The 142,413-nt window shown below is 35.1% G+C and overlaps 6 protein-coding genes across 6 annotated transcripts; 4 read left to right on the forward strand and 2 right to left on the reverse strand.

Moving 5' to 3' along the window:
- Positions 1–32,109: 32,109 nt before the first annotated feature.
- Positions 32,110–40,465, reverse strand: LOC129945329 (mitochondrial outer membrane protein SLC25A46-like). Its single transcript, XM_056054999.1, has 8 exons — positions 40,238–40,465; positions 40,013–40,165; positions 39,691–39,893; positions 39,495–39,618; positions 33,483–33,641; positions 33,183–33,239; positions 32,906–33,121; positions 32,110–32,836 (listed from the first exon to the last, which is right to left on the reverse strand). The coding sequence occupies exons 1-8, from the start codon at positions 40,267–40,269 to the stop codon at positions 32,290–32,292; spliced, it is 1,491 nt and encodes a 496-aa protein (XP_055910974.1). The 5' UTR covers positions 40,270–40,465; the 3' UTR covers positions 32,110–32,289.
- Positions 40,466–44,221: 3,756 nt separating this feature from the next.
- LOC129946905 (probable small nuclear ribonucleoprotein G) lies at positions 44,222–44,797 on the forward strand. Its single transcript, XM_056057280.1, has 3 exons — positions 44,222–44,361; positions 44,419–44,566; positions 44,642–44,797. Exons 1-3 carry the CDS (start codon positions 44,330–44,332, stop codon positions 44,690–44,692), a joined length of 231 nt encoding a protein of 76 aa, XP_055913255.1. The 5' UTR covers positions 44,222–44,329; the 3' UTR covers positions 44,693–44,797.
- A 13,348-nt stretch (positions 44,798–58,145) lies between these two features.
- LOC129944994 (zinc finger protein 91-like) lies at positions 58,146–85,651 on the reverse strand. The gene is made up of 16 exons (XM_056054652.1): positions 85,333–85,651; positions 85,012–85,263; positions 84,674–84,930; positions 84,349–84,608; positions 83,534–84,266; positions 83,139–83,460; positions 82,992–83,070; positions 82,819–82,871; positions 76,650–76,925; positions 76,332–76,589; positions 76,019–76,260; positions 75,733–75,948; positions 75,368–75,663; positions 58,921–59,638; positions 58,529–58,853; positions 58,146–58,460 (listed from the first exon to the last, which is right to left on the reverse strand). Exons 1-16 carry the CDS (start codon positions 85,468–85,470, stop codon positions 58,371–58,373), a joined length of 4,515 nt encoding a protein of 1,504 aa, XP_055910627.1. The 5' UTR covers positions 85,471–85,651; the 3' UTR covers positions 58,146–58,370.
- Positions 85,652–94,317: 8,666 nt separating this feature from the next.
- On the forward strand, positions 94,318–106,462 carry LOC129944995 (uncharacterized). Its single transcript, XM_056054653.1, has 5 exons — positions 94,318–94,337; positions 98,274–99,041; positions 99,946–100,074; positions 100,117–105,749; positions 106,272–106,462. The coding sequence occupies exons 1-5, from the start codon at positions 94,318–94,320 to the stop codon at positions 106,460–106,462; spliced, it is 6,741 nt and encodes a 2,246-aa protein (XP_055910628.1).
- A 26,748-nt stretch (positions 106,463–133,210) lies between these two features.
- On the forward strand, positions 133,211–135,355 carry LOC129944997 (uncharacterized). Its single transcript, XM_056054654.1, has one exon. The coding sequence runs from the start codon at positions 133,211–133,213 to the stop codon at positions 135,353–135,355; it is 2,145 nt and encodes a 714-aa protein (XP_055910629.1).
- A 1,068-nt stretch (positions 135,356–136,423) lies between these two features.
- Positions 136,424–138,064, forward strand: LOC129944998 (uncharacterized). The gene has a single exon (XM_056054655.1). The coding sequence runs from the start codon at positions 136,424–136,426 to the stop codon at positions 138,062–138,064; it is 1,641 nt and encodes a 546-aa protein (XP_055910630.1).
- The last annotated feature ends 4,349 nt before the right edge of the window (positions 138,065–142,413 follow it).

The following is a 142,413-nucleotide window of genomic DNA, read 5'->3' on the forward strand; positions in this document are numbered from 1 at the left end:
GAGGACACGGGGCCCGGGTGCTACGAGTAGTTGTTTTTGGGGTATCTGTATCCGGCCGTATATCGTCTATATTGCGCTGTCGTCCGTGGTGCTATTCCTATATCCCTGTGAATATTAATTTGATCTAAGCCTTTTGGTGGAAGCACCTTTTTCCGGCGAAGCATTAAGATTCATTAGAAATTGCCTTTGCTCGTTCATATAATGAAGGGTTTAGTGTTGTTTTCTTATAAATGATAGTTTATACTAAAAATACATCTCTTCACGTCCCCTTTCATCCTCGCACTGCTCAATTTACTTACGTACATAGGTAGAGTTACGAATCTTATAATATGGTTCCACCATAAAAATTTACAGGCTAAGCCATACGAGTGCGGGAATGTGTGTACAGTATATTTGTACAATAATAACGCACCCCGTTCAAATTGAAGCTGAGTTACTGAAAGGTGGGAGGGAAAATTAACAAAGTCCAAGATTTATATTGTCTCTCTTCTTAGACAGAATCCCAAAGCCTAAGGTTGAGAATTTAGAATCGTTTACTTTATAGATAGTCATTATATAGAGAAAATATTTCACCTACAAAGTAGATATAAAGGTTTATTTCTTAGCAAATAAAAAAGGGGTAATGCCGTGCCCATAAACATTTAAACACAAATGTCAGAAAGCTCAGAAACTAACATTTTACTCTAAAAATTAAGAAGTAACTGAAACAAAGTCTGAAAGAAGCATAAAATCACACAATTAATAAAGCCTCCACTCGAAGATCGATTTCATTGGTCTTCTTAACAACATAATTGCATTTTTCTAAATCTGATTTCAAAATTAATTTTTTGTAGTTTTTAGATTTCGCCTGGGTTACAAAAATCTTAACCGCTTAACCATTATTCTAAAAAGATTTTCAGTACGATAAGGTAAAACGGTTTGAAAGTAAGTTTTGTTCTTGTAACGAATCTATTGTCAAAACAAGTTTGTTTACTAGTTTTTGAACTATATTACAAAATAAAAAAATAATATTGAAAACGAGTATTTTTAGAAGATGAGTAAAAAGTTAATATTAAACTTTGGATTAGAAATCAGCAAGTATTGAAGTATTAAATCAAAGTATTAAATTTAAGCTTTTCTAAAAAGTAAAAACTTTATATAGAGTCAAGTGAAGGCTCATAACTAATGCGATTTTCAAGAAACTAAATAAGATTCTAAAATGATTTAAATTGTATATATGTACGAGTACATAGGAGAGCAAGGTATTTGTACTTTGAAAAATCATCATACAATTTATTGTTAAGAGATATTTTGAGCTTAAACTTAGCCTTGAAAACCCCATTTTCAATAGTTTTAGAAAAACCTGAAGTTAAAACATGAAATTTAAAGAAGAGATTTAATTTAAGGACATCTAAATCATTCAAAAAAGTTTTGTTTTTGGGACGGAAAAGGGTTATTTTTCCACAGTGTTTTTGTTGTATTGACCAAAATACTATTTCCCAATTTGAGTCATTTAATGTTTATATTAACATATTCTTTGGTTTATAAAGTCAAATTTTACATTGACAAAGATGTACGGACTTGAAACCAAACAATTTGATAGCTTTTTGGTTCGACATAATGCCTAAAAATAATTTCGAAATTCGTTTTTTGTTGGCAACAAGGAAGTATTTTTAACTTCCCATAGGTAGTTATTGTAATGGGTCTGATTTGTCAAATTGAAAATTTTGACATTTCTCGACGTTTTAAGGTCCCTAGAGTCGACATAAAAGATTTTTAGAAAGATGTCTGTGCGTGCGTGTGTACTTACGTTCGTACGTCCGTACTATCGCGAGATGTTTTTCGTCGTCCATAGCACAAGAACCAGATACCAAGTTCAAATTAATTTTGTTATACAGATAATAGGACAGAAAGATGCAAAAAGAGCTCTCAAGAAAATTGCGTGGATGGTTTTTTTACCATAGCAGTTTAAAAAAAAGGTGAACATTTCAGTTAACAATAAATATCTTACGAACCAAAAATGCCATAGACTTAATTTAAATTGTATATAAAATATTATAACGTGACACCAAACAAGTATATTTTTTGACAAAAATCCAATTAACGGTTTTTTTATAAATCAAAAAAACTGAAAAAAAAATTGTCATCTCGAAAATTTAACGAATACAAAATTAGTTTATCTCCAAAACAATTTTTGCAACGAAAAATAACGTTTTTAACATCTGGTAAAATTTTTAGAAAAATCAAATTGACAGTATTTTTTATAAAAATTGAAAACCTAAAAAAACATTACTCAAAGTTGGTAAAAATTGAATTTCGACTCAAATATCTTTTCAAACATTTTAGACATACTACTATTCTAGACTATTTCAGATCTATCCCAGATCGCTTAGACTATACCACCCCAAAAATGGTATTTGGTAAAAGATTCCATGTGTCCTTTTACCAAGATCCTCCTGGGAAGAAGAGGGACCCCTGGAAGACGATGCGGTACACTTCTATACTGACGGTTCAAAGACCGATCACGGAGTTGGAAGTGGTATCTTTTCAGAACAACTGAATCTCAGTCTATCCTATAGACTTCCCAATCAATGTAGTGTATTCCAGGCAGAAGTAATGGCAATTAAAGAAGCACTATCCTGGCTCAAAGAAAACGTTATATCTTGGAAGGATATACGAATCCTCTCAGACAGCCAAGCCGCTCTTAAATCTCTCGCGTCTGTCTCCACAAACTCTCGAACAGTCCACGATTGTCAATCATCTCTGAATGAGATGACAGAACAGTTTAACATTCACCTCATTTGGGTGCCGGGCCACAGAGACATTCCGGGAAATTGCAAAGCCGATGAGCTCGCCAAAAACGGAACACTTCTGCCTTATGTTAGACAAAAACATAACATAGGAACACCACTTGCTACATGCAACTATCTTCTCAAGCAATATGCTCTAGAAACAACAAATGCTAGACGGCCCTTCTTCGATAATACCAGTGAACTGGCAACGATTGACACAAAACGTCTCTCTAACTTTATTAAAAGTACAAAATGGTTTGTTTAAATTCATTGCCTTCGCATGAGTAACCTCATTAGTGGTATCACAATGAACCCTTGAGGTCTACGTGTGTCAATGACATCTGGACAGCCACTCCAACCTAACCTAACCTACATTATAGCTTCCAACTAATTTTAACCTATAAGAAATATTGTTTTCAACATTCGGAAAAATTTTGAGAAAAATCGAATTGACAGTTTTTTAACAAAAAATTAAAACCTAAACAAAAAAATTAATAAAAGTTAGCAAAAATTGATTTTCGACCCAAATATCTTTTTAAAACATTGAGATTATGGTTACTAATTAATTTTAACTTATAAGAAATATTGTTTTCAACATTTAGTAAAATTTTGAGAAAAATCTAATTGAAAGCTTTTTTTACAACAAAAAAAAAACCTAACCAAAAAATAATACTAAAACTTGGTAAAAATTTAATTTCGGCTCAAATAGCTTGTCAAACTTTAATAATATTGTCTTCAAACTTTTTTATTTTACCAAAAATATTGTTTTTGATATTCAGTAGTTTTTTTTATAAAAATCCATACCAAAAATTAAATCTACAAGAAATGGTAAGTAAATTTGGTAAACATTTAAGAAATACTTAAGTTGGTAAACATTTGTTTTCGACAAAACTAGATTTTCAAACTTAACTATTTCGTTTTATAAAAAATATTGCTAATAGTTTTAAAAAATTTAAGAGTAATTCATGTTTGTCCTTTGTTCTTGTTCTATTTTTGACGTCAATAATTCTGGTTCTCTTGCGGTCATTTTTATTTCATATTCCTTGACTTGGTTTCTCTCCAATTTGGTCTGACATATCCAAGTGTTTTCCCCGTCAAGCTTATTGTTTATAGTCTATAAGTAAGGAATAGTCAAATTGTACAAGATATTTAAGGATCCAAGATTGTTTCCAACTATTTGTGATGCGTCTGTTGATTTTTTTATTTTCTTGATCCTTAAATTATTTTAGTTGTCCCAAATATTTGTAATCTTCTACGTACTCAATTTGTTCTTCGACAAATTTTTTATCATCTTTAGTGTGATTTGTATATGACTTTAGCTTTCCATTTACTTATTTGAAGCCCATAACTTTCCTACAAAATTGTTTCAAGGTCCCTAGAGTCTAAATAAAAGATTTTTAGAGAGATGTCTGTGTGTGAGAGTGTAGGTACGTTCAAGAAGTTTTTTTCGTCGTCCATAGCTCAAGAAGATATCGACTTTAAATAAATTTTCTTATACAGATAAAAATGAAGAAAGATGCAGAAAGAACTCTCAATAAAATTGAGTGAGATACCAAAGAAGCCAATTTTTGGAAAAAAAATAAAATTAAAAAAAAATTAATCGTCACCTCGAATAATTTACAAGATTTCATTTCGAAAATAATTGTATGCAACGAAAAATAATGTTTTTGACATCTGCTAAAAATTTGAGAAAAATCAAATTAACAGTTTTTTTATAAAAAAAAAAATAAAATCTTTCTAAAAACATTAATGAAAGTTGGTAAAACTGATTTTCGACTGAAATATATTTTCAAAATTTTGAGAATATGACTTAAAACTAATTTTATCTTTTAAGTTGTTTTTAACTTTCGGTAAAATTTTAAAAAAAATCGATTTGATAGTTTTTTTTTACAAAAAATAAAAACCTACAAGTCTTTTCAAACATTAAAGATATTGGCTGCAAGCTAATTTTATGTTACTGAAAATATTTTTTTCGGAATTCAGTAATTTTTTTATAAATATCCATCTGTCAGGTTTTTCATAAAAATTAAAAATCTACGAAACATATTACGAAAAATTGGTAAAAATTGATTTTCGGTTCTCGATATTTTGGGAATAATAGAAGTGATTGACTTTCGATTATTTTTATTCATCTAATTTGTATTTGTTTATATAAAAAATAAATACTTTAAAGAAATGTTACTAAAATTAGTAAAAATTGATTTTCGACTAAAAATCTCGTTAACAAAAATGGATTATAAAATCAAACTATTTCATGATATGCAAAATATTGTTGGTAATTTTTAACCTTTTTAGAATAATTCAACTGACAACTTTAAAAAAAAAAAACACATAAACCTACAAACCTTTAAGGAAAGACGAATCGACAGACAGGATGGGAAGTTATCAGTGTAGGTCGCAGCCAACAACAAATTGAAACTTAAACTTCGAAATTATCTGAAATCTAGGTACTAGTAAAAAGATAACCACTCTAATTTCAAATGGTGTTAGCTAAATAAAACTTACTTCATCTGAGAATACAATCTTTGTGAAAAATCTTTTTTTTTATTATCCACACACAAGGTCGTAAGGTAAAAAGGTATTTCTATGTCCCGTGTGTAAAGTATGATTGCTTCTAAAAAATAAAAAGTGTTTAAATTTTTAATAAATACGAATAGTAAGCAAATTTGTGAACTTAATTTTAATTTTCAGTTTTATTGATGTTGATATGTGTCATACATATTCAAATAGTCCTTTTTTATAACTTAAATTTATAAGTTTCATGCAATCAAAGATAAAACAAAATTATTCATTTATCCACCTTCCGTTCTGCCAAATGCAGCGTGTCTTTCGGTCCTCGCGAGAGATATGATTTTTGGAATCCTTTCTAAAATTGTTTCGAATTTTTAAATTTTGGTATATTTTTTTTTATTTTGCCTCACCTAGAATTGGTAGTAGTTTTTGCTGTCCCTACAACTTTTTTCTAATGTTAATAACTTATTTTCCGTTTATTACTAAACCACTTTTTTAACTTTTTAGTTTTTTGGTCATACCATACCATTTTTTTTTTGTAGACTTTTACCACAATCAATAATATGTTAAAATGAAACGTTTTACTAAGTGTTATTCTTTAATAAGCCAAATAGGCCTTCCTTTTTCCAGAACAGTTTTATTTGTGAGATTACTGATCTTAAAGTTTAAAGGGAGGTCTGAAAACTTGATGTTATTAGAACATCAATGAAAGGTCTGCAGGTTTCTTCGGTCTTGATATTTCAAGGAAAGTCTTGAAATAGAAAGGCAGGTTTTGAATTTTTAAGAAAGGTACAGAAATATCATGGTAAGTCATGAAATTTTAATTGATTTATTGAAATTTTAAGAGAGGGTTTAAGGGAGGATGTCTGGAGGTCTGTAGATGCAAAGTGAGGTCTTGAAATGTCAAGGTAGGTCTTTAGATTCCAATGAAGGTCTTTAAATTTTAATCAAGAATACGTCTAAAAGGAAGGTTTTATCAAAATGTTTGCATAATTATATTGGTTAAAGGCTTAATAGAAGCTCCAAATGTATAAAAGTGAAATAGAATTGAAATCTAGTGGAAGTTTGATAGACTTAACATGTTATACAAATAAAATTCGTTCAAATATATATTTGTTGTATGATAAGATAGATAGATAGCTAGAGAGACAGATAAATCTTTATTCATTAAAAACGATACTTAATAATTTACAAAATACTTACAAGCGTGACATTAGAGCCGTCTGCCGAATATTATCAAGACATTAACATTGAGAAAAAAGAGTATTCAATTATGGAATATAAAGTAAAGAACATTTATAAATAATATTACAAGAATGTGATCAAATTTTTAAATGTTATTTTGTTAAAGTGGAAAAGTAATTTAAAGAAGAAAAGAATAGTTAACAATAAATATATGTAACAATGAAAAAAGAAAACAATTAGGTATTTTTAATGGTTGTTCAAGATATTTAAGTTAATTTTTGTTTTAACTAAAAAACCGAAGATGGCGAAGAAGTGGAAAGGTTTCGGAGAATATGGACTTTAAGTTTAGTTAAAATGGAAAAAGGCGAACTCTAAAAGATTCAAGTTATGGAATATTGCGTCTTTTAGTTTAGCTAAAACAAAACTTTTTTATTTTTTTTATTTAAGTAGATACTTCAAAACAGACTCAAATAAGAATTTTTGTAACTATTTGCATGGGAGACATAGCGTGTCAGCAATTTCCAACCATACTCCACGTTCAAAACACGTCAACATTCTTCCGACGAAAAGAAGTTGTTATCAAAATGAAGTCTATGGATTTCCTGTAAAATAGGACAAGTTACCAAAGAATGGTAAACATCTTCGTTTTGGTTTAAGTTGCAGAGTGAAAAAATTACATCTATGTCAGTTCTATGTGGCCTGTAGTTGAGCTCAAGAGTTTCAGTCCGTATTTTGAATATTAAACTTATTTTAGAAGCAGTAAAGTCCTTACAGAAATAAATATAATCACCCAAAGTCAAATTGAGACGTCTATAGATTGCTCTAGAAAGTGATTTCCTAGCCCTTTCGAGATTAGTTTTGTACATTTCCTCATCAACCATCGAAATGCAGTTGTAGAAGGTATTTCTCCATTCTACTTTATTATTTGTATTTAGATTCATTGCTAAATTATGTGCTGTGGCAAGAGCATGCCAATTTCTAAAAGGGGAATATCCACAATGGAGTGATATAAGCAGGATTTTCTAGTGCAGATTACTGTCAGGTCAATGCATAACTTTAATAAGACAATGTACGTTGGCCTTTAAATTTATAACAAATTTTGCTGACGCTCGGACGTCAGGCGTGCTACGCGGCAAACGAAGATTCTTTTGAAAAAGTATCTTTGAATAACTTCCATATCCTCTAGAAATTGATTCCCATAACAAAAGCAACTGTTCCCAGTCGCCTCAAAATCCTTAAATTTCGATTTAGGGTCCACGAAAAGCTTCTTGAAAAAATATGTGACCACATCGAGTTTATAGCTGATTTTGATGTTCAAATTATGAGTGATAGTAAAACCAATATATTTATACTCGCTGACAATTTCAATAGTGGCATCATCTAATGTCCAGTTTCGTATATTATTATCTTAACGGTTTTGAGGTTTAAAAGTCATAATTTTGATAGTTTGATTTTGAGATCCCACGCAATATTGTTAAAGTTTATTTATCTGAAGCTGCAATGTCACTGGATTATCAGAGAACACCACCAGGTCATCAGAATAGAGCAAAATCTTCAAAGATAAATCGCCAATGTTGACGCCTTTCGGTAATTTATTTTCAATATCATTGATAAAAAGAGCGAACATCAGCGGACTCAATATACAGCATTATGGAACACCTGTTTCGGTATTAAAGGATTTTGACATAGATATACCATTCCAAACCATTGCAGGCGTGTTTAATAAATTTTTTTCATTAATCTAATAAATTTGGTTGAAAGACCAATAACTGCTAGCATATATAAAAGTGATCTTCTCTTGATGGTATCAAAAGTAGCCATAAAATCGACGAAAAAAGTGTATAGGGGCTTCTTTTTGTCGATAAAACGCCTGGCAACGCTCGTAAGATCAAACATTTTATCAATCGTTGAAAGGCCCTCCCCGAAGCCTGATATCGACTTATAAAATTATTTCTTTCAATCCAATTCAGAAACCTAACGTACTAAATTTGTGCAAACAGTTTTCTTAGTGAGATCTGAAGTGAAATGTCTCTATAATTTTCTGGAGAACTCGGATTACCCTTTTTAAATATAGGAAATATTCTGTTGTATGTTTTTCATTAAGTTAATGATTTATTTTCATTTCAAATTAAGATTATTGTTACAGTATTTGAATAACAAAAAAAAGACGTGTGGCACTCGGGGACTGCCACGGTAAAGCTATTGCATAGCATTTTGTATCAACTTACGCAATTATAATTACTTATTTATTTTATTTATGCAGTTTTTCTTTTTCTTTGATATTAATTCAAGTTAAACTTTTTGAGCGTAGTGACTATAAGAAAACAAATTTTTCTTTTATTTAATAAATAAAAAGTTAACATTGTTTAAAATAAGTTTATTGTTTTACAATACATGTGAGTTTTATTATCTTACAGTAGCAGTTGGTTATTCAGGAATATTTCTCATTGACACCATAGGTTTGTGATAAATGAAATAATTTGTTTCTTTTTAGCTCTTAACGTCTTTCTTCTCTATAAAACGAAAATATCTAGGTATAAATAAAAAAAAGGGCAGAACTGTTCTCTGGTTGTCTAGCCAATAATGATTTTGAAAGATTATTGTGTGTTGCAGATATTTCAATATTTATAATTGTTGACAAATTATAACTGGGAAGAAATGTTTAGAAAAATAATTTCAGCTTTTAATTTCCAAACAAAAATAATTAAATACAATTTCGATTCCACAAAAACTATTTTATAAATCTCAAATTTAACTTTTATTTAATAATTTCAATTATTGTACTAAATATCAGTTCAACATAATTAGAATTACATATATTGTTTCATAAATCTTCAGAATACGATTTCTTAACTTTAATCAAGTGTCTGAAAAGTAAGACCTAAGACGTCAAAATTAAGCACTAAACAAACATACAAATTCTTCGTTACCAAAATGTTCATATTTCTATTTTTTTTAGTTAAAAATTTACAATACAATCCTTCTCTCATAGATTTTCGCTTATATTTTTACTCAATCTTTTCCCTCTAAGCTTTTGATGAACCTTATACAAATGACCTTGTATTTAATATGCGAACATCTATTAAACTCTCTCACCACCCACCAGCAGCCATTTGTATTTGTTTGTTTGTTTTTATCTTCCAAGTTTCATTCTGAGAAAACAATTGACAAAAATAAAGGGTGATTTTTTTGAGGTTAGTATTTTCATGCATTAGTATTTGACAGATCACGCCGGATTTCAGACATGGTGTCAAAGAGAAATATGCTCAGTATGCTTTGACATTTCATCATGAATAGACTTACTAACGAGCAACGCTTGCAAATCATTGAATTTTATTACCAAAATCAGTGTTCGGTTCGAAATGTGTTTCGCGCTTTACGTCCGATTTATGGTCTACATAATCGACCAAGTGAGCAAACAATTAATGCGATTGTGACCAAATTTCGCACTCAGTTTACTTTATTGGACATTAAACCAACCACACGAATTCGTACAGAAGAGAATATTGCGTCTGTTTCTGAGAGTGCTGCTGAAGACCGTGAAATGTCGATTCGTCGCCGTTCGCAGCAATTGGGTTTATGTTATTCGACCACATGGAAGATTTTACGCAAAGATCTTGGTGTAAAACCGTATAAAATACAGCTCGTGCAAGAACTGAAGCCGAACGATCTGCCACAACGTCGAATTTTCAGTGAATGGGCCCTAGAAAAGTTGGCAGAAAATCCGCTTTTTTATCGACAAATTTTGTTCAGCGATGAGGCTCATTTCTGGTTGAATGGCTACGTAAATAAGCAAAATTTCCGCATTTGGAGTGAAGAACAACCAGAAGCCGTTCAAGAACTGCCCATGCATCCCGAAAAATGCACTGTTTGGTGTGGTTTGTACGCTGGTGGAATCATTGCACCGTATTTTTTCAAAGATGCTGTTGGACGCAACGTTACGGTGAATGGCGATCGCTATCGTTCAATGCTAACAAACTTTTTGTTGCCAAAAATGGAAGAACTGAACTTGGTTGACATGTGGTTTCAACAAGATGGCGCTACATGCCACACAGCTCGCGATTCTATGGCTATTTTGAGGGAAAACTTCGGAGAACAATTCATCTCAAGGAATGGACCGGTAAGTTGGCCACCAAGATCATGCGATTTGACGCATTTAGACTATTTTTTGTGGGGCTACGTCAAGGCTAAAGTCTACACAAATAAGCCAGCAACTATTCCAGCCCCAAATTGGACTTTCCGAATGGACCACCTAAGACGCAGCCGTGGTCAATATTTAAATGAAGTTATCTTCAAAAAGTAAATGTCATGGACCAATCTAACGTTTCAAATAAAGAATAGATGAGATTTTGCAAATTTTATGCGTTTTTTTTTTTTTAAGTTCTCAAGCTCTTAAAAAATCACCGTTTAGTTCTCATAATCTCCTTTTTCATCATCACCCTTCACACCACCCATTTATTTTAAAAGACGCTTTTTTTTAAGTAACTAAAACTTAGCAACAATAGATACAGTGGACGTCCAATATAACGAATGCCCGATATAGCGAATTTGCGATATAACGAACGCTTTTGAAATTTACATTAACATCTCTAAATAACGAACGATGATAAAAATTTGCTATCCGATATAACGAACGTGTATATATATTGCCTTAAAATGATTTTTTTTTCTTGCCATTGTGATCTGTGCATATATTTTTATGTCAACACATAAGTTTATTCTCGTACATATGTATGTGTGTGCGCCAAAGGTTCAAAACTATAACAAGCTTTCTGTTTTTCGTTTAGTCTTCGCATCGCCTACTAAAACATTTTTGTTAGAATTCTTATTGTTTGGTTTGTCTATCGCTATGCAGTTTTGAATTTTATGTCCGGTCTTACACACACATATTCAATGACACGACGGCAAGATAATGTTAGCAGTTAAATAGTGTTTTTGTTGTTTAAAGTCTCGTCTGGTTGAAACGCTCCGTAATAATTTTGTAGATTTAATTTTGTGTACAAAATATTAAAATGAATACAAAATCTCAACGAAATCGGCTTTCATTAAAGGACAAAGTCAAAATTATTGATGAGTGCAACAAAGGCGTTTCACTTAAGGAAATTTCAATAAAATTCCGTGTGTCAAAATTATTAATAAAATTAATAAATCAACCACTTACTAAATTTTTTTGAATGGAAAAGTGGATCGATATAACGAATGCTCTCGATATAGAGAATGACCTCGAACATTATATCATTCGTTATACTGGACGTCCACTGTATCTTGCATATGATAAAATAAGTTTATTTGCAATTTGGAAATTTATATTACTTATAAAAACATGACAGTTGCGTTTTTCTAAAAACTTACATTGATTTCTAAAATAACATTTTGTTTTTTTTTTTAACTATTGAAAAGATATTCAAGACGAAATTCAATTTTTACCAACTTTTAGTAGTTTGTTTCAGTTTTTTTATTTTTCTGTTAAAAAATTCTCGAAATTTTTCCAGATGTCAAAAACGGAGATAATATAATTTTTTCTTCAAATGTTCGAGGTATCAAATGTTATGTTTTCCTTTTTTATTTATAAGATCAAAAAAGAACACAGACATCTCTCTAAAAATCTTTGATTTAGATTCCAATGACCTTAAAACGTCGAGCAATGTCATAATTTTCAAATGAACAAATCGTGTTGTCATTTATTCAATATATACCGCTAGGCATAATTTATAAAATTGACATTGGACTTTATCTAATATTTTAAGTTATTTACATTTGAGAGAATCTTTTATAAAAGTTAAACAATTCAAAATAAATAAATAAATTAGGTGGCGCAATAGTCCGTAGAGAACCAAGGCCTAGTAACTAACAACTCTCAACCATTCCTGTGTGCGAATAATTGCAGGGATGGAGGGGACCTACAGTTTATATGCCGAATCGGAACGGCTTATTTTGAGAAAACACTTTTTCAGAGAATTTGTCAATTCCTCGCAAGAGCCAGTACCCGTGAATAAAACTTTAGGGGGCACAGGCAGGGATCGAACCCAAGACCTCTCGCATGATAGTCCAACGCACTAACCGTTATGAAACGGATACTACTAGTTAAACAATTAGGAATACAAAATTGTGTTATAGATCTACAAAAGATTAGGGCCTAAATTGTACATATCGTGGGTATACAAGCAGAAGGCACTAAGTCAATTTTTTATGATTTTTAGATTTTAATGCAAAGTGATCAAGAATGATGATATCTTTGTACTCCAATCACCACCTAAGTGATTATTCAACGTTAAACATGAATTATTTGAGGTTTTGTTTTGAAGTAAGTCAGTTTAATCATTTTTTGTACTGCTAAAAGGCACTAAGTTGACTTAGTGCCTTTTGGCTGTCATATAAAAAAATACAATATGCTATAATAACACAGCAAGAAGGCATTAAAGTGACTTAGTGCGTTTTAGCTGTCATCAAAACTAATATTTTTGAATTAAGTAGGCCATGAGTTATCTGTTTCGTAGTCTACCCATGAGAGAAAATCGGACATAGTTTTTTCAATTTGAAAGTTTTTGTCAAGGAGAAAGGTAATTTTTGTAAAGTGTTTCGGTTAGTAATAATAAATAGCTAAGTTATAGTTAATAAAGTGTTTCGGTTAGTAATAGTAAATAATCTGCTTAAATATGAACAAAATTTCTCGTGCTTGGAAAATGCTTCGGCTGGTTAAAACTCAAAGTGCAGGTAAAGTACCTTAAGTGATTTTATATAACTATTTTGATTAGAAAATGGTACATGTTATAATAATTTATAGTCGCAAAACAAAGAGCTTCTGAGGACACATTACAGGAAATGATTTTGGATGAAGCCTTAGAAAGAGATATGAATATTGGTTGGTTATTTAAATTTTAAAATAACAAAATATTAAAGCACACTGAAAATGGTTTTCAATAGTCTTAGGTGAAGAAACAAGTTCGACTGCAATGGTCTTAGATGTATCTATGAGATCTATTCAAAATGGGATGGATCAAGCAGCAGAATCTTCAGATTTTTCTGGAAAAGGCAGCATAAAAGATACTACTTATTATTATGATAATGAAAGTTTGTCTGGCATCATCATCGAAGAAGAACCCGTTGCGAGTGATACAAATAACGATAATGCTACAGAAATTTGTGTAGAAGGCAGGAAATGGAAAAAATCATGCCCTAAAAATTGGAAGCGAAATATCAACAAGGAAAAGAAGTCTAAGTGCCTCCCTTATAAAGATTACAAAGGTAATTTAAAACGCCCAAAAAATCCAAAAAAAAATATTAAATCATAAATGCAAGTTCAATTGTTTGAACATTAACGAAAGCTGCCGACTGAAATTATGTGAAAATTTTTGGTCTTTGAATTACAAGCAACAGAAAAGCTTTATTCTTCAAAATGTTGAAAGCAACCCCCCAAAATATCGAAGGCTAAGAAATGAAAATGGAAATCAAAGACAAACCGTTAAAAAGTATTTTTTTACTCAGGATGACAATAAAACAAGAGTCTGTCAAATTTTTTTTTTAAATACGTTGAATATTTCCAACCGAAGTGTGATTAATGCGTTTTTAGGAAAGGAAGAGATTGGTGGTCATTTTTCAGCGGAAGATAAGAGACGCAAACATACACCGCCAAATAAAACAAAGCCTGAAGCAATTTTAAATGTTAAAAAACACATAGAAAGCTTTCCATGCATGGAAAGTCATTACTGTCGCAAGGACAGCAAAAGAAAGTATTTAGAAAGTAATCTTTCCATAAGAAAAATGTACGAATTGTATAAAATACAGTGTTCTGAAATGAATATCCATCCTGTGTCGGAAATAATGTATAGAAGAATATTTTGTAATGACTATAATCTTTCTTTTTTTGTGCCAAAAAAAGATCAGTGTCTTATTTGTAATAAATATAAAATCGCATCTTCTGAGGCAAAACTTGATCTTCAAGTTGAATACGAAAATCACTTACATCGGAAAAAAGAAGCATTTGAAGAAAAACAAAAGGACAAAGAAAGATCAAATTTGGAAGCAAATTTTAAATCAATTTCCATGGACATGCAAAGTGTTCTTCAAATACTTTCAACTGATGTTTCTTTGACTTCTTTCTTTCCAATTTATTGCGTTAATGATTGGCTTAATATATTCAGGGCTGCAAGAGTTAGGGTCCAAAATAAGTCCCCTTATGAATCTGTTGAAATGAAATTTAATGATTTTTTTAATTTAAAAATATTAGCAGAAAAACTAATTAAAAATAAGACAGTGGATACCGATGGCCAAAAAATGAACTGGCTAAAAATTAAATGGTTCCGGTATGAAAAAAGTAAACCAGGAATCCTTCAGTTCAAATACAATTTCGCGGACAACTTTAGAACAACGAACGTAATAAAAACTTTACAAAGAGGAAGAAACGCTGTTCCAAAGTATCTTTCTCTAACACAATGGCCTAAATTGTATCAAAAACCTCTTAAAATAAGTGCAGCCAAAAAAAAAGACTTAATAGAATTGTGTCAAAAAGGAGTGGTTCCTGAAGTTTTCCATTCTTGGTTTGAATCTTTGCCCTCACAATCAAATTCCAAAAACAACTTGCCAGAACCTTACACATCAAAGAAAGCGATGGTGATGAATAGTCCCAACCTTTTCACTTATTTTTTGTTAAATTATTCTTAATTTTTATAATTTACTTTTATTAATTTTATAACTTACCATATCATTTAACTGTATAATATTCCTACTTGCTCTTAAAATATAAATAAAACTTTTAAATATTACATTGAAAAACTTGTTTTTTAATTTGTATTTTTAGTTACAATTGCATTATCTGTTCTGCTAAAAAGCACTAAGTCAGCATATTTTGTAGTTTTAATGCAATATTTTCGAATTGGTTTGCCAAAAACTAAAATTTTTGATTAGAAACTTAAGTCATAATGTCAATAAAGCTTTTCAGGTAATCAGATGAAAAATTAAAAACGGTATTGAATTTTCACGACCAAACAAACATTAAAAATCAATTTTGTATACCCACGATATACAGTTTGACAAACACTTTACTAATATTGGAGCGGATACGTTGATAGACCTGATTAAAGTTTACTGTAATTGATTTGAATAGCTCAAATTATAACGATATTCAACACGAAGTTGATAATTCTGTCCTTTCAGACGTTTTCGTCTTCTTCAACCTCAATTTTTCAAAGCCAAAAATTAAAATAATATTCCAAGTGCGTATACACCCCAGTGAACAACATTGGTTTCTATACTTTATCTTTAAATTAAGAGTATAAAAAAAATCAAGTCCGAAAAACCGATTCAATCTCATGATTCGAAATCGGTTTTATTAGTGGATATAATTTTCTTTTGTATTTTCACCTAGAGTTTCGTAATTCGTACTATAATGTCAGACCATAATTTGGAAGGTGACCATAATAAAGTATTATTAGCTGTACTAAGGTATCAAAGTGCCAATTTTATAATTTTATTTACCATTCAATTTTTACTTTATGTGAATAAATTAAAAGTCAATTTTAAGCTTTTATTTGAAAATTCTATCAAATTAATGTAATCCACCCAACAATAAAAAACAACATTTTGTACTTCTTACTCGGCCATTGAAGTTTTCTTTAAAGCAAACAATCCACATATACCTACGCATCCCACATATGATGTATGTATGTATATACGTACATATAAATATTATTATAAATGAAAATATTAAGTTTAAAATATAAAAGTCTATAACTACATATTCTCAACCAACAACTTATATCTCAAAATATAAAATTATATATGTAGAGATGTAGATATTTACATGCATCATTCAAATGCCACACTTTACATACATACATATATAAAATATAACAAAAATCCTAGAACATCATCAGCCCCATAAATTGGACTGGAAAATATCGATCCAATCCAATTTTATATGTAGATTTTGAAAATATATTTCTTAAAATACAAGTCGCCAAAGTCCAGCAGGAGTTGAAGTAACTCCCCGGCCCCAGTCCCCCGATCCCCCAATCCACGGCCAAATGTGAATCGCTGACGGGCATGATTCTACCTAACGAAAAGGATGTTCGGTTCGTATAAAATTTGTATGTCACACACGTGTGTATGCATATAAAATATTAAGATAAATTTAAGTACAACACTGCTTTCTGAGCGAGAACACTGTTTAGAATATGTGCATATATAAATATTCGCACGCATATACAAATATACTATATATAGAGCAGCAGCAGCAGATATATTTATATATATAGGCACACCAGAATATTGTGTCCTGTTTTCTGTTGTAATACCTACTGTATGAATAGAAGTGTTCGCATATGGGCTCCGAGGACCAAGGACTGAGGACATCCCCATTGTAGCCATAGCCAAAGCTAAAGCTAAAGCCGAAGCTAGGACCAACAGGACGACTATAGTAATTGCTATAGATTTTGTTCTCGTCTGGTGTAAACAAGAAGGAGCACAAGAACAAGGACAAGGATGAGGACGAGGACAAGAACGAGGACAAAAACGAAGACGACTACGACAAGGAATTGAGTTTTATAAAATATGTAGATGTACGCATCTAAACCGATCCATATAGTCACACTTGCCAACATATTAGATTAAAATGGAGGGGAGGAATGGAAACTTCCGTACGGGCAACAAATCAATACCCTGGAGATTTCTATAGTGAAATTTACTGTCCCTTAGCCCAACTTCCAGGACGCTTTCTGTACGCTCGCTCTGCCAGGCGGACAAACACACAAAGGGTATGGTAATGGTTCGTAGATAGGTAGATAGATGGTGTATTGCGTATAGACTCGAGCCGCCAAGAGTGTATGAGGATTCGGTTCCTTTGACTTTGCATATATATGTACGTAGAGACCATCAGCGTGCGTTGTATCCAAATCCAAAACTACTCGTATATACACATCTCCGCACACTATATATGGAGAGCTGCGAGCGCGGTAAAGTATGTGAAAGTACTTGCTGGATATTGGCGAATGCCTTATTGGAATAAGAATCACCTCCCGCGCGCACAGACATCTTAGTTTAAAGTCGCCAACAAAAATATAACATGCTTTGGCTCTGGATGATGGCCATCTCCCACTCTACCCCATAAACTACACACATATGAGGGAGGAAAATGTGTGAGAACTTTTGCAGCCCTTAAATGCGGGCGCACAAATCTGTGAATCTATTCAAAGCGAAATTGGGCCGAATAACTTTTCTGTTAAATAAAGTCCCAAACTATATATCTACCTACGTCCTACATACATAATATTCAAATGGATGGAGAATGGGGTTGGGGGTTGCGTTTTGAATTTGTTGTAGAATTTCAATTTAAACGTGTGTAATCTAATCATATTTTTGACAAGGGATGAATTGTATTGATGTTCATAATATTTGATATTTCTCCATATATGGGTTGAGTATGTCTTGGCTAAAGTCTATTGATAATATAGTTGATTATTATTCATAGGTACCTACATTGCATTCAAAGATATATCAATTTGTTTGCAAATAAAGTTATCAACTGAAACAAAAGAATCTAATGAATACTTACCAAAACGCGGTATTAAGTTTAGCGAGAATGAATATGTTCTGAATCAAAATTGTAAGTTTAAATTTTAATTAAAAACCTAAGCCTAATGATAGAAATTAAAACTGCTAAACATGTTTTTTTGGAGAAAATGTGTCTTCAGTGGTAAAAGCGTAAAAATTAAATTGTAAGTAGGGATTGTTTGTTTCAAATAAAACTTTACAACTTCTGTGAAACTTACAACATAAAGGATTGAATTTCGGCAAATTAGAATTAGAGATACAAACGGACACACTTAGGCCAGTTTAATGGCCCATTGTGATACCACATGAATCTTGAGGCGTCCTCCTAAGCTCAATGTAACCAGCTTGAGTCCCTTACGAAACGAGAGAGGCTGATTATACCGATATGATTTAAATCGTTTAGATCGTTAAAGAAGAATTCTCCTAGGTAATTCTTGCGTTTTCGAGCTAGAGCAGGACATGTGAAGAGAAGATGAAGAACCGTTTCTTACTCTTCCTCGTCCATACAGCTTCTGCAAAAGTCATTTGAGAATACGCCTAGTCTCGTAGCGTGCTTTCCTATTAGACAGTGTCCGGTTATGACACCTATTATCGAGCTTATATGCGATCTGCTTGGAGAGAGCAAGCACCTTGAACGTTTTAAATCCAGTGTTGGCCAGATGTTTTTTGTGGCTTGACACGTGGTGATGTTGGTCCACCTGGTGCCTGCCCTCCTCGCAGCGTCTTGCATTAGTAGCAATTTACAAGTAGCGATTGGTATGCCAGTTCTTGCCAAATGTGGTAGGATGGGCTGTACTGTACCGTTCCTGGCGAGTTCATCTGCCTTACAGTTACCTGGAATGTCTTTATGGCCCGGCACCCAGCAAAGGTGAATATTAAACTGTTGCGCCATCTCCGTTAGAGATGATCGACATTTATGGACTGTTATAGAGTTTGTAGAGACAGAGTGCAGAGATTTGATAGCGGCCTGGCTGTCAGAGAAAATACGGATATCAGATGTTGATATTACGTCTTCTTTGAGCCAGGACAACCTTTATCGCCAAAAGTTCCGCCTGGAACACGCTACAATGATTGGGAAGGCGGAATGAGAGACTTAATTTCAGTCGTTTAGAGCACTCACCTCCACCAACCCCTTCTTTTGTTTTTGACCCATCTATGTAAAAATGGATTGACTCATCCTCCAAGAATGTCCTATCCTCCCAAAAAGATCTGGAAGGTATAGAAATCTGGAAGTTTCTGTTAGGGATGGTGTAGTCTGTGTGCTTTGGAATTGAATCTAAACACCTTAGAATTACGGAGTGGCCAATGTTGTTGTTAGTCCACTGCGACGAAGCTTTGAGGCGAATAGGAGAGATTGAAGCTATTTGCTGAATATGGCGAGAGGTTTAAGGTAGAGCAAGATGTCCAGTGCCGCAGACGGGGTCGTGCGAAGCGATCCTTATACATAGGCAGGCTGAACGTTGGACTTTATTTAACTTATCCCTGTTTATACCTTTCTCTAAAGCAGTCCACCATACTGCCACACCGTACGTTAAAATCGGTCTGATTACCGATGTGTATAGCCAATGCGTGATTCTGGATTGTAAACCCCATTTATTACCAATAGCTTTTTTGCAAGAAAAGAGAGCTAAAGTAGCCTTTTTGACTCTTTCTTGTACGTTGCGTTTCCAATTTAGTTTTTTGACTAAGGCAAGACCCAGGTTAACACCCAGTCCACACCGATCAGCCCAAAGTATTAGTCTGCCAAGTCATTTTGTAAGAGTTCTTTTAGGATTTTAAGATACTTTCCTGAAACTGCTATAGCAACGTCGTCCGCATAGGCTATCACTCTGAAACCCTCCGCATCCAGACTAGTTAGGATTTCATTCACCACTAGGTTCCAGAGGAGAGGGGATAGAACACCACCTTGCGGAAGAGTTGCCCAGTTTTAGGTTAATTATTCTGCTAGCAAGCATTAAATGAATTAACTCCCGAAGCGAACTCTCTACATTTAGAGATGTCAGTGCAGATGTGATTGCAGATGTGTCCACGTTGTTAAAGGCACCTTCGATGTCAAGGAAAGCAACCATAGTGAACTCTTTATGATGGAGGAAATATTCGATGGTGCGTACTTAAGTGTGTAACGCTGTTTCCACCGATTAACCTTTACAGTAGGCATGTTGAGACGAACACAGAAGTCTTGTATCGATACGTGCCCTTAAATGGATATCAATCAATCTTTCCAGGGTCTTAAGAAGGAATGATGATAGACTTATAGGTCGTAGATCTTTAGGATTGACTTGGGAGCATTTACCTGCTTTTGGTATAAAAACAACTTTAACTTCTCTCCATGCCGAGGGAACATGGACCAGGTGAAGACTTACTTACTTACATAAGGTGGCTCTACAGTGTGAACTAGGGCCTAACCCAAAAAACTTCTCCATCTAGCTCGGTCCCTAGCTAGAAGTATCCAGTTTCGCGCTCCAAGTTGCGCGAAGTCACCTTCCACTTGTGCGCACCACCTGATACGCGGTCTTCGTCTACTGCTCTGTCCTGTGAGTGTGGATTTGAAGACTTTCCGGGCCGGAGCATTGGTTTCCATGCGCTCTACGTGATCCAGCCATCTTAGTCGTTGGACTTTTACCCTTCTGGCTAAGTCTACGTCGCTGTACAGCCCGTACAGCTCGTTGTTCCATCTTCTCCTCCGCTCCCCTTCGGTGCATACGGGACCGTAGATCACACGAAGAACTTTTCTCTCGAAGCGACCCAAGGTGCTTACATCCGCTTTTGTCATACTACATGCTTCTGGACCGTATAGCAGGACGGGGATGATAAGGGTCTTATATAGCAACATTTTGGTCCCTCGATAGAGGACTTTACCACTCAATTGCTTTTTTAGTCCAAAGATACAGCGCTTAACAAGAGTTATTCTTCTTTTGATCTCAGTGCTGGTGTTGTTTTCTGCGATTACAGAGGAGCCTAGGTAGACGAAGGCCTTGACTACCTACGTCTGTCGATGGTGACATTTTGACCAAGACGTCGGTTTTGTATGTAATTTCTTGACGGCAGCATGTACTTTGTTTTGCATTCATTAACCGTTAAACCCTTTTTTTCCACCTCTACCTCAATACTCATAAAAAGAAAGCTGGTAAAAATTGACTCAAGGATTGGCGCAATTATGTCAGAAGTCTTTTGTAACTTGGCTGGGATTATTCCATCTGGTCCTGCAGATTTAAATGGTTTGAAGCTGTTGAAAGCCCATTGTAGCTTATCCCTTGTGATCAGACCTTGTGGATATGTTGTATTTGAACTTGGACGTATATCATTGGTGCAAGTTTGAATTTGTTCAGGAGCCGTCTGCATTTTTCAAGTAGCTTGGCATAGCTGGACTAGTTGAAAGAATTGTCCGTAAGCTAGAGGCTTAAAATGTTTCTGCTATCGTGCAATAGAAGGACCGCCAAAAAGATCGCTTAGAATTCCTTAGTGCCTTCTTGTAGATTCTTTGTAAGAGTACCTACCAGTGAGACGCTAGTCTTGCGGCTTTGGCCCGGTTGAAGTTTCCTGCATTCTTACCTGAGCGAGTCAAGCATTGTGGTTTCCTCTTTCCTCTTATGTGTATAAGTGGATAAGCAATTTCTAGCGATCTGTTCATAGCTGAGGTAAGGTCATTGACTTTGTTGTCAAGTTCATTATCGTTAGAGGAAGGATAATGGATATATCTATGATCAGAGAACGAGTGTTCTTTGGATACTTTCCAGTCCAAGATCATATGGTGTATACTATCTAAGACAAGAGTTATGTCTAAGGCTTCTTGTCGAGTTTTAGTTATGAAGGTTGGTTCATTACCAACAAGGTGGTCATGGCCTAGATACGCCGACACTAGCTAGAAACTGCTTTTGGTTGTTTCCAACCTAGCTACGGTGGTATCTTTGTCACTGAAATGATGGAGTAAAAATAAATTAATGCTACGTTTCACTAGTATGCAAGATCTAGGTTCACCTTTATCTATCACACACAGTGTGTAGTACCCAGGAGTCCTGAGTCCTCTAACAACGGATCCCACAATCCACGGCTCTTGGATCAGGACAATGTCTTCCCTGTTTCTTGGCAGATGGAGAAGAAGTGAGGCCGAGGCCTTTATGGAGTGTTGAAGATTTATCTGTACTAACTGCAGCATTTTGACTACAGTTAGATAGATCAACCTCCACCACAGTTTTGTTCGGATCCTCTGAGTCTGAGGATGAACCCAAGAGTTCGTCCTCGCTCAAAAGATCATGTTAAGGTCGTCGTCAGTCTCCATTAAGGATGGACTGTCACAAGACACAAGACCTCTGGTCACCACAAACCATGAGTTTGACATGGCCTTTGATGCCAACACCCATCGCTTATGGAATTAAATGCTCCTGGAAGCTCCCTCAAAATGCACAAAAAACCACCCCAGAGCTTAACCTTGACCAACTGTCACGATCAGCCGATATTGTGCCATCATCATTGCTCCTGTCAATGACCGCAACCATGACTTTGCCCTTCGTGACGTCACTGAAACTGGATTGTTTCTTGTTTCGAGGTCGTTTTGGTGTCGGTACGGCCCCCTCAAGAGACCTTTCTTTTTTGGACGTAGAGTCCTTACTGGCCCTTGTTGTAGCAAGTATGCTTTTGGCCCATTCGACGCTAGCGGTTTGCTGCGGTCGGTGTCCTTATAGCCCCAGATGATGCACCATAGGCCTTTAAGATTTTCGCCGCTTGCCGGCTTTTTGAGAGTTTTCCATTTCTGGAAGTACTCTCATTAGTAGTGGTAGGGCTATTTTTCACAACCCTGCCACTAATGATATTAAGTATCGGTACCTTTTTTATTGCTACCAACAGCAGAGGAGGGTCCATGGTTAGCCACTACTCCCTTCTCTGTGTTGGCCGCAGGAGATACGGCAGTAGGCTTTGACGCCAAGCTGCCGCCCGGTCCTGAAGAGATACCGGTCTCATTGATTTTTTTTTGTTTTTGGTTTTGGTTTTGTACATCATGGTCCCACGAGATGCGAAGAAAAGAGGTCAATCTGCACAGAGATTCGCATGTACAGATAAGACCAGTTAATCCGGAGGTCACCAGGTATCCGGATACCCCGTTAGAGTTACTGAGTACACTAACAGCTTTAAAATAAGTACCAAACCAAAGCTTATCATTCATAATTGTATTCTATGGCGAGAAGTTACAAAACCACCGGTGCTAAGAGATATAGCCCATTTAATCGTTAGATGTTTATGAATAAAATGTCATTGCCTGTAACTTAAATCTAACTTTTCTGTACTTGAAGCATCTGCACTATTATTCAAGAAATTCAATGTATTTTTATATGGAAATTCATATTACTTCTATATGTATATGGAAATCTTCACGAAAGTAACGGTTATTTTGGTTTTAAATGCTATTTGATTTGTATCTTTTCAAGGCATACTTACATAAGTTTAGAAACCTATAAGATTTTGATGAATTGTAAACATCATTTAGATGCATGATGGAATTGAACGAAGAAATTACCGTTTCTGTGCACATTCGTTTAATATACTTACAGGGAAAATTGAGTTAAGGGAACATAAATTACATTTTATGCAGAAACATCTGATGGTTAAATGGGCTATATCTCTGAGCTATGGTGGTTTTGACACTACTCGTCATAGAAAACAATTATGAATGATAAGCTTTCTTTTGGTACCTATTCTATTTCTGTTAGTTTTACACCCAAAATGCTCATTGTCCTTTGGATTCAGTGTTTTAAATTTAGATTGATTTCAAAACGTTTTTTAAATCATTCAAGTGAAATAATCGAAGCTTTTATTAGGTATGAGCGACGATAAAAATAAATAAATTTCCGCAACAGCCCTTGTAGAACCAGAACCTTGTGGCTTACCAATCTCAACCATTCCTAAGTGCGAGTAATGTCAGGGGTGGGGAGACCTACAGTTTTTCATGCGGAATGGGAATAATTTTTGAAAGTACAATATTTTTTTATAAAGCATTTTTTAATTTCTCACAGAGATAGTAGCCTTGAATAATGCTTTAAAGGTTTTTTTGTAGAGTTTCATAATTGTAAAAAATTATTAATTGTTTTAAAGTTTCAATATTTTTCATATGCTAAAATACTTTTATTTCAATATCTGTTTTTGTTCCTGGCACTTCAATCGAAACCCCATTTTTATTAAGTTTAACATCCTTTTTTTTTAAATTTATATTTCTTATGAAAAAAATACCGATTGCATTTTTTTGCTTAGAATGAAATAATTTTAAAGCCAATACCTTTAGAGTCTCGAAATATTTGAACCAAACATAAGATTTTACCAATTTTTCGTAGTATTTGTTGTAGATTCTTATTTTTTTATAAAAATGAAACTGACTGTTAGATTTTTCATAGAATTTGAATGCATGTTAAAAACAATATTTTGTATAAGATAAGATTAGTTTGAAGGCAACACGTTTATTTACTTTTTGCCAAGATCTTCGAGTAATTGTTTGATGCTTTTTAAATGCCGGTGGCGCACACTGGGGCCGGGTGTATGAAAGGTGTGCTCAAAATGTAAAAACGGTTTCCTGCAAACATTTTGTTTGTTGCAGAGTTAGCATAATTTTCTATCAATCTGTAAAACTTTGAAGGTCGGAGAGGCAGCAGGCTGCTAGAAAACAAGCGGTAAAGTCGTATTTTGTCATATACAAAGATCTATTGTCCTCTTATCAGTAAATTAAGGAAAAAAAATGTCAGTGAGCTTAAAACAAATTAAAAAAATATCGTCGATTAATCAAGGTCAGTAAATAAGAAAAGAGCTTTTTTTATTAACATGAATAATAAAACTCGCGGAAAAAGAATAAATATATCATTATAAAATGTTTAAAACACTTTTTTTCTAATTTGTAATCGAGGCTTTTGAAACTGAGACTTATAATATAGTTATTTTAGTAGAAACAAAAGCTAGAAGTGAAAGCCTCTGTTGCAATTTGAAGTTTTTTTTAATTAATTCTATAAGAAACGAGGCTGTAAACGTTGAAACAAATCTTTTTTTTCAGATTCTTCTTTAGAAAATGTAATTAAAAAAAAAAGTTTTAGTGGATAAATTTAAAAGTAGTAATGACAAAGATTTCGGTAAAAAAATTTATCACATTGTTGACATAATAGTGGAAATAACGGCTTGTCTTGTGTCAAAACCCCAGACCTTCCTTACCCAGATTATGTAGGCCTATTAATCCTGAATACCCAAAAAAAAGAGAACATTGATTGGGGAATCAGGGACTTAGTAAGTTCATTAGTTTATTTCAGTCAATCACAAACCCGTATTTACCATGGTTGATGGAAAAATATGCAATTCTTGAACTGATACAAATTCTACATTCAGATGCTATTTGTCAAAAGACTTTTATAATCTTAAGCTTACTTACTTACTTAAGGTGGCGCTATTCGGTCCTTAGCTAGCTGTCTCCAGTTTCGCACGTCAAGTTGGTTGAGGTCCTCTCCCACCTGGGTGCACCACCTGAGACGCGGTCTTCCTCTACTGCGCCGTCCCTCGGGATTGGATTCAAAGACCTTCCGGAGCGTTGATGTCCATCCGCTCTACATGACCTAGCCATCTAAGCCGTTGGACTTTAATTCTGCTAACTAGGTCAGTGTCGCTGTACAGCCCGTACAGTTCGTCATTATATCTTCTCCTCCATTCTCCCGAAGAATTTTTCTCTCGAAGCATCCTAAGACGCTCTCATCTTTCTTTGACAGGGTCCAGGCCTCAGCCCCATAAATAAGAACCGGGATGATGAGTGTCTTATAGATGGTGATTTAAGATGCTCGAGAGAGGCCTTTACTTCTCAATTGCCTTCTAAGTCCAAAGAAGCAGCGATTTGCAAGAGTTATTCTTGGTTTGATTTCAGCGCTGGTGTCGTTGTCTGTATTAATAGCGGTGCCTAGGTAGACAAAGTCTGTAATAACTACCTCAAAGTTATAGCTGTCCATGGTGACGTCCAAGACGTCGTTGTTCAGTGCCCTTTTTTGATGACAGCATATACTTGGTCTTGCCCTCATTGACCACTAAACCCATCTTCTTCGCTTCCGTCGCGATGCTCAAATCTTAAGCTAGTTGGTCAAAAAGAAACAGAAAGTGAATACCCACTTGTCATTTGGAATTTCTGTACTACGCTCTTGGATTAGAACTTTTGAGTGTATATTGTATCTTGCATACTAATTACCAATAGCTTCTGGAGTGTCAGTAAAGTAAATAAATTTATCGTTGAAGAAAATAAAATTTGAATAAAGACAGAATTCAAGAGCCAAATGTCTCTCATTGTAGACAAACCCAAGCCTGGTTTTGGAAATAGCAATGACGGGAACGGGGCTCGAAAGTTTTTTTTTTCAAAATTGTGAAACGTCGTGATCCTACAAGCCATATCAAGCGGATTTAGTATCAACTCTGAAAAATTCAAAAATGTCTGCCAAGACACTGCTTGTTTATATGTAGAATTATATCCGTGCATGCCAATGACCCCAACTGTACACAAAATCCTCATTCATGGGTCTGAAATTATCAATAACGCTTTTTTATATTGGTTTATTCATGAATTGTATTTCCTATTTATTAACTATAGACCTATTTTAACTATAGACCTATTTTGAAACGAATTCCATAGATACAGAGTTTTGAGCACGCTCTCCATACAACCGGCCCCAGTGTGAATCGTCATGATGTTGTTAATGGCCAGCGTTATCGCAATTACCGGTTATGTTTGGCACGAATAGGAAGACATGGACTTGGCGACATGTACGTTTCACCAAGATGATGCCACACAGTACACTAGTGCACATTACAATCGAGTAATTAGAGCGTAATTTTGATGAGCGTGTTATCTCAAGAAATGGGCATGTCGATTAGCCGACCCTCATTCGTGCAATTTAACGCCTATAGACTATTTTCTTTGGGGCTTTGTACGAACTCCATTATGGATGTCTTTATTATGCAATGCTGAGATGACCTTAAGATGCATCTATTACCCTCTATCAGGGTAATGATCGAAAAGAATTTGTCTCCGATTTGTTCGACATGTTTATACATAAGTACGACATATCTCCGAAATATATTTGTATGTTCGTTGAAAATGCCAAACTCGTGCGATGCATGCCTTCAAAAGTAAGTAAATAAATAAATTATTTTGAGAACTAGGACCTAGTGACTTATAACTCTCAACCATTCCTGTAGGCCGAAACCGAACGGTTAGTTTGAAAAAGCACTTGTCATGACAAGAATTACTCTTGGAGAATTCGTCAATTCCTCGGAATAGGCAGTACCCGTGCAGAAAACTTAAGATGGCACAGGCAGAGATTAAAGCCGAGACCTTTGGCAGGACAGTGCAACGCCGGAGTATACCCAATTTTTTTAAGTTTTTTTTAATCAAATAATATTGTTTGGCTTTAATTGAAATTACATTAAAAAAAAAGGAAATTCAAGACAAGTCAAAGAAATTTTGAAAAGGAAATATTCTGGAAATAGAAAAACGACTCAACTTGATGTTGATGCGCTGAATTTTGTTAACTTATTTATGTTTGTATTGTCTTTCTGTTTTAGTTTATTTTTGTCGTGTCTTATGCAATAAATGAAAGTATGTTTATCAATCAAAAGGTTTTGAAATAAAAAAGTTATGTATTTCATTTCTACTTTGAACTGCATTAGACTGTTACTTTGATCTTGAAGTCATGTAATCGTTGGCAAATATAAAACTGTCAAATTAATGTACCTCAATATTTATTCTCCGATTCGGTCAGCTATATCGAAAAAATGTTCCGAATCTGTTACCACAATAGCTGTGGTATATTTTAAGAAAATGTACGACATAATTTCGATATCAATACCAGATTAACAATGCTTCTAAAATCCTACCTTTTTAACCAAACAAGACTATTCTGTTTATTTTGACCAGTTAAATTGTTGATCTGCAAAAACTTAGAACACTGTAGTAGTATGTTGTACAAATGTGATTTTATTTATCAGATTAATTTATTGTTCATTGTTTTTATTTTAATTTCAGAGTTATAGCATTGGCTTTTGCCGTCAGCCAGAAGAAAGAATATAATCTAAACAAGTGCAATATAAATAGAATTGTTAATATTTTCAAGTTGTATTAAGTTAATTGACTAAACAAATTTTTATCAAGATTCATAAGGTTCGTTATGTAGGGTGGATTTCAGGTGCGTTTAGAAGCTTCGTTCAGGATTTGGTATCGTTCTACTCCTGTCCATTTAGGATTATTTTTGCTTCAAAGTTAGGACGCTCTTTCCCCAGTGTCTTCTTCTGATTGCAGCAAGAATAGGGCACATTGCTAGGAAGTGCAGTACGTCTTTTCTGAGCCTGTGGTTGCATAGGGTACACTCTGTGTTTTCATCTGCACAATATGGTCGGTAACTCAGATGTAGTAACTCTCTTCTCGTTTTAAAGATAGTAGAGATTGTCTAGCTTAGAGCACTGTATGGAAGATATCGTCTGAGTAGCTACTTATAAAATTCGTAATTGAACAGTTTAACAGCATTTCAACCATGAATATAAAATAATTTTTATGACTCAAATGAAGACAAAGCCTCAACAGTAATAAATATTCCTACTATTTTGGTGGAAACATCTGTACTAAAGTTGATTATTATTAAACAAAACAAACAAGTAAAAACTTACAATTTAAATTTGTTTTCTTTGCAGAAAACCCCTTATTGAAATGTACCTAATTCATAAAAATGAATTAATTTTTTTTAAGGGGGTATTCTGGTCTAGAAATAAAAAAAAATCGATTTTTTTTCATATTTTCATAGTTTAACTATTTAAGAATATGTCTACGAGAGTATTTTCCCAAATTCAAATTATTTTCGGAGAAATAAGTATTTTGCTGAGCAGCCATCCAAATCGGTTGGGCTGCAAGTAATAGAACAAAAGACATAATGGGGTACTTTAAACGCGTTTTTCTCAGAACTGTCTTTTTGAATCTGATACCCACGATTTCTCAGGTTCTGACGAAACCATTTACTTGAAATTTTAAGAGAGTCTTCAATAGGGACTTGTCTACGTCCGGAACTACGGCCATCCCCAAATTTTCATTTTTACTATTTTTAACAAATAAAAGAATGTTCAAAAGAGTGGTAAATTTTTTTTTTAGTCAGTCGCCATTTTGTAAAAAAAAATGTTTGTAACTTTTCCGTAGTTCCAGACATTGCGACATTATTATAGATTAATAATCTTTTTTAGTTTTTGATTTCAGATTTTTAGGAGAGTTAAAATCGTGGGTATGGTCACGCACCAAATTTTTGAGACGCACCACTCCATGAGCTGATAACTAACGGAATTTTGATTTTTTCTTTACTTTTTTATTTTTTTGTATGCTTCTAATGTGAATAAATAATGTATAAAAAAATTGATGGTAAAATTGTTGCTTGCTTTTTTCTACAGCACTTCAAAAATTACCTAAAGTTCATGTCTCTAAACCAGAATACCCCCTTAATAAACATTGAAAATTAAAAATATTTTACTTCAAGTGTCGCTTATTAATTATTGGCATTAGGTCAGAACTTTTCTGACCTATGTATATTTTGTTCTTCTATTGACAAAACTTTAACCTGATATTGCTGAAGTTGTGTTTTATGATGTGACCACTAATTATAGTGACCTAATACTAGCGCATTACTTATTTAGGTCCTCGGGCCTGTTAAGTCCGTTGGGAACCCCTTAAGGAGCATAAGACCTCATTTGATATACGGTTTGGATAGAAAATCCTTAGGATTCACGAAGGTTTGCATCTTTCTTGTAATGGCTGAAGTAACCTTTCAAGTGCTGCACCCATAAAGAAGCACAGATTCGACATTTTTGCTAAACAGTCGTAGCTTTGTTCTTAAGCTGAAAGAGTTATTCCTTCAAATTTTCGACAACATACCGAACGCCGCTTTTGCTTGGCCGATGCGGCAGATAATGTCTTGTTCGGTCCCGCCTTCGATGGAGACGATACTTCCAAGGGACTGAAAGCCATCCACTTTTTCCACCGGTTGCGAGGAAATATTTATTTGAGAGGATGGTCGGGTTCCGCTTCCCAGGCTGATCATTTTTGTTTTGCCGGAATTAATTTTCAGCCCCACAACTTCTGCTTCTCTCTCCACACTTGTTATCATTTGATAGAGATCCATGATCCTATGAGAGAGTAAGCAAAGATCGTCCGCGTAATCCAAGTGCTTTAAATAGGATGTCAAAGTGCATTGGATCCCTCCGCTACCTGACTGAGCTGACCGCAGTACATCTCTTACCACCTTCGGTCGTACTGTCAAGTACGGAGATTCGTTCTTTAGCCGTACTATGCGAATGTGGAATGCCTTGCCACACTCTGTCTTTCCCAGCTATTGCAATATTCAGGAATTCAAAACCAATGTGCACCGACATCTCCTTTCAAACCCTCTCTCCCTTTCCTAGTGCTCACACTGTGTCTACATAATAAGGGTAATATATCCCTTTAAGTGTGCGCTTATTATAAAAAAAAATAACAAAACCAATATTGGCGTCAGAATGCAGCCCTGCCTGACTCCGATACGGATTTCAAAATCATCTAACAACCTACCACTGTGCAGAACGTGACACTTAATTCCATCATATTTTGCTCTAATAATAGCAATATGTTTTTCTCGGATGCCTCTCCTCCGTAAAGCTTACCAAATATACTCCCTGTTAACGCTATCAAAGGCCTTCTCGAAGTCGATGGACAGCAGGTGTAGTGGTGATCGATATACAACGCACTGTTCAATAATGATCCGCAGGGTGTTGATATGATCAATACAGGAGGATCCAGTGCATAATCCTGCTTGTTCGACATCGAGTGTAGCCTCAAGGTGTTCTCTGATGCGTTCCAGTATGACTTTTGATACTATTTTGGCTACGGCAGGTAGAATGCAAATTCCTCTCCAGTTTTCGCACTCTGTTACATCTCCTTTTTTGGGAGCTTGACGATAATTCCCTTCTTCCATCGGGGAAGCTATCGGTGGTCCAGGCTTCTTTTTTGAGCGGTTGAAGAAGTTCGCTTGATGACGTTGGGGCTGCTTGTAAAGCTCTGCGGGAATTCCATCAAGTCCTACCGCTTTGTTGTTCTTATGTGCTTTAATTGCGGCGACGATCTCATCTTTACTGGGGGGTGCACGGTGCAGATTCGGGGATTAGTTTGCTCAGGCGCTTCAGAAGGTATCGGTTGCAAGTTGTTTGCAAACACTCGTTTTAACCGAAGAAAAGTGTCCTTTCCACCTTCTGACTTGCTCATCCACCGAACTTATCACAGTACCGTCTACTTCTTTCACCAGGTGCTGCTTTGAGCGGTGTGCACCGGTCAGATCTTTGGTTATTCTGTAAACAGTCCTGCTTTCGCACCTGTTTGCAGCATCTTCTGCTTCTTGCGCCAATGCGTTGATGTAGTTACGCTTGTCACGACGCACACTGCGGTGAACCTTTCTCTTTTTCATGTGGTTCGAGGACTCCAGCTCATTTCTTTCTTCCCTTTGTGCAGCAGGATATACCGCACAACTTTATATAATTCCTTACAAATTTAATATAATAATAAACAAATAATAACTACACAATTATTTAATTCACAAAAAAGTGAAAATTGGTATTGCAAACTCGGTTGTCATTGTGGATTCTCTTACGGATAACTTTTCCAATTATTATTCACGTACATAAATAAAACAAAATATGTAAATAGAAACGGTTTAGTTGTTTCAAGTAACGCTGCATAAAAGAAGGCCAACCTATCTGGCCGCGACATTATTTAGGGAATTACAGCGCAATTGGTCACCATAAAAACTCACATTTGAGCGAAAAATACAGTTTAACCAAAAGTTACAAAATCGCTGATATTCTTATCAAAATAAAATTTATCATCACCGGTTATACCAATTTTGGTGTAAGCCAATAGTATCTATTGAGCTTATCTTGTTCCACTTGACGCGTTATTTTCAACTTTTTAAATTATAAACTAAGCATTTTTAAACAAAAGTACCCGTTATTAAGGGTAATTATTTCGACAATTATTTGAAATTTTCCAAGCTTACACCTTGAAAGTAGAAAAATAATAATAATAAAAAAATTAAAGTCAAACTGAGTGTTGTATTTCTTGTCTGATATTATCACAGTTAAACTAAGAAACGAGATATTTTTTGTATGATATAGAATTATTTTCTTATACACAACGCGAAATATATTTTATTTTATTTGAAATAGTTTAGTTTGTTTATTATTTTATTATTTAAACAATAAAAGCTCGATTCTATTCTACATTTTCGACACTTCCCGCAATATTACTGCTTGAACTAAGGCTTCGCGAAATCGTTGTCGAACTTGAAGCAGCCGCTCTATCTAAATTATAATATTGTACGACTTTGGGTGGAGGTTTACTCGATATAACTTCGGTAATTTGGCCAACAACCCATTTGGTTATTTTAATAACAGCAATGTGCGCGGCAAATTGTAATACAATTGCTCCGAATCCCTTATATAAGCCACATACACCCTCTGTTGCAATTGTTGTCCTATAACAATCTCTAGCACCCTGATAGTTTGTCAGAATTGCCACAACAGAATATCCACTATCTAAATTATCAACAATAGTTCGAGTTCCTTGAAGTTGCAATCGATGTAGAATCGTTTCAAATGGATAGAAAAGTATTTCTGATGTCAAAATTGAAATAAGATTCGAATAGATTTGGACATTTTGGCTTATAAGCGAATCATCTTTGAGTTTTGCTCCTTTTTGTTCTTGGGAATTTTGAATGCTCCTGCGGATAATATGACTCGATATGCCTCGAACAAAAAGGCTAGTTGGGATGATAAGTAGAAACAATTTGAGTTAAAAATAAATTGCAATTACGTTGTTATTGATTTACCTAAAAACATATTTGGTAAGGCCGAGAGATACACTTGGACCGAGTAAGGCCCAAACTGGTAGCATTCTTCCCTTTTGAGGAGAACTCCACGACAAAAGTCGCTGTCCACCCTCACGGAAGACATCGAATATTCCAGGTTTTTCGCTGGCAATATCACTTTGAACAGTTTCAACGAGGGAAGCTGCATAGAATGGCATCACAACAGCAATACTAACACTAAAATTTAAAAGAATATATTAAATTTATTATATTGTTAAGGAATTAACTAGAAACTTGCCATTTTAAAATTAAATGCTGTCCGAAGCGTTTTACAGATGTTCGGCTGTCAACATCCCTTTAGAAAAAAGGAAATTATTTTATTAATTTTAAAACTTATATAATTGTTGAGTCTCTTTCCCTAGTTTTTATGGAGGTTTAATTTGTGAAGTATAAGAAATATGTAACCAATTCTTTAAGTATTACTCAACAAATACAGTTTTAGATTTTAAGACCATATCACATGTAAAATTAAAAGTTAACCGATTTGAAAAACAGATTGCAGTTGACTCAGAGAGAATTTAATGATATTGGTACATACTTTGGCCATGATGTAAGTTTTCCTAATAAATCATCTACTCCCATTGACATGCCACGAATCAGCAGGCAGCTCCCTAATCCTTTCCATAGTGTTGTGACACCTTGTCGCTTATGGAGATTTATAATGCTGGGTATAAGACTTATCGGAGTAAGATGATATCTGAGAAAAAATAAAAATAATTGAGTTATAAAATTCAAATAATTTGTTTTTAAAAGTTGTGAGCTATTTACATTTAAACTGTGAGAGTCACTGATATGTTCAAACTAAAAAGTTTATGTATTAAATTTTTCTCTGAAATTTGAACTATGCATACAAATTTTCGTTTGATACATCTTTCCGTTTTATAGTTCGTTTTCTATAAGTTTAGATTAGTCAACTTACTTGGATTTCATTCGGAGCTTTAAATCTAAAACTTGCTTCATTTATAACGTTTCTTGAGTTTGTTGAAATATTAATAAGAACATGCAAAAGTACATATATTTTGCTAGCACTCAAGGGAAGAAGGATAGGGTTAGAGAGGAGATTCCGAGACACAATAGTTTTGAATGTCTGCACATTGTAATTAGTGGGAAATTGGCCCTGATAAATCGTTCCACATTCGGGTAGTGCGGCTAAAGAAAGAATTACTATGCTCAACTGCACGCCTGAAATTGGGCTCAAGGATAAACTATTCAGCATTTCTAGAAGCACGAGTATTACGGTTGAATTATTTGTGTGAAGGAATGCAACTGGCTGTTCAACTAGTCATATGTCAAGTCTCAAGGCTAAGAATATTTAAAGGAATATGAAAAACACCCTAATGTTACAAGATGCGTTTTCCGCTTCAAGAAAAATTTAAATCATAACAGTAAACATTATGTTTGCAACTGTTTAGTTTTCTATGTTACTTACTTACTTACTTAAGGTGGCGCTACAGTCCGGGGCGGACCTAGACCTCAACCAACAAGCGTCTCCAGCCAGCTCGGTCCCTATCTAGCTGTCTCCAGTTTCGCACGCCAAGTTGCTTGAGGTCCTCTCCCACCTGAGTGCGCCACCTGAGTCGCGGTCCCCTACTGCGCCGTCCCTCGGGATTGGATTCGAAGACCTTCCCGGCTGGAGCGTTGATGTCCATCCGCTCTATATGACCTAGCCATATAAGCCGTTGGACTTTAATTCTGCTAACCAGGTCAGTGTCGCTGTACAGCCCGTGCAGTTCGTCGTTATATCTTCTCCTCCATTCTCCATCTATGCGTACGGGACCAAAAATCACCCGAAGAATTTTTCTCTCGAAGCAACCTAAGACGCTCTCATCTTTCTTTGACAGGGTCCAGGCCTCAGCGCAATAAATGAGAACCGGGATGATGAGTGTCTTATAGATGGTGATTTTACATTCTCGAGAGAGGACTTTACTTTTCAATTGCCTTCTAAGTCCAAAGAAGCAGCGATTTGCAAGAGTTATTCTTCGTTTGATTTCAGCGCTGGTGTCGTTGTCTGCATTAATAGCGGTGCCTAGGTAGACAAAGTCCTTAACTACCTCAAAGTTATAGCTGTCCATGGTGACGTTTTGTCCAAGACGTCGTTATTCAGTGTCCTCTTTTTAATGACAGCATATACTTGGTCTTGCCCTCATTGACCACTAAACCCATCTTCTTCGCTTCCTTCGCAATGCTCAAACACGCTCTACTGACATCACGCTTTGATCTTCCAATTATGTCAATATTATCTGCATATTCGAGTAATTAGATGGACCTTTGGAAGATTGTGCCTCTAGTGTTGACGGTTGAGTTTTGCACAATTCTTTCCAGAACGATGTTGAAGAAGTCGCATGACAGTGCATCGCCTTGTCTAAAACCTTTTTTGACATCAAATGCATCGGTAAGATCTTTTCCGACCTTGATAGAGCAGCGTGCATTTTCATTCGTCATTCTGCACAAACGGATAAGTTTGACAGGGATGCCAAAACTAGACATTGCTCCGTAGAGCTCTTCCCTATAGATGCTGTCATACGCGGCTTTAAAATCGATAAAGAGATGGTGGGTATCGATTTGAAGCTCCTGGGTTTTTTTCAAGGTCTGCCGTAGTGTGAATATTTGGTCGTTAGTGGACTTTCCTGGTCTGAACCCGCACTGATAAGGACCAATCAGGTTGTTGACGAATGGCTTCAGACGTTCACATAATACGGCAGAGAGGATCTTATACGCAATATTAAGGAGACTGATGCCTCTGTAGTTGGCGCAGTTGAGAGGGTCTTCTTTCTTATGTATCCGGCACACTATGCTGAGATTCCACTCATCGGGCATGCTTTCTTCCGATCATATTTTGCAGATGAGTTAGTGCATGCTCCGTACCAAGTCATCGCCTGCTGCTTTGAATAGTTCGGCAGCGATGCCGTCAGCTCCAGCAGCTTTGTTTGACTTAAGTTTAGATATAGCTATCTTCACTTCGTCAAGGGTAGGCGGAATTGTTGATCTGCGTCGCCGAGGTTGAGTGGTTCTATCTCCCTTACAGCGGAATTCGGTTCGTCATCGCCGTTATATAATTTGGGGAAGTGATCTTTCTATATTCTCAGTTTTCTATGTTAAGCCATATTATTGTTTATTTTTATAAATAAGTTTTCTAAGCATACTTTTAAGTCTAACTCAAGTGCCAACTTTTAGAAGAAAATTTAAATGAATTGATGGATTATTTAAACTTATTCAAAAAAATGACTTGCGACTCAGAAAAGTATGCCCAAAATATAACCAAAAGTAATTTCCAAACTTTGTTTCACTTAAAAAAAAAAAACACATATCTTCTCATCTCTCGGTTAAATTTAGCTTAATACACTACTCGACAAGCTTTATCAAATGATATAAAGTTATATGTTTTTTAGCAGAATTTATGATTTAAAAAGAAACATTGTTTAAGGCATTTGAAAACTTTGTTAATACAGCTATTTAAATGTTAAAAATAAGTTTAATCTTTTGCCAGGACCCAAGGCTGGTTAGCATTAGTCTAAGTCTTCATCTTTCTTACGGAAAGTTTAAGGTAAAGCTGACAAATCGGCATACACGGTTTTTAACTTAACGGCCAAAATTGTTTTAAAAAGGTTTGTTTTGCATAAAGTTTTTTTTAAATAATATTAACAAATATAAAAATAATATTGAAAATGTAATTTTTTCGAATAGGGCTTAAATAGAAATGTACGACGATATGTCTGCTGCATTAAAATACCCTATGTTGATTTTTGGTGTATGTCTCAAATATTTGTATTTAAAGTTTAAAATAAATATTATCACATTTCGAGAGAAAGGACATAGGCTACTTTTTACCCCGAGAAAATGACGTATTCCCGTGGGAAAATTCAGGTGGGCCGATCGATTTTTCGCCTTAACTACTGAGCAGATTTAAATGAAATTTGGTAAGGAGATACTTTGAGACTTAAGAAAGTACATGAGTTACTTTTGAACTCGGGAAAACAACGCAATCCCATGGGAAAAATTACTTTCCAGAGAATCTGATCGCTTTCACTCCTAAATTACCAAAGATTTACATGGATACAATGATCCACAAAAAAGCAGTAAAAGAACTAGATCGTACACTGAAAGATATCAAGAACAACCGAGCTATCATGGGAGGGATGGTGGTTCTGTTACCTGGCGACCTTAGACAGACCCTGATGGTAATTACTAGAGGTACACCGGCAGATGAAATAAACGCATGTTTGAAAGCATCTGTGTTATGGGTACATGTACAAAAGTTTTGTCTGACTACGAATATGCGAGTACAGCTACACAATGATTCTCAAGCAGGACAATATGTCGCTGTTCTTTTGAAAAACGGAGAAGATTGTGCGCTAACACACGGTAAGGCTTGATTACGTTGAGTCATGAATTCTGTCAAATTATTTGTAACGCAGATAAATTAAAAAGTAATGCCTATCCAAACCTGCTTATAAATATGAGCAATCGAGAGTGGTTGTGTGAGAGGGCAATTTTAGCTCCAACTTATTCAACTAATTATTAAGTAAGCCAGATAAACGAACAAATTATGTGGGACGTGGAGGAAGATATCGTCGAGTATCTTCCAATAGACAACGTTAAGTAGACTGATTCCTCTATAGTTGGTGCAGTTTAGAGGGTCTCCTTTTTTAAGGGTCGGGCAAACAATACTGAGGTTCCATTCATCTGGTATGCTTTCTTCCAACCATATCTTACTGATAAGTTGGTACATGCCTAACCAACGTATCTCCAGCTACTTTAAAGAGCTCGGCATTCAAGCCATCCGCTCCAGCGCCAGCGGCTTTATTAGACTTCAGCTTAGATACGACAATCTTTACTTCGTCTAAGTCGGGAGGACGGGATTGTTGGATTTCGTCATCTATGTTGAATGGATCATCCTGCCTGACAGCAGAATTCAGTTCGTCGTCGCCGTTATACAGTCTGCAAAAGTGGTCCTTCCATATCCTCAGCATTGACTGTGGTTCCACTATGATGTTTCCACTTTCGTCTTTGCAGCCTTCGGTTCTAGGTTTATGTACCTGTGAATTTCGTTTCACCTGTTCATAAAACTTTCGAACTTCATTCCTGCTTTTAAACCTCTCAACATCTTCGACCGTACGCTTCTCATGCTCTCTTTTTTTTTCATCTGAGAAGTCGGTGTTCCTCTCGCCTCTTCTGCTCATAGAGCTCATGAGCAGCTCTCGTCCTTTTATGCAGCGCCGCTTTGCGTGACTGTTGTTTGGCTGCATTTGCCTGCCGACATTCCTCATCAAATCAGGGGTTACTCACGGGGCGGCTTCTCTGATTGCATCTTGCAATGTTGCCACTGGTTTTCGATACATTGTGTTGGCGGCAGGGAACTTCAAGAAAGTTTACTTGTAACTCGGTCGGAAAAGGATTTGGCGATCTCTGGCGATTGTAGCCCTTTGACGTTATACCTTCTCCTAGCACCTCCAGTTTTGTCTTGGGCCTGGAAATCCGAAGTGCTACCTTGGCTAGAACGAGGTAGTGGTCCGAGTCGATGTAAGCTCCTGGGAAAGTTCGTAAATGCATGATGCTGGAAGCGTGTCTGGCGTCTATAGCAATATGGTCAATCTGGTTGATGGTAGATTGATCTGGAGAAGTCCAAGTTCCTTTGTAGATGTTGAGGCGTGAAAAACGCGTACTGGCCACCATGACGTTTCGCCCCGCAGCAAAATCTATGAGCCTGAATCCGTTGTCGTAACACAATTGCTTCCAGAAATTATTGAAGAATTCTTTAAACTAAAATGAACGTGAAAACATTGGTTTTGAAGACATCACTTGAATTTTTCATCGATGGATAATTGTATATATGCATACAATGAATTATGCAACAAAAACGTCTTGGACTCACATTTTTTTAATCAGGGGAAGTTCTTTCATATTTTGATGTACCATTCTTATAGTTGTCATTTTGACCACAAAATCGTAAAAATAAACATTTTTCTAACGCTCACAGCCGACCACGGCTGAAAAAAACCAGCCAGACGCTTGAATTTGATATAATGATGTATATAAATATTTGTCTACACCTTCAAATAAATTAATTTTCTACTCCAAATTAGATGCCGGCTCATAGACCATAATACAAGAACGTTCTTAGGCAGTATTGAGAGAATATATATTTTGACATTTGCATAAACTTGGCGTATTTGTCTCGTTATTTTAACTTCACATAGAAGAACGAAGATGTTCAACTATTTTAAATTTTTGAAAACTAACTGAGTGTTATAAAGATCTTAACTCTGTCAATAAGAAACAGAATTAACGTCAAAAATACAGAACTGTAGGTACGATTCTAATCACACTACCCTGAGTTCTGTCCAAATGGCTGTTTCTTCAAATTACACCGTTTTCTAAATTGCCTAAACAATTAGTATACCTAATAGTAAATGTTTAAATACTGGTGTATATGAAGGTTCATGCAAATGGAATTTAAACTCAATTTGCAGAAAATTAATACCTATGACTATATAAAACTCACAAATTTGTAAACAATAGAGCTCACAAAAAATGGGGGATCATAAATTACTTTTCTGATGCGTGGAATACTTGACACTGTCGTCGAAGTACAATAAACGGATGACTCAATAGATTCTCGGTTATAAGACTAGCAACACCAACGCTCACTGCCAAATACTTTCGCACCGACAAATCTGTAATGGAATCAATGTTTTTATTTTATTAATTACATAAATGAAATCCTCTAACGTAAAAAAATACTTTACCATCTTCAGGAGTATCGCATAGATTTCTAAAGTCGGTGTGTCTATCCAGCGATAGAGATAAATCTCTTTCTGTGTTTATGTATCTGTATTTCGTATCGTTATCAACCGGCGAACATAAACTATCTTGAAGACCGGAGCCCCGTTCGGCTTTTTTCGAGTGATGCTGCCGATTATTCAAACTATTCTCATCATCTTCCGAATGACTAGAATATTTTTAAAATTACAAAAATAAATGTCAAGGTAATTAAACAACAACAACGCCAACAATAAAAATATGTTACAAGAATCTTATAAATTAAAAAATATAATGTACATATATTACATGAATGAATATTGATCATCGAGTTGATACATATCTGGACGTTCTCCTGCGCCTGGTGCTAGATAGTGAAATCCAGAGGATGTTTCATCACTTATGATCCTCCTCGATGGTAGATGACCAGCTGACAATTGCCGCTCTTCATCTGCAGAATATCTAAAAATGATTTAAAATATTTTAACAAACAATTTATAAATTTTATGTTATTCTATTTCATTTTTTTTGTACTTTAGTGCAGAGTATTTTTGAATTCCGGCCATAAAAACCAAGTAAGTAGATATACTTTAAGATTTTGTTTAATCTTTTGAGTAATCTTGTGTTTTAAAAAATATATAATAACTGTTATTATTTATTAATTATGTTATTATTTTCACAAAATAAAAAATATATTTAAGTTGCGAAACAAAATTTTGCCCAGTTCGTATACAAAATTGGTAGAAGCAATTTGCAAAGCCTCCCAAATATTCGAAATGTCAGAAAATTTACTTAAGTCAAATAGACAGTTCGAGAGCTTCTCAAACTGTTGTGGAATGTAAATTTTTAGACGATGTTCACATTGGAATAAATATTGCTATCGCACTCACAATTTATTAAATTTAAATTTTGCAATCATAAAACGCAAGTATATGCGCAGTGAATTTATTAAATGTTTTGTATGGTAGATGTACATGTATTATCACAGCGAATGCAAAATATTAAAATTACTTTGGTTGGATAGAAAGAGAAAATCAAATATGCCGACGAGTTCAAAAACACAGATTATAGGAAATCAGATGAAGATTATAGTGAAGATGAGATTATTCATCTCTATTATAGCATCTTCGCCTGAATCAGTATTGCCAAAATATTGCAAGTGTAACAAAAGCTTTACATATCTTCTTTATTTTAAAATTTTGTTACTATGTTACTTTTAGGTTTTGTTACACTTTTTCAAGAACTTTAATTGAACTATTCACATGAGCTTAACAAACGACAAACGAATAAACGAATACTCATCGATTTTGACATTTTTTTCACATGAGAGTTTTTAATTCTTCGCGAATGAAGTTTGACTTTGACAATTTTATTTAAAATAATTATTGTGTTTTGTTTGATAAAATACGGTTGAAGCTATATTTGTTAAAAAAAAAGTTATTGGTGTCCTTATTAATAAACAAAACAAGAAACATGTGCATCCATTTAATGCAAATCAGAAAATCGAAGAAGAATATGTTTTCTTAATAAGACTGCTGAAAAATATCCAGGAAAGTTCTTCACGTATTTTAGGATGTCAAGCTAGCTTTTTATATATAATTTACAGGTACTCAAGGGGTTATTAGTACCCTTTATATGTTTATATTTAAACACAGGGCGAGTATTAGGAAAATAGTGCAGGATTTAAAAGAAGAAAATGGAAGGGAAAACAGAGTTGGCTAAAGCATTCCACATTCTTGATGTGCGATTTAAGAAAGAATCTCTATACTTGACAGTACGCCCCAAATTGATCTCAAGGGTAAACTGATGAGCATTCCTAAAAGTGCGAGTATTACGGCTGAACCATTTAAGGGGTGGAATGAAACTGGCTAGTTTAATAGAACATTGTTTGTAAAAATATCGATACAACAACGAAAGGCATGAAACATTGCGGCGGTGTTCTAACGATGTAAATGTTTCGATTAAAGTACTATCGCCTATCATTTTTAAAGCCCTTTTTTGTATTCTATCCAAGAGATTTAAACTTGTTTTGGGGGCACCTGCCCAGATATGCGAATTATATTCAAGCTTTGGACAGATGAAGGCTTTGTAAATTACAGCCAGATCAGAAGGGGTGAACAATTTCTTGCACCATCGGAGAAATCCTAAGCACCTGGCAGTATTTTTGGCATTATCAAATATGTGATCATTCCATAAAAGGTGATCTGTGATACAAATACCAAGTAATGGCAGTTGATTAGTTTCTTGGATGCAAGTTCCACTCATAGATAGTGGCACCGGGGGTGTGTTACGCTTTAACGACAGGAGACAGCATTGAGTTTTTGAAGCAATAAATTCTACAGGGTTTTGATTCCCCATTGTACAATGCTGTCAAGATCAGAATTTAATGAGCTTATAATAAGCTGCCGTTTAAGTTTCACATCCGGAGGAAAAGGATGTGAATCTATAAACCAGTATGCGAAGCTGAGGGTACTGTCGTCGGCGAAACTATTAAATGGATTAGAAGTGACAGACAAAAGAGAAAAAGGAAGAGAGTCGTAGAAAAAACTGAGCCCTAGGGAACACCAGCATTTATTTTATGAATTTCAGACTTGTAACCATCCAATACAACTTGTATTGAACTGTTAGAAAGGTAATTTCTAATCCAACGAAGAAGAGATTCCTCGATACCAAAAGCACGCATTTCGATAAGAGAGCTTGGTGCTTGGTACCCTATCAAATGCTTTTGAAATATCACGTGCATTAATCTTACTTTCTCCAAAACGATGTAAAGATTTGTTCCACTGTTCGGTGAGATGAACCATGAGATCACCAGTGGACCTATTGCTACGAAAACCATACTGTCGGTCATTAAGAAGCTTTCGTTCTTCAAGATATTTCTTGAGCTGATAATTGATCAGCATTTCCATGACCTTGTAAAGGAGGGACGTGAGTGCTATTGGACGATACTTAGAGGAAGAGGAGGATTCGGCTTTTTAGGCACAGGCTGGACAAATGCTATTTTCCATCCGCTCGGAAAGGGACCTGTAGAGTAGGAAACGTTTACGCAGTGGTTTTGCCAGCGATGAAGAACACCTCTTCAGAACTTACTATCCGGGGCAGCGGATTTGTGTATGTCAAAGTCTTTCAGTACTCTTGCAACTGCACGAGTGCGAAAGAAGATTCGTCCCATAGAATCATTTACGCTCTCAAGAACAGGAGAACTCATGACACTTTCCGGTAGCGTCGGATTAACCGCAAACTGTGCTTCAAGCAAATAAGCTTTTTCAATCATAAGGAGTGTCATTGCGGACGAGCGTTGGAACCGAGGATGACGTGGTGTTTGATCATGCAAAAATTGGGTTCGACGAATATGACCATTACATGTCTTTCTAGCTTGTTTGAACTTATTCCGGTTTTCCTCAGTCGGATTGGCTTTGTAACAACGGAAACTTACATCTCTGATCCTAATAACCTCTTTACAGCTCGAATCAAACCATGAGTTCTCTTTGGGTTTAAAAGATTTTACCCTGTTCGGGATAAAATTTCTCATTCAAAAACGCAGATTATAGGAAATCAGATGAGGATCAAAGCCAAGACGAACATGTTCATCTTTATCATAGCATCTTCGTCAGAATCAGTATTGCCAAAATGTTGCAAGTGTAAAAAAAGCTCTACAATTTTCATCTGTGAAGTAGATAAAAATGTAAGTCAAGACCTTAATGCGATTAAAAATTAAAATGATAAACATTGTAAACTTATTTTCGTCCTTAATGTGACATTTCAAACAATATTTAAAACGAATTTAAAATGTTGAATAAATATTGCAGAAGTTCCTGGTCAGTTTTTATTACTGAGCTTTCTGAAATTTTTTCAAAAGTATAAAGACAACTCACTGTTCATCCTTACCTAGCAATTAAATAAGCTTTGCATTATTTTCATATTTTTTTATTGTGCTATAGAGAATTCTTGAGAGATGGAACTAAAAAAAATCTGTTTTAAGATTTTTAAACGTTACAGGTAGATATTTAAATGAGAAATGTTGTAAGTATTATTGAGAATACGGAAATCTCTTGGAAATATAAACTGCTCCATTTATTAGCGAGTTTAAGAATAGTATCGCAAATAACCTCTCATATTAAATTATGTCCATTGTATCTTGAATTTGTTTCCAATTGTTAAATTGACCCAAACCTTACTTTTAAGTTGAAGCTACCAAACAGGAAATACAAAAGTCTTCACATAGTTTTTCCGGAAAAATAAAGTTGGAAGTCATATTTTGACGGATACTATTTACATGCCTTGACTGTAACTACGAGCGAAAAAAATCCATTAATCACTCCAATTTCATAATTTTCGATGAAAAATTGTAGACAAGAAATTTAAATTTTCGTGATATGACTACACATTTTACAATAAGAAACTTCCAGGAAACAGTGAGGTTTGAGGCGGAGTATGAACTGTACCTAATTTGTGGATTGTATTATTTTGTTTGAAATCAAACAGTCCCTCTTGTCAAATTATTTGACTTTTTTCATCGCCATTGCCATTTTGATTTCTTAAATTCAAGCATTTTCAATTTTGCTTGGAAAGGAATTTCTTTTTATCATAATTTATTGAAAGAAAACAAACCTAAAGTCTGATAAAATGTCTAAAGCCCATCCTCCAGAGTTAAAAAAGTATGTTAATTTAGTCCATAAGATTTCAAATTAAATATAATTTTCTATTTTTTAAAGATACATGGATAAACGTATGTTGCTGAAACTAAATGGCGGTCGATCTGTAGCCGGAATTCTGCGCGGTTTTGATCCCTTCATGAATGTTGTTTTGGACGAGACTGTTGAAGAGTGTAAGGATAGTACGAGGAATAACATTGGAATGGTGGTAAGATATTGTCGTCAAAAAGATGAACATAGATTATTAAGGATTTCCTTTTGCAATTTGGAATATTTCTTCTAGGTAATTCGTGGCAACAGTATCGTGATGGTGGAAGCATTGGACAGAGTATAGCGCTAGCCACCGAAATGACGGTGGGTGCTAATTATATTTATTTTAAGCTATTCCATTCAGAATAAAATTAATAAACTTATTAAATATAGGAAAACAAAAAAACTATTTTAGTTCTTAGTTTTATTAGTTAGATCTTCTAACTGTTGTCCCAAATCGGTAACCCAATTTCAAGATCCAATAATAAGGATATACCTAACTATTCAGCCAATTAGAAACTGTTTAAATGATTCCTAAAAGAACAACAAACAATTGGCAACGTATAGTTTAGTTTTCCTCTTCAAAAACAAAACAAACTTATTTCAAAAAAGCCTAAGTAAAGTCAATTTTAGAAATTCTAGACAATATCTTTCAGAACAAATTAGGTATATTTTATTTCCCAATTTCGTAGTTTTTAATTTTAATACCTATCACGATCCCAATAATGCAAAGTTTTTTTGCAGTTTTACTTTTAAACCTTTAAGTCTTGCAAAAATAAATTGCTTCGTTTATTTAACGATGTTAAATAGATCACGTTTGAATTTAAGCAAATTAGTCTGATATTATATCTTTATTTACACTCCCTTTAAAAATGATCGATTACTCTTTATGCAGTTTCGATATGAATACAAATTCTTTCAGTTTTTTTTTTGTTTAAGTTATAAATATTATAAAGACTTCATTCAAAATAATAGTTATATCATTTTACAAACACGACGCAAATAGACAAAGTGATGACAAAAATTAAGTTGAAGCAAATAAAAAATACTTATTGTTTAAGGACACATGATAGGTTAGCATCGAGATTCTTGAAAATTCAACGCTAGAGTCATCTTTCAGAAAATCTATTATATACTGTTCAAAAAAGGAAATACAAATGTGGACTTTCATTTCTTGATACGCTCTATAAGTTTTTTACTACAGTCATTTTGAAAACACTGACAATAAAACTAATGGATTTCAAGCTGTATTTAGAAGCAACTATTCTAAGGTGGACCAGTTTATAATCTTTCTGTCCAACTTGAACTCCACCAAAAAAATAAATTCTACTTTTTTCATCGCTCTTGAAAGCATTAACATAAATACTCTTATTTGTAAGCAGGGTTAGGATTTTGTTGACCTAAAAGATTAAAAAAAAACACTCATTAAAAAGGCAAAGAAAATTCATTTAATAAATAATAATAGGATAATAAATAAAAGAACATTTAATTATAGTAGCATTGGACTACCAGAAGTTTTTTAATGTTCTTAGGTAGCAATTTTATTCGGTTGTCTCTTAGAAAGGCTTTGAAGAAGCTAAATGATCTCTCAACTTTAGCTGAAACGAGCGAAGCTTATCTAAAACTTTCACATTATTCACTTCAATGTTTCCTCGAAGTTTGGAAACCATGTCGCCGTTTATTACAAAATTTATCTGTTCCCATTAAAAACGGCAGTAAACTTTTTCAAGACTTTTTCGGATCGACTAAAAACCCAAAATTTACTTTAATGAATTGATAATGGTCTTGATTCAAACTTGACCAACACCCATTCAATAAAATTCAAGTTAAATAAAATGCACGTGTGGGTCGCACGAACTTGCTCCTGTATGCAAAGAGTCTGTTTGAAAAAGTACCTATATAAGATTTAAAAATATACCTGTAAAATAAGTTTGTCTTCAAAGATATAAATGCCATTTGATTTGTCAAAAAAACCGCGCTATTCATCCCAAGACACAGCTCATCCTAAGACATTTCATTTCTAGGAAATGAAAAATACTTGTAAGCATAATTAACGAAAACAATTGTGAATGTATTCAACTAGTTCGTTCAAAGCTTTTTCCTTTAGATAGCTTTATCCTGGAAGAACCAGGATGAAAAATAAATTATCTGAAGATAAGAAAGAGGCAGAACATGTATGTTTAAATTTAAAAGTGATCGTTTATTGGTTGTGTAGTCAGGTAGGTGTCTAAAACGAAGAAAGAATAGTTCTTTGGCGTTCTCAGCTTTATGCAGATAGATAGATAAAGACATGTTTATGATAATAATTATTTTGCTTTAAACAAATAAGATAGTAAAAACATAAGTTTTCTTAAAATTAGTCAGTAAGGAACTGTTCAAAATAATAGGAGTATTTCATTTCAAGTATAAAAAAAGGAAGCAAATAATCAAACGTAACATTATTTTGTTGAAAAACCTTTTTTTATGATTGCTGCACATCTACGCGGCATTAAGTCGACTAGGGTCCGACAGCGCTCAATTGGTATTTGATGCCATGCTTCCTGAACTGCGTCCCAAAATTGCCGCGAATTCGAAGGTCTCCGCTGGGAAACACCCTTTTTGAAATCTACCCATAAATTTTCTATGGGGTTAAGGTCAGGGGACTGCGCTGGCCACTGCATAACCTCAACCCCATTGACGCTAAACCACTACTTAGCAGACTTACTCGTATGTTTCGGGTCGTTGTCTTGCTGGAATACCTATTTAAACGGCATATTCATTCCGCATGAGGCAGCTACACATTGGACAAGATATCCACATAAACCCGCTGATCCATTGTATGGGGCCAATACCACTATAAGAGAAACTGCCCCATGCCATCACCTTAGCCCCTCCATGCTTTACAGTTTTAACGGTGTACTGGGGCTTATATGCGGAATTTTCTGGACGTCGTACATATTGCCTGAAACCTGTTCCACCAAACAAAACAATTTGCTACATGCTACATGCTTTTTTGTCAGCATGGGCACTTTTCGCGGACTTCTTGAGGTTAATTTATTTTCTAACAATTGCCTTCTTATAGTTAAACTACTAACTGACAGTCCGAGATCTTCCCTGATCATCTGGGAGGAAGCAAAGGGATCTTTTCGACTGAATCGAGCGACGATCCTCCGTTGCAGATGTTTTTCGCTTCCTACCTCGGGTTTCGGATTTTTCTTTGTATTTCATGGCATTAGCGATCATCTGGTCAGAGCATCCTAACAGCAACTTAATTTCTTTATATGTTTTGCCTTCATTTCGAAGTGTTTTAATTAATTGCCGCTTTTCGTTGGTGCAATGCCTTCCTCGGTCCACTAAATAATCAAATGTGTGGAAATAAACGATATTTTAACTTTTAAATATTCCTAGTTCAATTTTCATACTTCAAATCAAATCAAATGGGGTGGCGCAACAGTCCGTTGTGAACCAGGGCCTAGCGACTTACAACTCTCAACCATTCCTGTTGTGAGGAATGGAAGGGACCTACAATTTAAGGCCGAATCCGAACGGCTAGTTTTGAGAAAGCACTTTTTCATGACAAGAATTACTCTTGAAGGATTTGTCAATTCCTCGCAAGAGGCAGTACCCGCGAAAATTAATTTTTTTTTAAATTAAGGTGGCACAGGCAGGGATTGAACCCTAGACCCCTTGCATGACAGTCCAACGCACTAACCATCATGCCACGGGTACTACCAAATTTTCATACTTACTTTTATTTTTTGTTAGATTTTTTTTTTATTTTATTGCTTTTAAAACGTAAAATCTTACCCACACTCCTATTTTAATAAAGAGCCCAATTGGGAGTAAAAAACACTTAAATTATTGTGGTTATGAATGCAAATGTGCATGAATTGCAAACCAATTCATTGTGTTATCATACTCAAGGTGCCGTTATATTTACCGGAAGAGAAATGCGTTGTTCACCACTAAACACATGTTAAAAAAAAACAACTTAGACAAAATTTGTAAGAGCAATCCTATTTTTTGAACACTGCTTAAAATACACAATGCTGTCCCAAAAACTATCATGTTGTATACTGTGCTCAAGTTTGGGGATACCGCGAATACAACAAAGTCAAAAAATTGCATCGGTTCTTATTGAAAAAAATGTTTTTTTTTTTCTGCCCGGGAATTCGACTAATTAGCTCTACAAATTGTAACGGGTTTACCAAAAGCTTTCCTCAAATCCCTCCAACTTTCTTATATAAGACAAAATATAAATCTTCCTATTAGTAAATTACCCAACATTTTATCGAAAGCCATTTATATAGGCCAACAAGAAAATATTATGGACTTAAGAATGGTTTGATCTTTTTTTTTAAAACCTACTTCAATGGCCTATGAACTCAGGCATACCGAACTACTTCGATGACTCCATGTTACTTGATATGATTTCTATAATTTTCAAAGCACGCTGAACTCTCCTTAATATCAATGCAAGAGTCGTCACAAAACATACAATAAATTTAATAAATTAAGGTTTTTAGTTTAATTAAATGGCATTTAAATATTTGAAGAAAAATGTATTTTGCCTGTACATTTTTAAATCTTAAATACAGGAAATATTTTTAAACAGGCTCTGAATACATGAGCAAGTTCGTGCATATATACGTACTTAGCAATCTTCCTTACTTGTAAGATGATTTAAACAATTATACATTATATCGAGCCCTTCCCGCCATTTTATCGTAAGCGACATTTTCAATAAAAAAGAAAACTTAATTATTAAAATTTGCTAATAACACATAGAACCTTGGAGGCTGTTGCTATTTCTTAAATTAAGGATAATTACTAATTTTCAATACTGACTATGGGCACAAGTTGTTTCAAGGACCAGCAGTAAGCTTTTGATTTGTCGTTTACGATAAAATTAATTTTGGCGCTTACAATAAATTTGCGGGAAGGGCTCGATATATACATTTTCCAGACGGTTGTCGTTCTACTTATTATATACCTTCAATATTAAGATTTGCTGTTACTATTGATTCTTTGGATGACGAAGGTTACCAATGTTTAACAGGCAACTATTATGGACTCGGTCTTGCACGAAGCACATTGTCCAAAATAGTTTCGGAAACAACAAATATTTTTGAAGCCTAGTTATGTCCCGTTTGGACACAGTGGATTCTTATCTTCCTTTCCTTGGACAGAATTGCATCTATGGTCATTGGCCAAGGGGATGCTTATCCATAAATTATATACACATTTGCAGCTGATTTTGTGTTACTGACAAACAAAAACAAAAAGAATTATATTTACAGTTGTGTTCATAAAAATGGCAGTGCTGGTCAAATTTTAAAAAATTTAACATGTTACTTGCATCTAACGGTCTTTCGTTTTCATATTAGAGACTTTTAGCTTGAAGTTATACTCTACTTTTCCCGGTGAAAACACATCTACTCTTTGGATATAGAGTGTTCATAAAAATAGCAGTGCTTTTGATTTTATAATTAAAAAGGTTAAAAATTCAATATTGTTTTATTTTTCGGTAAGTAAATATTTTACTATTTAAAGTTTAAAGTATTTGTAAGGTACTAGCGTATAAAAAATAATAAATATTAGCTCAAAAATAAACAATGGGACGGACAAGACACTGCACCGAAGTAAGTCGAAAACTTGGTCGAAAATTACGTTTGGAAGGAAAAACCTTCCAAAATATTCAAATCATCCTAAGCTGCTCAGCAAAAAAGCGAGGCCCAAAAAGGATGACTACTGAAAGAACTGACATAAAAATTGTTCAGTTAGCAAAACAGAACACTTCCATAGACTCTAGGAAAATAAGAAATGGACTTCAACTGTTTGTTAGCGCTGTCAAAATACTTTTATAAGCGAAGTTACCAGCCTGAAGTCCACGCAAGGTACCATTCTTGACGAGGGATGTCACAACAGGAATGAGGTTCGTAAATTTTACCAAAAGGTAAAAAAAAACTCCCAAGGGTACCAGCCACGAACCGAAGCCTGTAAAGACGATCAGGGGAACATCGTAGTAGAACCGCAGTCGATGCTGAGAATATGGAAAGATCACTTCTCCAAATTATATAATGGCGATGACGAACCGAATTCCGCTGTAAGGGAGATAGAACCACTCAACCTCGGCGACGCGACGCAGATGAACAATTCCGCCTACCCGACCTTGACGAAGTGAAGATAGCTATATCTAAACTTAAGTCAAACAAAGCTGCTGGAACTGACGGCATCGCTGCCGAACTATTCAAAGCAGCAGGCGATGACTTGGTACGGAACATGCACCAACTCATCTGCAAAATATGGTCGGAAGAAAGCATGGACGATGAGTGGAATCTCAGCATAGTGTGCCCGATACATAAGAAAGGAGACCCTCTCAACTGCGCCAACTACAGAGGCATCAGTCTCCTTAACATTGCGTATAAGATCCTCTCTGCCGTATTATGTGAACGTCTGAAGCCATTCGTCAACAACCTGATTGGTCCTTATCAGTGTGGCTTCAGACCAGGAAAGTCCACTATCGACCAAATATTCACACTACGGCAGATCTTGGAAAAAGCCCAGGAGCTTCAAATCGATACCCACCATCTCTTTATCGATTTTAAAGCCGCGTATGAAAGCATCTATAGGGAAGAGCTCTACCGAGCAATGTCTAGTTTTGGCATCCCTGTCAAACTTATCTGTTTGTGCAGAATGCACGCTGCTCTATCAAGGTAGATGCACTGTCATGCGACTTCTTCAAGGAAAGAATTGTGCAAAACTCAACTGTCAACACTAGAGGCACAATCTTCCAAAGGTCCATCCAATTACTCGGATATGCAGATGATATTGACATAATTGGAAGATCAAAGCGTGATGTCAGTGGAGCGTTTTTGAGCATTGCGACGGAAGCGAAGAAGATGGGTTTAGTGGTCAATGAGGGCAAGACCAAGTTTATGCGGTCATCAAAAAAGGGCACTGAACAACGACGTCTTGGACAAAACGTCACCATGGACAGACAGTTATAACTTTGAGGTAGTTAAGGACTTTGTCTACCTAGGCACCGCTATTAATACAGACAACGACACCAGCGCTGAAATCAAACGAAGAATAACTCTTGCAAATCGCTGCTTCTTTGGACTTAGAAGGCAATTGAGAAGTAAAGTCCTCTCTCGAGCATCTAAAATCACCATCTATAAGACAATCATCATCCCGGTTCTCATTTATAGCGCTGAGATCTGGACCCTGTCAAAGAAACATGCGACCGTCTTAGGATGCTTCGAGAGAAAAATTCTTCGGGTGATTTTTGGTCCCGTACGCATATATGGAGAATGGAGGAGAAGATATAACGACGAACTGTACGGGCCGTACAACGACACTAACCTAGTTAGCAGAATTAAAGTCCAACGGCTTAGATGGCTAGGTCATGTAGAGCGGATGGACATCAACGCTCCAGAGCGGATGGATATCAACGCTCCAGCCCGGAAGGTCTTCGAACCCAATCCCGAGGGACGGCTCAGTAGAGGAAGACCGCTACTCAGGTGGCGCATCCAGGTGGGAGAGGACCTCAACCAACTTGGCGTGCAAAACTGGGGACAGCTATTTAGGGACCGAGCTGGCTGAAGACGCATGTGTCCTTTGGACAGCCGATTCTATTGTCCTTTGGACAGCCGATTCCGAATAAATAAATGACTCAACAAGAAGTTAATTTTAATCTTAATTTTATTATCAGATTGCGACCGTGCAATCATAACGACTTCTACATTCAGAATGACTCGTTATAAAGATGTAAATGAAAAGTATAGACAAAGAGAAGGACAGATAGATACATAAAAGTGAATACACGGATGTTAGGATAGGAAGTATACAAATGAAGGAATGAATACAGGGATGACAGCTCGGCCCTTTCTGACTTCAACTCGTCCCGAGTTACTCTGTGTTATGGTTCAGATTTTGGTCTACTTCTTTGGTGTCGTAGTCTTCGTCGATCTCTGGATATAGAGCACACCAAGGTTTGAGTTTATCGCTGGTAACTACTGTAGTAAACTTGCGCTTAACTTTCACTCCATCAATGTTCTCCACGACATAACGATCGAATCGCAGAACCTTTGTCACCAAGTATGGACCCTTATATTTGTTTTCTAGCTTCCGAGACTCGCCTGTACTTTGGATCGGACTTTCGATGAGCACAAGATCTCCTTCCTCGTATTTGTGTGGCGTTTTGTATTTAGCGTTGAATCGTTACTTCCACTTTTCTCTTGCTATTTCGATATTTTTGATTGCTTCTTCACGTTTCTCATTAGCTGGTGGGTTGTCAGCGAGATTGATGTCGTCCTCATGGAGTGCTGATAACAATTTATTGCCACTGATGTCACGGAGTGGAAAATCGTATATGAGTTCAATCGGAGAAAATTTTTGTTTTAGTGTTTATTGTCCACTGCAATTCACGGAGCTTGGTATCCCAATCTTTAACATCGTTGGATGAAGTTCTTAAATAGGCCAATATGCTTTGGTTCACTCTCTCAGCAAGCCCGTTTGCTCGTGGAGTCCTCACTGCTACTTTAATATGTTGTATTAAATTATGGTTACAGAAGTCTTCAAACAAAGCCGAGGTGAATGCAGTTCCTCGATCGGTGACAATTGTTTCTGGTACACCGAAACTCAATGTCAAATGGTTCAGCGAATCGATGACAGGCTTACTTTTTGTTGATTTAACAGGAAATATAATAGAATACCTTGTAAGAGCATCGACAATAACTAGTATATGTTCGTTTCTACGACGACTTTTGATAAATGGTCCCAGATGATCCATATGTAAGACCTGAAATGGAGTTTTAGGAATATCTATTCCATGCAGTTGGCATTCTTTCTTTTTCGGATCACGACTATAGCAGCATTCAATACATGACCCTATGAATCCCTTAACAAAATTTCGAGTTCTAGGAAACCAGAAATGTGAAATTCGTTTGACTGTTCCATCGACGCCAGGGTGTCCTATGCATCATGACACAGTTTCACGACTCGCCAACGCACACCACGAGGAATAACTAGCAAAAGCTTGTTTCCATCACCTTTCTTATAGAGTCGATTGGATTTCACTACGTACTCGCTACAATATTTCGTCTGTTGACTTGACTCTGTTTTCCCAGAGAGAATGTTCATTATTTGAAGTAATTTTTCGTCTTGTTTTTGCATTGTCCACACCCAATCGCTTTCAGAGATTCGTACATTCATTATGCAGGCACCTATGTCTTGTGGTTCATGAACGGTTTCTACCGAAGCACGGCTCATCGCATCAACATGCCTCATCGCCTCTCCAGGTCGGTGGATAATGTCAAAATCATATTCCAGTAGTTTTAGGAACCAGCGGGCTATACGTGGTATAAGTGGTTTCGTTGTTCTCAAACTTGATATTGCAGAGCAATCGGTAGCAATCGTGAAATGTTTTCCAAGGACATAAATGCGGAATCGTTCACATGCCTCGACTACAGCCATCACTTCGAGTTCGTAGCTGTGATATTGACTTTCGGATTCGCTACATGCCCAACTGAAGTATGAAACTGGTTCTAGCTGCCCATTTTTGTTCTTTTGAAGGAGAATCGCTGCGAGGCCCACGCTGCTGGCATCAGTGTGAATATGATGCTCCTTATTTACATCATAGATTTTAAGCACTGGTTCTTCTGTCAAAATGTGTACAAGCTTTCGAAACGCATTCTCACAGTCGGTTGACCACTTGAACACGGCTTCCTTTCTTGTCAGGCGAGTCAAAGGTGTTGCAATATGGGCGTAGTTGGCTACGAACTTCCTGAAAAATCCAGTGAGACCCAAAAATCTTCGTATCTCCGTTGGGTTAGTCGGTACTGGATATTCACGAATAGCGTTTGTTTTGTTCTTTCCTGGGGTAATACCGTTTTCGTTAAGTTCATGACCAAGAAATTTTACATTGTTTTTCATAAATGAGCATTTTGATAAACGCAATGTTAGACCCTCATGTCGAATTATAGATAAAAATTCCGCGAGATTATGAAGACCCTCTTCGAAAGTGTCCGATGCAGACCCAATCTCATCCACATACATGGAGACTTTACTTTTCAACTGATTTTTTATTCTTTGCATCATCTCTTGGAACGTTAAGGGGGCATTCTTGAGTCCGAAAGGCATGCGATTGAATTCAAAATGCCCATCCCTCGTAACAAATCCTGTGTATTGTTTGCAATCTTCTTCGATTTCTATTTGGTAATAGCCTGACATCATATCAAGAGTATTGTAAAACCGCTTACCTGCCATAGATGTAAGAACTTCTTCGACGGTCGGCATTGCCCAAGGTCGCTTTTCTGTAATTGCGTTCAACTCACGGTAGTCCACACATAGCCGCTCTTCACCGTTTTGTTTCCGAACAATAACAATTGGTGATGCATACGAAGATGTAGCTGGACGAATTATGTCTAAATCAAGTAATTCCTGAACAATTTTGTTCACAGTTTGTTGTTTTGGGAAAGGAATAGCGTATGGTTTTTTTTCGATCGGTTTGTTTGACATGAGCTTAATTTGCATTTTCAACGACGTGCACTTCCCAAGGTCTTTTAAATTATCACCGAAACAACCCGCAAACGAATTCAAAAGAGCGATTAATTTATGCTTCTCCTCTGCGGAGAGTTGATCACCAAGATCGATTTTTTCATGGTCAAGCGCAATTATTTCACAATGTCCGTTTTCGATTACGACGCGGCCTTTACCCAGAACATCGACTCCAATTATAACATCGTACGACATCACCTCATCATCGATGACCATGAGTTCACTCTTAAATTCAGACCCGTCAATTGTTATCGGCACCATCAATTTTTCGCGACACTCAAATTCGCCTCCTGCAAATCCAAGGAGTTTTTCATTACACGGAACGATATTATTTTTGAAATTCGCGGACAATTTTCTACGTACAAGCGAGAAGCTACTTCCGGAGTCAATTAATGCAACACATTTTAAGTTCTTGATAAAAATTGCTTTCAATGTTTCTTGACGCGCACTATTCGTGATTGTATTAATTGGGGCTCTACTTTGATAGGGACAATTTTTCGTTTCGTGGCTATTTGTCATACATTTTTCACAGCGCGGTTTCCTTTGAGGTTGGTTACAATGCCTTTTAACGTGTCCGCGTTCGCGACAATTGTAGCAAATAGGTCCCGAATTCTCTCGTGGTTGACCACTGAATTGCATTTGTGGAGCTTGAGCATAACGTGGTGCATTCACATAAGGAGCTTCACTCGCGCACACCCGGTTCAGAGTTTTCAGTAAATCGCAACACTTTGGGAACGAGCAAGCCGACAGCATTCTACGCAACCCATCATTGTACAGCCCGTTAATTACATAACTTATAATCGCGTTATCATCGAGACAACCGCGACGACCGACTGACAACACTCTATAATAGAATTCAATTAGTGTTTCACCTCTCATTACGCGCATTTGCATCATTTGTCTATGTACATCGGCTGTATTAATATCGCAAGGAAAGTCTAACATGAAGGCATGCACAAATTCGGGCCATGATTTAAAAACATTTTGTGCGTCAATCCACAATTTTGCAGCCCCTTTCATTTTACATTGCACTGCGAACAGAACGGATGCTTCGTTCCACTGATACGCGATTTTTAATTGTTCCACACGGTCGACGAATTGTGTGGAAGAAAGACTTCCATTACCGGGTTCAAACTCTGGAATTACACAAAGTAAATCGCGAATGTTAAGGTTTTGTGCAGGCGGCAACTCGCTTTGTGTTGATTTTCTATTTTCAAAATACAGTAACTCATTCGCGACTCTACTTACTCCAGCCGACGACGGAGAAACAGAAATGCTTTCGGGCACACACACATTGGATATACATGTCGGTGGCTGTTGTGTTGCCAACAATGGCAGAGACAGAACATTGGTAGAGCAGGACGGCTGCATGATTGGATTTTGATTTCTCGTGTTAGTGTTCGTTTGCATTGTTGGAGACGGCGGCATAACGGTTGATCTAGAAGCGACGAGACCACTCGTTCGCGTCGTTTGGCTGTTTCCGACGACCGTTACATTCTGTGCATTCGAAACCCCTGAGCACGTTTGCGCGTTGTTATTTGCTGCCTCCACTTCGCTCACTAGCCTCGAATTGTCCTTTTGGAGACTCGACGACAGTTGGATGACGGTAGTAAGTTGTTGGGTCAGCAACTCCATTGAACGTTGGAGTGCACTTACATCGTCCCTCAACCTACCTACGTCCGTCTCGTCTTCCCGCTCTTCATTCTGACCCAATTGGCTTTCGGACGCGACCGATTCTTGTGCCTTTTGTACTTCTTCGAACTGGTAGTTACTGAGACGATTGATAAGTTCGTTTTTGCTTCCCGTCGTTTTATCCTTAAGCTGGGCAAGAATTCCCTTTAACTCCCGCACTGTGCACTTGTTAAAGTCCATATTTATTTTCACTACCTTAAACTTTTATTAATTATTTGTTATTGGATATATCCCACTTCTGATATTGTCCTTTGGACAGCCGATTCTATTGTCCTTTGGACAGCCGATTCCGAATAAATAAATGACTCAACAAGAAGTTAATTTTAATCTTAATTTTATTATCAGATTGCGACCGTGCGATCATAACGACTTCTACATTCAGAATGACTCGTTATAAAGATGTAAATGAAAAGTATAGACAAAGAGAAGGACAGATAGATACATAAAAGTGAATACACGGATGTTAGGATAGGAAGTATACAAATGAAGGAATGAATACAGGGATGACACATGTTGGTTGAGGCCCAGGTCCGCCCCGGACTGTATCGCCACCTTAAGTAAGTAAGTAAGTGTATATTTAAAAAATGGTTTTTACTGTGACAAAGCTAACGGTAAAAATCGATAGTACTTATTTTCTGTTATTATGAATAAAATATTTTAGTTTTTTATGAGAACTTTAATGAAATATTTTATAACGGTGGTATTGAGGGCCTTTTTGTGCTAATTGGAAAGCACTGCTATTTTATGAACACAACTGTAAGAAATAAATAACGAACATTTTGAAATTATAGTTACATCGTTGAGAACCTTATGCCGTCTTGTATCGTGAAAGGGAGATATACCTTACACAATCTTATGAGTGGCACTTGCACAATGAAATTGAAAACCTCGATGTTCTTGGTATTTGCATTACCAACCACCTTTTGTGAAACGATATCATATGCCTCCAAAAGGTCCGCAAGATGTTGTCCAAAACTTAAGTGTAACAAGTATCTCTGAGCTAATGCTTCAGTTATTTACCTAAGCCTTTTAGACTGTATCCAAAGAAGAGTTTTTAAAGTGATTGATACGTCACTCGAGCAACGTCGTTTTGTTTCTTGCATCACACTTTGTACCTACCTTTATTTTAACGGACTGTGCTAGAATTAATTATCTTAAACAGTTAAACCGCTTTACTCATACTTCTTAAATGTACATTGTACATCGCCTCTACTTTGGCAATAATGTACATAAAGAACAAAGATTCCTTTTGTTTGTTATTGCTATTTTCAAAACACCAAAATTCAAAAATTCTAACATCAAAGAAATTCAGCTTTTTCAATTTCAATTTTAAAAAAAGAGCAACGAACCTTTTTTGTGTACTCCTTTTTTAAATAAAGTGAGAATGATTAGGAGATTTAATCTACTTATTTTGAACAAACGAACATTTAGATGTGATAAAAAACAACCTGGTTTAAAATCATTGTTGTATACGTGCTAGTGATAAAATTTATTTAAAAAAAGAAATAAAAATGACAATTTCAAAATTAAGTTTATAATTTCCTGTTTCTTTTTTATGGTTGTATTTTATTTGGAATTTTGTAACAAGATTTTTTCCTTGTTAAGTGTAAATATTTCTTTGTATTCATTAATATTAAACCTAACCCTTTTTTGTTTTCATTTTATTGTTTGTAAGAATTTGCTACATTAAGATATTATAGAGAATAAAATAAAACAAAACACGAAACACACCAAATGAACTTTGCTCAGATTTAATGAAGTGCCACACCACGAAATAGTAAATTTGTTGAAAGTCCCATTTGTAATTTTTCATCCGAATTATTTATAACTGAGGTCATCGTCTAGAATTACAAAAACAAACACATACGAATTAATTTAAGGAGTACTCAAGCCATTAATGTATTCTTACCTCTCCAATCGGCTCAGCAATAGGTATCTTAGCCACTCGACCTAGACGAGACTCATTTATAATCCCATGGGCATCTGCCTTGTGTTGGGTCAAATTGTATTTTTGTATGAATCCAGCTCCACATAATTCGCATCTAAATCGCTCTCCAGTGTGCCGTCGAATATGTGCTTTCAAATCATTACACTGTGCGAAGGCCTTTGGACAGTGCATGCACTGATAGGGTTTTTCGCCGGTATGAATTCGCATGTGTACAGAAAGTTTGTACGGTCGCGGGAAGCCTTTACCACAGACGTTACAAAAGTGTGTTTTCTCTCCCGTGTGACATCTACAAAAGATACAATGAAAATTTTAACAAAAACTCACAGCCAACAAAGTCTTTTATAAGTTCATACTTTTCATGTGCTTTTAAGTCAGTAGAACGTGGAAAGCCCTTATCGCAGTATTGGCATTTGTACGGGCGTTCACCATTGTGCCTTCGCATATGAATGATGAGATAATTCTTCCTTGGAAAACATAAACCACATTCTGAACACAGAAACGGTTTATCTTTGCTATGTGTCTTGCTGTGTTCCTTGAGGGCTTCATTAGTTTCAAACACAACGGAGCACAGTTTGCATTTCCAACATTTTTCCGTGTGCTTTAACAAATGCTTTTGTAGATAGGCTTTAGAACTGTATGACTTATTACAATATTCGCAAACTTCCCCTTTTACTGGAGCACTATTTGGATCGTTTGAATGGTGCATTTCTTTGTGACGTTTAAGGTGATCCGCACGACCATAACTCGCACCACAGTTATCACATTGGAATGGCTTAACGGGGTTATGTTTTGTCATGTGGTTTTTCAAATGATCAGCCCTATTAAATCGCATCTCACACATTGTGCAATGGAATGCCTTTTCTTGGGTATGTGATAGGAAGTGCCTTTTGACGTGATATGACGACTTAAAGGTTTTCTCACACAAATTACATCCGTATTTTCCATCTTCTATTCGATGGAAACAATCAAATGTTGATTGGCGTTTTTCTTGTTGCGGAGGTGGAGCAGTGTAAATATTGTCGGCGAAGTTAAATTCAGCTTTTTCTTGTTTTATTGTTACTTTTTTTATTACTGAAATTAAAATAAACCAAAATAATTCTGTTGATAAATTTATATAATAATTTCACAATAAATATATACAAATATATTTAACAAAGCTTTGGGCAAACCTAGGAAGATTATGATAATAAAGTAAATTACTCTATATGATTTCTATTTTTAAAATGTAGATCGTTTAAGAAATGGAAGACTTTCGAATAAGTAGTAAAGAAAGGATTTAATTCGGTATTTTTTTGATTTGTTTCAACAATGAGTTTTTTTATTATCTATACTTAGATGAGTTTTTACTCTCCGCTTAAAAATGTTCCTTAATGTTTTGTAAAGGAGGCTCACAAAATTGAAATAACATAATGTGTACGAGTATATTAACCTAACCTTTACACATTTTAATTGCTAAAATGATAACTTTAGTTATTAAATAATTTTAGAACACTGTTGTCCAGCAAAGTATGGTCTAACTATTTAATGTGTATGACTACCTACATATGAAAACATTCCCAAATTCCAAAAGTTTTTTTAAATATGCCATATTTAAGAACTAAAACACAATAGTTTAGAGTGTTTTTGCTGCATTTCACGCAGAAATGCAAGGAATTGTTTTGAAACGTAGCTTTTTTTCCAAAAATAAAATAAACGTCTCTTGTATATATTTCTATTTATGCTAAGAACGCTAAAAAATTCAAAAATCCAGAAAGTGAGAGAGGATCTGATATGAAGAAATGCCGGGCTTTTTTGACGAAGTTTTTCGAACTCTATTTTCGGGAGTCTATTACTATCGCTATCAGTCTTACTCGTATTTTGATCTTAAAGGAGTCAACAAAACTTAAATATTTTAGAGAGAAAAATTGTTGGTATTTTGAATTTAAGTAAATAGGTGCTTTTGAGTACCTACATAATTTCTCTATACAATTAAATGAAAACAAATTAAGGTAAACAAATAAGCTGGGAAGAAACGGTTGTGTAGCACTCACAAATTACACGTTTTAGAATCTTTTTTCACTTAAATCTCAAGAGTTTCAAAGCTTGTATATCAATAGATATGACCGGATTATTATGTTTTGCAATTAGCCATTAGTTTAACAAAAATGTCACTTTTGCTGTTGTTGGGACATTTATATTATTGAAATTCGTGTTTAAATATTAGTTCTAGAGCATCCAAAGCAAATTCACTTCAAAAGTAGATTATTCGATTTTTTAAGATCTTTTGTATTCAACAGAAAACCAATTTTGAAATAAATAAAATGCACTAGAACTTGCATATTTCTTCCAAAAAGTCTGTTTAAAAATATTTCTTATATTTTAAGATTTAAACATGTATCTGCAAAATAAGTTTTTCTCAAAATTTTAATGCTATTTTATTTTTCAAAAAATCTAGATTAACTTTTTTTTTCGAAAATCATTTTAAATGTTGTCTTACAAATATTTTTGGTAATCACGAAATAAAGAGCTTATAAATACATGTACATTTTACATTTAAATTTCGTCAAACAAAATTAAAAATTTTTTTAAATAAAAAATACATTTTTGTTCATAAAAAATCATGATCAAAAAGAGCTTGCTCAGAAAGTCAAGATTATTGAAATTGGTCCATTAGTTCTTGAGAAAATTTAAAAACAAAATGAAGGTTTTTGAGGGGTACCCTTCTGTAGCAATACCAAAATATGTTTTTCTTGTAGGGAGAAGCCAAATTAACCCATTAGTTCCCAAGGTTGAAAAAAAAACAAATTTTATACTTTCACTGCATTTTATTATATTAATATATACTTATATGTATAGGAAATTCAAATTTTCGTCTAAGTTCATATATATGTAAAAATTACATAATTTTATTATAAAGATTTAAATCAAAATAAAATTAATTATTGTTCTGTTAAGAACAAATTGTAACAGCTAAAAAGTAATTTGGTACAATAACATAGTAATAAAAAATATTTTTTGATATGTTTCGTCTGCGCAACTTTGGGGACAAATGGGTAAAGAACACAAAATTTAGAGAAAGTTTTAGAAAAATCACATGTTTTAACCAAAAAATTTGTATGGGGACTGGTGTTATTTCTCGTATTAATAAAATAAAAAAAAACGCCTTACGCTAATCGGCTGAACATCTTAATTTCAATCAACACAGTTGTTTGGACAGTAGGAGCCAGGAAAGACAGACAGACGGACGGAATCGGGGTACCCACTTTTTCGACTTCTCTACTGTCGTAATATTATATTTGATTAGAAGCTCTAGTTCGAAATTGTTTACTAATGCAAAACATACCATATAGTTCCTATATGTCGCAAGTAAAAATCACTTCAATGTTCACTATTCATGTGTGTCAACAAAATTTTATAATTAAATTGAAAGCTAGTTTAAAGAACTTAAAGGCAACTTAATATAAAATTTATGATCACTTATTCAAGCTTTCTTCTTCAGGACCTGAATATTTGCTCTTTTTCTTAGAAAAATTTTCATGAAAATAATTTAAGGCATTACTTAAGTTTTTTTTAATTCTAAATTGAGTGAAAACGTTGTTTTTGACAGCAAACCACTTTTCGGTAAATGTCGTTAAATTACTAATAAATCTATAGATGAAATCTTTACTTAGACAACTTAACTGTATAAGCTTTATATAGCTCATATGACCCCCCCTGGATCGTCAAATGGTAAAAAGTTGATCAATTTGTGCTGCGTTTTTGGAAAAGGCTGAATTTCCGATTCATATTATGTTCTTGGTCCAGTCCTCAGTTAAAAGTAGTACTTTTAGTAACAAAGTTTAAGGAAGTAAAATACAAATGTTGTTTTGATATACAAAAAATAAATAATTTATAATATAATGGGGGTCATATCCATTAACGCAATACGAATAATTTTAATTTGGAAGGGAATACCTACGACCGACATTGGATCCGCCCCCTCCCTAGATTTCCGACCTCAAAATCGGAAAATGAACATTTTCACATCTGCGTTCTGCAACTAAGCCTTTTTTTATTTTGTCACAGGGTCAATTTTTTTTGTTGAAATATTGCTTTGTTATTTTATATCAAGGATATTTTGTTTAAGATAGTTATTAAATCATAGCATATATGATAGCTAATCTAATTAATACATTGTTCCCAATCAGGCCAGTCACTTTTTTTAGTACATTGTAAGATATTTAAAAATTTCAGAATTTGACTGCCAGGTGACTGACGAGGTAAGGTATTGTAATGAAATTTAATACAAATTAGTAAAAATCTCTAAGGATTTAATAATGATCACTTAAAAAGACGAAATTTGAGATTATAATCAGGGGCCCTATTATGAACTTCGATTCTAATTTTGATTCTATTCAAAACTCATTTCTGATTCTACTTTCAAATCGTACTACGTATGAAAGTAAAATCAGTTGACGGTTATACCAACTTGTTCTCAAAAACTTGTACTTTCGAACGAGTATGGAGTTGTTTGACAGTTTTAAAAACAAAAAAAAAGAGGCTAAGATGCGACCCACACTGATAACTTCCCATCCCGTCTGTCGATTTGTCTTGCTTAAAAGTTTGTCTTTATGTACGCGTATCAATTTTTACAAAATTTGCGTACTATTTTTTGTAGATTTTATTTTTTACTGTCTGTTGGATTTTTACTTAATATCGAAAAAAATATTTTCTGTAAAATAAAATAAGTTTGAAGCCAATATTTTTAAGTAAATTTTTAATAACTTTTGTTAATTTTTTTCAGGTTTTTAATTTTTTGTACAAAAACTGTACATTCATCAAAATTTTACTGAATGTTGACAACAATATTTTTTGAAAGATAAAAGTAAATTAAAGCCAATATCTCAAAGTTTTGAAAAAATTTTTCCGTCGAAAATTAATTTTTACCAACTTTTATTATTTTTTTTAGGTTTTTATTTTTTGTAAAAAAAACTGTGAATTCGATTTTTCTCAACATTCTTCAGAATGTTGAAAACAATATTTCTTATAAGATAAAATAAGTTTGAAGCCTAAATTTCAAGTTTTTGAAAAAATATTTGAATCGATATTCAATTTTTAACAACTTTGAGTAATGTTTTTTTTAAGATTTTTATTTTTTATAAAAAAAACTGTCAATTCGATTTTTCTTAAAATTTTATCAGATGTCAAAAACATTATTCTTCGTTGCACAAAATTGTTTTAGAGATGAAATCATGTTTCAGTCGTAAAATTTTAGAGGTGACAAATTTTTTTTTCAGTTTTATTGATTTATAAAAAAACCGTTATATTGATTGTTTTCAAAAAATATACCTGTTTGGTATGACGTTACAATATATTATATTAAATTTAATTCAAGTCTCTAGCGTTTTTGGTTCGTAAGATATCTAGGGTTAACCAAAATGTTCACCTTTTTTCAAACTGCTATGGTAAAAAACCAGACACGCAATTTTCTTGAGAGCCCTTTCTGCATCTTTCTGCCTTATTATCTGTATAACAAAATTTAATTGAAATCAATATCTCTTCTGGTTCTTGAGCTATGGACGAGGAAAAAAACCGTCACGAACGTACGGACATACGGACACACTCACGCACAGACATCTTTCTAAAAAATCTTTTATTTCGACTCTAGGGACCTTGAAACGTCGAGAAATGTCAAAATTTTCAATTTGACAAATCGGACCCATTACAATAACTTCCTATGGGAAATTAAAAACATCACATTTTTGGACAAGAATAATTCTTACAAAAATGGACACCGTTGGAATTTGGTTCAATTTGCAAGGAAATGAAGAACTAGAACTATTCAATTCTCGTTGGTTCGAAAGTAGTCGAATGGATACATAGTACCAATTTTTCGAATTCGAGCAATTTCTTTGTGGAATCAAGTTACATAGACCCCAGAACTAATGTTTTTTTTTTGTAATTTCTAATGTCAACAAACTACATTTTAACAAATCAAAGTCTAATATGAATAAATAAAAATGCATTTTAGATTCACAAAAAAATAACGACTAACCATAGGGCTCACGTATTGACTGGCTTAGCACGTGCATAGACACCAAATATAACCCAAACTCTGGTACAGCTATGGTGGCCGTCAAATTGTGCGACTCGCAACTAACTTTATTACCAACATTAAAATTCAAAGTGGGATTTAACGTTGAGTCGGCGATATTTCGCTCGAATTTTAAATTTAAATAACACACAACGGACTGACGAATGAAACTGAACACAAAATTTCTTATTTTTTTTTAAATAAAGTGGAGAACACTTCATTATGTAAGTCGCAGTATCTATTAAACTATATATATCACAGATTGTATTAAATTGATAAGTTTTCTCAAATCAATGATAATGTTTAATGGAAAGTCACTTAATTGTTGGTTTTCCAGGTTGTGACATGCCAAAGGACTGACGTTTTTTTAATAACTTGCATTCAAAATGAAGAACTGAAATTGGCTGACTTAATAAACGTCTTTCCATTTTTTTTTAAATACATTTTTATCCCAATAAAATATAATAAGACTTTATATTGGTTGATGACATCGAGTTACCCAACTTTTGTTTAATCTCCAAAATATACAAATATTTAAGAATGTCCAAGTCAAAGATAACTTTAGTCTCGAGAACACCTGGAAACATAACTGATAAAGATTAGATCTGAAAACTTTACAAAGAATGTTTTAGATGCATTTTAAAAATTAAAAACCACTTGCTTAGTTAATTATTTGATTTTTATTTAATATCATTTGGCACGTCAAGTTAATTGAGTCTTATTTACATAACAATTTAAACAATAAATAAGAAAAATAAATTACAAACTAAATCATGTTTTATAAATAATTTATCAACAAAGTTATAAATACTTGTTTGTCAAAATTGACTTTAATTTCAAAGCTTTCCTGTTGAGCTTAAGGAATGGCTTTTGTATTTTTTAGCTCCTAGGAATAAACTCGTCATTGAAAACGTTACCATAATCACATTTCTTTGTTCGGTTTCAAAAAATGCAGATCGAAGTCATTATTGAAAATATGCCTGTATTGTCGTTCATTGGCGGTGATAATTTGAGTTTGATAATTTTCAGAAACCCAATTTTTATAAAGTCTATACATTTTTCGGATGTCAAGGTTTGCATCCAGATATTCTCGATTAGTATCGCTTTCGTAGTGATGGCAAAAAACTTTTGGAAATGCTGATATATGATGTCTGACACTAGAAACTAACTCTGGATCCAATCTACGTTTCTTGTTCTTTCTACGTTTTAAATCATGTTTTAAAATACTGCTTTTTCCTTGCTTCTGCAATGCTGTTCTTACCCATGCGTCATTTATGCCCAGGGTGTTTAGAAACATTGGCTTGCATACCATTATGTTTTTTCCATCGACTCGAAAATTATAAGTTCGACTTTCTTTCCTTCTCGATTCCCACTGTGTGGTTTGGCTTTTGACTGGCTGAGATAACACTTTCATCGCAAGATATTTCCACTTTTCTTTGTGAGAATCTATGTTCCAGAATTCATTGAAGAGTTCATATCTTTGTTGTTCAGTTAACTTTGATTTGCATTTCATTCTACATCTTTCCGAGCATCCCTCTTTGAGTTTCCGGGCTTTAATGAGATCTCCTTTCTTATTCACATACTCTTTGCCAGCTTGTCTTGCTCTTTTAGATAATGTTCTATGCCAAGTGTCGTGATTTTGTTTATTTTCCTCACTACATACAGGTATCGGGTTATTTTCTAAATCTTCCCCCACACTTGAGTCTGGTACTTCTTGTTTAAAATGTGTTGAATAATCTTCTTCATTTGAACACTGGAATTGGTCACGATAAACGAAATCTCCATCAGCAAGAAGATAGGACGGTTTAACCATATCTGAAAAATAGCAATAAAAATAGCAATGACGAACCTTTGACAAGATTAATAAACCTAAACTATAATACAAGAAGAAGACCTAAACATGTTTAATGCAAAACGTTATGCAAAGGACAAATTGACAACATAACTCTATGTTTTGTATTTTTAATAGCAATCGAAATATTAACTAATTAACAATTTAAAAAAATAAAAACCATTTTGGGAATTGAGCTCTATATTTTATACTAGATGTTACCCGCGGCTTTGCCCTTGTGGTAAAAGAAAATAAAAATAGCACATAGCGATAATTCAAAGGGCAAGTATACATGAGTTAATTGGCAAGCTTTCAAAAATCAAAAGAAACAAAAAAGGACCAAAAGTAACGCTGTCTATTGTCATAGTTTAGTATGCCCTTGAGCCTTATAAATTGTCATAGCGAAATAAGCTTTAATGGAGAATTGAAGCCTTTTAAATTGTTCACCCGCTTAAGATATTAGGTACTTATAAAGTCTTGCCCCATTTGTGTATCACGAAGTCTTGTACGGTTAAATAATCGAGGGGTATCTGAATTTCGCATAAGCATTACTGATACTCCTGATTTCAATTGCAACTTATCTCAGGGCATGCTGGACAGCTTAAGTGAGTTATGAAGCTGTATTGGTCATGAAGTGCTCTTTTCTCAGTCCTTTTATTTTCAAAACATCATCGTTTGTTCGTGTTAGAATCAATATTTGACAGAGGAATTGATCGTAATGTATGTTTTTTTTTGTAAATCAGGGTAAACACTTGCAATAAGCTCAGAATTGGCCTTTACTAAAAATAATGAAAATATTAAATATCTAAGTCATAAGTTTTACCCGCGGATATGCTCGAAAACGTTTTGAATCAGATATTAGAACGCGGTAACAAGTAGCTTAAACACTTTCCAGCCATGTAGGTAGTTACCCCGAATCGCTTGAAACCACAGAGCTAAACGTAGCATGTGGAGCAAGTCAATTCCGTTATAACCGGAGAAAATATTTTGTGGGCCATCAATACTTTTTCTCCATATAAATCCCCAGGCATGGATGGCATACTGCCAGTTATGCTTCAAAAGTTGCATGATGTGGCAGCTCCATGGCTGGAACAAATTTTCAAAGGATGTCTCCTTCTCAAACATGTGCCCATGTCGTGGAGACAGGTCAAAGTAGTTTTTATCCCGAAAGTGGGTAGGCGAGGTCACGAATCCGCGAAGGATTTCAGACCAATAAGCTTAACATCTTTTGTGCTTAAAACATTGGAGCGCATTCTTGATTACCATATTAGAGAAATCCTTGTTGGACGACCTCTCGAAAGCTCTGGGCATGCTTATCTTAAGGGCAAATCTACGGAGACTGCCCTCCATGAGATAGTGCGTACTGTAGAACAAACAATCCATTATAAAGAATTTACTCTTGCCACCTTCCTAGACATAGAACGTCCTTACAGAATCCATAGAAGAATCGCTCGTTAAGTTCGGTGTAGAAGACTTCATTCGAGAATGGATTATTTCCATGCTCAGTGGTAGGAAGATTCGAGCCTCTCTAGGCAATACAATCGCAACAAAACACGTAAGTAGGGGAACACCCCAGAGTGGTGTTCTTTCGCCTCTTCTATGGCTTCTGGTCATGGATACAATTCTCGTTAAATTAGAGAGATGTGGAGTGAAGACGGTAGCCTACGCGGATGATTTGGTTCTATTGGTGTCAGGAAAGTATACCTCTGTGATTAGTGAAATCACGGAGTCAGCTTTGAAGAAAGTTAGCAACTGGGCCACGAGTTGTGGACTAGGAGTTAACCAAAGTAAAACTGAACTGTTGCTCTTTACTACCAAAACTAAAGTACTGCCCTTCACGCTACCTCGACTCAACGGTCAAATTCTATCATTGTCTTCCAGTGCAAAATATTTGGGAGTTATACTCGACCCTAAACTAAACTGGAAACTAAATATTGAAGTACGGGTTAAGAAGGCCTGTGTTGCCTTCTACGCCTGCAGCAAAACTTTCGGCAAAAAGAGGGGACTTCAGTCGAAGATTATTTTATGGAAGTACACAGCCGTAGTACGCCCAATCTTAACATATGGTTCGATTGTGTGGTGGCCTGCTCTTAGCAAAGGCTATAATATTAATAAGCTAAAGAAGGTTCAGAGAACAGCTTGCGTGGGCACCACAGGGGCCATGCGTACTTGGCCAACGGACGCCTTAAACGTTATTTTTCTTCTACCAATCGACCTTTTTATTAAATACATAGTTTCCTGCAGCGATATTAGGCTGAAGGAATCAAATAGCTGGTTGTCAAAACCTTATGGTCACAGCAACACTTGATTCCCTTAGATATTATCTCGGTAGACACTGACTACTGCACTCCTTCTTTGAACCTTAGTAAGGGTTTTAAGGTTATTTTCCCATCGAGAGAAAATTGGGAGGATGACATCGTGTCGATAGGTTTCGACACAACCATCTTTACTGACGGCTTAAAGATGGAGTGCGGAGTTGGTTCTCGGATCTTTTCTGAGTCCCTAAATTTAGCCAAATCCTTTAGGCTTCCTGACTTTGCTAGCGTTTTTCAGGCTGAACTGCTGGCAATAAGGGAGGCATGTAAGATACTTAAACAAAACCCAAACCAAAACCGAAATGTGGCTATCTTTACAGACAATCAGGCAGCTGTCAAAGCTATTAACCCGGCCATATCCTCATCTAAATTGGTCCAGCAATGTCGCAATGAGCGTGCGAACCTGAATATTAACCTCGGTGTCACCCTGATCTGGGTTCCGGGCCATAGTGGTATCATGGGAAATGAACGGGCTGACGAGCTAGCCAGGCAAGGATCGGCCCTTCATAGCTCACTTGCGGAAATGGTTAACATTCCTCTTGGTGCTATAAAGGGTAAAATCTTTTCTATCTACCAAACTGAATCAAACCGTAGGTGGAGCAATTTACCCAACTGCATTATATCTAGGAAGATATGGCCCACCTATAACATAACCCGTACAAACGATCTTCTATATATGGCGTTCATACAGAGAAGTTGGGTATCTCTTACAAAACCTTTTGCCGTAGCTGTAGTGACCAAAGAGAAAGTAAAACTATAATCCATTTCCTCTGCAAATGTCCTGCTTTGGCAAACACTAGAATGAAATACTTTGGAAAAGCATTCTTTCAAGAACTTGATGAGCTATCTGAGACAAAGATTAAAGACCTAATTTTTTTTCTCAATGCGACTCTAACATAATCGCTATGAAGCTTCTCTATCAATCTATCCTTTTCAATCAAAGGTCAAACGAGTTTTTGGGTATCAAAACGGCGCACTACAGCACTAATTGGATCTCAGGCTAGGTTGCCTTGAGATCGCCATTTCTACATACCTGCACACGAATGCGACGTGAAGGACTTGCAAACATACAGACAAACAGACTTTTCCATTTATATTAGAGCATTATCTATAAAAATAGTTTTCCCTTCTTAAAAATAAAAAGAAATTTTGGGAAAAAAAACCTTTATTGGCTTCAGTGGATTACAAAAGCGAGTATCAAACGATAACAGACATTTTACTAGAAATTTGAAAGCTACAATGGCATTTGTTCCACCGCCAAGTTGACATATATATTGAACAAACCATGCCCTTGTCACTGGGCAGGTTCAGACAACATAAGAGACTTCATTTTCAGTGAACTTCATTCTTTGACCGTGAATTTTGACCAAGGCAACTAGTTACTTTTTCAGTGTCATGTGTCATGAACTTCAAATTGAGAACTTTACTTCACAAATCTCTACTTTAAGTTCATAGTAGAAAAACTACCAAAAGCAATATTATCTAATAAACACTCCTCAGCCAAGCCTTAAGTCTATCATGACTTTTATTTTATATCAGAAAGAAATATTACTCATTTCTATTCAAATTTGACAAGGAACTATTTTACACAAAACATTAAATGAAGCCGTGACAAAAATAAATAAATCATGGAGTTATAAAGTTTAGCTTTCAGTTAAATAAAAAGACATGATCAATTGTCATTTTGACAGAAGTAGACTTGACGTAATAGTTAGGGATTGATTGGAAGGAAAATTTTTGACAGCTGGCTAATCAGATTTGAGAAACTTGCCTTACTTTCACGTCCCATATGTCGCCTGAACCTGCCTACTTACAATGTAACTAATGTAAGGAAATAAGGACTCACAGTTTTTATGCCAAATCCGAGGGTATAATACCTAAGACGTCTGGTATGACAATCGTACCATCATACCATGGGTACTAAATTCATCAATTAGTTCTTTTTATATGTAATACATAAATGTAGACACTTGAAATTTTTAGGAATTTGCTATGAATTAGTATCTAATCGTTTAACAATGTTTTCCAATTCCTGTGCGAAACAAATCATCTCAAAAAATATTTAGAATAAATTATATTACATAAGATAGTTTTATACATACACACATAGTTTGTCAGATAAATAAGATGTTTAACACCTAAAAGCCACACTAGTGAAAAGACTTCATCCAAGATCACCTGCTTCAGATTTGTTTATTAAAGTTGCTTGTACACCAGATTCTTGTATACTTGGTGAGTTGTTTGGCACTCTAAAACAATTTTATTTTAGAAAAACTATTTTTTATAAATTTGTATGTTATCTTCAAATGATTACGGTGTAACAAAAAAAAATCTTACGATCTTCAAAAAATAAAATCATTAAAGGTGACGGAAAAGTGATCATTAAAATGTTTCAAATCATTTATTTAGGATTTTATCTTTCGTTTTAAAAAATCAATAAATAAAAACGCAATTAAAATGTTTTTTATTTCAAATAAAATAGATTGAATCGTTTTGATGATTACGTTCAACTTTGGTGAGTATTTAATTTTTATTTTCTCTGTTAATATTTAAAACGTTTATTATTAATTTTTTTCCTGGCGGTTTCTTATTTGTTAAAAACGTTTGTATTATTTTTTTAAAGAGATTAAGTACATTTTACTGCGATAGATATTCATACTTTACAATACACAGCTTTTATTTAAAGATAACCAATTCTAAATTTATGAAATGAAAACTTACCTTTAAAATTCAGCATCAGCATTTTTTTAGCATCACTTAAAAAACACACACACACAATTCAAAAATAAAACAAACTGAAACGTAGAACTTTTTTTACGTTTACTAACAACATTTAAATAGTTTAAGAACTAATTTTGAAATAGTTTAAAAAAAAAACAACAGAATGGCTGCCCTCAATCTCAGACAGATAGGGTATCCGGATACCTTTTTGTTAGTGTTTTACGTGTAAAATAACAGCTGAGATGTCAAAAAAGGAATTCAAAGGTATCCAAGAATTTCTGGGATATGTAGGTATCAGACAGAACAGCTGATTCAACACATGGTTGAATTTCAAGAAACTTGAAAATTGTTATCAGCTTTTTGCATTTTTGGTAAACAAAAAGATACAAAATGTTAGTTGAAGTTGTATTTGAGGATGTTCTGTACATAATAGACGATGAAGAAGCTATTTGCTCCCGAATTTTAGAAGGTAATTAAGATCTATTTTTTTAAACTTCGAAATTGACTTATTTTGTTCTCGTTTTGTTTGTTACGCACCTATCATATCATCATCGTCCTACGAATCAGTTGAATTAACCATAAAATGTTTTAGCTTACAACAATTTTGACTTCGAAGCTTAAATGTTTCTCTGCTTTTTGTGAAAAGCTTGAAAGTTGTTTTTATTTTTTGAGAGCTATCTCAATACAGCTATCCAACTCGTTCAAGGTATCTAAGAATCCTACCACCTATTCAAGATACCCTATCCAACATGAGATTGAACGCAGTCAATAAAACCGTAAATTAAATTACAACTGTCAACCATACCCCTCTATGCGAGTAATGTCAGGGTTGGTTGGAGGGGACCTAGAGTTCTTGAATGGGAATAGTTATTTCGAGAAGCAGTTTTTAAGCCATGAATTACTCTTGCAGGATTTGTCGATTCCTAGCAAAAATCAGTGATATTCAAATGGTAGACATGTGCATTCAAGAGGACACAAGCGTCCACAGGTTTTTCTCAAAACCCACCTCTGTCTACCAACTCCTATTCTCACCTCCCCACGGTAAACATCGGGTGCCTAGTACCTCAACTGGAGATTGGGTTCCAACCCCAGTGGAAATTTGTTGGGGGCAGCAAACGAGAGAGGGGGGGAGAGGTGTTTCCACTAAGGCACCTCTCCTTATCCAGGCGGCAGCGGACGAATTCTCGAGATGGAATCAACGGTGGCGTCTACAGTTCCAGTAAGGTTGAACTACTTAGTGAACACCTTATAGGGCTTCTTCGACATATTCGGAGCCCAGGCCTGTAAGGACCAGTTTATCCGGCTCCCCTTCCTTGGAGTTATACTAAGGATCTGGCCCTCCAGGTTGGGGGTTGTGCCGTCGGGGTGACTTCCTGGCCACGTAAAAAATACCTTAAGTTCCGAAGCACCAACAAGCCTCGGATACGGACGGATTCACTGTTGACAACCCACGCAAATGAAATAAGGACAACGAACTTCGGATATGTACGTGGAATGTTAGGTCCCTTAACAGACCACGTGCAGCCCAACAATTAGCGGAAGCCCTAAACTGCTACAAGGCAGATATTACAGCCATCCAAAAAGTGCGATGGGATGGACGTAGCCACTAGCTTTGTGAATGCGACCAATGATGAAAACTAATGATAGCCAAGTGCACACTGGTTTTTTGACGTTTCACAATCAGCTGCTCGGTAAGGACACAATAATTCAAAATGAAATGAATCTTTCGGTATTTAAATACAAATATAAATCAATAATATTATATCTTCTATTTTGTTTTATTGAATTTAAGAAGAAAACAAAAAAAAAAGTTCTGGAAACACATAATAGTATGAACCGAAGGTTGCAAGAACGAAAGTGGAAACATCATAGTGGAACCGCAGTCAATGCTGAGGATATGGAAGGACCACTTCTGCAGACTGTATAACGGCGACGACGAACTGAATGCTGCTGTCAGGCAGGATGATCCATTCAACATAGACGACGAAAGCCAACAATCCCGTCCTCCCGACTTAGACGAAGTAAAGATTGCCATATCTAAGCTGAAGTCTAATTAAGCCGCTGCCGCTGGAGCGGAGGGCTTGAATGCCGAGCTTTTTAAAGCAGCTGGAGATAAGTTGGTTAGGCATGTACCAACTTATCAGTAAGATATGGTCGGAAGAAAGCATGCCCGATGAATGGAACCTCAGTCTAATTAACATCGCATATAAAATCTTCTCTGCCGTAATATGTGAACGTTTAAAGCCCATCGTCAACAACGTGATAGGTCCTTATTAGTGTGGTTTTAGAACAGGAAAGTCCACAGTCGATCAAATATTCACATTACGGCAGATACTGGAAAAAACGCAAGAACACCAAATCAACATCCACCATCGATTTCAAGGCCGCATATGACAGCCTCTACAGGGACGAGCTCGTCCGTTTGTGCAGGACGACCATGGAGAATTCATGCTGTTCCATAAAGGTTGGAAACAACTTAACAGAACCTTTCGATGTCAAAAAAGGTTTTAGACAAGGTGATGCGCTGTCATGTGATTTTTTAAACATCGTGCTTGAAAGAACAGTGCAGAGCTCACAAGTCAACACTAGAGGCACTATCTTTCAAAAGTCTGTCCAATTACTGGCATAATCGGAAGAACTCAGCGTGATGTCAATGGGGCTTCTGTGAGTATTGAGGCAGAGGCGGCAAAAATGGGTTTAACGGTTAATGAGGGCAAAACAAAGTACATGCTGTCGTCAAGAAAGGACATACAACACCGACGTCTTTGTCAAAACTTCACCATCGACTGATGTAACTTTTAGGTAGCCAAGGACTTCGTCTACCTAGGCTCCGCTGTAAACGCAGAAAACAACACCAGCGCTGAGATCAAAGGCAGAATAACTCTTGCCAACCGCTGTTTCTTTGGACTAAGAAAGCAATTGAGTGGTAAAGTCCTCTCTCGAGGGACCAAAGTGTTGCTATATAAGGCATGTCCTGCTATACGGTGCAGAAGCATGGACTATGACAAAAGCGGATGAAAGCACCTTATGTCGTTTGGAGAGAAAAGTTATTCGTGTGATCTACGGTCCCGTATGCATCGAAGGGGAGTGGATGACAAGATTGAACGACGAGCTGTACGGGCTGTACAGCGACGTAGACTTAGCCAGAAGGGTAAAAGTCCAACGACTAAGATGGCTGGGTCACGTAAAGCGCATGGAAACCAATGTTCCGGCCCGGTCTTCGAATCCACACCCACAGGACAGCGAAGTAGAGGAAGACCGCTTGGGTGAGGCCCTAGTTCACACAGGACTGTAGCGCCACTTTATGTAAGTAAGTAAGTAAGTAAGTAAGTATGAAAATTGATCTTTTTTTTAAATGAATTAAAAGAATGGGGATAATTTTGCGTCTAGTGACCACAATTGAGAAAACTTATTTCAAGCACATTTTCTTTGATTTTGGTCACAGAATTGTAAGCTATGGGGTTTAAACAATAAACAAAAGACAAGTCCTATTGTTTAGGACTCTTACATTGATACCTTATCATTTTTACATTTTTTATTTATGGACATTAGGTAGACCAGATCTCATATATATGTATATATATAGTTGGCCATTCTCCAAATTAGTTTTCCTTTTAATTCGAAGCAATTCTTGCGTGTCTAAGGGCTGGAACGAAACTTAAATACCTTAAATATAACTAAATATATATGTTAGGCGAGAGCTTATGTAGAGGAAGAAGTAATACAAATATTTAAGTTTCGTTTCAGCAATGGGAATGGATTTCAATTTGAAAAAGTAAACCTTACTTAAATTTTTCCAAAACTTTCCATTTAGATAGAGTTTTAGAATAAACAAATAAATGGAAAGTAGAAAATTGACTACAGATACAAAAAAAAATTACCTTCATCCTGTGTAGGTTCCGTTAATTCTGTTTCACATTTAATAAAACTATTCGCCGCTACAAATTCAGTATTCTTAATAGCTCCTTCGTCTTCTGTGTCCAAACCGTCATCATTGTCACCGTCATTATCGCCGTCATCATCATCATCGTCATCGTCGTCGTCTTCTTCATCGTCATTATCACCACCACCGCCTTCATTATCAAAATCATTTGATATCTCTCCATCATCCTCATTTGTGTAGTTTCTAAATGCTTCAGGTTCGGCGAGCAACTCCATCTCAGATTCGAATGTATTCCTAGTTTTTTTTTAAAGATAAACACAATTAGCAAATTTAACAAAATTAAAAATAATCTCAAGTGAATACATTTCATTATTTTGTTCCTGCTTCAGGATATGAGCAGGGTCCAGCTGATGAATTGTTTGCATGTGCCGATTAAGACGGTTTTTACTTGAGAAATGTTTGTAGCACACGAGACATTCGATATATGGTTTAAGCTCCCCTTTAACTACACCCTCTTCGTTGCATTCTCCCTCTTCGAATATTTGGCTTGAAGGATCTCCTTCTGTTTCCGCTGCACCTCTGAAATACAAAACAAAGACAAAAACATCAGTAAACTTCTCGAGATTGCAGTGTGCAACAATTCCCATACGCTTCTATCCCATAGCCCATTTCTGAAGTTGCAATCTTGTGGACATTTCTTATGTGACGTGTGACGTGATCCCGGCGTGTAAACATTTTATTGCAAACATAACATTGATTAGAGGAGTTGTGGTAGCCGATTTCTGGATGTGCCGCACTTATGTGACTTTTTAGGCCTGCCAAACGATTGAATGATTTATTACATATTCGACACATATTGGCCGACCCTTTGTGTGCAATGGCTCGATGTTCCTAGAGTAGAATTATAATTATTATTAAAGGATGTTTCCTGCCTTATTCTCGATCTCGATGATAATAATTACCCGCAACCGTTCGTATTTAATAAATTTCTGATCACACTTTTCACACGGGTACAAAGTTGAGTCTATGGTTTGGGTACTTTTTTCCTCAGTGGGTATGGGTTTTATGTCAGCAACTGCTTGGTATTTATTGATTGAATCCAAGTATGTTATAAGTTTGCGATGAGCTTGTTCAAAGTCCTTCTTAAACGAATAAGCACTTTCCACACGTTCCATGCATTCATAGCAAATAAGATGTGGAAACTCATCATGCCGGTGGACCTGAAATAGTTATTTTATTTCCAATTAGTAAAAGAATACTTTTTATAAAACAAAACTTACCTTGTAAATGGTTAATTCTGAAATCATGTCGCAGATACTGACCCCACCGATTTTCTTTGGTTCTTCGAACAACAATACAGAATCCAAATTGGTTTTAAGACAAACCCTGCACATTTTTTCAATATCGAACTCCATGGTTCTGTGGTTTTGATTTATTTTGAGAGAAGGATTTATTATTTTATAGTAAATAAAATGTTCCTGAGAAAGTTTACATTTCTGTATGTACAAACTATAAATTACGAATGCGTTGGAAATATTTTTTTTTTGTGAAGGCAGCTGCTGTCAAACAACACTGAAGTAACGCAGACGTAACGTGACGTTGTGAGACTTCATTTATGATACAGACTTAAGGCTACTATACCATAAGTGAGAGAATAATGGGTGTTTCAGAATGCAAACCATCACATGAGTTAAATTGACAAAGTGAGAATTTGTTGAAGTTATATATTTGTTTTTATATTTGGTGGCGTATAAAAAGAGGACAGGAAAGACTTTGAAACCAGTGGAAATCAATTTTGGGGGCGACTTTCCATTACCGCAGCACGAATTTCCTTCTGATTTTTTTGTACAGTTAGGTAGGGGTGTCAATAGAACATGTTTTAAATATTAGGGCGAGGAAACAACTTTAAGTCATAAAAAAAAATATTTTCTTTTTCGGACTTAACCCTACTTTTTTTGTATTGCATTTTATGAGCCAAAAACAAGTTTTTTTTAATTGATAGCACGGCGTACTAACAGCTAGGTATGTAAGGGAGGGCATGCTGCCCCCCTGCAACCCCCCTGCTTGGGGTCACTATAGGATTTGGGGTGGGTGCGAGTTTGGGTATATCCAAAGTACTTTTCCATTTGAGCACTAAAATAAAAGAAATTACCAAGAAAAAAAAACAAGTATGGCAACACTGAACAAAAAACAGGAAAGAAATGTCAAAATCAACCATTTTTGAGTGTTTTGTATGGAAAAAAGTGAACTTTAAAAATTAATTAAAAATAGAAATAAATGTTTCCTCGCTCTAAAATTGCTATAGTTATTATTTATTTGCACATATCTATCGAATAAAAAAACCGCGAGTCGAAATTCGTGCTGAGGTAATGGAAAGTTGAGCCGAATTTTGACACTTTTAAACGATTTTAAATTTTGAATTTGTATCGATCCATAAACTACCCTTTTAATTACAAAAAAAAACGTACTGTATGCAGAGAATGTTTGCTTTTATTTTTAGATAAATTAATTTAATTTAATTAATTTAAAGGATAATAGTCTTTGTCTTTAGGGATACAAATCAGTGTTATAGTGAATAATCCATACCATGTATATCATAAGCCTCAATGCGTTTTTCAATAATACTATAAACAATTTTTTTTCATACCAGATGTCTTGGGTTCAATCCCTATCGGTGCCACCTAAAAGTTTTTTTTTCACGCGTACTGGCTATTGGGAGGAATTGACAAATCCTTTAAAAGTGAATCTTCGTCATAAAGGTTGCAAGTCCTTTCAATTCTTAAAAAGACTCACAAACAGGAAATGTGGAGAGTTGTAAGTCACTAGACCATAGTTCTCAATGGACTGTTGCACCACCCAATTTATTTATTATAGTAGCCAATTTTCAGCCGATAACCGCGATAGTCAATAGACAATTTTCAGTTGCTAATTTTGGGCAGGTTCAAACAACACTAGGGACTTCATTTGAATTAATTTAGACCAAGGCAATAAGTTAATTTCTCAGATGTCAATAATTTACAATTTTGAACGTTACTTCACAAACATTTACCTTCAGTTGATGTTGCAACGCAACATGAAACACAATCCCAAACAAAAAATCATCATTGTCAAAGATGCAAATCACCGACGGCATTAAATAAATACAAACACCGTCGGCTAATTCAAAATACCTGCAGAAAATTTTATGATCTCATAACTAGAGATGACACTCAAACGATCATCGATCATAGTTGTTTATTTGTGGGAGTTCAATACGCCCACTATGCGATGTTTTATATTGTGTGTAGCATTGCCAACTTCACGATGGTTCCACTTTTAACGGACAAATCACTAGCGCAAAGAGGGCTATGCGGAAAAATTGTGTAACATTTACATTTAATACTCACAGTCAATGCTGTCGTTCTTGCTACTATAGTAGTATTTTACTATTTTTAGATTCAACTGCTACTCTACCCACGGACAAAAACTACTCCCCAAAATAAAACGGAAAAGAAATTTGTATCGTTTGAAGGCGATGACGAAGATGAGAGGTGCGGTGAGAGTTAAAAAAAACTTTAGTAGATGAACCACTATGTGTCAACGAACTATAGCTGGATCGCAAGAACTATCAGCTGGTGGATTAAGATCTACGTACGAGCATAATGGTCTTGATGTTTATAGCTTATTTTGTTTGGATAAGAAGAAAACTAGGTTTTGTTATGCAAGTAAAAATGCATATTATTCATTCCCAAAATCAAAATTGTAAACTAAAGTTCGCAAAAATAAAAAGACAAGTCATATTATGGAATTAATAAATTTTGCATTTTCTCTGTAGTTTGAAAGGAAAGTAACACTGTTACTTCTGCATCTGTGATTTTTTTTCTTAGACGACTTTTGTGATTTACCGCCGGCAACTTAAAGATTTGACTCCGCATCAACTGGACTGCGGAGAATACATTCCACTTTGTCAAAGGTTAAGCTAACTGTCCTTGCAGCAAACCGTTGATCGTGCAAAAATACTAAAAACATGTCAAAACACTAAATGAAATTGTTGAGAAAATATATAAATTACATAGTAATAAAGTTCAGCTTTGAATTTAATTATAAGCTGTCATTTTAACATAGTATTATTGTAGAACTGTTTTTTCACGTTCGCCACAGTCTCCAGATGGCTTTAGAAGTTTTGTATACAAGAATTAAGCAAAAAAAGAACAATAGCTAATGTGGTCGAAATCACTAGGTGCCACCCCATAGAAACCCACTATGAGATTGACTTCATAGCTGGGGAGATTTTTCTTTCGTAACTCTCCAATCAACTTTCTAAAAAAATTGCCTTAAATAAAAGGCAATTTTCTGGCAACTGGCCAATCAAATTCTAGAAACTCTCCTTTCCCTTATGTCGTCTGAATCTGCCCATTGACTTAAATTAGATAGGTAGATTTGCATAATTCGGATTCAAAAACAGCATCTAAAGTGGTCAAATCGAAACAAGCATTAGAAACACTCACAGGTACTAACAATTTTAATTTGTAATTCATATAAACTTAGGTTTTCGTCTGTATAAAACCCCTGTCCACAATTATTGAACATGAACCGACTGAGAATACCGCTCAAGGATATTTGAAAAATTCCTTTTTCAATGGGCAGGTTCAGCCAACATAAGGGACTTAATTTGCAGTCATTCTTTGAACGTAAATTTTGATAAAAGGCAACTAGTTAGTTTTTCAAGCAAACAAAATGATTGTCTTGAAAACAATACTCAGGTAAGTCACGATTTGTATTTTGTATTGTAAAGAAATATTAATTATTGCTTTTCGAAACTGACGAGGATACCTTTTACAGAAAGCATTAAAAAAAAGTTGTGCAGAAAATAATTAAATCATTAATTATAAGGTAATTTTTTGGCAGCTGACCAATCAAATACTAGAAACTTGCCTAACTTTTAAGTCCCTTATGTTGTCTGAACCTGCTCAATACTATATGACAAATAATGAGGAATGTTTCAACCATATCTGATTTTGTGTGAACTAGGGCCTCACCCAACAAACTTCTCCATCTAGCTTACTAGCTAGGTCCCTAGCTAGATGTCTCCAGTTTCCCGCTCCAAGTTGGGTGAGGTCACCTTCCACTTGTGCGCGCCACCTGATCAGCGGTCTTCCTCTACTAGGCTGTCCTGTGGGTATGCATGCACTCTACGTGACCCAGCTATCTTAATCGTTTGATCTAGCTAAGTCTACGTCGCTGCCCGTACAGCCCGTACAGTTCGTCGTTATATCTTCTCCTCCATCCTCCATCTATGCGTACGGGACCGAAAATCACCCGAAGAATTTTTCTCTCGAAGCATCCTAAGACGCTCTCATCTTTTTTTGACAGGGTCCAGGCCTCGGCGCCATAAATGAGTACCGGGATGATGAGTGTCTTATAGATGGTGATTTTAGATGCTCGAGAGAGGACTTTAGCAGCGATTTGCAAGAGTTATTCTTTGTTTGATTTCAGCGCTGGTGTCGTTGTCTGTACTAACAGCGGTGCCTAGCTAGACGAAGTCCTTAACTACCTCAAAGTTATAGCTGTCCATGGTGACGTTTTGTCCAAGACGTCGTCGTTCAGTGTCCCTCATTGACCACTAAACCCATCTTCATCGCTTCCACCGCAATGTTTAAAAACGCTCCACTGACATCACTCTTTGATCTTCCAATTATGTCAATATCATCTGCGTATCCGAGTAATTGGATGGACCTTTGGAAGATTGTGCCTCTAGTTTTGACGGTTGAGTTTTGCACAATTCTTTCGAGAGCCATGTTGAAGAAGTCGCATGACAGTGCATCGCCTTGTCTAAAACCTTTTTTTGACATCAAATGCATCGGTAAGATCTTTTCCGACCTTGATAGAGCAGCGTGCATTCTCCATCGTCATTCTGCACAAACGGATAAGTTTGACAGTGATGCCAAAACTAGACATTGCTCGATAGAGCTCTTCCCTATAGATGCTGTCATACGCGGCTTTAAAATCGATAAAGAGATGGTGGGTATCGATTTGAAGCTCCTGCACGTCGTCTGTTAAGGGACCTAACATTCCACGTATATGTCAGAAGTTCGTTGTCCTTGGGCCCTACTATGTAACTCGATTCTACAATGAAATTCCTCGAAATCGAAAAAATGGTACTATGTATCTGTTTGGCTACTTTCGAACCAACGAGAATCGAATAGTTCTAGTAGTGCCAACTATATTCTTATGAACTTTCGAATAAACGAGGAACTACGTAACTCGAAAGTAGAATTCAAAACAAGGCAAAATCGAAAATAATCACTCTACATCAAATGTGTTTGCGAGCGATGTTTTTTTTATCAAAGTGTAAGTAAAATGTTGAATATGAGTTTCATCTACCACCCAATTACACCCGGAATTCGTAATTTTTACCAAAATAGCGTTTATACTTTCGTTTCTCTTCCTCATTCATTTCAAAATTCATCATCAGCGTGCACGTGACTCTTTCGATTGAAGTCAAAACTTCGGCAAGTATTTTTGACATGGTTTGCTGTGCAATTCCAGCGTTCTTGTCACCACCGATTTATTTTTTAAATATTCTACCGTATATATGTTTGTATGTATGTATGATATATACAAAATTTTTCTCACTCAGCTCCATTATCTTGGAAATATCTCTTATTCTTCTGCGTTTAATTTGCTCGTACCATTCTTCATTTCCTTGCAAATTGAACCAAATTACAACGGTGTAAATTTTTGTTATAGGTATTCTTGTCCAAAAATTTGAAGTTTTATTATTGTTTTTTTATTATTTTGTTTTTAAAACTGTCAAACAACTCGATACTCGTTCGAAAGTAGAACATTTTTTGAAAAAAAGTTGGTATAACTGGCATCCGATTCTACTTTAATACGTAGTACGATTTGAAAGTAGAATCGGAAATGAGTTTCGAATAGAATCAAAAGTAGAATCGAGTTACATAGTAAGGCCCCTTAATTCGTTTGCGTGGGTTGTCAACAGTGAATCCGAGGCTTGTTGGTGCTTCGCAACTAAAGGTATTTTTTACGTGGCCAGGAAGTCACCCCGACGGCACAACCCCCAACCTGGACGGCCAGATCCTTTGTAGAACTCCAAGAAAAGGGAGCCGGATAAACCGCTGCTTACAGGCCTGGGCTCCGAATATGTCGAAGAAGGTGTTTACTAAGTAGTTCAACCGTACTGGAACTGTAGACACCACCGTTGATTCCATCTCGAGAATTCGTTCGCTGCCGCCTGGATAAGGAGAGGTGCCTTAGTGGAAACACTTCTCCCCCCTCTCTCGTTTGCTGCCCCCAACAACTTTCCACTCGGGTTGGAACCCAATCTCCAGTTGAGGTACTAGGCACCCGATGTTCACCGCGGGGAGGTGAGAGTAGGAGTTGATAGACAGAGGTGGGTTTTGAGAAAAACCTGTGGACGCTTGTGTCCTCTTTAATGCACATGCCTACCATTTGAACATCGTCACTGTCTAAACATTTACTGATGAATAAAACCAAAACTCCTAAAACTATTTATATATTTAGTTAAATTAATATACCAAATTTTAGAGTTATATTTCGATATTGCATATTGCTCTAACCTATGGACTTTTCTACAAACGGCAGGCTTTACAAAATGTTACCAGAATGTGGTTCTCTCTTAATTAAACTCGTGGTATCATCAATAGCCTTACTCGTGTCGTCAATAGCTTCAGATATAATCTTTAAAGCAAAATACAATTTTAATTCAATATATTTAAATGCACAATTGTTAAATTTATAATTACCTCCGATATTGTTTTATTTGGTTTTACTTTAGAAACTCGACCTTTCCTTGCCTCGTTCTCCAGCCCATGAACAGAGATTTTATGTTGAGTCAAAAGGTACCCCTGTACAAATCCAACCTCGCATATATGACACTTATACCTCTCACCAGTGTGCCGCCTTATGTGTGCTTTCAAGTCGTTGCCCTGGGCAAAATTTTTTGGACAGTGGACACACTGATATGGTCTTTCACCAGTATGCACTCGCATGTGAACCACTAAGTTATAAGATCGTTGGAATCCTTTGCCACAAATCGTGCACAAGTGTGTTTTCTCCCCGGTGTGATATCTGCAAGAAGAAGAACGAAAAAAGCTATGTAGCTTTCTATAATTTGGATTAATATTTTAATTTTTCTTATTACTTAACATGAACATTTAAATCGGTTTTCCTGGGGAAGCCCTTGCCGCAATATTTACATGTGAATGGCTTTTCTCCGGTGTGCCTACGCATATGGATCAGCAAGTAGTCATTTCTAACGAAACGCAAGCCACATTCCGAACACAAAAATGGTTTCTCCTTGCCATGCGATTTATTGTGTTGCTTTAAAGCTTCTTTCGACTCAAAGCCCGTTGGACATATTTTGCATTTAAACGACTTATTCGTATGCATATTCATGTGTTTTTGCAGGTATGCTTTTGTGCTAAATGTCTTATTACAAACTTTACAATGTTCTGGTTTGTCAATATTTTGGGGCAGGTTCTGCATGTTATGTTTCATTTCTTTGTGTTTCCTTACCATGCCGGCTCTAAAATACGATCGGTCGCAAATTTCACATTTAAAAGCTTTAGTAGGGTCATGTTTGTTCATATGACTTTTAAGATGATCTTTTCGGCTAAATCGCTTACTACAAATATTACATATGAATTTTTTTTTTAGATCATGAGAAAGAAAATGACGTTTGAGATGACCGCGTCGAGTAAATGTTTTACTACACTTGGAACATTTAAATGGCTTTGCTAGGACTTGATGATTTTTAACACTTAATGAATAACTTTCTTTGTTATCAGTTTTTAGTTCTTCCGTTTTCGGGGCGCAGTATGTTTTCTCAGGCAAAGTATCATCGAGTTCTTCTTTTATTGAAAGGGTCTCTGGGTCTTTTTAAATTAATACAAATAGAGAACAGTTTGGTGCTTAAATTTTGAGTGCAACAAATAAAAAGAAAACAAAAGAAGATACCTTTAGTCTTAGTATTGAATATATCTCGCAAACCAGCCAGCGGCTTGTCATCCTCGTCACTACTAATTGGATTTTCTGCTGTACCAATGCTTCCATTGTCTTCGTCTTCGTCATCGTCATCATCATCATCTTTATTAACTTCATAGTCTTCAGAATCTTTGTTAGATACAATTTCGGAATTATCGTCTACCTTTGTAAGATTTTCATAATCCGCTTCAGTTTCAAGAAGCATTTCCAGATCATTAGCATCACATTCTATACTAAAGTAAATTACTGGAATTAGGCGAATGCGATTCAATACCGAACCCAATAGAATGACACATACTTCTCATTTGGTATACTATCTTCATCTCCAGGCGTTATTTGTATACTTTCCAATTTGTGTATCTTGGCCATATGTCGGTTGACATGCTCTTTCCGAGTGAATCTTCTATTGCAGATAAGACATTCGTGGGGATGAAAGTGTTGTACTTCCGGATGATGCACTGCTATATGATTTTTGAGGTCTCCGATTCGGTTGAATTTTCTGGAACAGAATCTACAAATGTTTTCAGATCCTTTGTGCGATTCCGTACGGTGGTCCTAACAAAAAACAATATTTTAGGAAAAGATTTTGGCTCAATTGCTGAACTTTTAGGAAATAGGTTAAACCAAAAAGTATACCCTTAGGGATTGGTAGGAAATGAATTTAGCATCGCATTTCTCACATGGGAATAATGTCGAGTCGTCCGTTTGGACACCCTTATTATTCTGTACATCGCCAGAATTGTCATCTACGATTTTGTTATTTGATTCTAAATAAGTAAGAAGTTTACGATGAGATCGTTCAAATAGAGTCTTGAGTTCGTATGCACTACGAACTTTTTGCATGCATTCTGAGCAAATTTGATGGGGAAAATCATCATGTCGACGGATCTAAAGTTTAAAACATATTTTCTTTTTGAATATTGTATACATTTTAGAGCAACAATTGTGATTATTTACTGCATATATTGTCATTTCTGAGATCATATTGGACAAGCAAACTCCGTCGATTGCATTTTGTTCGTCAAAGAGCAAAAATAAATCGAGGTTTGTTTGGAGGCACACTCTACACATCTTATCGATATCGTAGTCTAGCATTTTATTAGATTTTGTGTCCTATTTAGTTAAGGTGAAAGTTTTTAATTAATTTTTAACATAGTTTTTGAGTTAAATCAAATGATGATATTGTTTTTTCTACTAGGCTTTGTAAGTAGTTTTTATTTTGGTTTTTGATTACTTCTTGCTGACACCTGACACAAAAAAGCCACAACACAACACAAACAAATGTCAAAAAATGGGGTGTTCCACGAGTAGTTGTGTATAGTTTTGACGTTAATTGTTCATGAAGAGACAAAATGAACCTGATTGGAAAATGAACTACAGGGTGATTAAATTCATACAAAATCGGAGACTATCATGGTGTGTATTCATCTTCAATTTGAAGCAGTAACTTGGAGTCTCCATGAACATTTCCGATGACAGGACTATCGGCCTGTCGTGTTTAGATATTTGTAGTGGTGTTAAATTTCACTGAATAAGTGAACTTTATTTTGTTTTTATTAAATAACTTTATCAAATATTGTGTTATAATAGCATTTTAATCAACTTCAATTTTCTTGAATTTTGTGATATTTTGTTTAAAACTTCCAAAATGTTCCCTTGTCCATGTGTTAGTGCTTTTTGTTTTTAATTATTTAATATTTGATTTTTCCCTACTTTCTTTGTTTGACTAAATTGATTCCAAATTCTTTGTTTTATTAAATAACATTTTTGTCATTCGATTTTGAAGTCCTTGCGTAGGAAAGTAGGTAAAAGCTTGATTTAATTGAGACTTTTGTTGAAGCACGTAGGTACGAGTCTCGCTTCCCGTGGTTATTTTTTGTATTATTTTTTTTTGTATTTTTAATTTAAATAAATTTGTATCTATATGTTTTTTTTAAATTATTTTTTTTAACACTCCTTCGAAAATATGGATTGCTACAATATAAACTGCCAAGAGGGTGCTAATAATAATCCTCTGTTTGCCTGTTTCGGACCCTGTGGCAATCTTTACCATGCAAAATGCGTTGGTTCAACCAACGCTTTCATTGAAAAAATAGCCAATTCGAAATTTGCTTACTGGTACTGTCACGAAAGGCTGACATTTTAAAACTTTCTAAAGATTTTGAAGCGCTACTGAAGTCTTTCAATACTGCAGTTTGAAAATTAAATGCATTCTCTATAACCAACATCATGGTCGATAGTTCTACTTCGACTAATGATATGGCACAGCCTATTCCCACTACTTTCTCTTCTACAGGTAAAGATATTCTCGCGCAATCAGGTTCTGGTGTTAATAACGCAGTAAGTGTATCTGATAAACAAAAGAAAAAGTCTAAGAAAAGAAGCCCAGACAACTCTGAACTTGCTAGAAATTCTAAACCTCCCCCCCCCCATCAATAAGAACAATTGTCAACATCACTCCAATACCTACAGATCCCACCGGAACTCCCCATATACCTCAAATTGTTGTCTTAGATTCCAATAGTGACTCCGTTACAGGAACTGTAATAAACAACTTCATCCCTATCAAAGCTGTCTCGAAACCAAAAATAATTGTTATATCTCGTCTGGGCCCAGTTACAAAGCCAGAAGATATAACTTCCCACTTAGTATCTACCAAGAGCATACCTTCCAGCTCATCCATCAGGTGTAATTACTAAGATTAGTAAACCAAATTGTTTCCTCTTTTAAATTAATAATGAATCCCATTTACTTTGATTTTATTTGCAACCCAAATATATGGCTCGCAGAGACTTTAGGCAAAGAATTTACTCAAAGTCAAAAACAGGGTGTTTCTTTGAAAACCAAGTCAAAAAATTTAACAGGCTTGCGCTCTTTTACCAAAAGGTGAGGGGGCTTCATAGCAAGACTGCTGACATTTTTCTTAAGTCCTAATCATTTCCACAAGACGTATTCGTTTTGACAGAAACATGGCTTAATTGAAGCTTTACAGAACTTTTCAGTCAAGAGTTCGAAGTTTACAGAAACTATTGTCATGTTGGTATTGTTCTCATAGCGGCAAAAAATACATATTCTCTTCTCCTGTATCTTTTCCATTTGAATTATAAATTGAACTGGTATGTGTAAAGATAATGATACAGACTAAGACTTTTTGCATTTTAAACGTTTACATTCCTCCAAAAAGTTTGGAGTCTGTTTATAACGATCTCTCCTTGGTATTAGACTATCTTACTCATTTTTCCAGCTCTGACACCAATATTTTACTTCTAGGTGATTTAAATTTACCACACATTGGCTGGATTCCATTCGCAGACGAATCCTTCCTTGAAGATTCTCCTTCTTCTTCACAAATGGAACTATCTCTTCTCGATAAAGTCCTTCTTACTGACTTACAGCAAACAAGCTGTATTAAAAACTCAAAAAATCGAATTCTTCTGACGCTATTAATACTCTTGTTCTACAATCTAGATCAGGAATTACTAATATTGACAAATATCACCCCCCTTTGGTCATTTTTTTTTACTTAAGTAATCACCTTACTGATCACAGTACCTCCTTTGATTGCTTATAAACGGTGATTTTTTAAGAGCTTGAGAACTTTAAAAAAAAAACGCATAAAATTTGCAAAATCTCATCGATTCTTTATTTGAAACGTTAGATTGGTCCATGACATTTACTTTTTGAAGATAATTTCATTTAAATGTTCACCGCGGCTGCGTCTTAGGTGGTCCATTCGGAAAGTCCAATTTTGGGTAACTTTTTCGAGCATTTCGGCCGGAATAGCCCGAATTTCTTCGGAAATGTTGTCTTCCAAAGCTGGAATAGTTGCTGGCTTATTTGTGTAGACTTTAGACTTGACGTAGCCCCACAAAAAATAGTCTAAAGGCGTCAAATCGCATGATCTTGGTGGCCAACTTACCGGTCCATTCCTTGAGATGAATTGTTCTTTGAAGTTTTCCCTCAAAATGGCCATAGAATCGCGAGCTGTGTGGCATGTAGCGCCATTTTGTTGAAACCACATGTCAACCAAGTTCAGTTCTTCCATTTTTGGCAACAAAAAGTTTGTTAGCATTGAACGATAGTGATCGCCATTCACCGTAACGGTGCGTCCAACAGCATCTTTGAAAAAATACGGTCCAATGATTCCACCAGCGTACAAACCACAGCAAACAGTGCATTTTTCGGGATGCATGGGCAGTTCTTGAACGGCTTCTGGTTGCTCTTCACTCCAAATGCGGCAATTTTGCTTATTTACGTAGCCATTCAACCAGAAATGAGCCTCATCGCTGAGCAAAATTTGTCGATAAAAAAGCGGATTTTCTGCCAACTTTTCTAGGGCCCATTCACTGAAAATTCGACGTTGTGGCAGATCGTTCGGCTTCAGTTCTTGCACGAGCTGTATTTTATACGGTTTTACACCAAGATCTTTGCGTAAAATCTTCCATGTGGTCGAATAACACAAACCCAATTGCTGCGAACGGCGACGAATCGACATTTCACGGTCTTCAGCAGCACTCTCAGAAACAGACGCAATATTCTCTTCTGTACGCATTCGTGTGGTTGGTTTAATGTCCAATAAAGTAAACTGAGTGCGAAATTTGGTCACAATCGCATTAATTGTTTGCTCACTTGGTCGATTATGTAGACCATAAATCGGACGTAAAGCGCGAAACACATTTCGAACCGAACACTGATTTTGGTGATAAAATTCAATGATTTGCAAGCGTTGCTCGTTAGTAAGTCTATTCATGATGAAATGTCAAAGCATACTGATCATCTTTCTCTTTGACACCATGTCTAAAATCCCACGTGATCTGTCAAATACTAATGCATGAAAATCCTAACCTAAAAAAAATCACCCTTTATAATTTTGATTTCAGAATCCAATTTCCAGCAGTTGTCTGAAGATTTAATTATTTCTGGAATTGCTGATACACTAGCATTTTCTAACATTGACGAACCGGTTTCAACTTTTTATAAGATCCTTAATTATTGTTTTGAAAAAAATGTACCCACAAAGGTGGCTTTCGCAACAAATTTCCGGGAGTCTTTTGTTAATAGCCCTGAAGAAGTTGATGAAGTATATTTTCATAAACTTCACTCCTTTTCGCAAACTGGCTGTAGTCACTTACCTGTGCTACAGAGTACGGTCCTTAATCTTTTATCCGCGTTGAATGATGACTTCTCAGCCGGTCCCGATGGTATTCCCCCGATAGTACTAAAAAAGTGTAATAATGCTTTAGTTGAACCCCTTACGTTCTTATTCAAACTTTCTCTAAAAATAGGCGAATTTCCCAGCATATGGAAGAAGTCATTTCTAACACCAATTTTCAAGAAAGGTAACAAGTCGGATATAAGCAATTACAGGCCCATTGCAAAGCTTTCTTGCATTCCTAAAGTATTTGAACAAGTTGTTTGTGAAAGTGTAGAATATTTTAGTAAAAATATCATTTGCGAACAGCAACATGGTTTTTTGATAAAGAGTGGTTTGGATTTTTCGAGCGGATTTAAATCTCGTCATTAAATTTGACGTTTGTGTTGTATGTAGTGGTGAGCGTCGATTTTCCGCAGTCTTTTTGAAATTAAAACTTAATTTCGTTTAAATTGTCTTCGAGTGCAGTCATACCTATTTTAGGACAAAAAAAAAAAAGAGTTATAATTTGGTACAGTGTTTTTCCATAGGCTGAAAATGATAGAATTCTTTATAAATTTAGTAAAAACGCTTTAAATTTCGTAAAAAATCACTAGTTCATGAACATCACAATTAAAAAAAGGAATTTTAAATGAAATTCTTCAAAAAAGTGCAACAAACGGTACACACAAGATATGGTAATACTGATGTAGACGAAGATGCTACAATAAAAAATAGCATGTTAAATGTAATCTCTATCTCCAACCAGCTTGATTTCATTCTTTTGCATTTCTTTTGGCGTTTTTCTTTTTAAGTTCAGAGAAGAGCTCGAACTGTCAAAAAAATGATTGTGTTTCTTTTTGAGCTCTGATCGTTCAGAGCTTCAAATTCGTTTTTCTTTTTTAGTTCTGAACATGTTCAGAGCGCGTTCTGTGACCTCAGATTAAAATAACAGAGTAAACAGAGTAAAATGCTGCACACAAACAATTTGATATTTGAAAGCCGGGAAATTAAAAAAATCATAGTCAAAACAATACAAATGGCGGAAGAGGCTGGTCGCTATAGTGCAGAAGGGAAGATAATTTAGAAAAAACTAATTGCAAATAGCATTTTTATGAATTAAATTTATTTCAGGCGTCAAATGGACCAATGCTATGACTGTTTTTTTTTTAACTAATTTGATTAAACAAAATTTTAAACGCCATCAAACAGACGAAATTTCAAATCACGACAGTTTAGTGCTCAAGTTGTTTCATAATTAAATCAGAGCTCTGAACATACTCTGCTCAGAACTCGAAGTGCAGATACATGTAAGCCTACCATAACGCTACTAGCTCTTCTGTAGGTTCAGCGGAAATAAGTAGCAACTTTAAACGAGTTTAACTCTGAAACTACCTTGATCTCGCACTGAAAAAAAATTTATATGTGTTATTAGAGCGTTCTTCTTGTTTATAAGCCTTATTCCTTCAATAAGTAATCTTGTTTATCAAACATGAATGATAAACAACCATTAACACACGTTTTGTAGGACTGTTTTTAAATAATTATAAAGTTTAGCTGACTTCAAATGCAACTTTTTTGACTTATCGTCTCCAAATTAAAAATGCTGAAAATAAATTAATTAGTATGAAATACTTCGCTGACATGTGTTTTTTTCACATCGAACGTGTTTGAAAGTGGAGCCCCATTTCGTAAGCCTGAAAATGACATTAAAAGAATTAAATTGTTTCCTGCTCATGTTTTTTATTCGATCTTAAGGAATCATGCCTGTAGTGGTATTTATATAACTATGAGAATTTACGAGTAATTTGACATATGAACGATTCTTCAGGCGCTGCTCGAATATATTAATAATTATGGAAAAAGCTGCTACAGGGAAAATTATTGGGAAAAACTTGATGCTGCGTACAGAAAGCAGAGTTTACCTTTTTCCCATCAGAAAATTCTTTATCATTATTTATATTACATTGTCTCTTTTTTTAAGTATGAAAAATCCATGCAAATTTTCTTATTTTACGTTTAAAATTAATGAAAATATCAGCAACTGTCAGACTTGTGTAACTATACTTTTTTGACACATCAGTACGTAAACCTTGAAATATTTTTCAAACCTTGAACCTAATGTACTTACTTGGAATTTGAAAGGAAAAATAAAACAATTTATTTATGTATGCATATATTTTTGAATAATAAATTTAATTACATAAATCCAGCTTTATTTTATATTACTTATGTTACTATTTAAATTTTTGTGTTTATTTACATACTATTTTATTCTTATTCTCAGTTTAAATATTTAATAGTTAATTCTAAGTTGACACTTAATTTTGTTGATAAAACTCAACTAAAAACTCAAATATGTCATATATCTTTTAAATTTATAATAGATAATTCTAAATGTTTATACAAAGTTTGTAAAATAAATTATAAAGCGTGTCTCTTTTCTTCAACCTTAAAAAAAACATCATTTTTAATTTTTAAATAATATTTCATGAATTCAGGCAAAAAATAACTGGAAATTGTATTTAAATGTGAAAAATTCATAAATAAGTTTATTTCAGTCCATTAAGCTTTAATAAATTATATTTGAGATGCTTTAAAATCCGAATTCGAATTTTTTTAAATAAATTTCGCTACACGACATTCACGGCGATCGTTGGAATAAAATTAAAAGGCAGTAGTTATTGATAAGAAATTAGGTATGAGAAGGACAGCATATAGTATTGTAGTTATTGATCTTTCTTCCCTTTCAAGGAATGGGGAATGCATGGAATTGGAATGGACATATATTCCTATCTACTATCTAAATGATCGTAAAGATTCAAATACTTTAGTATGAAGTAATTACGTAGGAAATTTGTTTTATTGCTAATGAAAGTGCTGGACTCGTTCGTTCACGATGACCAAAAACGCCACCTATGTGTGAAAGCAAGAAAGGCATTAGTGTGTCCCAAAGGAAGGAAACCAAGAGGAGAGGAGACCTTTCATCTAGTGACAGGTTAACATGCAGTCGAGGAGAATATGATAATTCTCACAACACATGAATGACAACGATCATATGGCTGAATTTGATAATGTTCCACACATTATTATAAATTCTTTCAATTGTCAACCAGCAAAGAGCAAGTGTCACAGGAACTAATAGTGCTTAACATTGAAAGATTATACACATATCGCAAAATAACCCTTAATTCTGAAAAAGTTTCAAAAATAAAAACAAAAATAAATCACAATTGCTAAGAAAATCCGTAACAAGTATTCGAAAATAATAAGCTGGCGTTTGCCTAACACGGCTAAACGATTCTTAGTCGTTGGGATAAGACTGCAATTATAAACATTGTTGTATAGTTTGAAGAGACCAATGTGAGAAGACCATTACACTTGGTCTCTATTTCAACGATGGCAACTACGCCTTACTTTATAAAACTGTAGCCAACTTCATTGTAAAAGTAAAATAACCGCAGCCAACTTCAAGCAAAAAAACGAAGATCAAGATGAGTTCATTCGAATTCTGGAAGCCAACCGCCATTGACGCCATATTTTTTGTAAGATATTTTCCTAAGAGAAAGAAAACTTAATTATAAAAATCCCAGTTTAATAAACGTGTGAAGCAATTAAACTTCTTTTGTTTTTTTTTTTATATATTATAACATAAATATACCATATATATATCATAATCCTTTCACAGAAGATCATCTGAAAATAATAAATTCAGAAAGTACGAAAAAATACGTACATACGATAGTTCTTAATGTTAGAATGATACACAATCGCTTTTCCCAACATCAACACATACGACTTCGATCGTATGATACATAAATGAGTTTTTTTTATAATGGATTTTTAAAGGCGATCAAATGTGATCGTGTGTATGGTTTTGCTGTACTGTTCATTGATTTAATGTGACCAGCCTCTAGGTGCTGTTCTTTTATTTATTGTGTCATTTTTTTAAAATGAATTATACCTCTTACGTATTTTTTAAATAAATGTATTGTTCTAAAGGGAGCGTATCGGAATCCCGCTAATTAAAATCACTTTTTTTTTTGAAATCAGGTATTTTGAAATGCCGCTTATTCAAAATCCCGATCCCGCTTTTTAAAATTCCGTCAAATCCCAAAAATTTGTTGTTGCAAAATACGTGCATTAAACTAAATATTTAATTTCGATTTTGCAATCAAAACTAGTTTAGCGGGTTTTTTTAAAATTAAACAACTAGTTTCGATTGAAAACGGGATTACAAAAAGCGTGATTATTACAAATCGGGATTTTAGAATCGTGATTTTTAGAAACGAGCATATAAAAACCAGGATATCGTACCCAACCCTATGAAAATTGCAACATCATCTTTGTTTTGTTCTTCAAAAGCATAAAAAAGCTATGTTTGACGTAGCATAAGAAACAGTATTTTTTTATTCTTGCGTACTTATAAATTAGATACAGGGCTTACTATATTCGAAAAAATAATATCAAAATGTCTCTCACACTAACACACGACCCTCTAAAATACATAGAAAAATTAAATACTTTCGATGGAGGACGTAAGGATCTATACACAAGTTATAACTACAGAACAAAATGAAAGAATTTTTTGAACAAAGGAAATGAAATCACATTAATATTCCAAACAAATATGCATGTGATATCGTATTCTCTTACAGTCATCAATTTAAAGAACAAAGAAACAAAAATGCTGAGGAATTCAGTAATGTAAATAAAGATACACTTCAAACACTGGTTGTCTGTGATGTTCCAGTTAGTTCTAAAATTACTCCTTAAGAATAAAGATCAAGAATCAAGAGCTCCGCTTAAAAATGGCGCAGTCGGTAGGATTGTAAGTCAGAGTATAAACGGAAATTATACAAGACAAAACAATCCGGTAATACGAATCTACAATTCGTCGTTTTGCTTTAGCATCAAAATCTTAGCAATTCGTGAGTTTTAGAAAAAAAAAACGCTCGAATAAATAAAAATTCAGTGCGAAATTATTGAACACTAGAATTAAAAATTATTCAGTGCTAAAAAAACAGTTAATTTAGTGACTCATTCTTATTTAAAGAGTATTGTCACGAAACCTGTAGAAGGAAATTAACTACCAGATGAAAAGCTCGATCCTGAAAAAGTTCACCAAGAAGAACACCAAACCATATCCCAGATACGCAGACGAGGAAGAAGACCCATCAGATCCAGAACACTTTAATAGGATTGGTAATATAAGTGAACATTTTAACAAATTTGGTAATAATAGTTTAGAATCAATAAAACCTGTAAACATGACACTAACGTTGACACTTTACCCCCTCAAACATATTGAGAAATTACAACCTTTTGACGGACGAAGAGAAGACCTGTACACATTTTTAACTAATGTAGACGCAATAATTCCGACACTTAATAAATATGATACCGCATCACAAATTATGTGCATCAATATACTAAAGTCGAAACTAATAGGTAAAGCAAAAAGGTGTATGGAAATACACTCTCACTTAGAATTATGGAGATCTATCAAAGAACTGCTTATTACGAATTTTGGAGGAAACTTGCCCTTTGTTAAATTAGAAAAAAACAACAATATTTAAAGACTACTAATAGACATCGGAGTAACTAATAGTTTACTAAACCCAATAAAAGCTCCAAAAGATTTAATTAACCAATTAAAACAACCATTAGAAATAAAAACGGTGGGCAACCCAATTTTCATTACTTAAGAACTAGTGATACCAAAAGAACGATTTATAATACCGGTTAAGGAAGATTGTGTATTCAAGCTATTTAATTTCAATGAAAATTTCGATGGATTGATAGGAAATAATATTCTACTTCCTAACAAAGCTTCTATAGACTTCAAAACTAGAATAGTAAAAATAAACAAACAAGAAATTCCTTTGTTTTTCTCGAGAAAAGAAGAACAGGAATACCAAAAAGAAATAAACTCCCTACAGAATTTGGAACCTCAAAGTATCGAACACACCGAAAATTTGGATGGCAAACGTCTCGAACATTTGAATACCGAAGAAAGAAGAGAGCTTACAAAGTTACTAAAAAAATATAAAGAAGTCTTTTATAAAAACGGAAATAATTTAAGTTTTACTAGCCAGGTAAAACATCAAATCCCGTATCCCGTATTTATAGATATCCTGAAAACCCATAAAAAAGAGGTCAATATACAAATTGACTAATTACTCGAACAAGCAATAATACAGCCTAGTACCTCACAATACAATGCCCCTATTTGGATAGTTCCAAAGAAAGAAGATAAAGGCGGCAAAAAAGAATGGAGAATGGTGATAAACTACAGAAAACTGATCAATATAACTAAGGAGGATACATTTCCTATCCCTCTTATTGACGATATTCTTGACAGACTAAGACGAGCGAACTTTAGTACATTAGACCTGACAAAAGGCTTTCGTCAAATTAAAGTATATATCAAAGACAGAGAAAAACTGCATTCTCTACTCTATCAGGACATGGCGGTAAAAGTTCTTAGACCATATGTATGTAGGATCCCAAAACGGCAGCACTGGACAAAACGGACGAAATACATAAAACGACAACACTGGTACGAGACAATACAGACAGGACGAAAGAAAATGCGGAAGAGTAAGATATACTCGTAAAGAATCAGCCCGAGGGATAAGTCGAGTGCGCGGTCCGTTTGTTCGCCCAGCAGAAGTTTTTATGTTTTTTTGTGAAATTAAACAATTATATTAATAGTTTTACCTATATCATAGAGTGTTTCTTTTGTTTGACAAATTAATTGAGCCAATTAAAACATTAAAAACAAGCAAGGTGTTTTACTTATTATAACTAATAAACTGTGGGATGGGAATCCCACATATATATTGTATATGTTCAAAGCTAGAAAACCTCGTGCGTTCCTCTTGGTTAATATCGTTAGGATATATATGGGTTATAACCGCAGAAAATACAAACAGAATTTTTTAAGTTTATTTGTAAACAAAAGAAATAGAATCAAATTGATATTGAACTATTGAAAATTCATTTGATCCCATTTCCTGTTATTCTCATTAAGATGAATTATAAATAAGAATTAAATGCTGACAAAGTGTTTATCACAAAAAATAAAAGAATTAAAGATAAAACGATTACAAAGAGTTTGTCATCGAAACACACTAGCTATCTGCGATAGTTTAGTTTAGTTCTTAAAGTACTCTCAATAAATCAAGACATAGTTCTTAAGATACTCGCAAATAATAAAGACATAAAGAGCTCCGCTCTTTAAAAAAACTTTTTAAAAAGATCTTTTATTAAATCTCAATTAAAATTTATATATAAAAATATATTTTTATATATGAATAGAACATTAAATGTACTTATATTTCACCGTCGAACACTCTATATATTTGTGAAATATGAACGCGTTAAAACATAGGCGTGGTATTGCGAAGGCCACTTTAACTCGTGCGGTTGAATTTTTAACATCCATTGAACAATTGACATCATTGGAGATGTTAGAAATTAGATTAAATAAGGTAATTGAAGCACGGCATGAATTCACTACTACCCTACATTATGAATGTCTTCAGCTTGTGGGGGTAGGTGAGGCCGAGGAGTTTAATACTGATTTCGGGTTATATGAAGACAAATATTTCGAAGCTCACGCGGTGTTGACTGTGGCAATACGTGAAAGGAGTTCTAAAAATTCAAACAATGCCATGTTAGAACTTCGGCAAAAACTCCTGAAAAAATAAAGCTGCCACCAATTGTGATTCCGAAGTTTTCGGGTGATTATAAGGACTGGCCGTCTTTTCGTGATTTGTTTCTGGGTTGGGTGGATACAAAAGAAAACTTATCATCGACTCACAAATTTCAATACTTAAAATCTTTTTTAAGCGGAACGGCCGCTGATCTAATCCAACACATAAAGGTTTCAGATGTTAATTACACTGAAGCATGGCATAGGCTTGAAAAACGTTATTAGACTAGATAGTGAAACAAAACATGCTTGGGCAGAAGAAGTCGGGTCACGGGAAGATATGACAATAACGACGTTTATCGAATTTCTTGAGCGTCGGCGCGATGCACTAAAATCGTGCCAGACTCTAAAACGTTTGTCCTCATCATCATCGCGTGGAAAGCTGGCAAGATCGATTCGAGCGTTGGTAGCTAAACCTTCTGAAAATAGTTCGCAATGGTGTAAAAGATGATTGGTTTTACATAAAGGATAAAACCAATCATCTTTTACACCAGTGTTCAAAATTTTTTGAATTAGACATTCCATCGCGTAGAAACTTTACCAAAACAAACGTGCTTTGTTTTAACTGCTTTCGGTCAGGTCATTCCGTAAAAAAATGTCGATCGACTTTTCGATATCACGTATGCAAACCATCGCTACTTAGTGCATCAGGATGAATCGAAATATATTTCTGCGCCATAACTGACCCTTCTCAAACAAATCAATCGACATCGTCGTCGTCATCAGCTTCGCTACAAAACCAGTCCTTGGGGACACCTAATCCGTATGCCATTACACCTTTGGTCAGTAACTTTCTCGTGAATTTAGCCTTCGAAAACATACAGTTTTACCAACAATTCTTGCTAAGCTAGAAAATAACAAAAACCAGCTAATTGATGTTCGTGTATTATTGCATACCGGGTACCAATCATCCTTCATATCTGAATCGCGTGTTCAAAAACTTGGACTTTGACGAACTCACGCTCGAATCCCAGTATTAGGATTAGGTTCAATGGAAGCCGCGTTTACTGAGTGAGTCGTATCTTTGAAACTTCTTTCTCGATATAGCTCCACATTTTTGACGGTCGATGCCTTAGTTTTGACTAAATTGACTTCAAATCTACCGTCTAACTCGATTGATATCTCGATTTTGGACTATATTTGCAACTTGGATCTGGCAGACCCTGGATTTAACTTCTCTTGTGCTGTTGACGTGATTCTTGGGGCTGATAAGGTTTGGTCTATCTTGAAAACAGAACAAGTTGCTGGATCTTCAGGTAAACCTATCGCTCAAAATATTTCCTTCGGATGGGTTATCACTGGAGAGTTCTTTGATCCAACCTCTTGTAATTTCGAATTATCGTCATATCATTCTGCTCTTGACTTGGATGCTCTTCTCCAACGATTTTGGGAGCTAGAGCATATCTCTTCTCACAATTCGTTTGATGCCTTTAATGATCCAGTTGAAAAACACTTCCAACAAACATTTAGTCGCGCTTCCGACGGAAAATACGTGGTTGCGCTTCCTTTTAAAACTCCTTTACCAAAATTTGAAGGTACAATGCAGTCGGCGGTTTCACGGCTGTATTCGATTGAGCGTCGATTCCAAAAACATCCTGAATTGAATGCCGTTTTTAAGCCGGACAGTTCGACAACGAAACTTCGCGTCGTGTTTGATGGGTCTGTCAAAGACTCAAATGGACAGTCGTTGAATAGCAAGTTGTTAATCAGTCCGTCTGTACAACGTGATCTAATTGCTGTTTGTCTACGGTTTGGGCAACATCGTTATGTGTTTACCGCCGACATTGTCACATTGAACATTATCGGCTACGAACCGTAACCTATGGCACTGCGTCGGCTCCATTTTTATCGGTACGCGTGTTACAACGAATCGCCGAGGACTATAAAACTGTGTACCCAAATGCAGCTCGGGTTTTGCTTAGTGACGTCTACGTTGACGACGTGATGACAGGCGGAAATTCAATCCAAGCTTTTTTAGATTTGCTCGTCTTCAGATTCGTAAATGGAGTTCCAATTGCTGGGCTTCACTAGCCAAACAAAACCCTGAGGATTGTGAGTATTCTTTCGTGGACCCTGAACGTTCGCAGTCACTCATAAAAGTATTGGAAATGTACTGGAATCCTGCTTCCGATATGTACTCATATCGCCTAACAACTTCAAAGCCTTGTCCCTTGATATCTAGAAGAACTTTGTTATCGGAAGTAGCCAGTATTTTTGACCCTTTAGGGGTTTGGCCCCTTCAGTGATCATTTTCAAGATGCTATTTCAAAATTTCTGGTCTTTGACTTTGGATTGGGATGATCCTCTTCCTGATAATCTCTTGGAAAAATGGATAACCTATCGTGAACAATTGCCATGTTTCGAAAAAAATTACTTTCCGCGTAATGTATTTTCATCTGATCTGAACAGACTGTCGAGCTTGTGTGGACCACTTTGCAAAAAAAAAAAGAAAAGGAACAAAACAAACAGAAATTCAATATATAGAACGGAAACTAATCGAATTCAAAAATTTATAACAGCTGAACGCATTCATCGATATCGATTATAATTTATCGATTCTCGATTCAGAAACTTGGCAAGTTCCCAGAAGGCCAAGGTGGCCATCTTGATTTCCGCTGATCAGAAATTCTGTCTTTCACTTATCAACCTTCATACAGAGAGGTCAGCCCTTACATAATTAAGAAAAAATAAAATTTTTGTTATTAGTTTAATTTACAAGTTATGAAAAGAAAATAACAGCTTCAGATCCTCATCATCGTCGCCGTCATCGCAGTCGTCGCCGTCATCGCAGTCGTCGCCGTTGTGGTCGTGAACTCAACTCTATCTCCTTGCAATCAATTGGTACAAGGTAAGTCGTTATGCCTCAAAATTATGGTAATTATAGACGTAGGTCAAAGACTCACAATGCTCAGACATCTCCGGCATCAAATGCCCAAAATTGTAGGAAATGTACTGAGCCTGATAGTATGGCGCCAATGGTAGAATGTGGCACCTGTTTTAATTGGTTTCATTTCCCATGCGTGGGGGTTACAGAAGAGGTAGAAAGCATAGATTGGCACTGCGGCGAATGTGTTAGTAAGCTTCAAGCAATACAGGATTCAACCTCAAAGGAGAAATCCACAACTAATGCTGCCGCTTCAGGCGTCGAAGTTCAACCATCCTCGCAGGATGATTCCGTAGATGATCATACTCCAGTGAAGGGTCTATGTAAGCCGGTCGAAAAAGCTAAGCACAACAAAAAAGCAACAAGGAGCAATGGTTCAATTGCAACAAAAGCATCAAGTGCAAATAGAGTCAAGTTACAACTTCAGAAACTGGAAGAAGAGCGAAAACTTCAAGCAAAGCGTGATAAGGAATACATTGACAAAAAATATGCAATTCTTGAACAATGTTCCATAGATGACGAAAAAGATTCAGTTGTGAGTGCACATTCCGTCAGTGATCGCGTTTATGAGTGGGTAATGAAATCGAATTTGCAGGAAGTGACATGTGAAAATAAGAAAAATACGCAGAACAATTTCCATGATGGCAAGTTGGACAACGGGCGAGGTGAAAAGGAAAAATATACCGAGTTAGATGTGACAACTAGTCCAGCACCAGAATTAAACAAAGCTCAAATCGCAGCAAGACAGTTCATGTCAAAAGAACAAGTTCAGTTCTCTGGGCGACCTGAAGAGTGGCCTCTTTTCATTAGTTGGTGGAATAATTCATCAAAGGTGTGTGGATTCAGCAACAATGAGAATATGCTAAGGCTACAACGGTGTTTGAAAGGAAAGGCTCTTGAAGCAGTACAATTCAGACTTCTTCATCCAGATCAGGTCGAGGGGGTGATAAAAACATTGAAAATGCTATTTGGTAGGCCCGAGATAATTATTCAGTCGCTTTTGCAGAAGGTAAGAAATGAACCTGCACCTAAACATGACAAGTTAGAAACTATAATACACTTCTCACTCGAGGTAGATAATATGTGTCGCATGATGGAGGTTACAGGTCTTTCTGCTCATCTCAACAATCCTTGTTTACTTCAGGAACTGGTAGAGAAGCTGCCAGCACAAATAAAACTTAATAGGGGTATGTTTAAACAGACTATTTCTTGTGCCGATTTGTCGGTGTTCAACGATTGGATCGCGAAGTATGCAGCAGCTGCGTCAGAGGTTACGGTGACAGTTCCTTACTCATTCGAACAGAAAACAAATAAAAGGACAAAAGCTATTATCAACATTCATCAAGAAGAAAAGCCTCAAGATGATAATAAGTGTCCTGCATGCAAGGGTGATTGTAAATCGCTATCTTCATGCCAAAAATTTGTGCAGATGACTTTGCAAGATAAATGGAAGTTGATTAAAACTGGTTACATCTGTCGAATATGCTTACGCAAACATGGCAATCGTCGTTGCATGTCATCACAGCTTTGCGGTGTTAATGGATGCACCTATCGACATAATTCGCTTCTTCATAACAGCGAAGTTCAACTGAAAGTCAGAAACAACGGTGATGTGCGAACAAACCATCCAACCTCAAACAACAATGGCGTTCAGAACACCCACTACAGTGGTACAATCATTCGTCCAAGTGCTTCTCTTACTCTTTTCAAGATCGTTCCGGTGAAGTTACACTACAACAACAAATCTTTAGATACGTTCGCCTTCATAGATGATGGATCGTCAGTAACTCTCGTTGATGAAGAATTAGCATTCGCACTCGGTGCCAATGGTGAAACAGAACCTTTGTGCTTAAGGTGGACTGCAAACACCCATCGCCGGGAGGACTCATCCATGAAGATTACTTTTGAAATATCAGCCCAAGACAGCAATCATAAATACTTGCTCCCAAGTGCACATACAGTCAAATCATTAGATCTTCCAAGACAGACACTGGACATAAGCAGCCTGATGCAACAGTACGCACACCTGAAGGGATTACCAATAAAATCATATTGGAATGCGAAGCCTCAAATCCTGCTCGGTCTTCAACACTGGCGATTGGGAATGCCTCTGAAAAATAGGGAGGGTGATGAATCTCAGCCGGCAGCAATAAAAACAAGGTTAGGGTGGACTCTTTTTGGTGTTTCATCGGTTGGTACTGAACTAAATAAAGAAGTTGAAGCAAAAATTAACATTCATCTTTGTGAATGTCAAAATGAGATGGATTCACAGATGCATGAAACAGTAAAGCAATATTTCGCATTAGAGAGTATAGGCACTAGGCCTACTAAGCGAAGACTCTCGGACGAAGATTATAAAGCAATGCAACTACTGGAAGAAAAAACTATTTTCTTGGGTGATAGTTATGCCGTTCCGCTGTTGTGGAAATATGAGAACATCCAGTTGCCGGACTCGAAGCCCATGGCAGAAAAAAGATTACGCTGTCTCGAAAGACGTCTTCTTCACCAACCTCAACTCGTTGAACGGGTCAATAAGCAAATCGAAGAATATCTGAAGAAAGGATACGCAAGGAAGCTAAATGATTATGAGGTGAATAATTCAAAGACACGATCCTGGTATTTACCTATATTTCCGGTCCTGAATCCAAATAAGCCTGATAAGTTGAGGATTGTCTGGGATGCGGCGGCGAAAGTCGAAGGGGTATCTTTGAACTCGTGTTTAATAACAGGACCAGATGATGTACCATCGCTGCCATCCGTCTTATTTCGATTTCGTGAAAAGAAGATCGCTATAACAGGTGACATACGCGAGATGTTCCATCAAGTGAAGATTCTTGAGGATGATAAAAACGCTCAAAGGTTCTTGTGGCGTAATATTGAAGACGGAAATATTGAGGTGTATCAGATGCAGGTTATGACATTTGGGTCTACTTGTTCACCTTTTTGCGCCCAATACATAAAAAATAAAAACGCAAAAAAATTTGAGATGCAGTTTCCAAGGGCAACAAAGGCGATCATTGAAAACCACTATGTGGACGATTTGTTAGACAGCGTAGACACCGAAGAAGAGGCAATAGCCTTGGTAAAAGACGTGATACACATCCACAAGCATGCGGGGTTTGAAATCAGAAATTTCGTTTCCAACTCTTCAAACGTTTTAAACGCTCTACAGTCCAAAGCTTCAAATGCTAACAAATCCTTTACAAATTACGCTCAAAATGACTTTGAAAAGCTCCTAGGTATGTGGTGGTCTCCAAGCACAGATATGTTCGTTTACACATTCAAGTCAAGCAAAATGCAGAATGACGTTATGAACGGCACACAAATTCCAACGAAACGAGAGGTACTAAGAGCCCTCATGTGCGTCTTTGACCCTCTTGGTCTTATTGCAAACTTCACAATTCAGCTAAAAATCATCCTGCAAGAAATTTGGCGGTCAGGAATAGGGTGGGACGAGAAGATAAAAGATCGGCAGTTCCAAAAATGGAAAATATGGTTGAGCCTGATTCCTAAAATAAAAGACGTATCAATTAACAGAAGATATCTCACAAATGTACATTTTGGAACTGGAAGTCGTGTTGAGTTACATATATTCGTGGACGCGGGTGAAGAAGCTATTGCCGCGGTAGCCTATATCAGAGTTTCCACTCAAAGCGATGTTGAATGTTCACTTATCAGCGCCAAAACGAAGGTAGCTCCAATAAAGACACTCTCAATACCTCGGCTAGAGCTAGAAGCGGCCGTGTTAGGAGTACGACTCTCTAAAATTATCAAAAATGGTCACACAGTTCAATTTGAAAGTTTAACCTTTTGGACAGATTCCCAAGTCGTTCTCAGTTGGATAAAATCCAGCAAAAAATACAAAAGTTTCGTAGCCGTCCGTATCGGAGAGATACTCGAAAGTTCAGATGCAAGTGATTGGAATTGGGTTTCCAGCAAAGACAACGTCGCCGACGATGCCTCAAAATATAAAAGCAACTATGATTTCAGCTCTTCAGGCAGATGGTTTACGGCACCGGAGTTCCTGTACCAAAACCCATTTCCTCTATCAGAAAAATTCTCTGAAGACCTTACATCTGAAAAAGGCAATGAAGAGGTTAAGGAATGTTTTCTTCACTTCGAAAAGCCATCTGCATCAGTATTAGACTTCAACCGTTTTTCGAGATGGAAAAGCCTTCTAAAGACACAAATATTTATCTATCGATATGTCAAACTATTTGTCCTTAAATGGCGAAAACCTTGCAGACCATCAGTATTCCAACTAGACGAGAAGGAAGCAGCTAAGATTCTCCTCTACAAACAAGCTCAGAAAGACAGCTTTCCAATCGAGTATGAAGCCCTAGCTATCGCAACAAGTTCCGGGAATGAGGTCAACATTGGCAAAACCAGTCCGCTCTATACTCTCTCTCCATACTTAGACGAAAATGGACTTATTCGTATTGCGGGAAGAATCGATGCGATAAAAAATGTACCATCGGAAACTAAAAGACCGATCATTCTACCGAAGGATCATCAAGTCACCTACCTGATCGTAAACGAATTTCATATAAAATTTTGTCATCTTTTTAACGAAACCGTGGTGAACGAGCTTAGACAGTATTACTTCATTCCCAGCTTGAGACGTGTTCTAAAAAAAGTTCAAAGAGGTTGCCAGCACTGCAAAAACAACAGAGCCGCGCCGCAGCCCCCACGCATGGCAGAACTACCACCCGCTCGACTTCAACCATTCCAAAGACCATTCTCATACACAGGAGTGGATTACTTCGGGCCACTCTTTGTTAAAATCGGAAGGCGCCTAGACAAGAGATGGGGTATGTTACTTACTTGCCTAACTCTACGAGCAATCCACATCGAGATTGTCCACAGCCTTTCCAGTGATTCTTGCATATTGGCTTTTAAGCGGTTTATCTCAAGAAGAGGTATGCCAAAAGAAGTATACTCCGACAATGGAACAAATTTTCGAGGTGCCAGTAAAGAGTTGCAGCAGGCCATAAGAGACTTAAACAAACATGCAGTAGCCAAAGAATTTGAATTGGATCTGAAGTGGAACTTCATTCCGCCAGCAGCACCCCACATGGGTGGGTGTTGGGAACGCATGGTTAGATCTGTTAAACAAACCCTTACTGAAATATCGCCAACTCGCAATCCTTGCGACGAACTATTAGTGAGTATGATGGCGGAGGTAGAGAGCATTGTGAATTCGCGACCCCTTACCTATGTACCAATTGATTTTGAAAGTAGTGAAGCACTTACCCCCAATCATTTATTGATCGGTTGTTCTAATCAAGAACGACTCCACGCAGAGCCAATACGTGACGGAGCAGCTATCAGAAGAAATTGGATAGCCGCTGAAAAGTACGCACAATCATTTTGGCAAAGATGGCTTCGCGAATACTTACCCGATTTGACCCGACGGACAAAATGGTTTAAACCACAGAGGCAGTTGCAAGAAGGAGATATTGTAGTTATCGTAGACTACAACAGTCCAAGAAAAACCTGGCCAAAGGGTAAGATTCTTAAAGTGATACCTGGAAAAGATGATACTGTTCGGAGCGCAATTGTACAAACCCAAACAGGGATTTATACTCGCCCAGCTGTTAAGCTTGCAGTCCTTGAGGTTCACCAGTTCGATGGAAGTGGTAAGCTGGATCCTAACCCAGTTACCGGGGGGGAGTGTTAAGCGAACTTGGAACCACCTTTCATGGCAGTATTGTTTCTTGAATTCCAAGAAAAGGCGCAATATACTAAGTCAATATCTATCTCTTTCTTAAAGAATTAATTTTACTATTGAACACCGGAAATTTAGCTTTTTTGGCATTAAATCAACCATTTTGAGAAGAAACAGAGTGAAGTGCATAAGCTTGATAGTTAAAACAAAAAAATCAGAAAAAATAAGAAAATTGCTTAAGGCAATTACTAAAATATAAAATATATTAAGATATAAGCTGGAAACTAAAGTAAGGAAATATAATTGTATATGAATTATTGCTACTATGTAATTTACTTTTTTTTAGCGAAATTAAAGTTGTTCTTCTTTCAAATTGGATTACTTTAATTTTGGAAAATTTTCCATAAAGTTGGCTGAACCAACACTACCTAAACTTTGTTTGGAGGTCGTAGCTTCTCACGAATCAACATTTGAGATAGACTTTCATGAAAAGAAAGTAGCAATAGTACCACCAGCGATGACAGCAACATCAACAACAACAACAGTATCAATGACAGCAGTAGCAGCAGCAGTAACAACAACTATAATAACAACAACACCAACAATCATAAAAGAGACGAGGAGGAGGTAATGAATAACTTTGTGCAGTCACAGAAGAGTTTATTTTACAACTTTTTGTATTAAAAAAAAGGGTTTTTGTTAAAAATAAAAAAAAAAATTAAATACAAATTTTTAAGTTTTTTTTTCTATACCTGCTTGTTTGTTTGTTTCGAAGGATTGAGAAAGAAAGAGAATATTTTGACTTTCACTCTTTTCTTTTTCCCCATTTGTATAGCGATTTGAAATAATAGGCGAAATGGTGACGAGGATTAAAAGGTTTTGGTTTGAACGGAAGAAATATCCAGTTCAAAATAAAACCTATTCCAGAAAATAAGGAGCCTACTTCCTGGATAAGGGAACGTTTGAACGGCATGTTCAAACATGCTTTGAAAGATCTGGATCCCCTTGATAAAGTGGGAATAACTTTTAGCGGAAAGAGTTTTTCCACCGATCGGGGTAGCGGTTGGATCAATTTTAAAGACTGTTCCGCCATTGAATTTAGCGACATTTGGGAGATTGTCAGTAGAATCTTCCAAAGTAATTCTACAGGTCTGAGCACTGATGATTTCAATTTAAGTGTAACATCCGTGAAGCTCCCTTCAGGTTCTGGAAAAAAAGATCTATCATCTATAACACATTTGAAAAGGAATGCACCAAAAGAAAGGGTATTGTATCTGTACACGATACGGATAATTTGTGCTTGCCTCGAGCGCTAGTCGTTGGCAAAGCACATGCCGATAAAGAAAGTGTGCTAAACAAAAACGTAATAATAAGAGATATTGGAAAAATCCAAACAAAGAATTAATGAGGCACACATAAATATACCCCCTGAAGAGTGTGGCATTCCAGAATTAAAAATATTCCAACAACATTTAAAGGAATGTAAAGAAAATGTATTATCTTTAATATAATAGTTTATCCGAATCCGAACCCTAGTTAAGAAATGAAAGCAACAGAACTCTCTTCTGTCAAATTTATTAAAATGTAAACAAAAACAAATAAGAGTTGTCAAAGAAAACTAAAACGTGTTTTTGTAGAGAGGGAATATTAATAGTTAAATTAAATAAAAACTTTAAATGTCGTTTCTGTATTTACAGGTAAATAAAAAATTGTAAATTAAAAAACAAGAACAATAAATAAACACTGTATTTACAGCAACTTAATTAAGTTTTTATTAATTTTGAACAACATTCCCGGATAGTTTATTACTACATTATAGGAATACAAAATAACGGTGTATAACCACGGAATAAAAGGGCGTGATATCATATTTGAAGGTGATAATGATGAGAAAAAATAATCAATTTAATCTATTGCGAAGATTGCCATGTACCCTACAATATGAAGAGCAAACATAGGTGTCAAAAAACATGTCCACAATGTCAAAACACACCTCCGTGCCCGAAAATTGCAAAAGAAATTAATTGTGTAGATTGTAATCGGAATTTTAGAGGGAAAAACTGTTTTGACAAACACAAGGTAGGCAGCTCAAAAGGAAACAATATTTGTGAACAAGTTAAAAGCTGCATACTATGTTTAAAAACATATAGTGGCAATCGAACTCATATCTGTGGCTAATACTACTGTAAATTATGTAGTAAGCACGTGGAAGAAGATCATTTGTGCTATATACTTCCCGGTAGTAGCTTACCTAGATGTAAAGACACTCTTTACATTTTTTATGATTTAGAGAATCGTCAAGAGAGAGTTATCGGTGAAAAAATCATATCTATTGCAGATGATACTTATAATACTCAGGTGAAAATACATGAGAGTTACGTATACACTATAACTACATCTTCTAACCCTAACCCTAATGTATTGCACAAGACACTTGACACCGAGGCAACGACGACACTTAAGATTTAACAGCATCTTGAGAAATTTAAGGACAAAATAAACTGCCGAAAACCTTCCAGCTATCGTCGGAATTGAAAAAGGATAGTTTCCGAATACTATGAAAGCAGAAGAACTTGAAGTATTTCTAAAATTGTACGGAGAACATAAAAACGACATTTTTGAACTCCAACGTGAACTTTTGGAGTATTCCATCAGTGTGCCTCCTGACTGAGGCTTGTCTGAAGTTCAGACGTTTTTTTCTTATTGAAAGTAACATTGAGCCATTCTTAGAAGCTACGACTATAGCTTTGTGGTGGACATGCATTTGAGAACAAACCAACAATCGAAATGCGTTTCCAAAATCTATCGCGTTGCGAACTAGCCTTAGCGCGATCAACGCGATTCACAACACGCGCCCTTACATTTTACATGTTTCGGAACACTTCCGAATTCAAAGCAAAATTTACAACCGAAACCATCTTCGCGTTCATTTCAAAATATTTCAATTAGATTAATCCTGTCTGTGCTGGAGCTAGCAACTCCATTCCTAAAGAAAGAAAAACTTAAAACTAAATTGTAAACCTTAAAATTAAATTATAAACCTAAATACCTAAACTAAATTATTTTATATTAAAAAGTATATATAAAGTTAAAACACGTTGTGGTCTCTTTTTCACGTTGGACTATGTGAAACAAGGTAACAGCTTCTTCATGCAATCTGGACGCGAAGCCATAATTAACGGAGTTAAAGTCGATGGTTTCTGCGAAGAAAATAAACAAGTTTTTGAGTTTCATGGTTGCTACTATCACGGTCATCCTGCTTGTCGATGGCCAAAACAGCACGTTTGAGATCGTTTAATTATGAAGTGGTCGAAAAGTGAAGTTGTGAATTTGAGACCCAACTAAGTTTTCTAAAAGATGAAGAGTTACATTTCTTAAACAATCACCCACTACTACAGAATGCCCGCTAAATCCACGATATGGTTTCTTTGGAGGAAGAACTGGGAATACATTTAATTACTACAAGTGTAAGAAAGGTGAGCAAATAAAAAACATTGATGTAAGTTTACTATACCCCTGGACTCATAACATTGTATGAATCGGCTAAGAATGGAAGGCTAATCCGGGCCCCTGGGGTTACCAGCCCCTTCGGCCCTTAATATGTTGGTCCAAGAATAACAAATACGCCTCGGATACTTAATAATAACCCAGACCCCACTGGCTCTGGAAACAAACTAAACCAAAACCCCCCCCATTAACCAATGTCCTTACTGTGACAAGAGTTTTGGGAAACCTACTGGACTGGGAGTTCATAAAAGACGTATGCACCCAGTTGAGTTCGACATAGAAAAAGAACGGTCGGACATAAAGGCTCGCTGGACGAATGAAGAAGCTCTTATGCTAGCACGCAAAGAAGTAGAACTAGAAAAGCAAAATGTTCGCTTCATGAATGTAGAATGTAGTGAAAAAACTAAGGAAAGAGTTTATACCCATTCTGATGATCAGAGGGTCTTGTTAGGAACATGGGTGATTAACGAAGTAGTAAAAGCTATTGAAATGGGTTATAAGCTAATAACTATAATGGAAATTTGGGAATACGAAGTGATCCAATATAACCCTACTACAGGTTCTGAAGATTATTTACCTCAATGATGAATAAATACCTTAAAATAAAGCAAGAAGCTTTAGGGTGGCCAAATATATGTTTATCTGAAGAGGATAAAAACAAATATATTACGGATTTTCTCGAGAAGAAAAAAATCAAGTTGGAATACTCCGAAATAACAGATAATCCTGGCAAGAGATCACTTGCCAAGCTGATTTTAAATTCTTTTTGGGGTAAATTTGGACAAAGATCATCAGATACAAATCAAACATCAATATAGTCAGTTGACTTTCGTCTGTTCTTACCTATCATTTTTACATTGTTTTTTCTGAATAAAATTATATTTGTTTTTTAAAAACTCTTTTCTACCTTTTAAAAAGTTATTTGGCGCAGTCGGTAGGATACTATAAACGAATATTATATTGACATATGAGATCCAGTGATACGAAAGCATTTCTGCGATTGTTAAATTTTTCAAATAAATTTAAATTAAACGAATATTAATTTTAAATACAGTTTGAAAAAAAAAATAATATCGTTTGCGAAAAATATAGCATCTCACATTCATATATAATTGTATGTTGCGAAATCTCGCAGAGAGAACATTTAGCAAATGAACAGTGAAGAGAAACAATTAAACAGAGACAGATTAATCAGAAAGCTAAATAAAAATCGCGACAGTGATACCGGAAGTGAAAGTGAACCAGACGAACAAAAAATTATAATAATGACGGAAACTGCAACCGTATTAAACGATGTTCAGAAGGAGGAACAACGCTACCTTCTTCGTGAAATGGAGAAAATAAATCTGTATCGAACGCGCTAAACACATTTAAGTCAATTGTCTTATTTCTTTGTATTAGTAAAGTTATATATTTATTCTTGTTATTTTATGCGATTGTAACTTGGAGAAATAAGTTCACTCATATTTACTTTGTGAGTTAGTTGCCTTTTTAACTCTCGTCACGAGCAGGCCGGCCTCGGATGAAATATAAATATAATAAATAAGCTAATTGTAAAGAAAACTGATCGTATAGAGAAATGTTATAAATAAAAAGAATCAATAGTCGGATTTTTTTTAAACACTTTTCCCTACTCTAAAATGCCGTGTTTTATTTTTCCTATGACTTTACAGTCCGCTTTATACATTTGGTCCACGTCGAGACCGGATGACGCCAGCATAGTAAAAATATACCGGTAAAAGTGCTCCCCTTGTTACCCTTGTTATAATGTGTTGTGTCCGTAAACCCTCTTTTTGGTGCGGTGTCGTGTCGTGCAAACTTGCTGGTTCTTGTCGCCCCGCCAAGCGCGCCGTCGCGACAGAGTCTTATACGTACCCATGCTAAAATAAGACCAAAACAAAAAACACGCAGCAACACGGCATATACTAAATCAACAGCAAGCCTGTGCAACACCGAAAGTACTCCCATAGGAGTATTGTACTACTTTCAACACCTCCGTACTCCCGTGCTCCTCCTTTCACATTCGTACTCCTATTTTTTTAAAGTGTAATGTCGACCTTAATAAATCTTATTGATTTCAAATTTAGTGCAAATCTGGAAGCACTTTTATATTGCAAACTGTCGTTAAAAGGGGATTTCCCTCTTTCTTGTTTATTCTTGTTTTTCATTGGATTCATGCTATTTGCATCTGTGAGTTCGATATTTATTTTCAAATTGACCTGAGATCTTGCTGTTCAAATATTTGTCCGTGATTTTTTATGCAATAGTTAAATAAAATGAAAAGGTTTGTAATGCTTTGAAAATTGTAAAATAATTCAAAATAAACTTATATTGTATAGATATTTACTCAAATTGGACTCGGTGGAGGAGATAAATGCGAAAAAAGTTGCTGAAGTTGTTGCCAATGTGTCTTCTGTTGCTGGTACAAAGCCAAATGAGCTTGCTGTTCCTGCAAATTTGGTGGAAGAATCACCTGAATCCCCTGCCGAAAGAACCGACGACGTTGAGTTATCTGATGCTGATAAAGTTAATACACCTACCACATCTTCAAAAAAGAGCAAAAATCGCACCCAAATGTTTCGTCAAGGATGGTTGGGTGATTTTGCTTTTCTTAAGGAAATTGACAAAAAGCCATTTTGTTCGTATTGTAATATGAAACTTACAAACAACAAAGCGCATATAGAAAGACATGAAAAATCAAAAAACCACCAACAAATGTTCAAATCGCTTAAACAACAACCGAAAATAAATATAGTAAATTTAGAATTAGAACCAACTAAAAAAATGAAAAGGTTAAAACATCAGAACTTAAAATAATAATGTTTATTTTGCAATACAACCCAGCTATGTCCTTAATTGAACCTTTAATTGCATTAATAAATGGTGAAATTAATGGTGAAACCATTAAAGATATACAACTTGGAAGAACAAAACTCAAAGAAACAATAACGTCAAGTTTGTTGGAAGAGGCGAATCGTGATATAGTGGATGTATTAAAAAAACAAAAATTTTCTGTAATAATTGATGAGACAACGGATGTCAGTTCCTCAAAGTGCTTATGTGTCGTGGTAAGGTATTTTGATTTCAGTTATGGTAAAGTTAGAGATCGATTTCTTTCCTTTATTTGAGTTTGATGCTAAATCTATTTTTAACGTAATATTTAAGTGCTTCAATGATCTTTCAATACCGTTTAAAAATTGTGTTGGTTTTGCCTCGGACAATGCTGCTGTGATGGTTGGCAAGAAAAGTGGAGTTCGATCTCTTTTTTTAAAGCAAAATCCAAATATGTTTACTTTGGGTTGTATGTGCCATTCAATACATCTATGTTCATTAGCCGCAGCTAAAAAAATTCCATAGAATATCGAGGTTCTCTTAAGAAACATCTATGTTTACTTTTCGCATAGCACAAAGAAACAAATCGAGTTTAAGGAGTTTCAAGAATATTTCAACGTCGAAAAACATAAGATTTTAAAAACGTCTTTTACTAGGTGGCTAGCTCTTGAACAGGTTGTGGCCAGAACACTAGAACAGTGGCCTGCAATTTTGCATTATTTTTTGGGGAATTCTTTTGAATCTTCTGACAGTAACCTAGATCTTGTTCACAAAATTCAAGAAGAGCTAAATGATACAACAAAATTGTATTTATTATTTCTAGCTTATGTTCTTCAGTTAACTAAACAACTTAACTTAGAATTTCAATCTCAGTCCGTCCGAATTCACAAATTTTTGCCATACATAAAAACTTTCTACAAAACTATTTTACAAAATTTTGTTAAATCTGAGTTTTTACGTGACGAGTTTCTATCTGATCCGAATTTTAATGACGACTGTTTAAAAGATATTGACCTTGTATATGTTGGGGCTAAGGCTGAACTTTTTATTAAAACAAAAAAACTTGAAATAAATCAAGTAAAGGAATTAAAGGAGTTTGCCGAGAATATTATAAAACGTTGTGTTCCCAAATTTCACAACGAATTGATTTCGATGATGAAATTTTGAAATCTATTCAAGGTATTGACCCTTTAAATTTAGCAGAAAGCTCAACTGCAATAATTTCTTGCATTCCTGATTTAAGTGATAAAAATGAAATCGAAAACCTTGATATGGAGTGGCGAACTCTACTTAATCAAACAATGATTTCTAATTCTTTAGAAATAGAAGAATTTTGGTCAAAAATATTTTTCTTAAAAAATGCACTCAACGAAACACTTTTTCCTCTTACAAAGCATTTTGTAAGTTCTTTGTTAAGTCTTCCGCACAGCAGCGCAGCAGCAGAAAGAGTTTTTTCCCAACTCTTTCTTATAAAAGATAAAAACGGAATAGATTGGAAGTAAATACTTTGAATGCAATTATGAGTTGCAAGGAGTTATTGAATGGAGTAGATTGTAGTAAATGGAATCCTTCTAAATCACTCCTGAAGTCGTATAAAAAATAATATAAATCAAAATACCTTGCTTTTTTTGCAAAGCCAGTCCTATTTAATAGAATATAACATTGCAATAACAAATATTTAAAAAATAATATAATATTACTATGCTATCTATGAAATGATATTTATGTACTTAATTTTGTTATTAGAATTAATTATTTATTTATTAACATATGTTTTGTTTTTTTTTTTATGAACTGAATATTTTTTTTTTAAATAAAGTTAAAAACAACATTTTTGGCTTTGATTATTTTTGAAGGGGAAAAAAATTTTGTACTCCAATTTTTTTCAAAATACTCCTCTTTTTTGGCTTCGGTACTACCTTATAATTTTTCTTTCCGGCAACACTGAGCCTGTGCAACAGTTACGCAGCTGCCTATGTGCACGTAAATACATAGCGGCCACAAACTAAAATGAAGAGGAGAGAAAATTCTCCGCGCAATGCGATAGCGTCACTTTAGTTTCAACCACCAAATAGTGAAGTTGACGAGTTGTTGGGTAGAAGTGAAATCAAAAGTTAGAACAAAAATCACAGAATTAAAACGTATTTAAAAGAAAGTTTAATTAAAATAATAGAGTACAGACAATTCAAAGAAAAAGAATAAAAAAGGAAAAGTACAGAAATTTCAAAGAAAAAGAATATAAAAAGAAAAAGTACAGACATTTCAAAGAAAAAGAATAAAAAATAAAAAGTACAGACATTTCAAAGAAAAAGAAAATTTGGTACAGGTAAGTCTCTAAAATATAAGATAATTAAAATTTAAAAGTGCTCAGGGTAGTGATATATATGTGCAGTGCCGGGTGATAAGACGTGCTATTGTTCCTTTGCTACTGTACTTTTTGTGTGGATGTTCTGTTGACAGAAACAAGCCAAAACACAAATAAGACGAGCAAAAACAAAGCCCGCGTCGCGTGCCATCGTATGTATTGCAATTTTTTTTATTATTTATTTATTCGTCTTAACGACGCGCGAGTTAACATACAGCTATACCCTTCTTCAAAGATAATGTGTTTCCTCACAGCAGCGATAAGAAATGGACTACGACGCCAACAAACATCACGCAGTCATTTCTTAATTTAGAATTAAGCGATAAGGAAAGTGCTCTTTGTATTCTTCCTATCTATTATTTACAATTAGAAGATAAGCTATCTGTATCTATTAAGAAAATGTATGTAAATACGATGAACACAGTTTCATCGGGGTTCTTTGAAATACAACCGTAAATAAAGTAACACTTGATCGTGTATTTTATACTCAAATCGCAGTTCTTATTATTTGAATTGTAGATAGAAGACAGTATTAGCATACCAAGCTAATACTAAGTTGTATAACTAGATCCATAACGAACCATCGTTATTAACTGGGGGCTCAACCGGGATATTCTTGAAAAAACAGAATTCCTAGCCAAAAGTCTTGTAAACTGCAAGCGAAGTATGTACTAACTAGCGAAGGCGACTAGCAACTACAACTAGAATAAGAAACTTACAAATGTAAGACTTATAAAATCTTTCTAAAGTAGAGAAAGCAGTGAAAGTGAATAAAAGTACCTATACTTATAAAGTCTTTCTAAAGTAAAGGAAGCAGTGAAAATTAAATTTTAAGAAACTTAGACAGTATATGTCTAACAATAAAAAAAACAAACAACGTGCTCAAGAAAGTAGGTATAGAATCAAATATAAATAATAAAATGGCGACAGTACAGGAAATCGCAGAAATCAAAGCAACAATTACACGATTACGGATCGATATCCTATTCCAGACGTGAATATGACCATTCAGAATTTAGGAAAAGCAAAGATTTTCTCAACTATTGACTTAGAGTCTGGCTTCCACCAAATAGTAAGTAAGTAAGTAAGTAAGTAACAAATTCATTTATTTATATTCTTATATATACAGATTTACAAGTTAATGAATTGATAAGCTATGGCTTAGCCGTCAGCCTGGTTAGCAAATTTTATAAATAAATTACATGTTTTGTTAATTCACATTTTTCAATCTTAAATTGGTATAAAAATCAAACATATTCCGTCATTAGTAAGAATCTATACTTAAATATGGCTTTTAAAAAGTTGCTTAAGGTCTTCCAATCACATTCGTTCAAAATTTGGAGTGTTTCTTGCATGGTTAATGTATTTTTACCAAAAAACACTAGCCTCTGTTGGTAAAATATTGGACATACACTTATGAAGTGATAACAATCCTCCTTTGATTTTAAATTGCATAACGTACAAAATTGATTGAAGCTGCCGTTATAGGGTCTAGCATTTAAACTTATAAGTTCACATCTTGCTTTAAAAATGAAAGAAATGTCCTTGTAGCTAAATCCATCATGGAAGTAGTTTCGTTGGTTTAGGTTATAGTTGAGCTGAGAGTATAATACTCTACTGTCTGATTCGCGAGCTTTATTAATAAAGCATTCTCGAACTATGTCTTCATTCTTCTGTATAATCCTGTAAAGTTGGTCCTTTAAGTTGTTTAAATTGTTGAGATCTATATACAGTATCTCTCCACAAGTATTACTGATATCTTGCCATTTTTTCATCCACCAATCTTTATTCCTCAGTTCGTACAAAAGCATTTTTTTCGATAGTCTATTCTCCTGGTATGTACAAGTTTTAATAATATAATTAGCCTGTGCCTTGAGTGTGCTCGTGAGAAGTTTCGGTATTCCGGTTTCTAAATACATTGCATAAATCGGTGTATTTTGCGGTAAGTTGAAGAGTTTTCTCAAAAAATTCCTTTGAAATTTTTCTATCACTTCGTACTCATCTGCACCCCAGACCTGAGAAGCGTAGCAGAGAGTTGATTTCACAACTGCATCAAATATTTTATATTTGGCTGAAAGGATTATTCTGTCGTTTGAAAAAACATTTTTCCATGATAAATTCAACAAGCTTTGAGAGGTGCTGGCTTTTTCCATAAGGTGTTTGTCGAAATTTAGAGTTGAATTTAGCTTTACACCTAAATATTTAATTTTTTTGGATATTTCTAAAAGATTTCCATTGAAGTACCATCTATTTCCGCTAAGGTTTCGTGAGAATCGTGAGAAGATAATTATTTTTGACTTGTCTGTATTAATAGATAAACCCCACCTATTGTGGTAGGACCCAAATGATTGTTAAAAATATATTGTAATGTGGCCTCACCACAAAGATCTATTGTGTTAATACCTTAATATAAAGAAGAGGGCAGGTGTCTAAAAACTAAAAAATAAATATGTTCTTCTCTATTTTGATTTTTAAATAAGTTCAGTTGATTTTGAGCATCGAAACGAACAACAACGGCGCTTCACGGAATTTGTGAATTTTATTAAAATTAAATAAAGAAAAAATATAGACTGAAATAAAATATTGTTTAATTCTTTGACCAAGACCGCTTACACTATCACAGTAATCTGCTAAGCGATTTATCATCAACTGTAGGTTTTCTGGTGATTCCGATAACAGGACAAGGTCATCAGCGTACAGTAGCACATTTATAACAGAATCAGAGATTCTTATTCCTCCAGGTAAGGCTTCCTCTATGTCATTTATGAACAGCGAAAACAACAAGGCACTGAGTGGACAACCTTGTTTTACTCCGGTACATGTTTCGAACCATTCTGAAAATATCTTCCCATCGCAGACTGCTGCATTAGTTCCAGTATACATTGCTTTAATTACTTTCAAAAACCTCGAAGATAGACCCAATTGTGAAAGTTTATAGAGGAGCGCGCTTCTGTTTACAAGGCCAAAAGCCGCTTTGAAGTCCACAAAGAAAGAATATACTTTTTTGTTCCTTGCTTGAAAAGCTTTTACGATTGATGAAAGAGTGAAAATCTGGTCTATTGTTGAAAAGTTTATTCTAAATCCGGCTTGGAGATCCGACAGAATGTTTTTTCTTTCGACCCATTTTTCAAGTCTCTCTACTAGTATACCGCAGAATATTTTTGTTAACACATTAAAAAACGATATACCTCGGTAATTTTCAGCGATGTCTAAGGGACCCTTTTTGTGTATTGGATAAATTACCGTCTTCTTGAAAGAGGAGGGGATATCAGCATTTGAAAAGATTTTGTTGAAGAGTTCCCTTATTTTTTCAATGCATGTGTGAGGAGAATTTAAATAGAACTCATACGGAATCCCATCTTCACCTGGTGCTTTTCCATTTTTCGCTTTTTCCAGTACAGCTTTTATTTCTTCTATTGTTATCTCACCATCTAACGTTTCATCAAGAACATAAGGTTCCGCATAGCAGTTATATTGGCTTGGGTTATTGCCTAGAAGTCCTTTAAAGTGTGCAGCCAGACTTTCTGTAGATAACCCTGTGCCAATTTTATGAGTAATTCCGTTAATTTCTCTAGCTATCTTCCAGAATTCTTTCGAGTTTTTGGTTTGACCTAGTGAAAGTGCTTGCTGGTTTTCATATTCGGTTTTCTTTTTGTGACATATGTATATCTTTGTAAAGAGCATTTGCTTCATGGTACCAGTTTGTCAAACCACAATTTCGCGAATTTCGTGCAATTTTTAAAAGAGAAAAGGATTTTTGGCGCGCTTTCCAACATTCCTTATCGAACCATTTTTGTTTATACTTTGGACAAGTGCTGTTTAAAATTTTATTTGATGTCGAGCATCTAATATAACCTATTAGTTGGTTTGATAGTTCTTCTGTAGATTCTATTAGCATACCGTTGTTTGTAATTAAATTATCTAGATTGTGCTGAAATAGAACAGCTTCTTCATTTTTCCATTTAAGTCGTGGTAGCAGATTTATATTTGTGAACTGGCAATTAGGAACATTTCTAAATTCTACTACAATAGGCATATGATCTGAATATATTTTGTACTGTACTTCAAACTTTTTTATTCGATCAATCCATTCATTGTTTACGGCACAGTAGTCGATGACAGATTTACCCTGTCCTCCTATGAAAGTGTAGTCTCCTTCATTGTCACCATCAGTACAACCATTTAAAATAATAGAATCATACATCTGTAGCATCTCAAGCATATCAGATCCATTTTTATTGCAAATATTGTCTCTTGATTTACGATTGGAATGAGAGATCGACGAATTTGTTATATCTTGAACTGAAGTAATTTGTGAGTCACTGACCCTTGCATTCCAATCACCAATTAGTAAAATGCTTTTATTTGATAAGAGTTGCATTGCGTTGCTTAAATTTTCAAAATCTTGTGTCCATCTGTTACAATTTATATAGCAGGGTAAAATGCACATATTAGAATAGTCAAGGAGTTTTACTATCGTGATTCCTTCAAGTTCATCAAACTCGAACGTATTTAATAATGTAGTTTTTATACCGAAAAGATTTCCTCCACTAGCACGACCTTTAACAGAATTTTTAATTGCTTCTCCCCATATAAGCTTAAAGCCAGTAAAATAATTTTTAAATTTACATATATTATCTTTTGTGACATGTGTTTCGAATAAAAAGAATATTTCAAAGTTTTTAACATAACTAAAGAAATCTACAAATAAGAGTTTATTGTTTAGACCTGAAATATTGTAAGCTAAGATTTTATAAGATATAAATTTAATTTGGCTGACGGCATCTAAATTTCAATTTTTCATAAATCTACTACAATTCGGTTTTTCATGTGCCATCCCTGGTGTATCTGCTACATCTGATCTACTCCATCCACTTTGACGTTTACTTGACATTGCTGTCATTCCATCACTGACATTTCCAAAGTTTAGATCGCCAAACATATTTTGTAATTCAGCTTCTCCGCTTTTGTTTTCATATTTTAAGATGTTATTGTTATTTAAATAAAATATTTTATCTCCGATTAATAAAGTGTTGTTTTTAATCAAGACAGCTTCTGTTGGTTTTTTTGTTTTGATCGCCTTGCGATAGCCAAGAAGTATCCTGCGTTTTAGTTGCGATTGTTTACTTAGATCGCGTTGGATGTATGCACCTGTGCCTTTCAACTTAGAGGCATTTCTTAACATTTGTGTTGCAATTTCACCAAATAAAAATAAAGGAATCAGATCGAGAAAAAACAGCTTTTGCTGTAAATGGCGCAAAATATGAATTCATACGTATGCCATTTGGGTTAAAAAATGCTCCGTCAATATTCCAACGTTGTGCTGATGATATATTACGAGAGTATATAGGCAAGTTCGCATACATTTATATAGATGATGTTTTAATATACTCTTCCACGCCTGAAGAACATATTAAACACATTCAAATAATAGTGAATGCGCTACATAATGCGAATATGAAAATATCGCATGAGAAATCACATTTCTTCAAAGACCAAGTGGAATATCTTGGACATGTGATTAAGAGCAACAGAGTGACGGTGGATCCAAATAAGGTTAAAACCATACAAGAGTATCCAGTACCAACCACACTCAAAGAGTTACGTTCTTTTCTCGGCCTAGCAAGTTATTATAGGAAATTTGTAGAAAATTTCGCACAAATAGCTAAACCCTTAACAGTACACCTAAAAGGATATAACGGCATGATTAAAAAGAATCAAAGCCATAAAATTAAACTAAATTTAGAGAATGATAATCTTGCATTAGAAGCAATGAATAAGTTAAAAAATAAGTTAATAGAACAAATAGAGTTATATCAGCCAGATTTCGGTAAACCATTTGAGTTAACCACTGATGCAAGTAACTTTGCAATCGGAGCTGTACTATCTCAAGATAGACACCCGATAAGCTTTATATCCAGAACATTAAATGAAACAGAACAAGCGTACTCCACCAATGAAAAAGAATTATTAGCCATAATTTGGGCTCTACAAAAACTTCGAAACTTCCTATACGGAATAGCAGATCTGACAATTTATACAGGTCACCAATCGTTAATATTTCCTATATCGGAAAAAATCCGAACGCCAAATTAAAAAGATGGAAAAATCTTATAGAGGAATATGGCGCTAAAATATTATATAAACCAGGGCATCAAAATGTAGTTGCTGATGCACTATCACGCCAAACAATTAATATGAATACAGTGGAACCAAACGATTCAATACATTCATTCGACAATTCACCCTTAAAAACATTGAAAGTCATACCACAACCAATAAATAGTTTCCACAACCAAATAATATTAATAAAAGATAATATAAATAATACCACTTCAAGAAATATATTTAAAGACCATGTATTCCACGAAATACATTATACTAATGTAAATATAGCTATCTCAGAATTGAGAAAGGTACTTAATCCTAAAAGAGTGAACGCTATGAAAATAGACGAACAAAGTCTCTTTTATATAGAAGATCAGATCTTTGAACACTTTGAAAATTATAAAATACTTATAACTAGAAATATGTTAGAAGATATAACAGAAGTAGATAAGCAAATAGAAATTTCAATGAATATACATAAGCGTGCACATAGGAATTATCTTAACAATGTCCAAGAAATCCTAAATAAATATTATTGGCCTAACATGAAGATAACATGTAAAGAAATAACCAACACATCTGAAATTTGCCACAAAAGCAAATATGAACGCCATCCGACTAAACAAGTCATGAAACCCAGTCCAATACCTCATTTTGCAGGCGAGACTGCACATTTCGATATATTCCATATGAGCAACGAACTATTTATAACTTCAGTGGATAAATACTCAAAATATTGCCACATACACAGAATTGAAAACTAAAAATCCCTATACACACACATAGAAGAGATTTTATCAAGTATTTACCCATTCTGCACGAATATAGTCACCGATAATGAAAACGTATTCATATCACCCTCTGTTCAAAGTATTTTAAATAAATTAGGGATTTCACACTTCAGAACTCCAGTCAGTCATTCAACGACGAACGGACAAGTTGAGAAAATCCATAGCATTTTAATAGAGATAACAAATGCTTTAGCTTTAGAAAATGGTACTAAGCCAATAATTGAAATAAATAACGCGGTTAAACAGTACAATTTAACTATACATTCGGTAACAAAACAAAAACCAGCAGATTTATTCTATAATAAAGATAATTATAAACAAGTGCGTGAATTATTAATAAAAGCACAAGAACGAACTATCATACAACGTAATAAAACTCGTATTAATAAAGAATTTAATAACAAAGACGTTGTCTACCTTAAAACAGACAGACGCACTAAAGACACACCTAAATATAAAAAATATACAGTGAAAAGTGACAAAGGTCAAGTTATCACCACACAAAAAAATAAAATTATACATAAAGACATGTCAGGAAAAAATATATACCTCATATGTATACTAGTGATAATAATAAAAAATCTAGACCTAAGCAACTGCTTCAACGTGGTAAATCTACAAGATAAAAAATATGTAGAAACACAAACTGACGACGCTTTCTTATTCAAACAAACAGAATTTCTGTATCATGTTGTAGATTTAAATTGTAAGCGGCAACACTGTTTGTTCGAAAAAAGAGGGGACTGCCAGTGTCTAGAGTAGGAAGAAATAGTTGAGTTTTTTGTAAAGCTTGAAGAGTAAAGACGTACATTTAATAAATAAAGTTTATAATAAAGTGTGAATTGAATTGTGGTCTTTTAATTCACCAACGGAGTTTTTAAAATAAAATATTTAACCCTTATTATAAAATTAAAAACTCACCATATGAACCATCAGAGGAAGATAAAATAATAATGGAAGAAATAGAAGCTTTAGGAGATCAAATTTTTGGTCATTCCAGATTAGCAAGATCTATTAACTTTTTAGGAAGTGCAATAAAATTCATCTTTGGTAATCCAGATCATGAGGATCTAATAGAAATTCATCAAAGTTTAAATGACTTAAGTGAAAATAGTAATAAACAAAATAAAATAAATACGCATTTTGAGAAAATGTTCAATATATTAGATTCAAGGACTATCAGGGAAAGCCATCTTTTAAAAACAATATACAGGGAACTAGAAATAACCCTACAAACCATTAATTTAGCTAAACATAACAATTTCAATTCAAGAAGTATAAATTTACGAGAAGTAAAAGAAATAATGTTAAAAGAACACATACAAATACCGATAATTAATGTACTGGAATATTCCAAAATATATCTAGCAAAAATAAATGAAACCTTGATAACAATATATAAATATCCCATTTTAGAAAAACAATGTACACATTTCATTTTAAATTCTTTAGAATTTAGACATGGTAAACTACAATTAGATGAAACTATTTCGGAATGTGAAAATAAATATATAAGAAACCAAGATTGTCAAAGATATGTAGATTTAATAATTTGTAAAGAAATTCAAGAAGATAACTGTACTATCCCAATCTTAAATAATAAAATAGCAAAATGTAATATTAAACAAGAAGAAAATGAACCTATCAAAAGAATTGATGAAGGAAATGTAATTCTATCAGGAAAATTTACAATAAATAATAAAACAATAAGTGGTATTAATTTGATCCAATTTAATGAAACAATCCAAATTAACAATGAAACTTATAAGAATTATAAAAATGAACTTAGAAAATTCCTTATCTCTAATGAAATAGAAGAAATTAAAATTTAAAAAATTTTAGAATCAAGCTCTGATTACAAATTTGAAAATTTAAAAAATTTAAGAAAATTTACGATTCCCATTGAGGAACATCCAATTTTAACAGCATTTTATACAATTATAACTATCAGTATAATAATTTTTATATGTTACGTTTTAAACAACATTCACACAATACATATATGTAAACCATAAAAAACTAAAAGAGAAAAGAGAATATAACAGACTTTACAAACTGGCACTTTCAGCCAAAGGATTGTTAAATGAGGACATTTAAAATTAAAAGGGGGGAGAGTTAACATACAGCTATACCCTTCTTCAAAGATAATGTGTTTCCTCACAGCAGCGATAAGAAATGGACTACGACGCCAACAAACATCACGCAGTCATTTCTTAATTTAGAATTAAGCGATAAGGAAAGTGCTCTTTGTATTCTTCCTATCTATTATTTACAATCAGAAGATAAGCTATCTGTATCTATTAAGAAAATGTAAATATGCAAGAATTTGTATAAATACGATGAACACAGTTTCATCGGGGTTCTTTGAAATACAACCGTAAATAAAGTAACACTTGATCGTGTATTTTATACTCAAATCGCAGTTCTTATTATTTGAATTGTAGATAGAAGACAGTATTAGCATACCAAGCTAATACTGTATCGAGCTGAAAGAGAATAGAGCTTTCAGGTTCGATGAGAGACGCTTTTTGTTTTCCTTCGAGAAGGCGAAAAGCTATTTTCATTAGTCAGTCACACGAAAGAACTCGACGGAGTCGGGCAATCGAGAGGAAACGTTTTAGTTTAGTTTTAATTTAATAAAGGAAAGATTGTAGTTTTTTTGGCACTGCCTTTTTCCACGTTAAGTATTGTGTTTTATTTAATCTAGTTCGGGTATTTCCTTATACAGTCCACTGACCTAATGCCGTCGAATACTAAGTGGTATAACTAGATCCATAACGAACCATCGTTATTAACTCGCGCCGCTGAGACGGCAGCAAAGTACATAATTCTGGAAGTTTCCATGTGCATACGCGCAGAAAGATATAAATATAAATAAGTAAATTTCCTTCTCTGGTTTATGTTTCGTTGGCGTAAAAAAAACAAATATCCATGGGAAACATATTGTTTTTTTTTTTTTTTGTGCGAAGTTCATCCGTTCTATATTTTGTTCTAAGTGGTTTCATAAAATATTGACTTTATCTGTTTTTATCAGAATTATTGAGGTTTGAAATAATTAAAAGAATTTCAAATGTAGCAATCAAATATCCATTCGACTAAAAAAAATTTGGTAAAGTAACATTTTATCAAAAAAAAAAAAAAAAAAAAAACATATAGACATTAAGCTCAATGTCTATACTTTTTTCGTAAGTATAAAATCAGGGTATATTCAACTATTGAATTCAGTCACTCTTGACAAAGTAGAGAAAAGCAAGTGGTTAAACTTAAAAAAAATTAAAAAAATTTAAAAACAATGTCTTCAATTTTGAACAAAATCAAAGCGAACTCCAGGATCGTTAGCAAACAATTGGTCAGCATGAAGAAGCTGACATTAAAAAAAAAATATGCGATTGTGGGTGCCAAGAAGTGCACCACGCGCTACGGACAGCAGCTGTGTCTGGAACTCAATGAGTGTTACGTCTTTTTACCAAAAAGGTGTGCAGAGTCCTTCGGTGAGGAAGAAATACGGGAGCTGCCTAAACTTTGTTTGGAGGTCGTAGCTCCTCACGAAGCAACATTTGAGATAGACTTTCATGAAAAAGAAAGAAGCAATAGTACCACCAGCGATGACAGCAATATCAACAACAACAACAGTATCAATGACAGCAGTAGCAGCAGCAGTAACAACAACTATAATAACAACAACACCAACAATCATAAAAAAGACGAGAAGGAGGTAATGAATAACTTTGTGCAGTCACAGAAGAGTTTATTTTACAACTCTTTGTATTAAAAAAAAAAGGTTTTTTGTTAAAAATAAAAAAAAAATTAAATACAAATTTTTAAAAGTTTTTTTTTTTCTATACCTGCTTGTTTGTTTGTTTCGAAGGATTGAGAAAGAAAGAGAATATTTTGACTTTCACTCTTTTCTTTTTCCCCATTTGTATAGCGATTTGAAATAATAGACGAAATGGTGACGAGGATTTAAAGGTTTGATTTGAACGGAAGAAAAATCCAGTTCAAAATAAACCCTATTCCAGAAAATAAGGAGCCTACTTCTCGGATAAGGGAAGGTTTGAACGGCATGTTCAAACATGCTTTGAAAGATCTGGATCCCCTTGATAAAGTCGGAATAACTTTTAGCGGAAAAAGTTTTTCCACTGATCGGGGTAGCGGTTGGATCAACTTTAAAGACTGTTCCGCCATTAAATTTAGCGACATTTGGGAGATGGTCAGTAGAATCTTCCAAAGTAACTCTACAGGTCTGTGCACTGATGATTTCAATTTAAGTGTTACATCCGTGAAGCTCCCTTCAGGTTGTGGAAAAAAAAAGATCTATCATCTATAACACATTCGAAAAGGAATGCACCAAAAGAAAGGGTATTGTATCTGTACACAATACGGATAATTTGTGCTTGCCTCGAGCGATAGTCGTTGGCAAAGCACATGCCGATAAAGAAAGTGTGTTAAACAAAAACGTAACAATAAGAGATATTGGAAAAATCCAAACAAAGAATGCCTTAAAACTAATTAATGAGGCACACTGTTTGAGCTACAAATTGTGTTTACAGCCTAAGGTTTAACGAAACTATTCCTATCTATCGAAATCCTATCTATGTAACTTTGTGTCTTGTCTTTGTCTACATATTCGTCAAATAAAGTTCAGTTGTAATCCCTTTTTCAAGGAAAAAAGACGTGTTTAATTTCGCTCGGAAATTTATATTATTTAATTTTTATTTCAGCGGAGTTTTCTTTTTGGAAATTAAATTAAAATTACAGTCCACTCTTAACGCGAACAAAATTGGTCCTGTCGAGAACGGATATATAAAATTTAAATCGCATTTATTTCATTTTATCAATTTGATCGGCATAAAAATGTGCATAAGCCAATAAGATGTTCCGTTATCATTTTTTTCAATTCAAAGTCGCATCTACCTAACCTACGAATACATGCGCAATACAGAACAGTGTACACTTCTATCAAGTGTTTTTTTTTTCGTTTGTGAGGAAACATACTCTCTTTTCGTTCTCTTTCTGTTACCCCGTTTAAAATTCGTATAAACCAATACACGCGCAATACAATCCAGACCACAGCTACGTCGGTGGTTGGTGAATAACAAACTCTCTTTTCGTTCTCTTTCTGTTACCCCGCTTAAAATTCGTATACACGAATATACGCGCAATACAATCCACATGCCACATCTACGTCAGTAGATATTATGGCACTTGTGACTGGGAATTTTGTGGTAGAAAGAGATAGCGATATGAGTGAGTGAAATAGATGATACGAATTTAGATTTAAGTAGTTTTTTGTGAAAGCAGATAAGTATATTTAGGTTTGTGGTGATTTAATTGTGTGAATTTGTTACAGTTTTTTGTGAAAGCAGATAAGTATATTTAGGTTTGTGGTGATTTAATTGTGTGAATTTGTTTTTGTAATCAATGGGTAAGGAATATTTAGTTGAATGAGTAATGGAAGTATGATAGGAGTATGTTATAATTTTGTTTTTGTAGGGGGGTATTTTGTGTGGTCGCGTGCTTGAAATGAGATAAAATAAAAACTGTTGGGTCTTTGTGTTATTTGAATTTGAAATTGTGGTCGCGTGCTTGAAATGAGATAAAATAAAAACTGTTGGGGTCTTTGTGTTATTTGAATTTGAAATTGTGGTCGCGTGCTTGAAATGAGATAAAATAAAAAACTGTTTAATTGTGTGAATTTGTTTTACATCGATATTATAGGTAGATATCTAGGTAAAACTTTTTTAGTCTATATTAGTCTGTTGTACTGATAATAACGTAAAAAAAAAAGTAAAATGTTTTGGTGCGAAAGGTTGAAACATGATGAAACCTTTTGCATATGCGAAGCGGCTTGGGAAGAGATAAGATTTGCCGATATTTTATTTTATTCAGACACTTTTCAACTCTGTACAACACCTGAGCATGGGGTAGAGTGTACTATCCTTCACTTGAGAAATGGGGAGACTATTCCCTCAATTTTAAGTTTCCGGTTACAGTTTCAACATTTACAACATGTACGTTTAAGGGTCAAAGGAGGAGAAATATCCATATTTGGTTCAATTTATCCTAATTCTAGTGTTATAAACCGAAATGAGAGAGAATATCCAGCTCTTTGTCCATTTAGTGAAGCTGAATTATTGAAAAAAGATAAAAATCATCGGCAGTATCGTAATGATCAAGTTCAAGCAAATCAATTTAAAAAAACTATGGCATGCATATGTCTTAAAGAAATACTTTTTTTCTTTTTTTTTTTTGTATTCATTTATTCGATATTAGGACGAGATGTCTTAAATTTCTGGAGTGATAAGGAAAAAATTCCAGAGGAACATATTTTGTGGGTTGTGGGTTAGATATAAAATTTTAAAAATAAAATTATTGTGATAAATAAATTTTGTATCTGTTTTTTCTTTTTTTTTTTTTATTCATTTATTCGATATTAGGACGAGATGTCTTAAATTTCTGAAGTGATAAGGAAAAAATTCCAGAGGAACATATTTTGTGGGTTGTGGGTTAGATATAAAATTTTAAAAATAAAATTATTGTGATAAATAAATTTTGTAGATATCTGTTTTTTTTTTTTTTTTTTTTTTTTTTTTTTTTTTTTTTTTTTTTTTTTTTTTGTAAGAAAATTGTGGTATAAAAAGCAGTATGATTTTTAGTTTTGCTACAGTTCTGTTTTGTTTGCATTCAGTTGTGTACTTTTGTATTTTTCTAATAATGTCGTTCATCAATAGAATAAAAAATTCTGTTAATATTAGGTCGGAGTCAAAAACAAAACCGGTAACATCACTATCGAAATTAGAGCAAAAGAAAAAATACCCCATTTTTTCATCGAAGCGGATAAGCACAAAATTTGGTGAGCAGATTTTGCTCGAGCTGGAGGATTGTGTTGTTTTTCTACCGAAAAGGTGCATAAAACAACTATCTGACGAGGATGTACAGGAGTTGCCAAAGTGCAATTTCGAGGTGGTGGAGCCGTATGGTGAGACGTCTTACCATATAGACTTCCACCTTAAAGATAGTACAGATCAAAATGAGCAGGTTTATGACTCTTTTGAAAGCCAACTCCAACAACAACAACTCCATCAACATCAACTCCAACAACAACACCAACAACAACTCCAACAACAACACCAACAACAACAACACCAACATCAGCAGCATCAACTCCAGCAACAACATCATTTACCTCCGCCTACATCATCATCACCCTCTGTTTCTAAAACAAGGAAGCAGAAAATTAGAGAAGAGGTAAAAATACCTAGTCCGACCCTTTTTTTTTGACGCAGATAACAATCTGCTTAATTCTCAAAAATTTTTATGAAAAAATGTTTTATGATCTGTAAAAATTATAAAAAATAAAATAAAAATTATATTATGTAAACGAAAATAAACATTGTCGTTGTCGTTTTTCTTTTTTGTGCAGAACTATACAATTAAAAGGGATTATATGACTTACATAAGGAAATTCAATCTACGAGGTCGGAAAATTGAATTTTCCATCAACTCGCCCCCTCAGGATGAAGAGCCTACAACTTGGTTCAAACACAGTGTAGAAGATATTCTTACATTTGCAGTAAAAAACGTGAAAGCAACCGATAAAGTAGGTATAACTTTTGGGGGGAAATATTTTTCTAATCAAAAGGGTAATGGGTGGGTGAGCTTTAGAGACTGCGCCGACCTGAAATTCTCAGACATCTGGGAAATGATTACCAAAATATTTCAGAGTAATTCTGAAGGTATCAGTACCGACGAATTCACTATGACGGTAACTTCTGTTGCCATGCCAGCTGGGACAGGAAGAAAATCTTCTAAAATGTACAACTCGTTTGAGGAGGAATCGATCAAACGAAGGGGTATTGTAAGCATAAAAAATAAAGATAATTTATGCTTACCACGAGCATTGATTGTGGCAAAATCCTTTGCGGATAGAGAAGACATTTATCAAAGAGTAAAGCGAGACGTAGGGAAAGTCCAAACAATAAGAGCATTGCAACTCTTAAAAGATTCGAAGGTGACTATACCTGAATCTGGTTGCGGTATAGAGCACATCAAAATATTTCAAAACCTCCTACCTGACTATAAAATAACAGTCTATGAGTATGGAGGTAGATCACGAAAAGTGCTTTACGAGGGACTCCCGAATGAGAAGAAAATAAATCTCATATATTTTCAAAACCATTACAACGTGGTTACATCCCTTACTGCTGCTTTTTGGCCGAGTGGGTCCTGATACGTGTGCATGTTTCATGCTTGATAATAAAGTAAATAGAACAAAAAAGTTAATGGCATTGTATAAAAGATTAAAATAAGAAAAAAAACAATAAAATTATAATAAAACATACATTAAATAGTTCGTTATTATTTTCTATCAATACAAATAAGTATGAATAAACGAGAAGTTGTCGAAGAACTTCATAAACCTGCCCGTAAACATTTTCCAAAGAGAAGAGTAGTTATAAAGGGGCTGGACGATTTATGGCAGGCAGACCTAGTAGAGATGATTCCATATTCATCAGAAAATAGAAATTTCAAGTATCTTCTCACAGTTATTGATACTTTTTCCAAATTTGCTTGGGGTATTCCGATTAAAAATAAAACAGGTTATGAAGTCACACTGGCCTTACAGAACATATTCCAAGAAGGTCGTTGGCCAAAGAATTTACAAACAGACGACGGTAAAGAATTTTTCAACCGGAAATTTGAAAATTTGATGACAAAATACAATATCAATCATTATTCAACGTATACTCATCTAAAAGCTTCTATTGTTGAACGATTTAATCGAACCTTGAAATCTAATATGTGGAAAGAATTCGCTGTTTATGGAAATTATAATTGGATAGATATCATAGCTCAACTTATTGAAAAATATAATAATTCAAAACATCGTACTATAAAAATGAAACCATCTGAGGTCAATTCTGATAACGAAAAACAATTACTCACCAATATCTATGATTACATTAAAATACGTCTCAAACCTAAATTCAAGATAGGAGACTCAATCAGAATAAGTAAATACAAACATGTATTTGAGAAAGGGTATACCCCTAATTGGACAACAGAAATCTTCAAAATAGCAAAAGTGAAACTCACTAATCCAATTACTTATTTGTTAGAAGACTATCAAGGAAACCCTATTAAAGGTGGATTTTACGAATTGGAACTGCAAAAAACAAAATTTCCTGATACATATTTAATTGAAAAAGTGCTTCAAAAGAAAAAAAATAAAATGTTTGTAAAATGGCTGGGGTTCTCTTCCGATCACAACTCTTGGATACCTATTCCAAAAGAAAAGAAATAAAAATCTTGTACATATTTTCTGTAATAAAAATCATTTATTGTAATAAAATTTTTGTTTTTAATAAAAATCTTGTATTTTTTAATTATAACAATGTTTTACTTTTTTTAGCAAGATTAGGAAACGTTCATTGTATAGACTTGCTTCATTTTTTTGAAATCTATTAATTCTACATCAGATTTGTATTCCAGATCCTCTTTGATAAAGACTTCAACTTCTCCATTACTTAACACTCTCTCAGTTTCGTACTCATGGTATTCATAACATTTAATGTTCAGAGTGCGTAAATTGTAGTTGCTGTCATATGTGCACCGAATTGTTAAAGCTTGGTCATCATTAAACTCCAGTTTAAAATGTCTATAAAATATGTCCTTACTTTGAATGATTCCTGATATTTCAATTTCCTTTTTTATCAAATCTTGCCTAAATTTTTCGATGGCCTCTTCAACAGTTATAATATTTCTTTCCTCTGTCAAAGTTGATAATGTTGTTGTAGTTCTTTGAGTGGGGTGGGAAGATTCCTCATCGTTTTGCAATGACAAATCTACATTTGACGTGTTTTTAAGGATACCAGCAGGAAAATAAGATAACAGCTTAAACGATAATCCTATGGTCACCGTATCGTTATTAGGAAGGTTCAGCGCAAACGTTAAATTATTTGAGGTATTGGGCTGATTCAAATCAATACCTATCGGAATCGGAGTACCGAATACAGAATGAGACAATGCTATGCATAAAGCAACCAATAAAACGTTGAATAACATTTTTCAACAAAACGTTCTTACAAAGATGATAAGATGTTTAACAAACAAGCGATATTCACAGAATGATCAAAAATTATTAAAATTAAGAAATAACACCCTAATTGTAGTGTTATAACAAGGTCAAACAAATCAATTAAAAACTTTGACATGCATACATCTATGACTCATTCTCCTTCATTACTCATTCACCAAACTATGATCCCTCTTTTTAAGTACACATTTTAAGCACCAAAATATTCTCAAATTTACTTATTTTGTTCAGAAATACTCTGAATTTGAGATTCCAAACCGATTTAAATTTATTATCAGTTATTTCTCTTTTGTTCAAATTCAAATAACACAAAGACCCAACAGTTTTTATTTTATCTCATTTCAAGCACGCGACCACACAAAATACCCCCCTACAAAAACAAAATTATAACATACTCCTATCATACTTCCATTACTCATTCAACTAAATATTCCTTACCCATTGATTACAAAAACAAATTCACACAATTAAATCACCACAAACCTAAATATACTTATCTGCTTTCACAAAAAACTGTAACAAATTCACACAATTAAATCACCACAAACCTAAATATACTTATCTGCTTTCACAAAAAACTACTTAAATCTAAATTCTTATCATCTATTTCACTCACTCATATCGCTATCTCTTTCTACCACAAAATTCCCAGTCACAAGTGCCATAATATCTACTTACGTCTGTGGTTGGTGAACAACAAATTCTCTTTCGCTCTCTTTCTGTGTCAAACAGAACGGTGCTTGCAAATACACAAGTAGTTAACTCGGTTTACATAAAGAACCTACGGTAGTTTTTTCTGCAATACAAAAAAAAAGCAAAGCAACAAAAATACCAACTTCTCGTGTTCTGTGTGTGGCAACTGCTTGTGTTCTGTGTGTATCGGCTTTCGTTTGAGCGTCCATAAAAAAAAAATATATAACCACAGTTTTGATTGCCGTGTGCATGCGGATTGACATTCAATTTAAACTTTGTTGGTTTTTTTTTTTGTGAAGATCGGCGTGTTCGTGTGTAAAAAAAAATTATTATTTAAAAAAAAAAACATTTATTTTTCTTGCATGGATTTGCTCAAGAAAAAACGGGCAATTATTAAAGGCCAAGTTACGCGAATTGTTACATTCGCGGAAACAACGGGAAACAACAGCCCCTTTAGCTGAGTGTAAATTGCGCCAAACAAAACTAGAGCAGTATATGCAAGAATTCGAGTGCTTGCAAAGTCAAATAGAAGAATCGATTGAAGACGCTACTTTACTTGCAGATGAGACCCAATATCGTTCAAATTTCGAATCGGTTTTTTATTCCACTCATGCTAAATTATCTGATATTATAAACGAAATTTCTAATGCGTCGCGTTCCGATGATTCTGAAACCGAATTCAGTTCAGCCATTAAACACTAATCGAAAATCAAACCGCGCTAAATGACGTTGTAAAAAATTTAGCAGAAACGTCGCGAAGGCCAATAAGCATAACTCATTCGGAGCAATCATCTGGCCTACCAAAAGTGATTTTAAACGAATTTTCGGGAAAATTCGATGAGTGGATTCGTTTTCGGGATTTATTTACAGCGTTAGTGATTTCTAAAAAATCTGTAACCGGCATCGAAAAAATGGAATACCTCCTTTCGCGATTAAAAGGAGACGCGTTGTCACTCGTAAGCCATCTTCCCCGTAGCAATGAAAACTTTTCTATCGCGTGGAAATTGTTGGGTGAGCATTATGAAAAACCAAATTTTATTATGGTGGCTCACTTGGACAATATATTCGACCAACCGGTGATCAAAAGTGGTTCCTTGTGCGAATTAAAACGATTATTCAGTACTACCATTGAGAACATAAATGCGCTGTGTACCTTGAAACTGCCGGTCGATTCGTGGGATACATTACTCGTTTACACTTTAACACGAAAACTCGATTCAGAAAATAAATTATTATGGATTCGGGCCGCGAAGCATGGTAAATCTGAATCGTTTGCGGATTTCTCAAACTTTTTGAAAGAGCGAATAAACGAACTCGAAAGTTTAAATCTCTCAAAAGTGCAATCCAGTTCCGGTCGTAATATTATAGCTCCGATTAAAAATAAAGATTCGGGTAAACGTGTTTTCAATATCACTATTCCATCGTGTCCTAAGTGCCAACAAAAACATATGCTTTATCAGTGCGTGAAATTCCGAGAACTTACGGTGCCTGCTCGGTGTGAATTTGTGAAAGCAAACGGAATTTGCTGCAATTGTCTACGGGTTAAGCATTCGTTAGCGGAATGCAAATTTTCGAACTACAAAACGTGTAATTTGAAGCACAACACTCTGCTTCACGTAGACCGAATTGCCCCCCCTTTCGTTCAACCAGTCCCTGCTGCAAATCAGCCCGGTTCATCGAATGGCATCGTGTCAGCTGTGTCGGTTCGCGCACCCCCATCGCGTCATGAGTGTTTAACTATGCTTCCTGCGGCAATAATTTTGATTAAAGACATAAATGGTGAACCTCAATCGTGTAGAGCCCTCCTTGATTCTGGGTCCCAAGCTACCTTAATATCGGAATCTTGTGTTCAACGTCTCGGTTTAAAGCGATCTCATGCTAAGTTTCCGGTAATCGGTCTCGGACAAAATGAAAGTACTCAAGGTACACGGGTACAAGTAAGCCTTATTATGTCTTCGACTTTTGACTCAAATTCGTGTATTTCGGCCAATGCGTTCATTCTTGCCTCGTTAATAAACTGTTTTCCAAGTTTTGAAATACCAAGTGCTTGTCTGTCTCATTTCAAAAATCTATCATTGGCAGACCCCTATTGTTATCGCCCAAGCAAGGTCGACTTGTTGTTGGGATCGGACTTATTCTTTGACATTCTCGCGGACGGTAAAATCGTACATCCATCGGGTTCACCCATCGCCCAGAACACTATCTTCGGCTGGGTGATAGCGGGAAGTGTTTCGTTAAAACGAGAAGCTACTATTAGCGTCAACCATTCAACTTTTGACTTAGACTTGCTCTTAAAAAATGTCTTTGAGCCTGGAGATCTTGTCGACGGAATTCGTTCCAACGACAGTGAGGTAAGTGCAGATATTGAAAAACATATTATTGCGACACATAAAGTTAATCAAGATGGTAGATACGTAGTCAGCTTACCGTTTAATAAAACGCCCGTTATGTTCGGCGACTCTCGCGGAGCTGCTCTCAACATGTTGCATTCTATGGAGAGACGATTTTCAAAGAATCCCATATCAAAACAACAATACATTGATTTTATGCGTGAATATGAGCGCCTGGGTCATATGAAAATCGTCCCAATCAACGACCTAAGCTGCCCATCATTTTACTTACCTCACCACGCGGTCCTGAAACCCGACAGCGCAACGACAAAGCTGCGCGTGGTTTTCAATGCTTCGTATAAGTCATCAAATGGCCATTCATTAAACGATTATTTACATGTTGGCCCCACGATTCAAAACGATCTTTTCACGTGCCTTATTCGCTTTCGTAAAAATAAAATCGCGATTAAGGCCGATATCGCCAAAATGTACCGTCAGGTACTTGTCGATGCAAACGATGTTCATTTCCAAAGAATTGTTTGGAGGGAGGAAGTAACCGAAGAACCACGCGATTACATGCTTCTTACGGTTACATATGGAACGGCTTCGGCATCCTTTTTAGCAACTCGTGTTCTCAAACAAATCGGTTTAGACAGTATGCATCTTCTTCCCACGGCTTCGAAAAGCATCATTGAAGATTTTTACGTCGACGATTACATGTCTACCTTCGAAAACGTAGATGAAGCGATACAATTAAAAACCGAAGTTGTAAATGTCCTCAAGGTTACATATCCTATTCGTTCATCCCATACCCATTCTATATTTTCTCCTTTAAACTCAATCCACTTCCCATAGAGCTAAATTCCATTAAAATTTGTTAATATCAAATATCACTATTTTTCCCACGGAAAGCTAGCTCCCAATGCACGCGCATTTTTTATGCCTTGCAATTCATTTACCTTTTATTGTAACCCGAACCCACATAAAAATATAAACGAAATAGTTTTAATATAATAATTTGTAAATTAAATCTGCTGAGAATGCAGTTTAATTAGAATAAGGAACTTTGATTGTATTAAATAATAAGGAAGCAGTCAGTCTATAGCGAGACTTGGTCGAATAAAGAACTTTTGATTTTTTAAAAACCTTTTTCGCGTAACTCATTTCATTTCTTCAACAGGTCTGGAATGGACCTTCGTAAGTGGTCTTCCAATTCGATAGATTTCTTAAACACCATTTCCCCCGAACATCGGGAATCGGATACCAATTTAATCATCGGTGAAACGGGAGTCAAAACATTAGGCTTGCTTTGGGATACGAAGCACGATTGTTTCAAATTCGCACCCACGATTCCGCCCATCGGGCCGACCGCCACCAAAAGAGAAGTGCTATCGGTTATAGCTCGAATCTTCGATCCGTTAGGGTGGCTATCACCGATTATCGTCAAAATGAAGATCTTTATAAAACGTTTATGGATCAAACGTGTCGGTTGGGACGAGTTTATTCCCACTGACTTCATGCGAGAATGGAGTGATTTCAATCAAGATCTCTATTCTATTCAAAACGTCAACATTTCAAGATGGCTTCACTTTAGTCAGTGCAGTGGAGACTGCGCTTATCTGTTCTAAGACCAGAATTGCTCCAGTCAAACCTTCTCTTTCTATTCCACGTTTCTAATTGTGTGGCTCTTTACTGCTAAACCAGCTCCTTAGTAAGGTTAAAGAAGCTTTCGCTATTCACGATGTCAAATGTTTCGCGTACACAGACTCTACTACCGTACTTCATTGGATTAAGGGTTATCCGCATGCGAGAAACGTCTTCGTGGACAATAGGATTTCGAAAATTGTTGCCCAGTTCCCAGTTTCAATATGGCATCATGTGCGCACGGCCCAGAACCCAGTGGATTGCGCTACTCGCGGCATAATGCCGAAATGTTTGCTAGATTTAGAGTTGTGGTGGAAAGGCCCTGAGTTTCTTCACGATAATGAAATAGTGTTTTCCGAAATACCGAGTCTCAAAGACAGTTTTGTTGACGATGAAGTTACATGTCTCGTTTCAGCAGCGGAGACAGATGATTGGGATCATCGCGTTTTCGAAATGTTTTCGAATCTCAATCGTCTTCTTCGAGTCATCGCTCGTTGTATCCGACTATTTCGAAATCGTGTCAGACCTCGAGACCGTATTAGAAATAATTTTTTGTCACCATACGATTTACATCTGGCAAAGATAGCGTCATTTAAACTCACTCAGAAACACATCTTTAAAAATGATTTCGCTCTCTTGGAAAATGGCCAAGTTGTTTCTAAGAAAAACAAACATTATTTTCTTCGTCCCTTCATCGATGAGCAGGGTGTTCTTCGTGTTGGTGGCAGGCTCGAAAATGCCCGCATACCATTTGAGCAGAAGCATCCAGTTATTCTTCATAAGAATCACCCGCTAACAAATCTTATCGTCAATGAATGCCATCTAAGCAACCTGCATGCTGGAATGCGACAAATGACGTACCTGCTCTCGCTCCACTACTGTGTCATCGGTATTCATCACGTTATCAAACGAGTCATCTATCGCTGCACAACGTGCATTAGACAGCGAGCGATTCCATTTCAACAACAAATGGCCAGCCTACCGAGACAGAGATTGGAACCAGGAGTTACCTTTGGCAACACGGGCGTGGACTACGCTGGTCCATTTTTTGTCCGCTCGTGGAAGGGTCGAGGTGCTAAGTTGCACAGGGTTTATATTTCGCTTTTTGTTTGCATGGCTACGAAAGCTTTGCATCTAGAGTTAGTGTCGGACCTTTCGTCATCTGCCTTCATCGCAGCCTTGCGGCGTTTCGTTTCTAGGCGTGGAAGATGCCATTCTATTTTTAGTGATAATGGCACTAATTTCGTCGGCGCCAATCAACAGCTACGAGATTGGGCCAACCTACTCGATTCAACAAAATTTCAAGAAGATGTCACCAACGAACTTACCACCAACGGAATCACCTGGCATTTCTCACCTCCCCATGCTCCGCATTTCGGCGGGCTATGGGAGGCCGGGTTCAAGACCACTAAGTTTCATCTACGAAGAGTCCTAGGTCAATCATCTCTAACATACGAAGAGTTCTCCACCGTTTTGTGCCAAGTTGAAGCCTGTGCTAATTCACGTCCATTGTGCGCTCGCTTCGAAGGGGATATGGATCCATTAACCCCAGCGCACTTCCTAATTGCACGACCACTAACAACTGTACCAGATCCGAGTATCTTAACAGCAGAGGACTCGCTGCGAGATCGATGGCAGTATCTTCAACGTCTAGTCCTAAGCTTTTGGGAAAAATGGTCTAAAGACTACCTTATTCAACTTCGAAAGGGCCCAAAATGGTTGGAGAAATCGAAAAATATTCAGCCTAATGATGTGGTTATTCTCATCGATGAAAATCAACCCCCATGTCGATGGCTTATGGGCCGAATCGTTAAAACTTATCCTGGCCGAGATGGACTTGTACGAGTCGCTTCCGTCGTTACTGCTAAGGGTGAATTCAAGCGTCCAGTCTGCAAGCTATGTCCTTTACTACTTGGTTGAAGGCGTCCTTCAACGGCGGGAGGATGTTTGAGCTACAAATTGTGTTTACAGCCTTAGGCTCAACGAAACTATTCCTATCTATCGAAATCCTATCTATGTAACTTTGTGTCTTGTCTTTGTCTACATATTCGTCAAATAAAGTTCAGTTGTAATCCCTTTTTCAAGGAAAAAAGACGTGTTTAATTTCGCTCGGAAATTTATATTATTTAATTTTTATTTCAGCGGAGTTTTCTTTTTGGAAATTAAATTAAAATTACAGTCCACTCTTAACGCGAACACACACATAAATATACCTCCTGAAGGGTGTGGCATTCCAGAATTAAAAATATTCTAACAACATTTAAAGGAATACAAAATAACGGTGTATAACCACGGAATAAAAGGGCGTGATATCATATTTGAAGGTGATAATGATGAGAAAAAATAATCAATTTAATCTACCACAGTTACGTCCCAGACGTCACCGTTACCCATGACACCTCCCACAATCCCCTGGCCTAACGGCATATCAAAATCATAACAGGTTCTCACGCCATTTTTGCTTATACAGCAAAACTGTTCCCCATTGGACACACCCCCTTCCCGTTTGTATTTCCCATAATATAAAAACGCGCCGAAACCCGAAACCGGTAAAGCAAATCGTAGGAAAGTTCAATTCTACTATTTGCAAAGTAAGCAAATAATATCATAGAGAATAAGCTTCATGTTAAATTGTAAAATTATTATAAGTTAGTCTCAAATCAATAATCTAACTGGAAAGTGCAGCCTCGCTTTGGAAACCGGCTTTCCTTCTAGAATTTAAAATAATAAAGAAATAAAATAATAAAAGAAAAGGAAAACAATTATGTTTTTGTTTAATTTAGATTCAAACCCAAAACTATAATTCCACAATAATCACTTTAATTTAATAACGTCCTTAAGTGCTGCATTCTGTTGCTGTTATTACTGCGAAGATTGCCATGTACCCTACAATATGAAGAGCAAATATAGGTGTCAAAAAACATGTCCACAATGTCAAAACACACCTCCATGCCCGAAAATTGCAAAAGAAATTAATCGAAAAACACAAGGCAGGCAGCTCAAAAGGAAACAATATTTGTGAACAAGTTAAAAGATGCATACTATGTTTAAAAACATATAGTGGCAATCGAACTCATATCTGTGGCTAATACTACTGTAAATAATGTAGTAAGCACGTTGAAGAAGATCATTTGTGCTATATACTTCCCGATAGTATATTACCTAGATGTAAAGACACTCTTTACATTTTTTATGATTTAGAGAGTCGTCAAGAGAGAGTTATCGGTGAAAAAATCATATCTATTGCAGATGATACTTATAATACTCATGTTAACCCACAAAACTTATATTGGTAAACAACTGTATATTTAGTAAAAGCTTATACAAGAAGTATACTGTAGCGAGTGATAAAATCCCGATCACTTCGTTAGTTAGAATAGGGGTAGGTCTGCATATGCAGCTCGACTGAGTGAAGTTGGTGGTTGAAATCATTCATTCCATATCAACGGTGACGGGCATTCGGTCGAGTTGTGAGATTGTGCAATTATTGGTGTAATAATAATTAACTTGTTCTTTGTTTGCTGATTGGTGTTAATAATTGTGTTAATAATAATCAGAAGTGGGATTCGAATCCAAATTGATGGTTTAGTTGTTTTTTCTACTGTCTTGAAAAAAAATAATAATTATAAAACGGAAGGAACAATCGAGTGGTGCAAATGCTTATATGTCTAGTCGACAGCAGTTGCCATAGCGGGATTGTGCGGTAAATTTGTTGTATCGCTCCCCTTCTTAAATAATTTAATTGGTCTATTTTCGATTATCTAAAATAAAAAAAAAATGATTATTTATAAAAGATATGTTCTATAAGTAGTCTGAAGCTTAAGTACTAGGAAAAAATGTGTTTTTTTTAAACTTTTTGATTTCAAAAAAAAGCTCCAAAAGACTCCAAGAAAGTAAGTATGCCAGCATATGCTCCATGTGTTTATGTAAAAGCACAGAAAAAATCAGCTACAGATACGTGCAGATGTGAAAGTTATGATCAAAAATGTTTCACTGAATCGGATTTCAAAAAACTGCGTTTTGACGGTGGTGTTTACCAAAAAGTTTGATTTCTTCGTTATTAATTGTCAGAATGAACTGTTTAAGCCCATTATTTTAAGAAAAAATGTCAAACTTTATTTTAAAAATAAAACAAAATTAATACATTGACACAGGTCTGAGAATTTCGATTTTTGCGAAACCATTTATTTCTGCCCGGAAAATTTTTTCAACTTTGAACTCAATTTTCTTGGAAAGAACACACGAAAAGCAATATAGTTTTATGATATTTTAAATTATATGATAGAGCTTAAAAAAAATAAAGAAAAGGATTAGGGATAATCCTTTATTTTTTTAGTTTTTTGCTAAAAGTAGGGCAGGTAGAAATAAAAAAGCATGGAGAACCAACAATGAGACCCGCCATATTAGAGATGCTCAGAAGAAGAAAATTCAGCAGGAGTTTCGTGAAAAACTGGGCATCATTGTCGATCTTGTAAAACAAGGTACGGGGACAAGTAATGACGGCAACACCTCCAGAAGATTTTTTGCAAATCCAACCATGACTTCAGAAATCACTGGAGTTAGTGAATCCCTAATTCGGCGGTTTGCTGTTGTCCTTGAAGTAATAACGTCGAATGAAAAATTAGATTTAAAAAAAAGTGCAGCTTACATGTGGGAAACTGCTGAACTGTTTGTTGAGAAATATAAATGGTACAATATGCCAGCAACCGTACATAAGATTTTGATCCATGGAGAAGAAATAATTAAAAGCTGTGCATTTCCTGTTGGATCGCTCTCCGAGGAAGCCCAAGAATGCCGAAATAAGGATTATAAAGCCTACCGCAGGTTTCATTCGAGAAAATGCAGCAGAATTGCGACGAATGAAGATGTGATGCATCACATACTCATATCCTCAGATCCAATAATAACAGGTTTAAGGCCACAGGCAAAAAAGAAAATACTTCCAATCAGCGCAGACGCTAAAAATCTCATTTTAGCGTCATAAAATTACTACTTCATAATTGTTTTTTATTTATTTTTTGTATGTATTTATCTATTTATTTATTTAATTTTATAATATACATAGTTAGTAATAATATTTTGTTCAAAATAAAAAGTTAAGATTTTACAAAAAAAAAAACTTTTATTTAAATATAACATCAAAAGCCTCAAATTTTAGAAAAATGTCAATAATTTTTTTTCTAATAATTTTTTCTTGACCAAATTTTGACCAAGCATGTATAAGACTAATCTTAACATGTGTTTAAAATTTCATTAAAATTCGTTTAGAAGTTCAGATTTTACAGACTTTTTTCCGCTCTCCCATACAAAAATCAAAAACCCTCAAATTTTAGAAAAATGCCAATAACTTTTTTTCTAATAATTTTTTCTTGACCAAATTTTGACCAAGCATGTATAAGACTAATCTTAAAATGATTTAAAAATTTCATTAAAATTCGTTTAATAGTTCAGATTTTACAAAAATTTTTCCGCTCTCCCATACAAAAATCAAAAACCCTCAAATTTTAGAAAAATGTCAATAACTTTGTTTATAATTTTGTTTTTTCAACCAAATTTTGACCAAATATGTATAAGACTAATCTTAACATGTATGCCAAATTTTATTTAAATCCGTTGAACCGTTCAGATTTTACAGACTTTTTTCCGCTCTCCCATGCAAACCGAACCACTGTGCGGCGTCTACGGCACAACCAAGACGATGGTGGTTTGACGAAAAACATAAAGGTTGGTAATTTCACTGTCAGGGCATTTTTGGATCTTGGTGCTGATTGTTCGACTTTACGGTCAGAAGACGCTTGCAAGAATAACTGTAGGCAAGAGTCTTGTAATGTGACACTCAATGGATTTGGGGGGGGAACTACAAGCTCCATGGCAAAAACGCATCAGATGGTTACGGTCGGGGATGTGACAATGCCAATGGATATATATATTGTGGACAATAATTCGCAGGACGTACCCATGATTTTGGGAAGAAATTTCTTTGATTCCCCTCGCGTTCGCGTTATCAAAGAATTCGGTTCCCTCGAAGTAAAGAATATTGAACCCCCATTGTGACTTAATTCTATTTCAGTCGCCTCCATCGAAAAAAAACTAACCATTAGTTGTAAAGATTTAGATCTTAATGACAACATTGGAAGTGAGGCAACTGGAAAATTAATCAATCTACTCAATAAATACCGTGACTGTTTCTCTACTTCCTTAAGCGAACTCGGTAAAACGAAAGAAATAGAATTAAAAATTAATCTGAAAGACAATACTATTGTTAGGTA

The sequence above is a fragment of the Eupeodes corollae genome, chromosome 2, assembly GCF_945859685.1.
Source record: "Eupeodes corollae chromosome 2, idEupCoro1.1, whole genome shotgun sequence".
Classification (NCBI taxonomy): Eukaryota; Metazoa; Arthropoda; class Insecta; order Diptera; family Syrphidae; genus Eupeodes; species Eupeodes corollae.

Bases quoted from the DNA above. Each gene is read 5' to 3' on its own strand.
- LOC129944998 (XM_056054655.1), top strand. From the start codon at position 136,424: ATGCCGAAATGTTTGCTAGATTTAGAGTTGTGGTGGAAAGGCCCTGAG.
- LOC129944995 (XM_056054653.1), top strand. From the start codon at position 94,318: ATGGCGCAGTCGGTAGGATT. The intron at 99,042-99,945 runs GTAACCTATGGC...TTAATTTACAAG, and splicing joins AACATTATCGGCTACGAACC to TTATGAAAAGAAAATAACAG. The intron at 100,075-100,116 runs GTAAGTCGTTAT...TTATAGACGTAG, and splicing joins TTGCAATCAATTGGTACAAG to GTCAAAGACTCACAATGCTC.
- LOC129944997 (XM_056054654.1), top strand. From the start codon at position 133,211: ATGGTGGCTCACTTGGACAATATATTCGACCAACCGGTGATCAAAAGT.
- LOC129946905 (XM_056057280.1), top strand. From the start codon at position 44,330: ATGTCTAAAGCCCATCCTCCAGAGTTAAAAAA. The intron at 44,362-44,418 runs GTATGTTAATTT...TATTTTTTAAAG, and splicing joins CATCCTCCAGAGTTAAAAAA to ATACATGGATAAACGTATGT. The intron at 44,567-44,641 runs GTAAGATATTGT...TATTTCTTCTAG, and splicing joins GGAATAACATTGGAATGGTG to GTAATTCGTGGCAACAGTAT.
- LOC129944994 (XM_056054652.1), bottom strand. From the start codon at position 85,470: ATGCTAGACTACGATATCGATAAGATGTGTAGAGTGTGCCTCCAAACA. The intron at 83,071-83,138 runs GAGGTAATTATA...TTTGCTTTAAAG, and splicing joins AACCAAATAAAACAATATCG to ATTATATCTGAAGCTATTGA. The intron at 76,926-82,818 runs GTAGGCATGTGC...GTTTGACAGCAG, and splicing joins ACAGTGACGATGTTCAAATG to CTGCCTTCACAAAAAAAAAA.
- LOC129945329 (XM_056054999.1), bottom strand. From the start codon at position 40,269: ATGGCCGGAATTCAAAAATACTCTGCACTAAA. The intron at 39,894-40,012 runs GTAATATATGTA...AAAATATTCTAG, and splicing joins GATGATCAATATTCATTCAT to TCATTCGGAAGATGATGAGA. The intron at 33,642-39,494 runs GTAATTTATGAT...ATTTTTTCTCAG, and splicing joins GTATTCCACGCATCAGAAAA to ATATCATCTTACTCCGATAA.